This window comes from Astatotilapia calliptera, chromosome 23, assembly GCF_964374335.1.
Source record: "Astatotilapia calliptera chromosome 23, fAstCal68.1, whole genome shotgun sequence".
Taxonomy (NCBI): domain Eukaryota; kingdom Metazoa; phylum Chordata; class Actinopteri; order Cichliformes; family Cichlidae; genus Astatotilapia; species Astatotilapia calliptera.
In genome coordinates, this window is record NC_137443.1 from 41,947,640 (window position 1) to 42,091,818 (window position 144,179).

A 144,179-nucleotide genomic window follows, 5' to 3' on the forward strand; every position below is an offset into this window, starting at 1 on the left:
AAAGCATTATCATATTTGTTTTATGTGAGTGCCAAGATTTTGAAAGCAAGTGAAAAAAAGCAACTGAAAATCTACTTAATTCTCCGCTAGAATATTTGTGTAACGGCGATATCGCGACAACCTACTACTAAAATCTCGCGATTTCTAGATTAATAACATTCGAGAGGCGTCTGCCAAGTTTGCTAGTATTACTAGCAGTCCGGAAATAGGGACATTTCAGATTAAGGGGATGTAAGCCTCTTATCGTCTTTCTTAAGTTTAAGAACAAGTTTAGGAACACAAAACATTAATAGTATGATAGTATACGTTATTATTGTTATTATTATTATTATGGCCTAAAATTTGATATAGATATAAAATTATACCTAGTTTGGTTTTTTTTTAACCTTTTATTTTGGCGTCACCGGATAATTGCGTTCACATTGTTCGCGTTCCCTTCACGCGCTTCGTGGTGGCTTCGTCTCAGCTTCAGCTAAAGAGCAAACAGACAACAGCTGTGTTTGCTTGAAGTATCAACCTTGAAGCTGAAAATACGGGACTTTATTGCCACTTGAAATTCAGTAATATCGTTTTAAAAAGTTATCTGAAACCATTAAGGAAATGAAATAGCTGTCATTTTACATAACCACAGAAACGGGCGAGACGCAAAGGAGAAATAATAACAACATCAAAACCCGGCAAACAAAGAGGTCCCCTTTTCAACGGCATCATTTTTCCTCCATATTCTATAGTTATGAGTCATGTGGCCGTCGAAAATGCCCACGGTCTAGAACAGCAGGTAAGCTGTGTTTCTTTTATATGTCTTAAATGTTCGCTTTAGAAGTAATGTAAAAAAACGGCAGTGGTAAACATTAGCTTGCCGGCTAGCCTGGGTCTGCTAACAGTATGCTATTGTGCTAGCTTAACGTCGGGTGCGCTGCTTTTGTTCGCGCACACGTCTGACGGTGGCTGCGGAGCATACGACATGAAAAATGTTTTGGCCCCTCTACAACCTGACCAAGAATGCCTTTATTGAATTGCATTCTAGAAATAAAACATCCGTGTTTTGCTGCTAGACTGATCGGTGTTCTTTAAAACGAAGAGCTAAATGCGAAATGACGCACGAGTGGTTCCTCTGGCCCCCTCATATGAACACATGAAACGCACCCCTCAACTGTTACGTCCACTGCGCTTGTCTTGCAGCTCGATATAATAATAAAATGGAGGTCAATGTGGCTGGAACCTGCGGGTCTGCTTGCTACACAAACAATGCGGCGTGACTGTCGCCCTCCCCGGCTTTTAGATGATACGCAGCATTTTCCAGACTTCCATGTTTTTATGTTGACTGCGTCCCGCTAAGAGATGGTCATTTCTTCTGCGTCACCAGCAACGTAGTCTATCTGTGTCTGGCTGGATGGTAACAGAAAAGTACTGCATGTACTCGGTTGATATTTTGGAGAGCCCCTATTGGGGAAAAATGTCTAAGAAGGAGTGTGATGCGCAACCTAGGCCCCTATTTCAGCGACTTATACATCCTCATGAGTTTAGTTGGCTTAACCTGAATGTCACCGCCGCCACCCCCCAACACAGTTAGATTTTTGGTAATGAAAGCATTAAATACAAAGTTGTTCCCTGGACAGCAGTGAGATTTGACGCACCAGCATCGCATCTCAGTATCCCAGACCAGCTGTGGCTGGGTGCAGTTTGCTGACATCATCATGATAGGAATTCAGCACGCTGGAGCTCACATCTCTGTCTCCCTTTCCCTCGCTCTTTTTTTTGTTTGTTTTTTAAGTCTGCTGCAGAATACAAAAATAAAAATGACTTCTAGTTTTCTTTTTTCATGTCAAATCTGAGTACTCAAACCAGTCCATGCAAGAAAAATTTTCACACTCCTTATTATACAGAAACGTTTTTTTTAAAAGGTAGGCAGCAGCTCTCTGTGTCACCTACTCTTAAGGATAAGTGGTCTGTGGCCTCAAACACAGCCTGCCTAACAATCTAAAGACTAGTTTCCACTTATTTGGTTTTACAGGCATTCTTAATTTATGGGACTAAATGTTGCTTGGGTGTAATGGAAAACTACAGAAAGAAACAGGGAACCAACGGTATTTGAGAGGAAAAATATTGACTTGGGGTTGGTGATGGTGGATACATATACCAGTGACACTGAGCTGTCTTGTAGCATTAGCTACTGAAAACCTAGACAACTGAGAACCAATAGGGAGATTACTACAGAAATGCTACTCTGTGTTTGTGTCTATGATGGAGAAAAATCAACTTGTAATGCGACCAGTTAATGTAAGACATGGGCAGTAATAGCTTTGATAATTCATTTTGTTAAAATGTAACTTAAAGTTTTAGGTTGCTTGAAGTGGGTCAGTGAGTCGTTTTCTGTTTTTGTGTTTTGTTTTTTCCCCCCTCTAGCTCGCTGTCCTAGACTTGAGCGCTGCAGACGGACAAGGTGGCGGCAATAGCAGTAAGCAGCCTTTGTGTTTTTGTTAGAATTTTTCATTTTGTCATGATAAAAACAAACAGGTTTAAAAAAAAAAAAAGTGACTGCTGTATGTCTGCATGTGGTACAGTGTAAATGCATCCCTGGTGCTGTGTGGTGATACTGAAAGCAGATTTTTCTGTTAACTTAAAATATGCATGTCTTTGGATGATGCAAAGGTTTTGAAGAAATTTTGTCTTTAAATCTTTTATTATTCATTAAACACGGTGACTTTTCAGTTACATGATCTATTTTTATTTAAGTGCAGAAGATCTGTTTTTAATACAGTGACATTTAGTTGCAACCATGTGAAAATGAATATTTGCATGTCACCTTTAAGTTTTTCTTTACATTATAGTTTAATAATCTTTTGTCATTGCAGTCATAATTTGTGGGTCAACCTTGAAATGGTTAGTTAGATTTGATTATAAATGCAGTGTGACGTAAGCGCTGACTGATTCTTGGCTGTCTGTCTCTTTTGCAGGGCGATACATACCTCCACATTTAAGGAACAAAGATGCTCCCAAAAATGGTGAGTAGGATCCACTTAACCTTGTTTCCTATAAAGAAAAATCTGAATTGTGTTTATTTTTAGGCCACTGGGAACTCCCATCACTGATTCCTACCAAATAAATCATTTTCATTTTCAGCTTTCATAGCTGAATTTCCGTGTTTTCACTGATTGATTAGTGAAATCCATCGACATCGTGATATTTGATGTGATGTGCGAAGGGCAGGTCGAACTGCGAAAGTGCACTCTCATTGGCTAATGATTTGTGATTGCCAAGTAGCAACGAGCGTTCCCTGGATAATGCTCCTTTGTGACTCTTGAAACAAATAAAATTTACAAGATGGCCTTTAAGTTGTGTTGATTGTGACCTGAAGCAGGGAATGTTTTAGTGAGGTCACAGAGTGGGAGCTGATGTCAGGTTTTCCCTATATGGCAAATAAAAAGAGTGCAAGTTTAAAGCACTTCAGGTCTGGTTTTGCTTTTCAGACACAATTTTCAGCTCTGTCCATCTTTATTTCTCTATGATTAGCAGTCGATCTCCTTCCTCTATGCTCTGTTTTTTTTAAACGTTATTACCACCTATGGTTGATTTTTGGAATAGTGAGGAAGACATAGTATTCTAAAAGACCCCACACTTGTAACTCTACAAAGTATCTCTATTATATCAGCATCTGTTTTTAACCATGAGTTACAACTGGAATTTCATCTCCTAATCCAGCAGGAAATGCCTTTGCTGCTGGGCGACAGGGTGGTTACACCATCGCGCCTGCAGCCAACTGTAAGTTCCTCTCTGAACTTCTGATTTTCTTGGATAGAGTTGTGCAGAAGTTGGGGAATTGGTCTTTTTTTTTTTTATATTGATTTTAGAGTTGTTGTTGTTTTTTGTAAATTGACTTATTGATGAGTTCATAGTGAATGCCTTAACATTTAAGTGCGGCTGCATATCGGAAGCAGCAGCAGAAGCATCTGAAAGTGCTTCTTTGAGTTGGTTTGTTTAATCATTTTGACCTGATGCATCTAATTTCCTACCTTTTCACAAAAGTACATTTTTCATTAAAAATTAATTTGATAGATGTCAAAAGGGCTAAAATATAATTGCTGGTGTTTTATTGGTATGCTGAAACAACACTATATGGACAAAATACTGGGCCACCCACACATTACACCTACAGAAGCTGTTGATCATACCATGACGCTCCCAGCGCAGTTTTTGTGCTGATGTTAATGCTAGAGGAGGTTTGCTGAGTCAGCAAAGCGTTGGCGACTTTACGAGTTTTACACCCGTGACAATGGGACTGAAAACACTTGAATTGAAAAGATGTAAGAGGTGTAGCCAAATACTTTTGCCCATATAGCATGTATTGCCAGCGCTCCACCAATAACAGCAGTGATGGTCATGAAGACGATGTTCCTGCAGGTGTGATGGTATTTATTAATTATTTTGTGCACTGTTTCCTCTCTGCAGACGGCTGGGACGGCACGCGCAACAACTTTGTCAACGGCTACCACGACAATCGCATGACGGGCAACTCATTTAACCGTGGCCCGCCTCGCATGGAGCGGGGAAGAGGTGGCGTTGGAGGTGGTTACCGCAACAACAGGGGTGGAGCCTTCAACCCCATTAACCCAGCACAGCCAATGGGCTTTGCTGGGTATGAAAATAAAGGTGCGATTCAGTTTTAGTGCTTCCAACATTTCTTTTACTTAGCTCGTGCATCCAGTATGTGCTCATTTACCTGCCTCTCCACTACATGAATGACTGGATGCGTCTGCTAGCTGTCGAAACCTGATAGTTTTGTGGTGTTCTCCTTTTAGACGCAGGTGGCTGGAACACTGCCAAGGACGCCTATAGCAGTTTTGGCAATAACCGTGGAAAGTCTGCTTTCTTCAATGACAGAGGCAACGCTAGCCGAGGAAGGTGAGTGGATCACATACAGTGTTGAGAGCTTATGTTCAGCGTCAACAGAAAATTCCCATGTTTACTATAAAAGCTAAAAAACGACCCTCTTGTGAACCCTTAAAATGGTTTATTACCCAAAAAATGTTAAGTGGAGAGCTGTGGTTCTATAATTTGGAAAAAGTTGCCTCTGTTAGATTTGTATTGTTGATTGTCATTTATGCTTAGAAATATTTACTTATATATGCTTAGAGTTTTGTAATTAGTTGTAGATTGGTAGAGGTTTTGATCCTTGATAGTCTGCAAACTTTGTGTGTATTAGACAGCACTTTGGGAGCATGAGAGGTCATACCGTGTCTTATTGTTTTATGGTAGGATTAACGTAGTTGCGTCTGTTCTAGTCTAAGTGCTCTTTGTTTAGATGAACTGCAGGACTTCCTCACCGTGTTATCTAGGATGAACCATCTAGGGTGAGAGGGAGGCTACCCTCTTCCTGACCAAGGATGTTTGACCCTTTGATCAGCAGTCCACACACACACACACACACACACACACACACACACAGGCAAGGTACTCTTTGTGTGTATGTAGACGTCATATGTTAATGAACTTATGCATATTCATGTAACCTCAATAAAAGAACAGTGGTACGGGAGAACGGACGAGAGCAACTGGGGTCAAGCGAAGGAACGGTGCCTGTCCGGTTCTCTCCCGTGCACGAGAAACATGAAGAAGCTTGCCTACTTGTGTCTTGCTTTGCAGTGTAATTATATTGTCTTCAACGTTCCAGCGGATGGGTTCAAGCTACAAACCTATCAGCCTCATTATTCATCATTAATGTGTGCGTGCTGTGTTCAGGTTTGAGCATGGAGGATTTGGTAATGGAGGAGGAGGAGGAGGAAACAGCCGCTGGGTGGAGGAATCCAGAGATGACGGAGACTGGTCCAAACCAACCCCTCGCAACGAACGCCTTGAACAGTGAGTCTGTGCTTTTGAGCCGCTGTGGGAGGTGTAGTCTACTTTCTAATTTATTGTAAGATCAGGAAATTTCAGGTAAACTTTGCAAAAGTTAAAAATTAGTCCACAGAATTAGATTATTAGACTAGTGTAATTTCACTATTAGACTGTGAGTCATATTGTTGGGATTTCATTGGTTCTTGTGTAACAGAGTAAAACACAGGAAGGTGAAAGCAAATTCTTTGACGTTTTGTTATTTCCAGTTGTCATCTTAATGACATTTGTTCTTAACTTATTTGCAGGTTTCTAGTCTGATGTCAATATGGAAGCATCTTTAACTTTGTCTGTTATGGTTCTGCAGCATTTCCCTTACCTGACACATGATAAATTCAAATGGCTGACCAGCCCCAGTAAAAATAATGCTAGGTTTTTATTCTTTTAAAATTCGTCATTCAGATAAATTATCCCAAGAAATTGCTGCAGTTACTCTGAGCAATAAAGTTCCAGAGCATTCGACTAACCTTTGCTGCTCTCTCCGTAGTGAATTGTTCTCTGGCAGTAACACTGGGATTAACTTTGAGAAATACGATGACATTCCTGTTGAGGCCACGGGACAGAACTGCCCTCAGCACATCGAGAGTGTGAGTTACTCACATTGTATCAGATACCAGCTGCACTGTTGCTTTTCTTTGCTCTTTCTGTACACGTTTCTGTTTGTGATCTCAGTTCCAAGACGTGGACATGGGTGAGATTATCATGGGTAACATTGCTCTGAGTCGCTACACCAGACCCACTCCTGTCCAGAAATACGCCATTCCTATTATTAAATCGAAGAGAGACCTCATGGCCTGCGCACAGACAGGTAGTGCACAAACATAACAAAATATTGGAATTGGGTCGATGAGAGGAACAGCAGAAATGGATGAGGCTGTCCTTGTGTGTTTCAGGCTCTGGGAAAACGGCAGCATTCCTCTTGCCAGTCCTCAGCCAGATCTACACTGATGGACCAGGAGAGGCCCTTAACGCAGCTAAAGCATCAGGACAGGTAAAAGAGAAAAATCAATATTATCTAGTTAAAAACAGCTAATTTCATCATGGCTTTGAAAGGGGCAAAACAAATGGTTCAGGTGCTGTGGGGGATTTCATGGTAAAGTAATTTAATTAAAGCATATCCTCCAGATTAAAAATAAAAGCATTAATTTCAGGCACGTGCACACTTCTACAAATGAATGGGTATTGTTCATATGCTACCACAAACGGTGAGCACGAGTTTCAGTCACTGCAACAAACAAGCAGACCTGCTTAAGTTGATCTTTTTTGATACCAGTAGTATACTAGACCATCAAAGAAGAGGCAAAACAAGCAGCAGTTAAAGAAAAGCAAAACCCTTTAAGACACAAGTCCTACCTGTCAGCAGCCATCTCGATATGACACCTGGAACTTATTTAGGGAGTTATTTTGTCTAATTTAATTTAAGCTGTTATTGAGAAAGAAAATTATCAGCAGGTAAGTCTGATTTTAAAGCTTGTCTTTCTTTCCTCTGGAAGTTTTTATTCGGCTAACTTCACTGTTGTTGAATTATTCCATGAACTTTAAATCTGGAATTATTTGAGTGCCACGTCTCTGATAATTGTCTGGTAATTCCTGTTACACGAGTTCTCCCCTAATTTACATTGTGAAGCCTTTAGGGGATTTTTGCTCTCACGAGTCATACTAGTCTCTGATAGGTTTGCCACATGTTCTGTTCTCAATCACGTTTGTTGCTGTGAGACTTAAATGTTGTGTCTTTGCTGCTTTGCAGGAGAATGGAAAGTATGGCCGTCGCAAGCAGTACCCCATCTCCCTGGTGCTGGCTCCCACCAGAGAACTGGCACTGCAGATATATGATGAAGCAAGGAAGGTATTTAAACACATTAGTGTGTAATAATTTTATTTAATGATGTGATTTTTAAATTTGTGTGTAATTGTTAATACATTGTATTTTCCTGTTAGTTTTCCTACCGCTCCAGAGTGCGTCCCTGTGTTGTGTATGGAGGAGCAGACATTGGCCAGCAGATCAGAGACCTGGAGAGAGGCTGTCACCTGCTGGTGGCCACTCCAGGAAGACTCGTGGACATGATGGAGAGAGGGAAGATCGGACTGGACTACTGCAAGTAAGACCTAAACGCGAGGAGTGAGTGATGGGTAAATGTCTGTTTCATTTTTTCCAAATTTCAAACTCTTTTCTTCTGTTTCCTTTAGCTACCTGGTCCTAGATGAGGCTGACCGTATGCTGGACATGGGCTTTGAACCACAGATACGGCGCATCGTCGAACAGGACACCATGCCTCCTAAAGGCATCCGACAAACTATGATGTTCAGCGCTACGTTTCCCAAAGAAATCCAGGTATATCTTCATTATCTGCAGTAATTGTGATAGAAATTGGAACTTTTCTTCTTCCTCTTCTTCTTCTTCTTTTTTCTTTTGTTTGTTTTTTGTTTTAATCCGCCCGTTACTAATAAAGAAAAGTGCAGCAAGCATTCACATGGTGATCAGTGCTTCATTTTAAAGATGTAAAATTTTCCATCTGTTTAGTCAGACGGTGCAAAACAGTTGTGTTAATCACATATTTTGCTCATCCTGCAGATCTTAGCTCGGGATTTCCTGGAGGATTACATCTTCCTGGCGGTGGGCAGAGTGGGTTCCACCTCGGAGAACATCACGCAGAAAGTGGTGTGGGTGGAAGAGAGCGATAAGCGGTCTTTCCTCTTGGACCTGCTAAGCGCTACAGGTGAGCCGATCTCAGCTCAACTGCCACATGTCCCAACACATAACATAAATACTGATTGCAGCCTGAGTAGACTTATCTGCAATTATCTCGAACCACACACACACAGTGCGATTTTATTTCCCCTGTCTTATGGTCATCATCATATTGTCATCCTCACATCTCAACCAATACATTACTGTGTTCCCCATGCTTAGCACAGTGTAATGTCCATCAGCACCCTTTGTCTTTCAGTGAAAATTTCACTTAGATATGTTTGTGTGTGAAATTAGGAAGATGTATACCTCTAGGCTGCCCTGAAAAAGGTTTAAAACCTCTAATTTAAAAGATGCTCTTTCTATATTTGTGGTAGTTGGCAAGAAACATTGTGTTTCCTGGATTATATTTGCCTCCAGATGGCAGTGGTCTATTTTTATTACAAAATATCTTCTTCTTCAGACTGAACTAAAAAAAAAAGAGGATTTTTAATTGTTTGTGGCTGGGAAAACAACCTTATTGTTTTGTTAGTGATTATATGGCAACATTTTAAACCTCTGTTAAATCAGCAATATCAGACACACAAGCATTGCTTTCAAACTGGAGTTTACATGTCAGTGGTTTGTGGTTTTATCCCAAGCCATCCCAAGTGAGGTACAGGACAGTACTGGAGACAACATAGAGAAACCTGGTAAGATCCTCAAACAGGAAACTTTTATCTGTCATTTCATATTTTAAATAATTTTGCTCGACTTTACTGTTCTGTTCTTTTTTTTTTTCGTGGATGGAGAATCTCCTGTTTATTATGTTTATTTAGGTTCTGTGTCCCATTTCACACGTCGGGTCCTCTCATGTGAAATTAAACATGCCTGTTGTTTGATTTTATAGCTTAAGGTTGTTTTTGTGTCATCTTTAAAGTATGTTGCTGTGATGTCTTTAGGTCAAACCCATAGCTTTAATGGAGAGAGTCTGGTCATGTTGTGTTCGTGTGTTGCCGTGTATCTAACTTTTGATATAAGTGTAGGTCAATTGATGATGTTGATGCGGGAAGAATACAGTGACCAGAATCTTTCCATCAGTGCCTCTAGTGAAATCTGCATGAAAACACATTGCTGCTGGTCATTTTACCCACACTGCACCTCCTGCTGCCTGTTGCACTGTTCTGCTCATATAACAACATCTGCTGTAAAGTAATGCTGGTAGATTTAACCCTGAAACCTGCATGTTAGTCACCCCATGGACTGACACACGTATATACATGTAAACATATGATCTGTGTACAGGGCTGCTGCAACAAACCCACTAACTGATGTGCTATGGAGGATTTCATATACAATCAAGGGCGTTGATTTATGTGTGCATGGCAGCAGAAAACCGTTCACACGTAAAATTGTATGATTCATTTAGATGCTAACTGATCCCATTGGCTAGAAGGCAAATCAATCTCATGTAGTGGACTGAGAAGCTTAAAGTTCAGTTTAGCAGGCTAGGCCATCAGGGATGGATTTTAATTTATGTGCTTGGTTCTCATAATTGCTCGTGCACTTAAATTCTATATAATTCCAGCATGACTGTAACTTCATTATTTGTTTGTTCCACAATTTGGTCCAGTATGTCTGCTACATAAAGCCAGAGTCATAGTGGCGCAGGATTATTAAACTCAGTCTTTATTTAGTCCAAACACAGTGCAGCCCTACAGTTGTTTTATTCTTTGTAGCATTAATACCCAGTGTTTCCCCTCTTGGTTGACCAGGTAAGGACTCATTGACCCTGGTTTTTGTGGAGACCAAGAAAGGTGCAGACGCCTTGGAGGACTTCCTATATCGGGAAGGCTACGCCTGCACCAGTATCCATGGTGACCGTTCCCAGAGAGATCGAGAGGAGGCCCTGAACCAGTTCAGATCAGGAAAATGTCCCATCCTGGTGGCTACAGCGGTCAGTAAAAACATCCTGTTGGGTACACGTTACGGTGAACCACAAGAGGAACCTTTCTGTTAACTGACAACCACAATCGACATAAAACTGAAGGTGTGAGTTTTTAAAGTATCTGCTCCTGTTTTTGTGATCTCAGGTAGCAGCTCGGGGTTTGGACATCTCCAACGTGAAACATGTTATTAACTTTGACCTGCCAAGCGACATAGAGGAGTACGTCCACCGTATTGGACGTACGGGACGAGTAGGAAACCTGGGTAAGGCTAAAAGTAATGTGATTTAAGGGAAGCATCCTCTTGATTTAGGATGAACCCCATTTACTGCTCTTACTTATATTGCTTCAAAAAATGTCTCCTGTTTTTAAGTGTTTTTTGGGGTTTTTTTCTGTTTCCTGTAGGGCTGGCAACATCATTCTTCAATGACAAAAACGGGAACATCACTAAAGACCTCCTGGACATCCTAGTAGAGGCCAAACAGGAAGTTCCCTCATGGCTCGAGAGCCTGGCCTATGAACACCAGCACAAGAGTAGTAATAGAGGGCGCTCTAAGAGGTACACACACACACACACACACACACACACACAGATTCTGTCTTTAACTTGCAAATGTTTGTTTTTGTTATAAGTATTAAAACATTTGCTGGTCTAATCAGAATCCCTAAACACTGATTTATTTATTTTTCTTTTATCCCACAGGTTCTCTGGCGGGTTTGGAGCACGAGATTATCGTCAGACTGCTGCAGGAGTCAACGCCGGAGGGTTTGGAGGACGTGGAGGAGGACGCAGCCAGGCAGGACATGGAGGAAACCGTGCCTTTGGAGGAGGTGAGGCTCTGATCTTTGGATAGAAATTTATTCATTAATGTAAGGCAGGGGTCTCAAACTCGCGGCCCGCATATTGATGTGAAGAAAGAAATTATTTTACCAAAAATGATTTAACACGACGGCAGAGTGTTACAGGCATGGCCCTTTAACCCTTTAAGACCTAGCATAGAACCAAGTCCGCCAGAGCTTATATTATATTTTTACATGCTGTGAAGCCATTTTTGGGAGCATTTCAAGTTGCTATACATCAATACAACCATTATAGCCCAAATTTTAATAATATGTCTGCATTAAGTGCATAGTAATTACATAAATTGCAAAAAATGCAATAAACTACAAAAAAATTGAAAATCGTTTTGTTTTTTTAACATATATTTCTAGTTAGAGAAATTTAAGAGGCTTATCCCTCAAAACTGTAAATACAAAAAAGTTGCACAAAATAGTTTCCCACCACAGGAAATTTATTTTAAGTGTCTTCATAGTTTTATTTTTGAAATACACCAATTTTTATATAATGCAGGAAAAACGAAAATAAATATTATACTGCAAATTTGCAAAGAAAAACAGCATATGCATCAAAATAAACTATTTCCAGCAGTGCAATATGAGTCCTAAGCATCCCAGAAACGACACAGAAAGTCATAAAGTCAAACATAACTTTTAAAAAGACCAGTATAGGCTCATAAGGCCCTGATGGTGAAAAACTACATTTCCGTAAAATGACGTCACTTCCGGTTTCGGGCAGGACATGGCGGACATGCGATAGTTCAGGCTGATGGACGTAGGAAGTGTTACAAACAGCTGATCGGATCGGCAAAGCGTGTTTCTGGAATATTATGTTTTTGTTGCTGCAAGTGCTTTTTATGCAGTTTTTGCAAAGCTTTATGTGGAAGGAAACTGTGACCGAGGGCAAGCTTACGTGGTTTCGGTGCTACTGGGATTTAAAAATAGCTACGCAAAACGGAGCATGCCCGCTCCAACTGGCTTTAAAGGGTTAAGACTGTAGCCTCATGGGCGGTGTAGTCCGTGCTGCAGGGAGAATGTGTGGGACCGCCCCTCCTGCTTTTCTCTGTGTGAGCGTGAGGGAGGGAGAAAAAGGAAAGTAGACAAGTACAAGGTGCTACCAAGCAGAAACGGGAGCTGGAAGCATGTAAATATAAAAATAACCACTACAGCCAAAAAGAGTGCCTGACGAGCCCAGTTGTAAGTAAGCTGTTAAGACTCGACTGTACGCTGTGTTCGTTTTTTCCTCCGAAACAATAAAGTTCTGCTGGAGCAGCCTTTCAATGCCTCTCTCTGTCTCTCGCTAGCAAAGTTGACCCAGACAGTAACGCTAGTTCCCGGCTACGAGCCGGAACCCAAAGTATTAGCCAGAGGTCTCCTTACCGCGGTTCGGAGCCGCGGACCTGGCCGAGGTAACAAGAGAGTGCAAACATGTTGCGGGCTGTGTTAGTTCAGTGAGAGAATTATTTGGAAAGAAAACAATTTTCACTTGCAGTCAAAAACTAATGTGTACGCTTATGTCTGCATTTTTATTTTGTTAAATACAAACAAAATTGTAGCAAAAGTGCTGCCAGCTGTTTATTTGGTAGTTCAATGAAACTACTGTACTACACTGCTGAGTGACTGTCTTCTGCTCCTCAAATACATCTCATTGCAATGTTGACCTTGTGCTAACTTGCATATGACAACTGAAACTGAAAGGCTTCAGATAGTTGAGAGTGAGAAAAAAAAATTGCGTTCATGTTTGCAATTTTGTCTTGTTACACAATATTTGGAATTAAATAAAACAAACAAAACACTACATTTTAGGATATATTAGTGGGTGTTTTCGTGTTTGTTTTTTGTACTACTTGGACACTAAAGTGGCCCTCCAATGAGATGATGGTGCCAGAAGTGGCCCACGGTTCATTTGAGTTTGAGACCCCTGATGTAGGGTGATTATTGTGCACATGATTGTAGTCACATGATGTTCATTGTGTTGCTTTTTACTAGGCCCCCCAGGAAACTTTTTTCCTGTTTTCTGAGAGCTTGTATAGAGAAAAATAAAAGAAGAGCACTTGAGTTTGCCATATATTGTGTTACACCCCGGCCTAGGCAACCGGCGTGCAACACAGGAAAAATAAAAATAAGGCAAAACAAAACTACTACGGGTCTCCACAAAAAAAAAAATCCCAAAACAAAAGTATCGACAACTATTTACATCAAAACACCAAACTATTTACAACCGGGGGGGGGGGGGGGAAGATCGCGACCATCACAAACTGAAACACAAGGCTTAAATACATAGAGGGAGCAATCAGGGAATGAACCACAGGAGGGAAACACAGCTGGGGCAAATCAGACCTGACGAGACAAAAAAAAAGGTGAACTGAACACACTGAGATACAACAGACCTTCAAAGTAAAACAGGAAACATAACAGTCACGCCTAAAACAAAACACTGACAACACCGAATCGTAACAATTGTTGTACTTTTAATATATTTTGATGGCGAGTTGGGCAAAATATATTCAGTGCGAATTATTGTTTTACAGAACTGCACATTCAGGATAAATGTTTTACACCAGACCTGCATTATAGAGATTTGTTTTGCCTGGAAACACTAATTTCTGATACTTGGGCGATGAAATGCTACAAAAGTTTTACTTGATTAAGAAGGCTTTCTTTTCTCTTCCCTTTGTCTTCTCAGGCGGCTTCAGCAACTTCTACACCAGTGATGGCTACGGAGGAAACTACTCACACTCTCAAGTTGACTGGTGGGGCAACTAGGTTTCTCCATCCCTCCCTCCCTCGCTCATCCCTCTTTCCTCTTCTCACTCATCCTCCATTCTTTCTCCACATCGACGTCTGCATCCCATCTGTCTTGTTACCACCATTAACCCCAAGAAACCCCCATGCATGTTATTAAACTATTTATGCTCATTTATGTAGCTTCCATCCCCATCCTTCATGTCTTTTAAGTCGTTGGAAGAGTTTTCTTGTGCTTTCTATGTCCACCTTTTTTGTTTTGGTAAATTAGCTTTTCTCCTCTTGAAAAAGACCACATTATGAAGAGATTGTTGAATTTTAGTTGTTTACTTTTTAAACACTGGACACAGGCTTACTTGTTAGCTTCCAGCTAGCAGCCACCTTAAGACCATTTTCCCTCTGTGACACGTGTGTGCTGGTAAAAAGACCTGGGTGTTTAATTCCCTGAGATTTCAGCGTGTGGGCTTCTTCAAAGAGGGGAAAATCCTTTCTTTATTTCCCCCCACCTTATATTTGAGTTTGATTTCACTGTGTTTTCGTCTGCATTTACACTCCCCGCGTGACCTCATGTCATCTTTGTATTTAACGCACGGCCATGTTGTAAATCGCTGGCCAAAAACTTTTCTAAAATATAGCTATAGGCAGGGCATAAAAGCAAAACATGTCTGCGTATAAATTCAAAAATACTGGCCTTCACGTATTGGAGGCCACAGAAACAAAATCTTTTCTTTTTTTCACCTTTTTTAAAACATGAAACTTTATCAAGGTCTGACACAGATGTCTAACAAAGAGACGAGTGGCTGGACAAACTGAAATGGCGCTGTCGGCCATTAGCAGTGAGGATAGCAGACAGTCTTAGGACTTATGGTTGTTACTGCAAATAGCATTTTTTTTGGTTTGTTGTTTAATTTTAAGATAAGTGTTTATGGAGAATCATTTGTTTCTGTACTGTGCCTTTAAGAATTTAAACTTTGTCTCTTATTTCCATTGTTTTTATTGCCGTAATACGTTAACTGTCCACAAGTATTGGCCCACGGTGACTAAAAGTGTGTATTCAGTGTCATTTGTTGGTTTAAATATGTTTTCTTTATTTTTATTTGGAAGGAAGCAAACTAGGCTTGAACTAAATCAAACCTTGGCAAAAAAAAACTAAACTAAAACTACGATGAGGAAACTCAAAGCATTTCCTTATCTGTCTATTAGAGACTGAGCTAATTCCCCAAAGCATATAACCACTGTAAGCATATTTGTGGATTACTTTACTCACTCTGGATGAGTAAATATAAAATGGGTCAAAAATAACATTAATCGTACTGTTAAAGTCAAAGAGCCGACGAGCAGGGCCGACCACAGTGGCTGTATGCTTTTGGGAACCCGAGTCCTACTCATTGACACTTGTGTCACATCTATAGCTCAGCTTTGAGCTTGCAGTTTGGTTTCTCAAAGCCATCTTGTCACTAATTGTTGGGTCACTGTGTGCCACTAACAGGGCCAGCAGCAGTCACGTTATGTTGCTCCTCCCCCTCTTATTATCCAGATATGTAGCCGTAAATGTCAAATTCCTCATAGCTTGCTGTAATTTAAAAAAAAAAAAAAGCCAAAGTCTGGTGCCACTCGAGTCACATTAAATTACTGTAACCGCTACACAGTTTGAAACACCTTTGCTTAGAAAACACTACATGGCTGCTGCTGAAAACAGTTCCCAGATTGTGTCGGTGTCTGCGGCCGTTCAGCTGACTCTTAGTGCCATCATGCTCTTGGGAATCTACCGCTGCTTTTAACCACAAACATTGAAACCCTTGTTTTGGGAGAAGCTTTCTCTTGAGGGGGGGAAATACGCAAACTAAAAAGAGGTCCAAATTTTCTCGCTCACTCTATCCTGGAGAGTTGCATGAAGAGTCTTCTCTAAAAGTAGTCATTCCAGTTTATTCTGTTAGGTCTTTTAAGCTCTGTTGAAGTCGGGCGTTAAAAGTGAAGAACTGGATCATCCTTACGAATTAATTTCACTGCAGAGACAGCTTGGGGCTTCCCAAGGAATGCAATGCATCGTATCTACAGCACGTTTTAGCCACGTGTGCAACTGTAATCAAGCGCAAGATCGCGTCTCGGTCCAATTCCTCCTCTTACTACTGCTTTTAGTCAGCAGATAGTGTTTCTCAGTGTTGAAGTCACTTCCTCGATGAAATGTTTACAAAACTAGATTTCGGCCAACGCGCACAACAGCCGTACACTGGCAGCATATGATTGCTTTCAAAACACTTACCACCCAGCCCACAGAGCTCCCAGATGGGCCGCACTCCTACTTCTTCGCACTGATGCACGTCCACTCTCCAGAGTAGTTTGCTATCTGGACTGGCAGTCTTGGCAGCTATTACAACGTATTCACCTTCTGCATGCACGACACGTCCCAGCACGTGCTGCACATTAATAAACGATGACAGCTTCCCGCCGCGATTGTCGAATGCGAAACCCAACTCGGCTCAGCACAGTGAGAAACTGTCAGGGTAAATTGTGCTTGTGGAAAAGTTGCTGCACAGAACCGATCGCATGCATTTAAATCCTTGGTTATCCCTACTTGGCTCTGCTTTGCAACCAGGCTTCAAGGGGCCTGTTGACCCAGGATGTCCATGTTTCGTCCCTGATTGAACTTGAAAAGGGATCTCCGCTGAACATTTGGATGGTTCAGTGGTAGAAATCCAATCCTCCTCCTACTCCCACCCCCCCAAACTGGGCCTATTAAGAGCCAAAAAAAAGCTCTGTTACTCCAGTGTGGGGGTGGATTAATTTAGTTATGTTTACATGTAGAACTCAGATTAAATGTAAATAGTTTCAACAGAGAGGAATCTCCACAGAAAAAGAATGTGAAGTTAAACAACACTTGGTGTGCATGAGAGTCACACTTGATCACTCAACACTAGACCAAGACGGGTCTGGTGAGCTTAGCACAGTGGGCAGTTTGAACACCGCTGACTAAAGTTCGAAGACAAAAGCTTGTATTCTTTCAAGAGAATACACACGTCTGTATAGAAATAAATTCACCCAAATTAATGCGCACCAGGTGGATTAACCCTCAAACTGCCCACTGACTCTGACAAAGCAGGACCAAGACTGTAAAACATATTCAAGTGTTGTTGTTTTTTGGTCAAGAAGTTTCAAATGCCAAGCAGATGAATCCAATTCTAAAGCAGGCTTTAATTATGTTGCAGTTATTTATTTTATATCATAGTTTGTTTGTTTTTTCCTGCTTTTGATTTTTTGCCTCTTCTAATCAGTCTTAAGCTCCCTTTCCCTCGGGTTACATTTGAGGGGGACGTTGGGGAAACTTTGTTTAACAGCATTTTTTTTTCCTTAAGAGTTTGAAGGGGTTAAAGCAGTTAAAGCAGTTGGCTGTTCATTTACTAAATATACAAAGTAGATTTTTCCAGAAGCTTTTCTGGTGCTAAAAGACACCAGTCAAATATAACTGTACGATATCTCACTAAGCCTGGTCTGACTCAAAATGAGGGGCCAGGAACAATGCTGCATTCAAGGACGGCTGTGGAATGATAGAATTCAGCTGTATTCCTCGATGTCCACCTGTCCCTTTTTATGCATTTACAAACGAACCAAAAACAGGAAATTTGAGTTTTCTTTTCAGCTGCTGTTCCAGCGCGGGTCAGATAAACAGTTACTGTCGCAGCTGTCACTAAGTTTGAGACTGCAGTCTAACACGGGCTTAATGACTATGAGCGGCGGTTGAATCGGTGATTCAAATGTTGACCAGAACTGTCAGAGGTGTCCCAATAGATGATTTTTTTTCTCTCTTTTTTCTTAAAGCACCTGTTTACTGATCAGCTTTCTTCTTGAGGTCATGAAACATTTTACTTTCTCCTGCAGACTTCTTGTAAGAGCTGTTGCAAAGCATTGAAGGAATGAAAAAGCAGGAAACAGGACAGCAAGTTGCTAATGACAATCACAGAACTCCCTTCACACACAAACAGAAGTCTTTAAGTTGCACTTTCACACCTAGAGGTTTAATTAAATAGCTGTCTTGCTGGCATTGTTATAAAATCAGCTTCAACCTTTAAAACTCTGTAGGAGGAACTTTACTGACTGAACTGGCAGTCGGATACTGCTGACTGATTTTCCCTGTGTGAAAGCATTTCTTACTTGAATCAGTGGGTTCTGCTGACCATAAGCTTAATGTAGTCCCATTTGTTTTGTTACCAATGCTGCAGGCATGCGGCGTCGCAGGCGAATCCATTGAGTGGATGTGGTTGCGTAGATGTTGCTGTGCCTTCTGACAAGCGCTTGGCGGCACATTGAGAATCTGTTTTAGAAAAAAAATTTAAAAAATGAAGGAACCGGTGAACCTTTTTAAATGCAGTGTGACTTGTGAGAGTAAAAATTCAGTTTACCTCTTGCTTTGTAGATCAATCGTGTCAAATAGTGTTGTTCATAAATATGCAATGTATTTCAGTGTTTTTCTAGGGCAGGCTGGTTTTACCTGTCAGTTGTATTTACCATTGAGCTGTGTTAGAGCAACACTTAAATACCACTGTGCCCCCAAATTCCTGCGTGGAGGGGGGAAAAAAAACCCTCTGAACTTTTACCCCAAGTGCAATAAAGTTCAGTAACTTGTGGCTTGCTTTCGCTGTGTGGTCGCCACGATTCTCTGCACGAGTTTTCTGCTCGAGTACAAACTGGCACATGTGAAATAGCCCAGAGTTTTACATGTGAACGGTGCCTTTTGAAGTGGCTGAATCACTAAAGACTGAAATTTGTTGGTTAGGGCTGGGTATTTCAAACTATTGCAAAATTTTTGATTATTTTATGTAAGTGTAGGAATGTTTGCTCGGTCAGATGCTGTTATGATGCGGGGATAAAAAAAAAATTAAAACTTTATGTAAATGCTTTTGACTCGGAACAATTCAGGCACATTTTTTACTGACTGACAGCTGATTCCCGGTGCTAAAACTTGGACATGTTGCAGTTTTGTGCCGCTAATGTTACGTTTTTGAGAAAATATGAGCAGCAGGGCATTATGGATAGGAATGTAGATCAGGCACTTTATCTACCGCGTTGGTCCTCACAATTACGAATTCTGAAAGACTTCATTTTTTTTGGCAAAATACCGCAAAACTCTTCATCTGCTAATTAGCAAATCTACCTTGGTAACATGCTCATGTAACATGGTAAACAGTGCTACTGTTACATGCTAACTGATCATCAGTGTCTTGCTAGTGTCACTGCATGTACCTTAACTATCTCACACACTTTCAGCAGTAAACAAAGTTTAAGAAAAAACACAAAAGTTTGTGTCATGCAGAAAATGCTTTGTTTACTTCCTGCAAAACTGATCCAGCACTTTAGTTCTTTTTGTTTTTTTGTTTCCCAAAACCTTCTGATGCCTTAAATGAAGGGTGATACCCAGCCCTAATGGAGCTGATAGCAAACTTACCTGTGATACAGACAGCACTGATGGTCAGAGAACAATTAATGGTGCTATGCTTCCATTGCTGCGGCCTGCAGGGCCCCCTCCGTTATAGAAAGACCACTGAGTTTTACACAAAAGACTTCAACAAAAGTCTTCTGTAGCACACGTCCTTTAATCCTAAAGAGGTACGACTGAGAGTGAGTGTGAAGACAGTGTAGAGATGTTAAATAAGAAGTGTGTGTGTGTGTGTGTGCGCGCAAAGGTTCTTTGAGAATTTTTGTTTTTAATTTTTTTAAATTTTTAATTGTTTTTTTTTTTTTTGGGGACCAGGTGGAGTTCTAGTTAACAGCAAAGGTAGGATTCAGCTGTTTGCACACAGAGTTCTTGAGTCTACTTTCACTGCAAGTTTGTGTAATTTATCAAGCATTTTTGAGAAATATTTATTTTTCTATGCCTAATACAAAAGCTGATATTTTACAAAGTGACTTGACCAAAAGACAGTAAACAAAAACACTGGCACTTGAATGTTGAATGTCATTGGTATGAGTGAAAAATTTCTATTTTTCTGGGGTAGTGTGAGCTTTTTAATGTTAAAGATGCGACGTGGGGGAGCGTTTCTCCGTCAGCGTCTCACCATAGCAAGGCTGGGTTTCAACAGTGGTTGTAATTTTCAAAAATCACCTGCATTTCATAAATACAGATGCATATATTTTGTGTAAGACCATTAAAAAAAAAAACAAAAAACAACAAAACACCCTAAAACCTCGCTCCTATCCTGTGTGCACATCTTTTCTCTTTTTTTAACTGGGTGGTTTTTGCAGCCACGGTTCTTCCTTACATTTTTTTTATTTAACTTGTAAGAATGAAACTGAATTTTATCAGGCAAATCTGGCCCATATATCTGATCCTCAAGTCCCACTTTGAAGTCTTAATATTGGCATCTTCACTTTTACCATCTTGATTTAAAAAGAAACAAACAAAAAAACAGATGACTGAGACTGCTTGCTCATTGGCTAAAAATTTGTGAATGATTACCATTAGGTGTACCATAGATAATCCTTTTGGAAGCATATTATGACCAAGATTTACAAAATAGGCTTAAAAAAAAAACATTAAAAACTGAATGAGTGACTGAGCCCATAACTCAGCAGGAAAGCATTCTTTTAGCAAGCACAGCTATCGCCATCTGGTGGTCTTCAGATAGAATGCAGGTTTTAGGCACTTCTGTCTTGGACGTAGCTATTGAGTCAGAAAAATGAATCTGTTTTATACCTTCTATGATCAGCTTGTTTAAAAACCTCAGAAAGCCGGGGGTTCTCTGGGGGTGGAGGTACTCGCAGTGCTTCCTGGTTATCGGCCATGCTAGCAACATGGCTGTGACGTGCTAGCATCAGCAGTCCACAACTTAGTCTAAACCTAAATAACTCAAAAAATAACCTTCATTATCATTTGTTGTTTTCATCCTGTATTACTTTTGCCCCTTGGTTTATAGATTTTTAGCACACTAGCACTTACCCTACGTTTTAGCGCTAGCCATCAATCTATGTGGCCTAAAATCTGCTGAATCTACGCAATGCCTATGATTTTATTTTTGGCAGTATTCATGCTGTCATTCCTGAAAATTCCGATTTCAACTAAATAGTCCAGTCAGTTCTGCCAATTACAGTTTAAAGATGCCACAGTATCTTGTGTATCCCTGCGTAAAGCTCAACACCAGTGTTTTCCAGCACTACAGTACTCTTCTCCCATCTGAAACCTCCAACTTCAGGTCTTCTGTTAATGTGTAAAGATGTGCATGTGGTGTAACATGAAGGTTCGAGGTGTACCACAGATTGTTGATTGCAGCCGATGTGATGGCGACACGTTACGAGAAACAGCCTCCACTGGTTACCTTTAAAGTCACATTGGACTCAGTATCACATCCGCAAACCTGTTTATGCGACAGGCTTCATTGCCAATAATAATCAACCATAAACAGCCATTTTTAATCGGCAAACAAATTGAGAAAATACCACCGTAAATGCCAAGGTTTGGATTAAAAAATAACAAGTTAACGATCAAAGACCATTTTGTAAAAAAACGACAAAAACATGCAGTACAAAAAAAAGTGTCCAGATTTTCTCCAAGTCGTTTTATTTTTCCTTTTCTTTGTTGACTCTTTACACTTTTCCTTCTCGTTAATACCCTTGTTGTGAATGTCTGGCAAAAACAAGTGGCGATCTTTAAAGTCTTCATAACACAGACTTAACTGTGGTTCTATTGCTCCGTTGTTGTGGTTTGCATCTTTTCAGGCGTTGTTAGAGCTGTCACAGGGGTGTTTCTGGCCAATCAGAAATGGGGATTTATTTATTATTTTTTCCCCTTCTTGCAGCTGATCAGTATTTATCTGACCTGCAGGAGAGACAGTAATATAACGGACATTTGTACTGGTGCTCCTCTAAGCACAGACCCACTGTAGTTACACAGGGACTGATTGATTTGTCCAAAGACTGTAGCCTCAGCAATCACTGACGCATATCAGACGTAGGTGAACCATTACTTTACAGCCTTTTGTATGCACAAACTACATTTTGCAACAAAGTAATTGTATTTTTTGTCAGGGTGTCGTGAAAGACACACAAAAACAAAACACTTTGTGGCTTGATTTCAAGTTCAGTTTGTTAAAGTGATCTGAAATTCAGATGCTGAGGTGCATTTAGGAACGATTGCTGTTCTCTTAGCGAGCGAACTGAAATGAAGCCCAGTGCTGTCGTCATTACTGAATGGCCAGACCCCATAGTGTGGACGGGCAGCTGCACCAGCCTGGTAGTTAGTATTTGCTTATGTATTAGTTTAGCAGATGTGCACGAAGAGCACTGCACGAAGAAAACAAAACTGTGCAAATATTCTGATTTTACCACAAATAAAGGTTTGGATTTGCAGATGTAATCAGTGGTTTTGGCTTTTGTTTGTGTACGTGTGTGACTTTACAGACATGGAAAAACACAAACTGTGAAGTTATTAAAAAGTGTTTATTTGAAAATAAATACATTCTACAGCATCAAATTATAAAAACGGTGTGCATAAAATGCATCTGACAGGAATGATTGTCCTTAAAACACAGATCATTAAAAATCATAAACAACTAATTTGAAATCTGAAGTTGCACCTACATCTTTCTAACTTGGTACAGAGCCTTGCTGACTGGTAGCAGAGGATGACTCGAAGCTGTTTGCTTCATTCAATAAGCAGATTAAAATGACCTGACAGCCACGTTTCTTAAAAGTTGGAGTCAGTTTTATTAGCTTTGTGTAGAACAACAGAACAGCAGCCTCTAACTCTGAATAAAGCTGCGTCCACACAGGAAGTGATTCGCAGTGATGCTGTGATGAGAGACCGTAAAAAGTCGAGATCTGGCAAAAGTAAAACTGCTTAGAAACCTTTCTCAACTTTGATGCAAGCGATTGAAGTGACTAAGTGCAAAATACTGGTGACTAACATACAATAGGGTGTCAAACATGAGGCCTTGGAGCCAGTTCAGCAAAGACTCCAAAGATCTTCCCCTGTGGCCATTCATGATACACCAAAGTAATGAAATATTTAAAAAAAACTTAAATGTTTTTTTTTTTTAAGTCAACAGTAAAGAAAAAAAAATTAGTGAACAAAAACTTTGTCCAGAATGTACTAAAATTATAAAACTGAGCTACCAATTATTCACATTTCTTACGGTTTAAGCCCAAAGAGTTGTGCTGACAGATCTTTGTCATGTAGAAAAACTTATTTTATTAACATATGAGGCATTAAGTGTGGAGTTTCTCTGATCCAGTTGTCTTCTGATCACAGTATTTGGCCCACGGTGTACAATGGCAGACATCCGTTCATTAGAGGGTTATCTAGGATTTACCTGCATAACCCTTGTTCTCTGAAACCTGTTCCATTATGTAATGTGTCGTTCTAGTCTGGGCCAAACGGCGACCAGAATATTTGCATTAACAATCTTAAAGGAAACACATGAGATAAAAGGCTGAAAAAGGTCAAATCAGTTTCTTCTGGTCTCAAAATGAGCCTCTTGGGTTCATAATCCATGTACACTGGAAATAAGGCACTGAGTCTGTGCTACCTACATCAACAGAGATCATTGCTATTTCAGGCCATTTGGTAAAAGAAGGCTAAAGTTAACAAAGCCCAACTTAAAAATCTATTCTTACAATCCTGATTATTTTCTGTTGATGAAAGCCAACAGGAAAGAGGAGTCTTAATTTAAACTTGTGCCTGCACTGCATACTCAGCCAAACGCAATCAAAGGTGAGGCGTTGCTCTTCCCCTCAGTTTTTCTTACTGCGCTGACACTTTAACCTGTTTGTCTGTACGACTCCAGGATCCTGCCAACACTAAATGAAAATGTTGAACCAATCAGAGATTAATGTCCCTCAGCCCACAGTGTGCAAACATATAATTAAAAAAAAATCACAATGAGCAGGACAAGACACTGTTAATATCAGCTAAGATTGTAATTACTATGAAGTTAATAAAGTGCATTAATTTCCAGCTGTACGTCTGCTTTGAAGGCTCTCCCCTTGGTTATCTGGCACTTCAGGTCCTGTTGCTCAGACTGTCTTAACTGAGAGACGGCTGAGAATGAAATGTTCTGCAGAGTAAGACTGATGCTAACTGAAGGATTCAGTGTTTTGTTCATTGAGCTTTAAACCAGCCATGATGTATGTATGTATGTATGTATATATATGTATATATTGTACTATTCTTAGTTAGCGTATTGTCTGTCTTGTCTTAATGTTGGTTTAAAATGGAGCACTGTAACAAAAAATAATTTCCCCCAGGGATCAATAAAGTATTCTGATTCTGATGGCCTCTGTGCTACATAAATATCACGTGAAATTACTTGTATGGAAAAAAAATTAAGTCTCTTCCTGTCAGTCAAGATTCAGAGCTGATCGGGACCACTGTGGTGGCAGCATTTTCAAACTCGCGCCTGATTGGTGGTTGGTCTTCGCTGATGTCTGACCAGAAGTCTGGGTTGTCTCGGTACCATTTCACTGTAAAAACAAGAAGCGCATGAATCACTAACACACCATACAGGAAGGGAGTGTGAGTGTGTGTGACTGTACCTGTCTGTCTGATGCCTTCAGTCCAGGACACCTCAGCTCTCCAGCCCAGCTGCTGCAGCTTCTCACACTTGATGGGGTAACGCAGGTCGACCCGCGGCCTGGAGAGCAGAGGTCAAAGGTTAAAAGTGGACAAGAGTGTGCTTTTAAGGTCAAGATGTCAAAAGACGGAGATTTTGAGTCTAAAGCCAAAGTGGAAGGCTTTGGCTACTTCCTGGAATTCTCCCCTGCTTTTGCCAGCTCTTTCTCTACTTACCTGTCAGGCACAAACTCAAGCCAATCATTTACTTCAGATTCTGGCACTTTCTTGACCTAAACAGAACGAACACACACACACACACACACACACACACACACACACCTTTTAGTATTCATTTAATTCGCTTACTTCCTAAAAGCTCCTGCTAAATGTTTGAATAAACAGTTCCTAAACCCACCATCCTAACAAGTTCCCTCGCCAGCTGCATGATGGGAATCTCACAGCTTGTCCCCACATTGTAGATTTCTCCCACAATCCCTTTCTCCAGAAGCAACAGAAAGGCGTTTATGGCATCACTGACAAACAGGAAGTGGCGGGATTTTGGAAGGGTTCCCTGGATAGTGCTGCCGCAGAGCAAACGCACAGAAACGGGTTTAATTGGATAAGCACTTCTGTTACTGTGAAACACAGACCGGAACGACAGCGCTCGTTAAAACAAACCCACCATTTCTTGTCCATCTGTAAGAGGGTGAGGAACCTTGGAATGACCTGAAAGATCAAGATGACAATTTATATTAAAAGCTTGGTGACAAAGAAGAAGATATGTTTAACTCTTTAAAACCAGTTAAATCTTTGGAAGGAACTGAAAGTGAAAGTCAGATTTTGCATTTTCTGTCTGTGCATTCAGTTGTAGTCAAATGTAAACACACAGCTGATTGCAGCATTTTTAAACCTGCAGGGTGAACTTTTGTCTCCCCCTTGTGGCAATGACAGTAATTACAACAACCTTAAAACAAATCTTTAAAATATGTATCACTGTAGATCAGGGGTGGGCAACTCCAGGCCCCGAGGGCCGGTGTCCTGCAGGTTTTAGATCTCACCCTGGGTCAACACACCTGAATCACATGATTAGTTCATTACCAGGCCTCTGGAGAACTTCAGGACATGTTGATGAGCTAATTTAGCCATTTAGATCAGCTGTGTTGGTTCAAGGACACATCTAAAACCTGCAGGGACACCGGCCCTCGAGGCCTGGAGTTGCCCACCCCTGCTGTAGATTAATCTTGCACAGATGACATCAGTGTGACCTGATGTTGCTTTACATACATGAAAATAGTTCTACATACAGCTGCGCAGATATCTTATATACAGCCTCAAATCTTAAACTGTACAAATGGAGCATATTTCTGCAAAATTAGCCACTTAATGTCAAATGGGTGTGCTTAGTCATGATACTGGACCTTCTCCGTGTACTGCCTGGGCCCGTAGATGTTGTTGCTCCTGGTAATGATGATGGGAAACTGGTAACAGATCAGTATTCAAATGACAAAGATTAAAAAAGTCATTCAGGTTTTAAAATTAAAGGGACAGTTCACCTCAAATCACATTAACCTCTGGCCTCTAGTGCCATGTATCCATGTCGATTATTTTGATGAGAGTTGCCCAGTTTTGAAGTTCTCTTTCTTACAAGAGTACAAGCGCAACTAGTCTGCAGCAACAGGGGACTTGACTTATAGTTGCCAGCTGGTTGCATTCTAGTCATATTCCTGTAAAACTGGAAGGTTGTGGAGCGCCCACATCATTTTGCAGTTACATAGCTTTCCTGCAGCAACGACATCACTATTTATGGAAGGATTTCTCATCAAATCGATAAGTCTCTGGCTGGACTCTGAATATAAGGACTTAATGTGAATTTCTATGTATGTAGACAGCGAAAGTTAACTGCTTTCTGATCACTGATTGCAATCAAATGCCAATCCGACCGGGCTCAGTTGTAGACTGATAGCAGGCTGACCCGATCTTATTGCCATCTAAATGCACTAAAGTATCTTTAAAGATGGCATCTGACTACAATCAGTGGCCAAGCAACTATTTCAAAGGCAACGAGCTCCAAAGTTCATGTCATATGGTCACAATAATAATGCTGTTTTCACTACTGTGATTGTTAAACTGAGTAACTAACATCCAAGCCAAAACTGAAAAATCAAAAACTAATATCTAAAGTCATTTATTTGGTTTGGAAGCTACTGGCCCATCTGTATGGGTTTACCTTGTACTGGTCCCAGTACGATCTGACCAGATACTCTGCAGCAGCTTTAGTAGCAGCGTACGGATTGGAGGGCCTCACTGGGCTGCTCTCATCAAACACCTGTAGGGGACAAACATCAGCGTCACTGCCTGATCCATAAACAAAAGCACGAACCAACAACCCCAATCTATCCACTGGCCTCATGCAGACTGGCTCCGTACACCTCATCGGTGCTGATGTAGATGAAGCGCTGTGGCTGGTGTCGGGCCTGATGGGCCGCTCCCAGCAGAACTCTGGTCCCTTCAATGTTGACCTGCTGGAAAGTGGACGGGGATTCAAAGGAAGCCTCTGACAGCACAGAGAGGAAGGAGAGAGGAAAAGAACTTTAACACGAGAGCTGAAACTGCAAAAGCTCCTGTTCATAAGAACTGCCCGAACAAGCTGCTGCTCACCGACGTGAGTTTTGGCAGCCAGGTGAAAGATGACGTCGATGTTTTTGGAACTGAAGATGTGGTTCAGCAGCCGCGGGTTACACACATCCCCCTGTTGAAGAAAAGAGTCCAAATGAGTAACTGTGCACCCAGCACAGTTAAAGCTCAACTGATGATAAATCCTTCAAATTACACCTTATTTTAAGCATAATAATACATGTGATTATACAAAAGTAGCATTAAATTAAATAGACATCTGGTGTAGGGCTGCCACAAACGATTATTTTGATAGTCGACTAGTCACAGATTATTTTTGCGATTAGTCGACTAATCAGATCATCATCCATTGGACGTACAGCGTACAGCTTATTGCACCAGCAGCATCTGGTCTTATATAACTATCATTAGCTTACAGCTTGAAGTGTTTGTGCTAACTAAAAATAAAGACAAGATGGTAGTTTATTAATTTTTAATGAAATTTGCAGATTGTTTCGGTGAAGTTTAATAAACTCCTTGCTTTCTAAAATATAACAGGACACCGGAGTATATTCTCCAGCGTCTCACACTTCTGATAATCAGCTGTCTGCTTGACAGTTTTAGCTGTGCAAAAACTATAACTTTAATCTCAGCCAAACCGATTTACTCAGGAACAAATAAAATACTAAAGAAAGCCAAACAATAACATTTTTAAGTTATCTAAGTGACTTATATATGTTTAACCTGACTAGCGAAAGACGGCGGTGGGTTTGAAAACGATTTGCCGGGAGTCCAGTGTTCTCACGGCTCTAGTTAGCCTTGCCCCCGCCTAGCTAACGAGCTAGTGGGTAACAGACGTCTCCGAAAACGTCGGAGCGCTTTTGAAAATACGTGGTGTCTTGATAAACTGAGCAGATATTTGAGGTTTACACAGCTACATTCTCGCCTGAAAATATGTTAAACGTTTATTTTGTGACCCAGAAAGAATAATAAGAGTAAAGTTAAAACTAACTAGCTGCCGCCATTGTTGACAGCTGCGCTATGAATTCTGGGACACAGCTTCTTCTTCTTCGGGGTTTAACGGCAGCTGGCATCCTTGTACATGCAGTGCTGCCATCTTCTGTTTCAGTCCGTTATTACACTCTTAAATCCTACTATTATTATTCCTGCGTCCTTTGTGATCTTACAAAGCTTCAAACGATGCGTCGACTATTAAATTAGTCGTCGACGATTTTAATAGTCGACATAATCGTGACTAGTCGACTAATCGTGGCAGCCCTAATCTGGTGTCAGTCTGGTTATTCTTGACCTGATGTGTTTATTTATCAGCGCTCACCCTGATAAAGATGTAGTTCGTTCTGTTTTCAACGCTCTTCAGACTCCTGGGGCTGCAGCAGTAATCCAACTGGAAGAGATCAGACAGTGAGACGTGCCACAGTGCACACAGCAGACACTAGCTGCAGCTTTGCACGTCACAAAGACAACAAACCCAGAGTGATATATTTGGAAACGGAGTGAGGGGGGGGGGGGGGGGGGGGGAAGAAAATTAAGACTTACATTATCCAGGTTGATAATTCTCCATTCCGGGTGTCTGTGGACCAGCGAGCACACCAGATGGGAGCCGCTGTAGGAGCAGAGAAATTTGAGACAGTTCATTTACGCCCCACTGGCCTTTATCTGGGCAGAGACTCCATCAGCCCACACATGTCTGTGCCATTTATGTCAAGAAGACGACATGAGCTGACCACTTTGCATTGCCTATATGTAAACACTACAGAAATCACATCCCACAAACAGAGATTCCTTCATTTGTTGGTGAGATAAAACCATAATAATGAAATGAAACCTGATTTGTGTACTGAGCATTCCCAAATTTTACATTTTTCTTATAATAAAAGGGAAAACTTTGCTTGTTCCTCCATTTGCTGTTAATAAACCTGTCTCTATGTGTTTTTTATGTCTAATATCTTTGCTTATATTGGTAAAGAGGCTGTATTAACCAGGATTTGCTAAGGGGTTATATTTAACACAAAGAAATCACCTGTTATTGTACCTACATTATAAATAATCCAGTCCATTTCAGTCACTTCCAATATCTCGAAAGAACTCTGATTTTAAATTTGCTGCAATTTCTGCTGCCCACTTGGTCACAGCTATTTCGAAAAAGACATTTTTAATGCCAATAAGACTTTTTGCCAGGATAAATAAAGGATATATGGAGATCACTTTGCCAAAAACTGGTTCCAGCTTCTGTGTTGTCACAGGAAGTTCTTTCTTGACAGATTACAGGCAAAACAAGTAATTTACAAGTGTTCTAACTGAGTGCTAACTACACTTTAACACTCATCTGAGCATTTGGCTCCATGTGTTTGTGGGCTCAATTCTCAGTCTGCCATAATATTTTGAAATATACCCCAGGACTGAAACTACTACTCCAAGACTTGTGAACAGTTACTCAACCTGTAGAGCATAGGTGTCAAACTCTGGCCTGCCTAATTACATTTGGCCCGCGAAGCCATACCAAATGACTATTAGAGCTGGCCTACTGGTATTATACAGCTAATATATGTATTGTTTAGTATTAAGCTTTGCTTGTTCCATATTCAGTTTTCCAGAAAAACTTATTTGAGTCCATAAGAAAAGATTCATTCTTATATCTGGAGGAAGATTTTTTTTTTCAATAAATATTAATGTTAGCCCGCGACTTTGTTCCAGTTTTGAATTTTGGCCCACTGTGTATTTGAGTTTGACACCCCTGCTGTAGAGACACCGGGATGATCTATAAAATAAGCCAGAGTAATGTTAGTTCGTTTGTTTTTTACAATAAATACTTTTTCACTAATAAGATTGTGCTTATTTCTTAGTAAATAACTGCTATTGCTAACAGATGTTCCTTTATTGTTTACCTCTGTTTCACCTGTGCAAAGGTTTTCCTTACAGGTCCTAGTCTTGATAACTAAAAGAGGAACCACGGCCAGGTCTGTTTATCAAGCTAAATGCTAAGTTCGTAATGTTATTTCAGCTTAAGTGTACACTGATATGAAATACGAACGCACATGAATCCAGAGCCTCCAGTCACCAGAACAGTCCTGTTGAAGTCCATTTCCCGGTCTTCCAGCAGCTGTTACCTCACAACATGAACTCCTATAGGTATAATAAAAACATATTTTCCGACATCAAGCCTGGAAGCTAGCTATCCTAACGGAAACAGCAGAGCTTTATTTCCTTCCATAACAGTAGCCGGATTGTGCGACAGTCACCGGCTGCTTCACGGCAGTGTTGACACGTTGAAAGCGGGCGGGTCATTAATAGTGTGTGTACTAGTTTCTACTCTCTGATTGGTTGTCCTACATGACGCAGTGAAGTTAGCGCGATGTGATTGCGTGAATCCCGAATCAATCAAACTGTCAACGTAGACCTGTAGGCAAGCGAAAACCAGTCAAGTCCTCTTAAATAAACACATATCATCCGGTGGTGCTTTCCAAAATAAAGGTCATATCGAGTATTTTAACCTACAACACTTGTGTGTGTTGCGTTTAGTTTTATACCAAACTTAAATATAATATTATTTCAGGTGTGTCTTCATGTGAATGTGTTTTGTGTCATTCCGCGCGCGTTTATTATCCATTATTTCCAAGCTTAGCTTTTATTTGAGGGCAAGAACATCCAACTTCCGGTCACAGCTTGGCGAACTTTTGGGGGTCTTGACGCAGCTGGTTCACTTCTGGCTTCGTGGCTCATTGAATCGATGAGGCATCCTATATTTGTCGATAACGCTAAACTGCACAAGCGGGAAAATGTCGTACTTATTAGCCACACTTGCGGCTGTTTTGCTGCTCACTTCAGAGGCTTCCGGGAAAACTGTTACGGGACTTTTTAAGAGCGAAGCGGCGAGACAGCAGAAGGGCCAGTTCATCACTAAATTCATGTACCAAGGTAACGTTGACGGTGCTGATGTGCTTGCTGCTGGCGTGTCATTCCAGCTCTGACAGCGGGCTTAGCTTCTTTTCACGCCACCTTAATGATTAACGTGGGGTAATAACGAGCTGACGGCTCAGTTTAGTGCCCGTGTTTGCTTTCCTTTTTTTATTTGCTAACAGCTCTCACTGAGCCGCTCAACAATGGGTGTAACTAACGTGTCATGCGAGTATCTGATAACGTGTGCACTGATTATTAGCAGTTCTGGCAGCATTCAGCCGGCGCTTTATCTTTACCTTTGCTGCTTAATGTCAAATTACTGTTTGTCTTAAGCCTCTGTATTTTGTTTTATAGCATTTTTATTCGGGCTGACCTCCAACAAGTATTCCGGAAACTTGCTTCAGGACACTTTTAGGTATTTTTTACAGGTCTTATAGGAATCCAACTTCTTTCCGACCCATAAATGAGCTGATTGCACCCTCAGTGTGGACAGAGGCTGGCTGCACATGTCACATGGCATAGTGGGGGGTGTTTTCTGCAAGACTTTTTGCTTTAAAAAGGTCTGAAGCTACCAGATGTCAGCTAATCTCACTTGTTTCAGGAGATTAACCCTGTGTGAAGCACAAGGGCCTATGGGTAGAAACCATGCTGGCAAACTAGGGACCCATCATTGGACCTCAGAGATCCAAAGGCCACTGAAAGCTACAATCTCTTTGTTCTCCAGCTTATATATTTGAAAATGAATGTTTTATATATTAAAGTCTAATCAGTTGACTACATTATTGAATTACTAGTTAGCCGTTTGGTCTGTAAAATTTCACGAATATGCTATCTGAGTGTTAAATGTTACATCTGAGAAGCTGCTGCAACCATGGTGCCTTGTCTTCGTTTAGCCGGCAACGGTCTGCTGGTGTGCCGGGTGGACAGCTCAACGCTGGCTAAAGAGAGAGAGTCCAGACTGCTGCTGTATCAGGATATGGACTCGGAGCTGGACAACCTCAGCTGCTCCGAGAGGCTCGCCAAAGCCGACGTGACCAGTAAGAAACCAGCAATCGCTGATACAATTCTGGATTCTCCTGCCATGATGCCATATTGATTTATGTCTCCACTTTCCTTCCTCCACACTGTCACCTCATCTCTCTTCCCCCACCCCTACCCACCCACAGTTACACTCAGTCAAGAAGAGCACAACCAGACGATCCCTCGGCAGTCTTTGCCCACAGCCTGGCAGATCCTATACGCTGACAGATATACATGTCAGGTAACACAATTATATATAATATTAATGTAATAATGCAACTAGGGCTTCAGTCAGGCAAACCTGCAGCAGCGATGCTGTTGTCACAAATATGAACAAATAAGAGGACACCTCTAAAGGAGACTCTGTGCAAAGACACATGCACTCTATATTGCAGTATACAGTGAAATACAGTCCTACTCCTGCAGAAACTGATGTAGGGTCGCAAATGTTTTGGTTTGCATCACACCTACAGGTCAGTGCATGCACAGTCATGTACGCATATATACAGTCAAATACACACACAGTCATAAATCTGTCACAATAAACATTTATTGTCAGCGAGCTCATTCTAACACAAAACACAACACTGACAGTGTGAATGCACAGTTAAATATTTAAAACTGGTTCTGGAAAAGTAGGTTGAAATATTGGTAGTAATGCTGTTATACTAGATAGTAATGCCTTCAACAGTACTGCATGATCGAGTAATAATGATAGTCATAACTATATGGATTCTGCTTATCACTAAGATTTTCGTTCTCTCCTTAGGAAAACGTATTGATTGCCGGCCACGCTGATCTTGATTTCACTGTCCTGCTGTTTAATGCCGACTCGGCTGGAAACCCTCTGGAGCATTTCAGTGCAGAGGAGGCAGGTCAGACACCCCGAATATGCCCTCCGCTGTCAGACTACAGCAGATAATGTCAGTGCATCACTAAGCTCAAGCTGGTGATGCATTTCATGCTTGTTAGCTTCCTCTGCAGTGAGAGTATGACTGTCGGCATAAAGTCCCAAATCTAGTAAAACTAATAAAAAGTTGTAAGGGCTCTTCAGGTGCTATGTCAGACCTGATTAATACATTAGGACAGGACTTTATGTTTGATCCTGATGGATTGCTGATGATTTTTCCCCTCTCGCTCTCTTAGGCCTCCACAGTTTTTACTTCCTCCTGCTGCTGGCCTACTTCATCGCCTGCTGCATCTACATCCAGCCTCTGTACCAGGCTCTGAGGAAAGGAGGACCCATGCACACTGTCCTCAAAGTACTGACTACAGCGCTGGCTTTACAGGGCTGCTCTGCGCTCTGCAACTACATCCACCTGGCCAGGTAGATTCAGCAGAGCCAGAGAAAGGCAGCGCAATATTTATAATGTTTCTAAAGCTCATGCTACTCTTGATGGCCCACTGTTACATATCAGTAATGTTCTATGACCTAAAATGTATTTTAAGTCTTTCGGAATATTTGTATTTATTTAGTACAGAGTTGTTAATAAAAAACTATGTGAATTAAGACAACAGTGTTTCTGTTTGTGCCTCCTGTTGTCTGCAGGTATTCCAGAGATGGAATCGGTCTTCCACTGATGGGCAGCCTGGCTGAGTGTATGTTACCTGCAACATTATAAAGAGTCAATAAGAGAAAAAATGAACCTCTCTGATCATGTTAACCTCTCTTTTGGCTCCAATGCAGTCTGGGATATGGTGTCCCAGGTGTCCATGCTGTACATGTTGTTGAGTCTGTGTATGGGCTGGACCCTGAGCCGAGGCAGGAAGCCTCAGTCCCGACCTCTGCAGTGGGAACAGTCTCCGGCCTCCACGGCTGTAGCTGTTGGTGGAGTTATTACACAGGTATGCAGAACTTGAGATGACTTCAAGTGTTTAATTTTTAAGGAAAATTTGACCAGCACATAGAATCCCGATCAGGTAAACATGATGTTTTCAGAATGAGGTGGGAGTTCATTTGGGGTATTTGCCATAAGATGACTGTTAAGAACCGGACTGTATTTTCAGGCGGTGCTGCTGCTGTGGGAGCAGTATTCAGAGTCGGAGAGTGAGCACCACAGCTATCACGCCCAGCAGAGTGTGGCCGGTCTCCTCCTCATGGCTCTGAGAGTGGGCCTGGCCCTCCTGCTGGCCTCCATCCTCTACCAGATCATCTCCACCGAGAGGAGCACCCTAAAGAGAGACTTCTACCTCAGCTTCGCCAAGGTAAAAACGATTTCTCAATAAAACTGACATAACAGACGCCTGCAGGTTCTCGGGCGGTCATGTGGTCTTGTTTTGTGCAGGGATGCTTCCTGTGGTTCCTCTGTCATCCCATCCTCGTCCTCATGTCTGTGATCTTCAACGAGCATCAGAAGGAAAAGGTTTGAACTCCCGCACAAAGACAACAACAGTTTTTGCTATTGAGGATAATTCTTTCATGTTCACTGAGTTTAAATGTTCAGTTCTTACCTTTTGTCCTCCATTGGCCACCAAGTTTACACCTGTCTTCCTCCTCTGCAGGTGGTGACCATGGGGGTGATCCTCTGCCAGTCCATCTCCATGGTCATCCTCTACCAGCTCTTCCTGTCTCGCTCTCTTTACTGGGAGGTGTCCTCTCTGTCCTCAGTCTCCCTGCCCCTCACCATGTCCAGAACGAACCACAGGGCGCGCTACTGAGCATGTACACCCTCACAATTTTCCTAATAATGATTATCACGAGCTAAGGGTGGATGTGCCATGATGCTGTGACGCTCCTCCTCAAAAAAAATGTGCTCAGACGCTGCAGGGACTGATTTTCTTTGCAGTTAACTGTTTCCTGGGAGAACTTCTGTAGTTACTAGGAAGCAAGTTACCAAGAAATCATTGAAAGAGGGTGAACAGAGGATGATATGTGTACAACAACAGCCTACCTCTAGTTTTAAGTGATTTTTGACTGGAGCCAGCATGAGCACTGCTGAACAAGAGGAGGAGAGAACCGGCTGTCAGGCCGTTTCTTTGGTTCTCCATGACGCCAGCCAAAATACCATTGAAACAAAAAAAAAACGAGGACGGATGAAGACAGCCGGCCAGGATTCAGATTAAGGATGCATCACCTAGAGACGCAGATGTGAGGAAAGAAAAAGGAAGCGAAGATTTACTCCTCACAGGGCCGAATGTGGAGATGGCTGCCCGGGCCTCATGGACGCGGGCCAAGATTAAAATACTCGAGAGCGTTTTATTTCTGTTCTTGGATTTGATTATAACACAAACAGAAGCATCATCGATTTACTATCAAGGAAAAAACAAAGACGCTACTATTTAGGTCGGGATTGCAGAAGCCGTCGTCTCATTGAGCTTTCCCTGCTCATTAAAGCTGCAACGACTTGGATCAAAGCCACGAAGGATGGAAAAGTCTCAGTTTGTGTCTGAGGCTGGCGCTTTATATCAGATTAATTAACCCCATGAACAAAGCAAAAGCGAGGATGTGCTACTCTCTGATTGACCTACGATCTCTAGTTTCTACTTAGAAACTAAGGCCTGGTTGGCTGAGCGGCCACGAAGGCTCATTGGTTTGTTTCTGGTGCAGCTCTGTGGCACGGAGGTATTTCGAGCCACTGTTGGTTTTGGTTTTCTCATAGCAGCCGTTACATGTGTTAGGATCGATCGAGATGGGCAGACAGACGGATGGACCAGCGGAAGTCTGAACAGATGGATGCAGCATGTGTTCTGTAAAGCAATGGATTGTCACACTGTTAACTGAGAAGGATGCGTGACTTTGATTGTGCGAAGCCAAAGTGAAGACGATGAGCCAAAACATCAGCATTTACACACTAACATACAGCTGCACCTTAACTTGGGTGCTGATGACTTTATGAGCTGAGAGCATGTGAGACTCTAAATCGCGTAGCTTAAGATGCGTTGCATGGCTAACCCATTATTAAAAAAATCTTCAGTATAAAAAAGATCAGGAAGAACTTAAGTCTACTTGGTGGCTTCCAATGAATTTCACTGTGTAAATACATTCCAACCCCACACGTCCATTCCTGTGTCATCAAGTTATTACTGTACATGAGGCTCATTAAATGAGATATTAGTGTTATATAAGAGCCAGGCAGAACTGAGCTGCACTGTCATGTAGGACAAGTCCCACTTAGCAAACTGACAGCTAATATATTTATTAATCAGCTATTTATTTCAAGATCAGCACGTTATAAAGAAGCTTTGGTTGGAGTTTCATGTTTGGTATGTTTTTGCTGATTCTTTTTTTCTCTCCTAAATCATAAATCGATTGTTTTTAATTCATTAAAAACGAATAATCTATAGTGTAGCATGAAGGTGCAGTACGTTTACCTGGATACAGTCAATCCAGGTCCTTCTAATAAGAGAGAAAAGCTGGGGTGAAAATATAATTGGCAGCTTTTTAAGTAGCACAGTTGAGCCAACTCCATCTGAAACAAACACAGACAGACCTCCCATTATAATTTTAAATATATGCTATAATCCTTATTGAAAACCAGTATATACTCCTCCTTATTTATGAAGTTCTACTTGACTATGAGCCTGCGTGGGTTATTTGTTAATCCCAAAATGTGCAACCTTGTTTAAATCAGTATACAGATTGGTTTCTACTGAAAAAGTGCACGTTTTTCTTATATCCATGCATAATTTACTGTCTGCACACAGGATGTGAGCCAGTGCATCCTGTATGCATCATATTGTCCTTCAATGACAATCTTATTTATGAGGCCACCAGTTATACTGTATACTCTAAATGCTCATCCTTCAGTTAGAGGCAAAGTGCATTTTGTTTTGTAGTGTTTACATTTCACACTTCAGTTGTCATATATTAATTTTTTACAACCTGTGTAACTATTACACCTGTGATCATGACAACTGTAATAAAATCGATCTGAAACTAATAAGTGCTTAATGTTGTCCTTCATGCTGCAGCTTCAAGAAACGTGACAGTTACATAAAGCACAGCCGCCACTGACTGTGCTTGAGGTTTGAATCATAAGGTACACTGTAACCTTGTCCTGTATTTACACTGGTTAATCTAAGTAACCCAGTTCTAGCCTGAAGGGAAAAAGAAGCACTCAAAACGTGCGGCTATCCTAAATTGGCGTTCTTAAAGTCAGCAAAGAGGTACAGAAAAGAAGATCAGACACCAGCGAGGGAGGATAAGAAAGACAGACGCAACAACATTGTAGCCGGTGTATCAGAAAAACTCAGGAGAGTTTTCTCCAAGCACGACATCCCGGTGCATTTCAGACCCAGCAACACGCTCAGACAAAAACTGGTTCACCCGAAAGACAAAATGCCAAAACACAGACTTAACAATGTGGTGTATGCTGTACAGTGCAGCGAGGAATGCCCAGACCTCTACATCGGAGAGACCAAACAGCCACTTCACAAGCGCATGGCACAACACAGAAGAGCCACCTCCACAGGACAAGACTCAGCTGTCCATCTGCATCTAAAGGATAAAGGACACTCTTTCGAGGATGCCAATGTGCACATTTTGGACAGAGAGGACAGATGGTTTAAAAGAGGAGTGAACGAAGCCATCTATGTCCACTGTGAGCGACCATCTTTGAACAGAGGCGGTGGTTTACGACACCAACTGTCTGCCATCTATAATCCAGTTTTGAGTTCCCTCCCCAGACGCCTGAACGCCCACTCACATCCTGGGCCATCCGACCTCAGGAATTCGCATGATAAGGTGGGGCCAGGTTTCACAATGAGCTCACCCGAAACCCTGTCTGATTGGGACCCACACCCAGTTTCACACCTTGGCTCAGGCGATTAGAGGATCATCAGGGGGTCCTTTTGTCCCTCTGTGGGGGGATACTCCCACTAGATTTAAATCTGGGACTCTCCGCCATTTGACCTTAGAACTGAAGAAGCTTCTCGGATAAGAGGTGAAACGTCTTCAAGCAACTTAAAGAAGTCCAGACGCTTTTCTTTGCAAGCTCCTTTGAGTACAAATAGAAGTGCCACCCCACAATAAACACACATAATATAAAAAAGAAAAAAACAACAACAAAAAAAAATTACCTTACAAATACATTAGTAATGTTACATTCAACTTTAGTGGGAAAGGGGGAAAAAGACAGATAAAGACAGATTAAAAAAAAGAATTATACTAAGTAATTATCACCCATTTATGTAGCAGAAATATAACTAATTTGCTCAAACTAATGAGTTATCAAAGCTAACAATTTAAAACTAAAAGTATTTACCTGTTACATTTGTAATGTGTAACTGAATATGAAATTAACAAAACTCTGTTATATATATTGAAATTATGCTCGTACACTGTATATTTGTAAGGGAGGAACACTTCAGCTAGCTAGCACTTTGATGGATAACATAAATTAAATTTCGTCACGAACAGGATTCGAACCTGTGCGGGGAAACCCCATTGGATTTCGAGTCCAACGCCTTAACCTCTCGGCCACCGTGACTACGCATGCCCAAAACGCCGGCATACTGGTATACAACACAAGACACAAAGCCGACGTATGATAAGCTTAAAGTTTATGTATTGTCGGACACGCACTCTTTATCAAAACGTCATTATAAGATTACGAAGAATTCGTCCTATAGAACACAGCAACAAAGACTATGAATGGCCCAATTTCTTAACTGGCAAAATTATCCATTAGCAAGCACCAATTATCAAAAGCCTTTGAGTTTCCTTATTGACCTAATAGACCGGATATATTACATATTTTACATTGTTTTTTAGCAAATGTTGTTACCGACTTCTCTTCTGTGAGCACACAGAAATGGAAGATGTAATGTATATCTAGTTTACTTGACTACTAGAACCTTCAAGCAGGTACGAGTCAGTCACACTCCCCGTACATCGGCACTGCCATTAGTAATGATGCATTCGACTTCAGTAGGAAATGAGGAAAGCCCGAGTTTTAAAAATAATAATAATAATAATAATTTAATCCCTTTAATGTTTAAGGTCGTTTTCTACCATTAGATTGATGTAAATTAATGTTTCCACATTATTTGATGTATTCCAACTCGTCTTACGAGTTGGTTCGATTTGATTTACTCCATGAACTTTGAATGTAGCATAAGTGCCAGCTAGCAGATATCGCATTTCTATTGGTCAGTTACTGTAAGCTCCGCCTTCTTCTCGCGACCACTAATAGCTCTCTGGCTGCTGACTGAGAACGACTGCACCATCACAGGAGCGAAAAATGATTAACTGGAAGGTAACCATCAGTAGATATATCATTTTAAATGGACCAAATGCACGCTTGGCTATAAGTGTATAACTCTTGTGCTCGTTTAGGTTTTCTTTTGCTCCTTTTTTGCCGCAGCTGTCACTAGCTTAAAGCTAACGTTACCATAGACTCTCGCGTTATTTGTTACAACCGCGTCCAAAACTTTTACTATCGTCATATATCAAATAGCATATACATCTCTCTCTCTCTCTGCGTGTATATTCCTGTATGTTTTAAACCGCAAGTGGCATCTCCAGTTTTTAAACGTGTTGTTATTTTTAACCACCGAAATAAGCTGATAATAGCGTTAATAGAGGTGACTAGTAGAAACATTATTAAGGCCGCGGTCACTTGTTAGATAATATCTATGCCGAATTCAAGAGTGATCTGTGGGAATTAGAAATTTTCTTATAGGATGCTTAATTTAAATTATTATGTAAAGAAAATTTTTAAAATGTAAAGATTCTGAATGCTGTTTCGGTAATGACAAGTGTGTGTGACCCGGTGCAGCTACAAGCTCATAAAGCACATGGTGTGCAGCTGTTTGTCCTTTTTATAACTGCCACCTCCTGCATAAGCAGCTGAGGTAGAAGAGAGGAGGAGGAAAATCTCCTCTGGGGTCCCAGACTGTTCCAGACATTTCTTTTGCAGCAAACCTCTTAAATCTAACAGAAAAAAACAGAAATACTATAAAGAAACTCTCTAACAAACAGTATTTCTGCATATATATTTATGTACATATTTGTTAAATGTGTACCCATATCCATGCTCAGGCTTTGGACAACGTCCCCTTGCTTTTCTACATCTTAGCCCTGAAGACGCTGCTGCTGTGTCTGGGGTTTGCTGGGGTGAAGATCTACCAGAGTAAGAAAGCAGAGGCGGCCCTGAAGAAGCAGCAGGCTGAGAAGAGGAGGCTGGCCCAGCAGACGCAGGAGCTCATTGATAACCTGAAGGAAGACTGACGAGTGGAGGGAGAGGAGCAGAAGCTGCTGTACACCAGGAAGAGATGGTAATTACATGATAAGCAACAAACAACGCATGACGGCACCACTGGTTGTTCTAAATGTCTTTCTTTTATTTGCAGTTTGGTTTATTATTAGTTATATATGGAGTCAACACATAGTGTAGTATTGTTATTAGAGATGGCACAATACCACTTTTTAATGCTGATACACAGCAAATTCAAAAGTGTTAAATGGTTTGGTGTTAATAGTCTTCTTGCAAAAGTAGAGTTAATTTTACTCTAAGCAGAGTCACATTCTTTTAATGTAACTCTGAGGTGTAAAATGATAGTAGTTAAAATCGAGTGTTAAAAATGAGTGTTTCTATGTCAAATCTGGAGGTGTTACAATGGAAACATTAACTCTTGACCTCTTAACTCTGAACTCCTATGTGGGCTATGACACCAACAGAGTAAATTCACAGACTCCGCCCCCAGCACGGCTCCAATCGAAGCTGAAGTGAAGCCGTTTCAGAACATTTTGCTCTACATATTTGAGTTGTTTGCCATGCTTGGTAAGTCATTTTTTCAAAGATTGTTTCAATTATTTCTATTAGCTTTTACTTCTGTGGCTCTTTGGAGTTGAGACAAAGCTGTGTGAAAGGCATTAGCCATGTTGCTCGGTGATAGCATAATATTCTGTTTTAGCTAGCTGAAAGGTATTGTTTGCGGGCAAATACCACAGCCTTGAAAAAAGCTTGCATGTGAATTTTCAGTCAAACTTTTGGTCAACTACACCTAAAACAATGTCTAGAATGTGAAATGTTGGTATAATGGTGCTACTTGAAGCCTAAAAACAATCGCCCATAAAAAAAAACGAGCAAACAGCAGTAGCAGATGTCCTGACTGGGTTCTACGTTAGCATAGATCCCTCCAGAGTTTTGTGCACACGGTTTAGGTAAAAATGAAAAAGGTTGAGGTTTTACATTTAGTTCAGTATTACCTGTTGCCTGTGTCCTTGTCTTTTGGGAAAATACTTTAAACAAGTAATGGCTCAAAGAGGATTCCTTTTTTTTTTTTTTACTGTGCTGCAATTGTTTACTGGATTATTTGTGCCATTAATTAGTGCCAACTAATTTTTATTCAATCTCCACACAGGATATGCTTGTGAAGATGGAATATGGGGGAGAGCAGAAGTGCGTTGAAGTTCCACAAAGGGATGAATGAAGGACATGCATATTGTATTGAAGAAATAAGTGTTGAGAATGCTGTTATTTGCATTTACCATGTCAGACCTTTTGATAAACACAATTCTAATGAAAGTGAGAACATGTATACTGTTACATCTTTCAGAAAATGTTTTGAAATTGTGGTGCACAGTTCAGAATAAATGTTTTTCAAAAACCATTGCGTCTTTTTAGTAAATGTTTATTTCCAAAAGAAATTTCTAGAAGTTCAGAACAGTAAAATTCCCGCTTTTTAGAATGAATTAGAAGATAACTCTTACGTAGTTAAACTAAAATACTCTTTGAGAGTTAATATATAAACTCTTAACACCAAGTGTTAAATTATCAACTCCAGACAGATTTGGTGTTTAACACTAAATCAGAGTTAACGTACCAACTCTCCAAAAAGAGTTAAATTAACACTCTCTGGTGTGGACCCATATAGACACTTTAATAGTGTTGAAATCAAATCTGACAGTGTTAATTTGGACATGCTGGATTTGCTGTGTACCGATAAGAATCCGATATAGTGTATTTTTTTTTTAAATAAATAAAAATGTTTTTTTTAATATCTTGCTGCATTTTGTATAAGTTCATACTCAAGTTTTAAGCTAATAAACGTGAACCTACACCATCCTTCCTGTTCTGGTATTTTAAAGAGTACTTAGCAAAAATATTAAGCAACCTAACTAATAGGGTTGCCAACTCCCAGCAAAAAAAAGAAATAGGGAACCACCCCCCGCCCTCCACCTCGTGATGCTTAATCAACGTAATCAACTTTAATTTAGCGCACATGTAATTTTAAAAAAAAATGCACAGAAATCAATTCTTTTTCCACAATAATTAAATAGATTCAACATCTTTCTTCAACAAAATTGCAGACTGCACAGATAGTTCCCAAAGGAAAAAGTACTACAGCTTACTATGGTTTATTCGACTTAATAGTTACTATATACAATAATGGATTTCTATACATTTTACATCAGATTAAAACTTTGGGTGTAAGATTGAGATAATTATTTATTAATAAATGAGAATAAGAAAGAAAAGTATGTCTTTGTGCCCCCTTTTCCCTGTTCATGCCCTACCTGCCCCCCTGGCTAAACTTTGCTAGACCCGCCCCTGCACAGTTAGCAGCCATCAACCACGCAGAAAAAGGATCCTGGTGTAGAAAGTAATATTAAATAAATTCCAACAACAGCTTATCAAGCTTTAATGGGCTGCTGTTGTTTAGCCGCTGGTTTCCTTTTTCTGGTGCAAAGTGGGCCAAAAACAAACAAGAGAGACGGAGTCGCGACAGAAAAGCCGATCAGCTGATCATTGATCAGTTTCATGAGTGAAGTAGCAGCAGGAGAGGGAGGGAGAGAGAAGAGGCAGTCGCTCCATATATCGGTTGTTAAGCTTAACGTGGGAATGCTTTACAAACATTCAGAGATGAACTTACACATTTGCTTTACTTCTCTCTGGGATCACTTTGTCGAAGATGAAATGCCGGTTTGTAGCGAGGCTCCAACTGCTCAACCAGACCGCCGACAGGTCTGGCACGCCACAGCAGCTCTATCACGTGACGCATACTGCTCCAACGTGCTACGGTTATGAGCTGAGTTACACCGTGTTGCAAGTTTTGGGAGATACTTTTGTGATATTTAATGGATCGGATTACATTTTTTTAAAATCTCTTTCTGATATCCGATCCAGTAATTTACGTCAGTATCAGACCGATACGTAATATCAGATCGGTTCATCTCTAATTAATAAACTAATACAAGTAGCCAGTGGTTGCCCTGATGTGATTAGACTCTTGTGAGTCATCAATCTCTCAAATGTCCTTCTCTCTCCTCCAGGGAAACATCTTACCGACCAGAGCTGCAAGCCACTTCCTCCAAATATGATGAAGATGTGTGATTTTCAGCCACAGGGACACTTTCCAAGTTTCAGGAAATGATTTGTGGTTAAAGTAGCAGGACTGTCGAGCACATTTTTATATTTCAAGATGCCGTTTTTTTAAAAAGGAAAATATGACAGCCAAAAGCTTTGTACCTGTGCAAGTCTGTCAGATCGGTGCATTTATATGAATATGACGCAGTGTTGTTTTTTCCTGTAAAATTCTGTAAACTATAAACCAAAACTGTGCTTCTGCTTTTTATAATTATATTAAATCCAACATGTCACATCTTGTTGTTGTTTTTTCTCTCTTACTTGTCTCCATGTTATACTCTGCAGTAGTACTGTGATTTGTGCGTTTAATCTGTTATTGACAGTGAGGTGCTGCTCTAGGTTTTATAGTAGTTACTGTGAAAAGGAAATATTCCTTAAATATTCCTTGATTAGCATGTAGGAAATGATCATTGAGGCGCTTTTGTGCTTCAAGGAAAGCAGGAGGAAGCTAGAGACTACAGGAAGGAGTAGTGACAGTTTTAGCGCCCTCTGCAGTTTGTGTGTAGGAGTGCAAAAGCTTACAGCACCTGGTATTCCCAGGCGGTCTCCCATCCAAGTACTGACCAGGCCCGACCCTGCTTAGCTTCCGAGATCAGACGAGATCGGGCGTGTTCAGGGTGGTATGGCCGTAAGCGAGAGAAGAGCACAGAAACAGCCTTTTTAAACATGCTGTGATGACACATGCACACGTTTTCTCTTCTGTATAGAAGTTAAAGTCTCCAAACGACAAAAATGTTTGAATTACAAAACACACGGTTCTATAATAATCTAACATATGTTATTATGGAGATGTTACTGTGGGAAAAGTATTTCTGCAGCTCAGTGTTGAAGCTGCAGTTAACAACGAATAGCTGCATGCTTTCGCTGTAACATATAAAGCTTGGCACAATAATATATATCAAACTGTGAGACACTTGCCACTTATAAAATGCCCTTTATATAGCAAAGCTTTCGCTTACGGCCATACCACCCTGAACACGCCCGATCTCGTCTGATCTCGGAAGCTAAGCAGGGTCGGGCCTGGTCAGTACTTGGATGGGAGACCGCCTGGGAATACCAGGTGCTGTAAGCTTTTGCACTTACACACACAAACTGCAGAGGGCCCCGCTGCTGCTCATGTTTATGCTCACAGGAATGAAAAGTTAGATTTCTGGGTAATAAAATCTTTTTTCTATCTTTTTAACAGTAGAATATTATATTTCCATCTTGTCTTAAACAGTAATCAGATTAATGATGAGGTAAAATTAGAACAAGGAAAGACTAGGCCATGTATCTCACGTTTAAGCAAAATTGATGTTTTCTGAAAAATCTCACACAGATAAACATTTACAGGAAATTACTTTTCCTTCAAAACAAACATCAAAGAGTTTGTTGTTTTCTTTATTGATTGTACTTGAGTAGAAGCTATAATGGAAAATTTCTATTATTCTCATTTAAAGTGTTTAAGTTCTTAAAAGCATATGCTTAGTTCTGACACTATAATAGACTGTTCAGTGGAAGTTTCTAAACTAGATGAACTTATTTCAGCCCCAGTAGTTGAAGAAGACAACTCCCTATTGCATGAATAATATACCACTGAAATTTATAAAACAGCTTTCAAAAACAATTTTGAATTTATTTTGGATTTTCTCAAATGCACACAGTGCCAAAAGCATACACACAGTCAAATCTATTCATGTGAGGTGCTGAAGGTTCTGCACCTCATAACTCAACAAGCCCTATTAACTTCTCATTAGTGATCATAACTGACTACAAGTGTTAGTTTCTCTTCGCAGCGTAAAAAGGATTAGCTTAAAAGCACTTGTTGGATTTACCAATATTTAGAACAACCGAAAGTCCAATGAACTCACTGTAAACCATTTTAAGCCATTTTTATACACTTACAGATTTGGTTCAAACAATCGTTTGTAATTACAAGTTGTTTGGGTATGTTACCACTTTGCCAAGGACTGGAAGAAGACCAAAGAGTCCCCCTTGGATCAGAGGGAATTTGTGAACTGAGGATCCCAACCCCTTCTGGAAAGAAAGCTTTCTGGGCAGACTAGACTATGACTGAGCTATATGGCCACAATGACAACAGTATGTTTGATGTATCAAAGGTGATCCTTCGAAATCTGAGAACACGGTGCCAGATGTTAAGCCTGGTGGTGGAAGGATCATGCTCTGGGGCTGATTTGCTACCAGTGGCACTGATCACAAAATGGATGGAATAATGAAGGAGGAGGACTACTAAAGTGAGTTTACAACCCATAATTGCAACTGACCTTCAGAGATAGAAAACTTCTATATTCAATGTTATGTCAAATCCTCAACTTATTAGTAAAAGAAAACAAATTTCATTATATAATGTCAAGAGATGCATTCTAAGACACTTCTTCAGCTGAGAATCAGAGAGGAGAAACACACAGTTTTACTTGTTGCTTAGCAAGTGCAGGTCTGAGCTCTCGCACGAGAGTGAAGGTTCAGGGACTCGCAACTCTGAGACTGCCCTGGTCTTTATTTATACATCAGTGGGTGTTTGTTCCTTACATTGGAATGTGGAGGTGCATGTGTGTGTGTGTGTGTGTGTGTGTGTGTGTGTGTGTGTGTGTGTGTGTGTGTGTGTGTGTGTGTGTGTGTGTGTGTGTGTGTGTGTGTGTGTGTGTCAGAGTGTGACCCCATAAACGACTTCCCTTAACCTGCTGGTCTGGAAAATCCAACAGTTCATCTATAAGTAAAAAAGGCACTTAGACTCAAACTGACATAGCTACGTTTATCCTACCGTAAAACAATAAAAGAAGGTACAACCTTTCCCATGCTCCCAGGATGTGGGTGTGAATGCCAGAGCACTCTGGAATGCACACAAAGCCTTTGCAGACTATTAAGGATCGCACATCCTATCACTACCATATGCAAACTTATATTATTAAAAGGTTATACTGACAATTTTCTATTGACATATAATATGTTCTGATGACATTCAGTTGGATCTGATTTACACATCAGAGGCTTGGTCAAGTAAATGAACATGAAATATAGAGAAGAAAAAACTGCATGAGAAAATATTCAAAATGTGACTTTCCGTGAAGCCGTGCTGTCACACTGTGGTTAGACTGAGGGTTTGTCAACTGTCAGATGACAATGCATCACAGAATTTTTGCTAACCACTTTGTTCTTTTCATGACCACAACTCAACACCCTGCAACCTGGTAATGCACCGTGTGCCAAAACTGTGAACAACTGAATCTATTCTGAGAGCAGATGAAACTTCTACGAATGCAATAACTCTAGATGTTATCACGCTAACTACATATGTTATAATGCAATCTTTGTGTAATTTAAAACTCTGAAGTCAAGGTTATAAATGGCAGTTTTTGATTACTTTAGAGTTTATTTATATATTTCACTTTTACAAACTGCTTATCTTGCCTTGTTTGGTGTCTTTTTTTTTTTTTTAGCACAGCCGCAGCATATATTTGCCTCCACTCCAATAACTTCCCCTTTTCCTCAGCAACCAAATGCCACACTCTGGCATATAATTTTGTGAATGCCTGACATGCTGCATTTTTTCCCAATAGGAAGAGTCATGTTTTATTTCAAAGTTTTTTGGGTTTTTTTCTATCCTTAGATAAAACAGTTTTTATTATTTCTTCCTGCACTCAAGCTGCTGACAGTATTTGGGAAAATGCATGGGCTACATTATTTTTCACAACTCTGGTTTTACTTGATCCATCAGCACAATTTAAACACTTTTATGTAGTTTGAAGTCTGCACTTCTTACCCAAATTGAAACAAGACTCAGTAAATGTTCGAAGTAATCTTAACTTGATCATGTGATTTGGATGCTCCAGCTTGTCTGTAGACTCATGTTCCCCCTTTATTACTTCTAACAAACTTCACTGCAATTCACAAATTGTTTTACCAGCAAGTGAGCGCACCTCTATGAAATCATACATTTTGGCATTTTGCTGGTCTGGAGTATTCAGTTGTGTGTCATAATAACAATGTCATAATCTTCCCAGCAAATTCACCCCAGGGTCAAACTGTGCAGTGCTCAGCAAAAGCTCAAAAATCCAGGAGCTACATCTCCGACTCTACAGGCCTCAGTTAGCATGTTAAATGTTAAAGTCCATGACAGTACAATTAGAAAAGAGTTGAATAAGTGCAGCTTGTTTGGAAGGGTTACAAGGAGACAGTCTCTCCTCTCTAAAAAGAGCATGACGGCATGGCTGCAAATTTGTTAACAAAGTTGCAAAGAATACCAGCACAAACACCTCACACCAGCTGTCAACACGTGGTGAAGGGGTGATGATTTGAGCTTGTTTTGCAGCTACAGAACCTGGGCCCTTTGCAGTCATTGAGTTTTCCATGAACTCCCCTGTTTACCAAGTACTCTATAGTCAAAAATGTGTTTGGGTCACACAGCAGGGTAACGTTCCCAGAATGACTGAAAAAGACAAGATTCAAGGTGTTGCAATAACCCGGTCACAGTCCAGACCTCAACCCAAAATTCAGTGCAGGGAACTTAAGATAGCTGTACTTAAACAAATGTCACAAACTTCAATGATGTGAAGAAACAATGTAAAGAAGAGTGAGCCAAACGTCCTTGTGAAACACTGATAGTCATACTGAAACAATTTGGTGACGCTGTTGCTGCTAAAAGGTGGCTCTATAAATGACTGAATCCTGGAGTGTTATTAGTTTTTCAGAGTATGCTATAGATTCCTATGAAAACACTCTTTTTCACATGACTGTGTGTTTGTTTGTTTTCTTGTGACTGTGCTATGAGGATTAAGTTATGATTTTCTTAACAGTGCAGCGGAATTTGAATTAACCCCTTTCAGTTCACCTACTACACCAACATTACGGTAGATGATGCTCTCATCCACCTCTGACATCAATCCCTTGCCTGGAAATTGTTTGGAGCACTGTGAGAATCATGCCCTTTGATTTCTCACAGTGCTTTAACACCATTATACCGACAATCCTGAAGGACAGGCTGGGTTACACAGGTGTGGACCATCACCACATGGATCCTGGTGAGTCTTACCAACTAGTGATGTGTCGTTCGTGAACGAAACAGCTGTTAGGACCGGATCTTTGAAGTGAACGACGCGAGCCGGCTCCTTATTGGGAGCCATGTTTTTTTTTTTCTCTCACCCTCTCTCTCGCACTTTTTTCCACTTCGCTTCGCACCGTGAGCCTTGTGCTTTGCGCTAGGATGGGGGGGGGGTAGTTACACTCAGTAGCACAGGAACAGAGCGGGAGGGAGAGAAAGAGAGAAAGAGCCAGGGACAACAACGTCACATTAGAAAGGTATAGTAATCATCCACAACTATTTTCAGTTGCAGATGATAAAGGATTCAGAAAGTTTATTCATGCAGGTCCATATGACAGAGAATATGCATCTTCTTTTTGTTTTCATATTTGAATTTATATTTAAGTGTGTTGTGATTTGCAGTGTTTTGTGTTGTTTCACTTTAAAATTGTTTAAAAGGAAAAAGCTGAAAATTTAAGTAGTTAAAATTTGAAATGTAAATAGTTGGTTTTTGTATCATATGATTTATTTATTACATTTTATGTGGAGTGAATAAATAAAAGTATATTTACGGTGGCTCCTACAGACAAAGGACGTAAAAACTCCAAAACACGTACAAAACCCAACAGAAGTGCTCCAGGATGCTAGGCGCAGTGTTGAGCTTTTGTTACCTAGTGGCTACACAAGCCAGCAAGTACCAATGACCGGATTTGGTGTGTGGTAGTAACAGGTAAATGAGTGCTTGTGTATAAATACACACACAATATACACATGCTTTCAATTGTGTAATTTAAGTGATTTAGGTAGCTCTGTTTTGGAAGTTCAGTTAACGCTAGAAATGTGTTTTGGAGTTTGTACGTGTTTTGTCTCTAGGGGCCACCGTATATATTTATATATAAACATATATAAATAAAAATACTTTTTTTACATTAGTAATTCCTTTTGTGCATAATTAAAGCAACAAAACAACCTGAAGAGCCGGTTGGGAGCCGAAAGAGCCGGTTCTCTAAAAAGAGCCGGAAATCCCATCACTATTACCAACCACCCTCAATACACAAGTGCCCATAATTATGTGTCTGAATGGGAATTCTGCAGTATAGGTACGTCACGGGGAACTATCACAATATAAACAATAGACTTCTCCTAAACTTTTGATAAATGATTCCTGGAAAAGTTATTTGATCAGTCAGTAATTACTGGTAAATGGGGACCACGGGAAGTACAGAAGACTGACTGAGGACTTTGATGACTGGTGCCAGCAGCTCCGCCTCCAGATTAGCACTGGGAAAACCAAGAAGCTGGTAGGACAAACATTCTCCACCTAAGAAAAGTGAACAGGGAATAAACATTAAGATAGAGGACTCAGAAGCAGTGTGTTCATCTGACCAATAAACAGTAGCAGACACATCTCTACATCAACTGTTCAGAGGAGACTGTGTGAATCAGGCCTTTATGGCCAAATAGCTAAGAAAACACTACTAAGGAAGATCAACAAGCAGAAGAGATTTGTTTCGGCCAAGAAACACAAGAAATGGACATTAGACCGGTAGACATCCATGCTTTGGTCTGATGGGTCCAAATTTGAGATTTGATTCCACCTGCCATGTCTTTGACTGATACAAACAAGGTGAACTGATGGTCTCTACATGCATGGGTCCCACCATGAAGCATGGAGGGGGAGGTGTGATGGCGTGGGGGTGCTTTGCTGGTGACACTGTTTTGGATTTGTTCAAAACTGAAGGCACACCGAACCAGCATGGCTGCCACAGCATCCTGCAGCAACATGTCATCCTAACAAGTTTGCATTTAGTTGGACCACTGTCTTTTTTTTTTCAACAGGACAATGACCCCAAAGACACCGCCAGGCGGTGTAGGAGCTATCTGACCAAGAAGGAGAGTGATGGAGTGCTGTGGCAGATGGCCCGGCCTCCACAGTCACCTGACCTAAACCATATTGAGATGGTTTGGGATGAGATGGACCGCAGAGTGAAAGCAATAGAGTCAACAAGTGCTCAGCACCTCTGGAAACTCCATCAAGACTCTTGGAAAACCATTTCAGGTGGTGTGCAAAGCAATAATCACAACAAAGTGTGGCTGTTTTGAAGAATCTAACATATAACATGTTTTGAGTTATTTTTAACATTTTGGTTTGCTACATCATTCCATATATGTGTCATTCATAGTTCTGATACCTTCAGTGAGAATCTACAATGTAAATAATGAAAATGAAGCACAATTTTGTCTTAACCAGGTAATTTAAGGGTTAGCTCTGGGTCTTATGTCCTACAAAGGTGATTTGCTTTTTACTGGGGTATATTGCCATGGTAACTTGTGCTTTAGACCCAATCTGTCCCAGACTGGAGCCATATCTGAATTCTCTTTTTATATTCTGTCTTTACTCTTAAACCTTGCAGCTGACAGAAAAAAAACTAAATCATCAAGCCAGGTTAAGGTTCAAAGTTGTGGTTTAAAATCAACTAATTTTCACTGATTATTTTATTCACAGCATGTTTTAAGTGTAAAGTAGAGTCTTGCTGGGAAAATACATTTTTTTTTGCTATCAAATTAAAACTACTCAATGAAGCACAGGCTGCATCTGGAGACAAACTAAAGTGATTCCACGTCTCTTCTGTTAGTCTGTGAGAGAGTAAGCTTTAACATTTGAATGTGTCCAATCTGACGTTTCAGAGCTTTAATGTGTAGCAACTGCCTTATAAATAATTAACTCAATTTAATCTGTTTAATCCTCTCTATGTGCTAAATGTTTGTTTTAATGCAGTGTTAATCTTATTGTTTTAACAGTGCTGCATTTTACATTGTCTCTGATTGCAGCAGGCGGCACTCATCATGTTGTGTGGAAGAAGACTTCAGCTGAACAACAACACATGACATATTACACCAAAGTTAACAAAAACTAAGCCAAATGCGTTTTCGGCATTTAAAAAAAAATTAATTATTCTGATTGTTTACCTATTTTTTAGACACCTGCCTGCAAATATGCCTCTTTACCATTAAGCCAGGTGTGAATGACAACCTGCAGCTGCATGCTGTTGTGGTCATTGGTGTCACATTAGGTTCTGAACCACAAACAGAGACGTTTCTTAGAACTGGTGGGCTAGTGATGTAGGTGTTGATGTAAATGGCTGCTTAAGGCGGTGCTACAGCAATGTATAAAAACTGAAGCTCCCAGAGCCAAATGTTATTTGTTCTTCCATAACTGAGGTGAACTATAACCTGCTCAGGTAGAATTTAATAACAGCAAGTCTGAACTGCACTTGACTTGATCTCTGCTCATCTCCAGGCTTCACTTCTCGTTCGGTAAGAATTTGTTGGCTTTTGCATACTTCCAAGAAAGAAACTTACTCTCCTGCCACACTTATACTCACATTCAGACATGGGCTTCAAAACATGCTGGCATCATCTGGGTTCTGTGAGCATGCAAATCATGCATAAGCAATGTAATTACTGCATGTCGAGACAGATGCCTGTCTTCATTGATTCATGTACAAATCAAGTTGAACTTTAATTCCACTTTCAGGGCATTTGATTCACTGAAGTCATCTTCACCACCTGCTCTTCCAGATGACGGACTTGTGCCCGAACACCTGCAGTTAACCAACCAAACACTGATCAGTAAGGTAAAAAATAAGGCATATATCCTCATTTGGAAAATTGTGAATTCAATCTTGATAAATTTCTAATATAGTAATTACATTTAGCAAAAGTGTTGTCTATTTATGATCACATCTATTATAAATATCAGTGCTAACACAGCTGTGACATGTATGAAGATAATATTTTGTTGTGATAGCTAAGATACAGGTACTATTATTAACTGCAGTCAGCCATTTACCTATGTACGGTTCAATGTGTGGATGTAAGTAGAGAACTCTAAATGCCTTTAGGTCCACTTCATAAATTCATGCAGAAGCATGCTTCCGCTTTTCGGGGTGTTTCAGTTTCAAAATAGAAGTTTCGAGAGCTGCGAAAAATTACGTGATGGTCGTAAATCAGTGAAAAGTGGCTCTTAAAATGTAGGAAGCAAGAGAGAAGAGAAAAACGGAGTCGTGCTTTTGGTCTCAGTATGTAACTTTAAAGGGTCACCGAATATGTTTACATATTTTGTCTGGCCAAGAGATGGTCATAAAAAAAAAGTACTCACGTCTCTTGGTTTACAGATCTTAGGCCACTCCTCTTTACAGAAACTCTCTACATCCTTTAAGTTTCTTGACTGTGTGACTGTGAGGCCTGTCGACTGACTAAACCAATCTGTGACCTTATAGTCCTCCATTAGTACATACTCAGATCAGCTTGATCTGACTCACCTTGTTTTCCATTGCAATCAAGTACCACCTAATGTGCGTGGGGTCATTACAGCAAAGTGGCCAAATGTCTGTGATGTCGTTCATATGCGACACGAACACCACAACAAAGGAAGATGTTGCAGGGAACTGTAGACCTGAAGAAGGTCGATGATCTTGTATTGTCCCTGTAGACCTCAGTAAAAAGTCCTTTGAGTGCTCTTTGGTCTCGCCATGATGGTGCAGAAGTTGGAATGGAAGAAACTGATACTGTGGACAGGTGTTCACACAAAATAAACTGAGATCAGGAGAATCTGTAACTGATTAATTGTAATCCAATCTGTGTGCAAGAATTCTGGTTTGGTTATAGGGGATCAAATACTTAGTTCAATCAATAACATGCAAATCAATTAAAAACCTTCATGTAATGTTTTTTTCTCCTGGATTTTGGTTGTTCTGTCTTTCTCCATTAAAATCAAACTACCATAAATTTTAGAGACTGTTCATTTCTTTTTAAGGGAGCAAAATTACAAATTAAGCAGGAGATCAAATGATTATTTTGACCAGTGACAATATTTTTGCTGCTTTAAATTCTTATTCTGGAAAATGTTCCTGTATTTCTTTCTCCAGGAAACAATGAGGATCCTGTCTGCCTGTTTGCTGCTTGTGCTGCTCTTTGACACTGGATGCTCAAAACGAGCTAATCGCCTACTCAAATGGCCGCAGCAAGAAACCCGTTATGAAGAGTTTATACGAAAACATGTAGATGCTAATATGAGTGTGGAAAAATGTGATACAGAAATAAAAAAAAAGTGGATCTACGATGTTAACCATGGTTGTAAGTACACAAACACGTTCATCCTTAGTAATGACAAACAGGTCAAATCCATTTGTAATGGTAAAGGATCACCTTATAAGAATACTATCTTTACAAAGAGTAGAGCAAAGTTTAGTATTGTTATATGTAAACTAAATAATGGAGCCAAGAAAAGAAACTGTCAGTATAATGGGAGAGTTCTCAGTAACGTGAGTGTTGTAGTCCAATGTGAAGGAAGGTTACCTGTGCACTATGTAAAGAACATACAGACTTTTGAATCCAATAACGCAACTACAGGAAAAATTTCCATGGACTCTAATTCTGTACCCACAAATATAAATTTCTGAGATAACAAAAGAGGAACATTTAGCATCAGCTCTAACTAGAAGTGACTGGAAACATCTTCCATGTCATAAGTTTTTACTTGAGCCTGTCTTTTAAGTGCATACGTGTTTTGCAAGTGTTCAACTTGCATTTCCACTCATATTGTATGAAAAACAGTTAAACGATTTTTACTACAAATGCAGGTAGAAAAAAAACTATTAAATGTTACTGATAAGAAAAAAAACAAAGAAGTAAAATGTTGTTATTTGGTTCTTTTATCATCGATACTGATATATTAATAGCAATGACTTCAGAATACAGATGTACAGTTACGTATTAAAATGATGTGAAAGGTGATTTTGGTAACTCTGGGATCCTGCTTGCTTCTAATAAATGATTTATTGTCTGATCACAGAGTAAATGTGTAAAAAAAAAGTTCTTTGAACACTTCAAACATCAAGACTCACAAGTTGACATGTCTTTGCTCAGTGCCCTGTGTGTTTTTATATTTTATATGATTTTTTGTTGTATTGACAAATTGCAGTTTCAATGGTTCTTGTATAATTAGAATCCACTATGTACTTATTTTGTCCTCAATTACAATAAACAAACACAGCACAAAAAAGCAAACACAATAAAAACTATTTGCTGCTTCTGAACCATTTGTTCTAGTATTTTGTTGCTGACGAATAAAACTCAGGCTCAGGAGGTAGAGCGGGTCGTTTACAAATCAGGTTTTTTACAAAGGTTGCTGCTTCACCTCCTGGCTCCTCCACTCTGTATGTCAGAGTACTGTATGTTCTGCATTACAAGGCGCTCTAAAAATCCTTTAATTTTCTAAAAAATCAATAGTGTGCCTTATGTATGAATTCTGATTGTGGTTACTGACCTCAAACTGATTTTATGTGGTACACATTGCTCAAAAATCTGTCAAAAAATGTTGCACTACAACTTTGGTAAGCTACGACGTCGCACTGCTTGATGGATTTTCGGAGCATTCGGTTATAGTAGTCATGAGCCTCACAGAGTAATCTGGGTCCAAAACTCCGCTGCAGGTCCCAAAGTCAAACGAACACTGCAGCATCACTGAGAGTTAAAAACTGTCTAAATTCTTTCATCTTTAATAAAATCATCAGCGTTGCTGCTTTACCAGGTGTAACAATTAAGTTTAACATCCAGACATCCATGAAAACATAATTTATTAAATTTAATGGAGTTAGAAGTTAGCAGGAAGTTAGCTCGCTAGTTTCCATCTAAACATAAGCATGTTCTGACTGAGAGATTTCTGAAAAAATTCAAACGTACAGCTCTGCTATCACTTCCAACATAAACGAAGACAGAAAAAAAACAACAACAGTGACTCTTGGTACTGAAGTTGGGCTAGCTGGTATATAATGATGTGCTACCTGATTGCTAGTGACACAACTATGTTAGCATAACATAACCACAGTGAAGCTGGAGGATAAATGCTAACTTTTTTCCACTCCATAAAAAATAACGTGAGGGTTCCTGATGGTTAGGGACAAATGCAATCGCATTTGTCTAGATGCCAACCCGAGGCCTGGAGTTGCCTACCTCTGGACTAAAGTCAACTCACTTTGGTAATGTAAATATAATATGGCCAATATTATAGTTATTATATTAATCATTATTAGTTATTACAGCATTAAACTTGAACTCGGGGTCAAAGATTCAAGTTGCAGTTATTTATATTTCCTATCACCTTAAATCTTCACTCAAAGACAAGTATCTTTGACAGTGTATATATATAGATGTATTATATATATAAGAGACAAATATTGTTCTTTTAATATGTTGGCATTACTAAATTTGACTCAGTGCTTACATATATGTAAAAACAAAATGTACGAGCTGTGATAACTGTGTCTGATAGAATGAAGAGTAGACTGATATATAAAATATTCCTTTATTGGGTGAGAAAATCAGACCATGTCATAACTGCTTTAAGTCATACAGAATAGATATCAGAGCCTTAAACAGGCAGACTTCTGCTAAATGGGTCAAACTGGGCAGAAAGTATACAAACTAGAGATGGCACAATACTACTTTTTTATGTCTGATACCGATATCATAAATTTGGATATCTGCAGATACCGATATGAATCTGATATAGTGTGTTTTTTAATCAATAAAACTGTTTTTTTAATATCTTGCTGGTTTTTGTATAAGTTAATACTCAAGTTAAAAAAAAACAAAAAAACACTAAAGTTATTCTGTTATACCTGTATGCAAAAAATACACTGCACCCAAAATATTTCATAGTTCAACAATACTGATCAATCTAATAAACTTAAAACTACTCCATCCTCCCTATTCTGGTATTTTAAAGAGTAAGCAACCTAACTAATAGGGTTCTAAAACTCCCAGCAAACCCCCCCCCCTCCCCCCCCCCCCCCCAAAAAAAAAAACCAGGGAATCACCCTCCACTTCATGATGCTTAATCGACGTAATCAACTTTGATTTGATGCAGTGTGAAATAAAATGCACAGAAATCAATTCTTTTTCCACAATAATTAAATAGATTCAACATCTTTCTTCAACAGAATTGCAGACTGCACAGATGGTTCCAAAAGGAAAAAGTACTACAGCTTACTAGGGTATATTAGACTTAATAGTTACTATATACAGTAATGGACTTCTATACATTTCACATCAGATTATTTATTAAAAGCGAGACATTTTAAATAAAAGAAAAGTATGTCTCTGTGCCCCCCCCCCCCCCCCCCTTTTTTCCCTGTTAATGTCCTATCGGCCCCCCTGGCTAAACTTTGCTAGATCTGCCCCTGCACAGTTACCAGCTGTCAGCTCCTGGTGTAGAAAGTAATATTAAATAAATTCTAACAACAGCTTATCAAGCTTAAACGTGCTGCTGTTGTTCAGCTGCTGGTTTCCTCTTTCTGGTGGAAAGTGGGCCAAAAACAAACAAGAGAGACGGACTGGCGACAGAAAAGCCGATCAGCTGATCATTGATCAGTTTCATGAGTGAAGTAGCAGCAGGAGAGGGGGGGAGAGAGAAGAGGCAGTCGCTCCATATATCGGTTGTTAAGCTTAACGTGGGAATGCTTTACAAACATTCAGAGATGAACTTACACATTTGCTTTACTTCTCTCTGGGATCACTTCCACGGAGATGAAATGCTGGTTTGGTAGCGAGGCTACAAATACACACAGCTGCTCTATCACATGAGCACACTGCTCTGACGTGCTACGGTTATGAGCCGAGTTATGCCATGTTGCAAGTTTTGTCAGGTGCTTTTTTGATATTTAATGGATCGGATTACATTTTTTAAAAATTTCTTTCTGATATCCGATCCAGTCATTTACGTCAGTATCAGACCGATACGTAATATCAGATCGGTTCATCTCTAATTAATAAACTAATACAAGTAGCCAGTGGTTGCCCTGATGTGATTAGACTCTTGTGAGTCATCAATCTCTCAAATGTCCTTCTCTCTCCTCCAGGGAAACATCTTACCGACCAGAGCTGCAAGCCACTTCCTCCAAATATGATGAAGATGTGTGATTTTCAGCCACAGGGACACTTTCCCGAGTTTCAGGAAATGATTTGTGGTTAAAGTAGCAGGACTGTCGAGCACATTTTTATATTTCAAGATGCCGTTTTTTTAAAAAGGAAAATATGACAGCCAAAAGCTTTGTACCTGTGCAAGTCTGTCAGATCGGTGCATTTATATGAATATGACGCAGTGTTTTTTTTTCCTGTAAAATTCTGTAAACTATAAACCAAAACTGTGTTTCTGCTTTTTATAATTATATTAAATCCAACATGTCACATCTTGTTGTTGTTTTTTCTCTAACTTACTTCATGTCTCCATGTTATACTCTGCAATAGTACTGTGATTTGTTCGTTTAATCTGTTATTGACAGTGAGGTGCTGCTTTAGGTTTTATAGTAGTTACTGTCAAAAAGAAACATAACTTAAATATTCCTTGATTAGCATCTAGGAAATGATCATTGAGGCGCTTTTGTGCTTCAAGGAAAGCAGGAGGAAACTAGAGACTACAGGAAGGAGTAGTGACAGTTTTAGCGCCCTCTGCAGTTTGTGTGTGTAAGTGCAAAAGCTTACAGCACCTGGTATTCCCAGGCGGTCTCCCATCCAAGTACTGACCAGGTCCAACCCTGCTTAGCTTCCGAGATCAGACGAGATCGGGCGTGTTCAGGGTGGTATGGCCGTAAGAGAAAGAAGAGCACAGAAACAGCCTTTTTAAACATGCTGTGATGACACATGCACACATTTTCTCTTCTGTATAGAAGTTAAAGTCTCCAAACGACAAAAATGTTTGAATTCCAAAACACACGGTTCTATAATAATCTTACATATGTTATTATGGAGATGTTACTGTGGGAAAAGTATTTCTGCAGCTCAGTGTTGAAGCTGCAGTTAACAACAAATAGCTGCATGCTTTCGCTGTAACATATAAAGCTTGGCACAATAATATATATCAAACTGTGAGACACTTGCCACTTATAAAATGCCCTTTATATAGCAAAGCTTTCGCTTACGGCCATACCACCCTGAACACGCCCGATCTCGTCTGATCTCGGAAGCTAAGCAGGGTCGGGCCTGGTCAGTACTTGGATGGGAGACCGCCTGGGAATACCAGGTGCTGTAAGCTTTTGCACTCCCACACACAAACTGCAGAGGGCGCTTCTGCTCCTGCTTGTGCTAAGAGGCATGAGAAGTTAACATTTATGGGTGATAAAATCCTTTTTCTATATTTTTAACATGAGAATATCAGTTTTCCATCTTGTGTTCCAGAGTAATCGGACAAAAGACAAACGTAGAACAAGGAAAAAAGAGGCCAAGTGTCTCACCTATAAAACAAAATAGAATAGAATAGAATAGAATTCAACTTTATTGTCATTGCACATGCACAGGTACAGGGCAACGAAATGCAGTTTGCATCCATCCAGAAGTTCTTTAGTGATATAGATATATTACAATATATATTAGCAATAATATAGATATGTGAGTATATTACAGAAATGGGTCTATTATGGTATGTTATAATGTACACGGTATGAAGTATGTTGTGAATATTCTATAACTATAAGTATGTACAGGCTGTAGTGAGTACAAGCTATGTACAGGATATGAACAGGATATAAATATGAAAAACTATACAGAATATGAAATAAATAACTTTACAGAATCTGGGATATACAGCTATACAGAAATGTGAACTATGCAAGTTGTAAACAGTTGTAGGATTAAAGATTATCGAATGTACAGAATGATTATTTACACAGAGCTATACAGTAGCTGAAAATTACTGTTTTCTGAATAGTCTCACACAGATAAACATTTGCAGGGAATACCTTTTCCTTCAAAACAAACGTCACAGACTGTGTTTTTCTTTACTGATTGTATTTGAGTAGAAACTCAGATTAAAATGGCATGAGTGCTCATAAAACGATTTAACTGTAAAAGTAGGTGTAGTGGATCACTTTGCATAGATGTAGATAAAAGTGCAGTAAGCAAAGACTACAGTGGTCATTGAGCAGCTGTTCCTATAATGTGAATCTGGGATAAAGGCAGATATTCTTTGTTTGCCTTTGTTTCCTGGTTCTTTCTTTCTTATCCAAATGGGAAAAGAGAGCATAAAAGTACTGTTTACAAGCAGCTTATCTATCTCATTGTGCCCACTATCATAAAATCTTGGTTGACTGAGCACTGAGCCATCTACCACTCGAAATTGAACCTGTGTGGGACAACAACAAAGTCCAGTATACTAAGTTTCAGTAATGTGCAGTTTTTTCTGTGGAAGATGTAAATCTAAATAGATGTCCTATTGTATGCATAATATAGCACTGAAATGTATAAAACAACTTCTAAAGACAAATTTCAATTTATTTTAGATTTTCTCAAATCCAAACAGCGCTAAAAGCATACACACAGTCAAATATTTTTCATACGAGGTGCTGAAGGTTCTGCAATGTTCTGTCAGTGCGCCCCAGGGCGGCTGTGGCTACAATGTAGCTGCCATTACCAGTGTGTGAATGTGTGTGTGAATGTGTGAATGACTGAATGTAGTGTAAAGCTCTTTGGGGTCCTTGGGGACTAAGTAAAGCGCTGTACAAATACAGGCCATTTACTGTGCGTGTGTTTATGCTCAAGTGTATGAATAAATTAGTCAGTTTGAAACAGTTGCAATTTAAACAGTAGAAGAGTGGCACTATATTTATATATTTATAAAGAATTTCAAACAACAATTAATTGATGGTCAAAGCAGGTTTATTTAATTAATATCCAGATTTCCAATTAGTTCCGAATTGATTCAGCAGCAAATCACATCACCAGTCACTTCAAGGCTGTTTGTATTATTGTAAGGTAGACCCTACAATAATACATACAGAGAACCCAACAATCATATGACCCCCTATGAGCAAGCACTTTGGCGACAGTGGGAAGGAAAAACTCCCTTTTTACAGGAAGAAACCTCCGGCAGAACCAGGCTCAGGTCGGGGCGGCCATCTGCTGCGACCGGTTGGGGTGAGAGACTGAAGACGTTTGTTGTAGGTCTGATTGAAGGACTGATGTGATGGTAAGTTGTCTGCTGCTCCGCTTTGAATATTGAGAGATTAGTTGATGGATTTCAAGCCAAATTGTGCCCAAGTTTAAGACCACATTCATTGGTTGTTTTTGTTGATGTTATTGTTTTGGGCTTTTTTTCCACAAGAATTTCTAGCTCCCCTAGAATTCTGGCCACCCAAACGATGATTGCTGCTGAGAGAGCACAAGGTTTTGTCCCCCTGTACTATTCATGTCAGTGCAGGGGGTTGTCCTTGAGAGGCCAGGGTGGAAAAAGGGATGCTTCAGAACCTCCAAGGGTGTTATGCGCTGATTTGCATCCAAGGCCAACATTTCTTTGATTAGCCTTACAAATAATGTTTGGCCATTTTCCGGTCCTCGCCTAACCTTTAGCAGTTGTTCGAGGTCATCGAGACGCTTAAGTTTTATATATCGAGTTTCTTTAGATCGATAATGTGTCTCGTATTGAAATTGTTCTTGGGTCTTAAATGTCCAGCGCTGTTTGTTGTAGTTATCCTCGATGAAGTAGCAGTCAGTGTACAAGCCAGACTCTAGGAGATGATCTGGTAGCTGACCCTGGGTTTCAATTATGAATTTTAAAACATCATAATCGTCTTCCCCAGGATAGAGAGGCACCCCTGTAGCAAGCTCCACAGCTACCAGCCCCAGAGACCACATGTCGATTGCTTCGTGGTATGGAATGCCAAGCATAACCTCAGGTGCACAATAACCAATTGTCCCCACACGGTCACCAGGAATCACTGCAGAAGCAGGACATGAGAGGCCAAAGTCTATGAGTTTGACTTTGACGGGAGACTCACTGCGGTTCACAACCATGATGTTTCCAGGTTTGAGGTCAGCATGCACTATTCCCACAGAACCCAGGTGGAACAGAGCATTTGCAAGCTGATGCAAAATTGGCCTGAGTTCTCTCATTGGGAGACCTCGGTTATTCCGGTCCCCAATGTAGTCCCACAGGCTTTGGTCGAGCAGTTCGAAATTCAAGCAAATGCGCTGTCCATCGAGGAAATAGTCGTTCCATTCCACAATGTTGCACCTGTCTGGATCCAAGCGTCGTAGCTGCTCCAGGATGAAAATTTCCAGTTTTGCCTGGAGCAGAATTTCAGGGTCGCTCTTGTTGACTTTAATAGCAACAGTTTTGTTATTTTTTGTATCGCGACATCTGGTTACCAAACCAAAGCCTCCTTCTCCAAGGAAGGCCTCTACCACGTGGTGATCTCCTAAAATGGTCCCTTCTGTTATTTGAAGATCATCTTCAGAGGCAGATGGGTTGGCTGAGGTGTTGATGTCTCCTTTTTGAGGAAATTCAACTGAGTTTTGGAAACTGCAGCTGAATTTTTGCGATCCATGACTTTTCCAGCTTGAAGGCTGCTGAGAGAGCACAAGGAGTTCTCCCCCTGTACTATTCATGTCAGTGCAGGGGGTTCTCCTTGAGAGGCCAAGGTGGAAAAAGGGATGCTTCAGAACCTCCGAGGGTGTTATGCGCTGATTTGCATCCAAGGCCAACATTTCTTTGATTAGCCTTACAAATAATGTTTGGCCATTTTCCGGTCCTCGCCTAACTTTCAGCAGTTGTTCGAGGTCATCGAGACACTTAAGTTTTATCGATCGAGTTTCCTTGGATCGATAATCTGTCTCATATTGAAATTGTTCTGGGGTCTTAAATGTCCAGCGCTGTTCCTTGTGGTTATCCTCGATGAAATAGCTGTCAGTGTACAAGCCAGACTCTAGGAGATGATCTGGTAGCTGACCCTGGGTTTCAATTATGAATTTCAAAACGTCATAATCGTCTTCCCCAGGATAGAGAGGCACCCCTGTAGCAAGCTCCACAGCTACCAGCCCTAGAGACCACATGTCAATTGCTTCATCATATGGAGTGCCAAGCATAATCTCAGGTGCACAATAACCAATTGTCCCCACACAGTCACCAGGAATCACTGCAGAGGTGTTACATGCGATGCCAAAGTCTATAAGTTTGACTCTGACTTGAGACTCACTGCGGTTCACAACCATGATGTTGACAGGTTTGAGGTCAGCATGCACTATTCCCACAGAACCCAGGTGGAATAGAGCATTTGCAAGCTGATGCAAAATTGGCCTGATTTCTCTCATTGGGAGACCTTGGTTATTCCGGTCCCCTATGTAGTCTGACAGGCTTTGGTCGAGGAGTTCAAAATTCAGGCAAATGCGCTCTCCATCGAGGAAATAGCCGTTCCATTCCACAATGTTGCACCTGTCTGGATCCAAGCGTCGTAGCTGCTCCAGGATGAAAATTTCCAGTTTTGCCTGGAGCAGAATTTCAGGGTCGCTCTTGTTGACTTTAACAGCAACAGTTTTGTTGTTTTTTGTATCGCGACATTTCGTTACAACACCAAAGCTTCCTTCTCCAAGGAAAGCCTCCACCATGTGGTGATCTCCCAAAATGGTCCCTTTAGATATTCCAAGCTCATCTGAGCCGAAGGCTGGGTTGGCTGACATGGTGTAATGTGTCTGTTTGCGCTGTGAATTGGTGAGAAACAAAACTGAACTTGTTTTGGTTTCTCTCGTAAATTGCTCTCAAAGCTTCTCAAAAGGGTTTTAGTTGCTGCAGGTCAACGTCCGTTAAGCATAAAGTAACAGGTGAGCGCTCCTATTTATAGGTTTTGGATCAAAGCAAAGTTATGACGTCAGAAAGGATCAAAGCAAAGTTACCACGTCACAAGCGATCGAAGCGATTCTAATATGTGCGCATGCGCACATATGAGAAGCGATCGAAGGGATTCTAATATGTGCGCATGCGCACACACGTGCTTGTTTGTGTAATATTGTTCACACTAAACTTGACCCTAATCAATTTAATATCAGTCAATCAAAGAAAATGTTAGTTTTGGAAAATTTTAAAATGACATAACTGACAGTTAAAACATTTTTTGTTCATGTATTTGTATTTGTATTGTCTTCGGAATTTTTTTTTGCATACCATGTCAAGCTTTTCTGTATATAGTCATGTCGTAGATTTCGGAGCAAACAAGAAATTGAATTGGATTTTAATATTGCAGTGCTTGGATTTCGGATTTGGTGCTTAAAACTTCTTGAAACTGTAACCGTATTTCATTCACCACAAATAACTATCTGATTGAATAGTTTTCTTATCAGATAGAGAAATAAAACGAGTCGCAAAGTCTAAAAGCAACATTTGTCTGCCTGGGCTGTACCTCTGCACGTTAGTCTGTTTCAGTGTGTGACCCCCCCACCCCCTCCCTGATCAGTCGGGGGTGAGTGCGCTAATGTGCCTGGAGGCCGTTTTAATGAGTGTTTGCTGGAAAACGAAAAATACAAGAAGGATTTGTACGTTTTCACAACGGGGGAGTTGCGTAAGTACTAGTAAATAATTTTCTCGAGTGTGTACGTTACACATGTTATTTGTTTAAAATTGGTATTATTATTTTGCTAGCTAGCAAACTCGCGGGATAAAGGATTGAAGTGCACTCAGTGCGATACAATACGGTGGCGCTATTCTAACAGTTAGTTATTGCAGGGTAACTTGTAGAATATGCTGTGAATTGAACCAAGATTACACAGCAGTAGCAGTAATACGAGTTACTTCCCTCAAGTGAAAGCGTTAAACGTTAGCCCGATGCTTAACTAGCCAACGTCAGGCTTTCTGATTGAAGGCTAAAAGCGACGTTGTCACCAAGTAAACAGAATATTGATGATATTTTTGTGTATCGCTGCAGCCTTTTCAAGTATTAACCTGGTGTCTTTGGGAACAGCTTAGGGGGAAATGACGGTAATATGACTGAACCATATGGGAAGAAAGAATAGGCACTTTTTGTGCTAGCGAAGTTTCCTGGCTTTCATTCAAAATCTGTTTATCATTAAACAATTGAAACATAATGGCTTCGAGCTGACATTGAGGCCTGTGGGGCACTATCAGCCACTGAGACAGTAGACAAGTGACTATTTCACACTTTAAGGCTGCCTGTTTATTTAAGGGAGATGAACAGTACATTCTAACTGTACATAATAATATCAATGATGATAGATTAAATAAATGGGTTTTTGAAAGACGCTTGTGCATTTTTAAAGTCTAAAGTGTTGAATTGATCTGAGTATGTCATGTGTTCAAAGCCTCTCCCAGTCAGTGCTGTTCTCTATGCCTGTCTTACTCTACATGATGTTATTAGCACAAACACTTTAAAGGTGATAATTAGGTCTACAACAATAACACAGACTGCAATGTAGTTAAGCGTCTTACAGTTAGTTTTGAATGAATGAACTTAAAAAACAACACAAGCAAAGATCTGTCTCCTCCTGTTTTTTGTGTCACATAAGAAAGAAGCATCAATATCTGATGAGAAGACTTATTCATTTGGCCTTTCACGTGGTCTTACTCAGGTGATGCGAAGTGAAATATGCATCCTTTTTATGGTAATGTGCTGGAAAATGTTGAAAATGGACATTAAACGTGCTTACAAAGTGCTTGAATTTGACCCTGAAAGGTGTATGAAGCCAGAAAAAGTCACACTTGGAGTAAAAACCTCTCATAGCAAGTTAATCATATTCAATTGATTTGATGCTTTCAGCACAAAATTTAGCCACACAGTCAGGACAGCGTCTGATTTACCTTCATCGGTAAACGTGTTTATGCAGTACATAGTAACAGTGTGGCTGAGTCCTCTGGTTCAAATCAGTTCCAGTACATTTGGAGATGTAAGTCTTAACCTTTCACATGCATCGGGAAGGAAAAAACATTTAATCTGCACAGTACTGCCGAAGTGCAGCGATACATTGTGAAGTGCACATTTGCATTTGTCATACAGTACCGAGCAAAAGTCTTGAACCACCCCCTTATTTTTTCGTGTTTTGCCAGGTCAGTCTGTGTTAACGGTGTTATTAACTGCATTCTTCAACTAAAGAAGTGAGAACAAATGATGTGGGCTTTTGTTTTTTTGCAGTAGGCTGCAAGTAAATGTGTACAGATACAATTTAAAATTGGTTCTTTGTTAAGTTTTGTGGTCCTTTCCGTGACTTAGGTGTCTGTTTATGTTTGAATGTTTCAGAGATTAGTGTGAAGGGTCTTAACAGACAAAAAGTGGTCAAATACAAGCCCTGGATTAAAAATCAGAAACACTTTAAAAAGCCTGGAGAGCTATTCCTTAATACCACTTTAAAGATTACAGGGAAGTCCGGATCCCTGGAAGCAAATGAGGGATGGCTCAAGACTTTTGCACAGTGCTGTACATGTCATGTTCCCTGTTTTATAGCTCAGCTCAAACTGACACGTTCTCACTAACTGCTTCTCATTTTCTCCACAGTAAACTTTGACCACTTCCAGATACTGCGGGCCATCGGGAAAGGAAGCTTTGGAAAGGTAATGCAGCCTCCATTTTTCACGCCACTTGTATATTGTTTGCCCTTAATTACCCACCACGGTCGTCATCTCTAAAGAATCAGTGCAAGCGAAGCGAAATGTGCTGGGATTACACTTTAGTTCTCGTGTGCTGCTGTTATTTAATAACAGTTATAAATGCAGCTGATGTAATTATTTCTATAAAGTCAGTTAGAGGAGAGCCGATTTCTATTTCATCTCACTCAATCTAGGTGGGAATTTTCTCATCCCAACAGGTAACGATGCTATGTGACAAATCATCGGTATGTGTAAATGTGTTTATTGTTCTGATCATGAATCGCTTTGAAAAACACTACCTGATAGGGTTAAGGTTAAAGTTATGGATAGAGTTAATGTTAGGAGCCTCTGCTCCAAGTGTGTGTTACTGCTGCGAGCAGCGTTCGGTTGTTTTCAAATGGGAATCTGGAGCATCTCATAAGGATGCGGAAAGATACCTTTCACGTTACTATGAGATGCCTCAGGCCATGACAAACTTTTGGTATGTTATAAGAACTGAGGGCAGCTGTATTTGGGCCTTTATTGGCTACAGAGATTCATTAGAGGTAAGGGTAAGGAAATGTGGCTTCCAGTAATTGTCCTGAACATACACCTGAGAAAACTTCAAAATCAGAAAAAAAGCATCAAAGTAATCTTAAAATGTGTAATGTGCTTGTTACTCTGCTACAACTGGGATCATGTACCGCATAAAAAGACTAGATAGTCTATGTGATGTGGATGCTAGAGCGAAAGCCATGGTTGATATTTGACCTTGTAGTATTTTATAGTTTCCTTCCTGGAGCCAAATAGAGAAACAAATGAAGGCCCCAATTGCAAGAAGATGCTAGCATAAAACAAGCAATATAAAGACAACATATTCTGATCAAATAGCGCTGCAGTCATTGTCTTCATACTGGTAGTGATGATGCATTTCTGATAAATGCCTGTAAAAGAAAGACTAACCATATATGGTGCTCAGTGGTGAAACTGCTTTGTAAGTTCCTTACAAACCATTTTATACTGATTAAAAAACCAGAAATGAGAACGCTATATCTGAGCAGAGATAAGCAACAGACAGCTGTGAAAGTAAGATATTCAAATTCACTGAGCCAAAGACGCAGCTACAGAACTCATGACTCAAGAGTTTGCAAAATATATCCTTTCAAGAAACAAAGTTAAAAATGAGCTTATTGTTCATTATGATAGCGAGCGATATTCCACAGGGCATTGACCAGAGATGGGCAGTAACGCGTTACTTGTAACGCGTTACTGTAATCTGATTACTTTTTTCAAGTAACGAGTAAAGTAAGGGATTACTATTGCAAAATCAGTAATTAGATTACCGTTACTTTCCCGTAGGAACGCTGCGTTACTGCGTTACTAAAACCGTGATTTTTTTTGCGAGAATGTCTGATGACAGTGACGTAAGCAAGTGCGACGTTGGTGACAGCAGCTGTGTGCAGATCAACAATGGATAATATATCGAGTGCGGGAGAGAGTATGAGCGTGCAGCGTTTAAAGTGTGGAAGTACTGACCTTACTTTGAGTTTTATTCCATAAAAAGTGACAAAAACATTAGCGTCCATCGTGCGTGGGAAGAAAACTTCTTTTTACAGCGAAAAAAACCCCTAAACTTCCGAGCAAGCACCGAGTAGCTACGACGTGATGGGAAACTCACAGAGACACTCGCGCGGATTCTTCAACTGACCGCAGCACACCTGCACCAGGGTAACCCTCCGCCTACCCTGCTCCTGCTTTACAGGTGAAAATAGAGCAAAAGGACCGCTGAGTCTTTGACTTTATTTATTTTCTGCTGTGTTTTACTTGCATCTGTTTGAAAGAGTGAGTGAAAACACAAAAAATATTTTATTTTATGTGCTGGAATGTGTAGAAAATAGGTTTAAATGTTAAACTAATTTATTCAATTCAGAGAATGTTGCATATAATTAAATGTTTTGCTTGATGCATAAAGTTAAAAGATTAAAACTGATAAAACAAGTTAAAAAAAGAGACTTTTCCATTTGATTACATTTTGTATGATGGATTATGTAGAAAAAGTAGAATTGGGCTGAAAGATCTATCACTTTATCACCTCTTCAGGTTGTAAATCGTGTTTTTAAAAAGTAACTAAGTAACTAAGTAACTAAGTAATTAATTACTCTTGAAAATAAGTAATCAGTAAAGTAACGGGATTACTTTTTTGGGGGAGTAATCAGTAATTAGTTACTGATTACTTTTTTCAAGTAACTTGACCAACACTGGCATTGACAGATCCAAACCACTTCACACTTCACACACTTTAGAATTAATCCTGAACAGCTCACCACAACATTGTTTTCTCCACGGGATCTGCACACAGGAAAATAAATAATGATGGGACATACTGAACATTTGTGGAGAAATCCAGTACGTTTTTTATGAAGCACGTATCAAGGCTTGCTTATTTAAGAGTGAGTAATGTCTCTGATAAGAAAATTATTAGAGTCTTGCTGTTTCAGAAAGTGGTTTGAGTGCTGGTGTGATTAATGACCATATACAGTGGTCCCTGGTTTATCGCAGGAGTCACTGATAGATGAAATCCATGAAGTAGCCAACTTTATTTTTTACAATTATTATAGATGTTTTAAGGCTGTAAAACCCCTCACTACACACTTTATACACTTTTCCCAGGCAGGCATGAACATTTTCACACTTTTCTCTCTTGTTTGAACACTCTCAAAGTCTTGTAGAAAAATAAGTCCAGTGTTATAGAAGGAAACCAAAGGCACCCGCCGGTGACGATGTTTTGTCGACATTGTTGTGTTTGTTGGGGAGAAAACTTACAAACATACAGTACAGCACGTCAGAGTCACACTGCTAGCGATCGAAGCTTTATGTAAATTTGACCAGCTGAACGCATTCTGTACTGTACAGGAGACACAACACGAGATTGATTGACAATGGTCTAATTGTCTACAGCCAGTCAGGACGCAGAATACAATGCACTTAAAAAAATAAATAAAAAATGCAACAAAAAAGAAAAAATCAGCGAAACAGTGAGGGACCACTGTATGTGCTATTGGATCCCTGCAAAATTCTTCTGCTCATGTTGGAGATTCACCTTTTTCACCTCTTTTTGTGTGTGTGCCAAGCAACTGGGGTACAACAACACCTAATCTATATAATCTAAGCAGAGGTGCATCTATCCAAATCTTTACAGGCTTTCTGTGGGATACCCTTAAACCCCTGCCTACTTAGTACCACGTGAAAGGGTTTTTCTCCAGAGATGGAGAGGTTATTACCAAAAAGAGAAACCGGCTGAGCCAAGGTACAGCGGAAAAAATATTATTTTTAATTAAACTTTATTTTTATAGAACCAAATCACAAATGTGCTTTATATTGTACGATAAAACCCTACAGTAATACAAGGACAACAGAAGACCCAACAATTATATGAACCCCTATGAGCAAGTAGGGTGACACACAAGCAGGTAGGGATGGCATTCTCAATATCACTTATCAATATGATTCTCTTATTGATTCTTATTGGGTTGTAATTGGCTCCACGTTGAGATCTACAACCATCTCTAAGCAGCATATTAAAGGCATTACATTCATGCAGATGAATTGCATGCTGTGGGTCAAATGTTTGTGCATGTTGGAGGCATCGCCCGTTCTTATAGAGTTCAATACTGGGGAAACATGAACCTAGTCAAAAAAGTAATGCATTACACAGAACAGTGTTCTTAAAAGTATTGCAATGCATTATTTACTCATTACATCTGTCATTTTTTACAGTGTGGAATGTTGGAGCAGCAGTTTATCGGCAGCTGAGAGGAAGAGGTTGGATAAACTCATCAGGAAGGCCAGCTCTGTTCTGGGATGCACCCTGGACCCAGTGCAGGTGGTGGGAGACAGAAGGACTCTGGCCAAAATAACATCTCTGATGGACAGAGTCTCCCACCCCATGCATGTAGATGTTGCTGAACTGCAGAGCTCCTTCAGTGAGAGACTGCTGCATCCTAGATGCATGAAGGAGCGTTTCCGCAGGTCCTTCCTCCCTGCAGCTGTCAGACTGTACAATCAGAACTGCTCCCAACAAACATAGATGTTTACATCAATGCTGTAACTGCAATAAGTTAGTTAATTAACCAATTTGCACTACAACCTGGTTTGCCTCTTACCTGTAATTATTTTAATTTAATTTAATAACTGTACAGTACTCTCTGTTTATAGTAACCATTGTCCTTAATGTAAATATGTAAGAAAAATTGTGTATGTTTCTGTTCTGTGTCCTGTGTCCTGTTTGTTTGTATATGTGTCTTTTTGGCTGCTGTTACAACCAAATTTCCCCTTGTGGGACAATTAAAGGATTATTCTATTTTATTCTACTTTTGTGTTACTCTGTAAAATAGCTGAAACACATTGTCACATTATAACCAGTAACAGTATAAACCTTAGGAAACAGTCCCACACACCAACACAAATCCCGGTCCTAATGAGGACACACATATGAACTTTCTCTTAGTATTTAGGTATGAACACAATGTAACAATGAAAGCCAGCCTTTAAAGCGATCGCCACAGTGATTCTACTTTGGAAACACGAACAGGTAGAAATGGAGGCGTCAAGCCTGATCGTTCACCCTGATTGTTTGGCCTGCAAATATGCAAGAAAACATTTTTTTTCGTAAAACAGTAGAAAAGCCAGCTATGAGTGATAAAATTTGCGTGATGCTGTGGTCATGTTGCATTAAGTTTCTGAAACACAAACAGAGAAGTGGTACATTTTCTTAGAACTGGTGCACTGGTGATGCGGGTGATAATTTAAATGATTACATAAGGCGGTGCTGCTGAAATGTATAAAAATCAAAGTGGCAAGAACCAAGTGTTCTTTGTTCCAGTTTGACTGACTTGAACGTAACAGCGTGTCTCAGCTACACTCTGCTCATCTCGAGTCTTCGCTCCTCATTTGGTAAGAATGTTTTGTTTGTGCAATAAAAATATTTAATTCTCAACAGGCTCATGTTCTACACCTCCAAGGAAGTATAACAACCCTCGCTCCTGCCACACTTTACCTACTTTTACAATCCAGACACGGGCTTAAAAACATGCTGACATTATCTGGGTTCTGTGAGCACACAAATCCTGCATAAGCTACATGCATGTACAGTTTGAGACCAGTCTTTATGTTAGATAATCTTTCATTTTCATTCACACTGACTATCAGATGTTGCCTATTCAGTCATGTATTTGATTTATTGTAATCTTTCGCCAGCTTCAGAGCCTTTCACCTGCTGCTCCACACGACCCACTTGTGCCTGAACCGCTGCAGGTTAACCAACCAACCAACCAACCAACCAACCAACCAACCAACAACCACTCATTCACTCATCAGTGAAGCAAAAATAAGGTAATCTCATGCTGGATGCCTTTTAGTGCAGCAAAGGTCGTGAGGTTCTTGAGTTGAGTTTTATTCGTTTTCAGATGTGCAGTGCAGATTTGTTATTACAGACCAAGCCACAATACACGAGGAGATGTGAGGAAAGCTTCCAGCGTTTACATTTATGATGATTTCATGTCCGAGTCGACGTTTAAGTTCTTGCAAATTGTTTCATTGTGTGATGTAAAGATTTCTGGCTGGCGATCAGTTTGTGAAAAGACAAAATCAAAATTCTAATGTGTCTCACTATAAGACATTTAGATTCAACAGCAATTTAAGACTCGGCCCCTTAGTTCCAGTAAAAGATACTCTTAATGCTTCTACACACCAAAACACTTATGATACGTTCATGCTCCATAGTCTGTGGGAACAGTTTGGGGATGGCCCCTTCCTGTTCCAATGTCACTGCACACCAGTGCACAAAACAAGATCCATAAAGACATGGATGAGCGAGTTTGGCCTGCACAGAGTCCTGATCTCAACCTGAAAGAACTGCTCATAAATAGAGCAGAGACTGCAAGTTAATGTGTGAGATCAGTGGCTGACCTCATAAATTCCCCATACACTCCTAAACGCTGTGGAAAGCATTTACAGGGAGGTCGACATCATATGGATTAAAAATAGGATGTAATTCAAGTTTATATGTGTGTGTGAAAGCAGAGGAACAGAATCTTTTGGCAACATAGTGTATGTAACAGTAGAATATGAATGAAGGGGAAGGAGTGTATGAGAAGTCCCTGAGCACCCAAAGACAAAAGCAAAGTAACTAAGCAATCATTCAGCAGCTGATCCGACGCTTCTTGCTGGGCTTGAAGCCAGAATAGGAGCAGGCTCAACAGGAGAGGGCTGGGTGATAGTTGAAGCCTCTGCTTCCTGTTAGATTTGTATTGTTGGATTGTCATTTATGCTTAGAAATATATATTTATATATGCTTAGAAGTATATATTCATTTGTAGATTGAAAGAATGTCTCATCCTAGGAGGTCTGTAACAACTCTGTGTAGCATGAAGAGGGGGGTGCGTTCACTCCTCTTCAGAGGGTTCTGGCATAGGTCACACACCTCCTAGGAGAGGTCGTATCTTCTCTTGCTGATATATGGTATAGCAAACACACGTATATCTGTATGAGTGTAAGAGCCTTTTGTTCAGATGGACCGCTTGACTCCTGGCACCAGCTTTGGGGAGTCTTCACAGGGTCACATCTTGACCCCACACACACACATACACACACACACACAGACAATTTATTCTTTGTCCACATGTATACCTATATGAAACCTCATATGTTAATGACCCTATGCATATTCATGTAACCACAATAAAAGGAGTGCTATGGGGAACCTGGCTGAGAGTCTGACGGAGGTCAAGCGGGTGGAACGACACTTGGCTCCAGGTGTAGCAGATGTGAAATGGTCGACTGCGTTGTGACGACAGACACGGACTGGCTGGAAACTGGGTTTATTTCTATAAGACAAAGTGTAGCAGCGAAATCAGTGTCACACAGCGGCAGCAGGCTTCTCCTCACCCAGTGTGGAGTCCGTACAGCTCTGCTTGCATCATATAAAAGAAAATACAACTTATCAAAATAACAATTTTCACAACCGCCACTTCAAAATCAAATATTACAGTGGGGCAAAACAGAGATAATTATGAAATCACTAACAATAACGTATAACATTCAAATTCCCATTGAAATAGGTCAATTACATAATACATATTCAAACAACTTTTTAACTCTTCCCAACATGGCTGGAGATACTATTCAGAGCGCAGCCTCGGGACATGAGCTCATTACACACATAAAACGAAAACTACATATTTACACATACCTATAAGACAAAGTGTAGCAGCGAAATCAGTGTCACACAGCGGCAGCAGGCTTCTCCTCACCCTGTTTAACACAAGTCAGTTCCACATAAACGGATGATATAACATAAAGCACAGTTCCAAATATCATTTTTCTCACTCAAAGCGATTGAAAACACTTTGAGAGCTTTTAACCATAGGAGCCAATACTTAACAAAGACAAATACACCGAATTTAGATGGATAATTTAGTACAGGGAGAAGAGCTACAGAAAGCGTGCCTCACCAGTGTGGAGTCCGTACAGCTCTGGCTAGGAAACCCCACACCTGCAACGTGGCCGCAGGTGGCGTTACACTGATTAATGCCCCACTTCAACAATGACACACGGAACCTTAGTTCCACAAAAATTAAGTTCACACAATAAAAAAACATAACCGATGTACAATACAGTTTTGAGAATGTTCACAATTCGTACATTATATCTCAGCTACATACTCCCCCCTGAACTTCTCAAAACCCGTTAGGTAAGGGTGAGCAACTGAGCGTCGCATATAACAATTCGTAACTGTCAGTGATCTGGAAATTCACTACCCGGTGATACGTGCAACAAATATGGTTCCCAACTCATGGGGAAAGTAAACAGAAGAAAGTTGGCCAGACACCCTAATGTTTACTCGCAAGAGAAAGTGCCTTATACACTATCCTGAACAAACAACACGGTGACAGCTACTATATGATGAATAGTACTCTGAGCTGAAGACAATCTCAAAATAGGTGTTAACATCTGACATGAAAATCACCCAACATATAAAACAAGTAGCCCTCACAGAAACAAGTTCTTGGCAAAGCTGCTCACTACATTGCCTGTTTGTAGGTTTCTTCGCTTCATAGTCTGGATTAGCCTATTCACAGGCTTCACTATTCGACCCACTCTCGTCCTGATCTGGCCTGCTGCATTACTTGGGGGTACACCACCATGTTTCACGAGGCTCCCAACCTCGCTGACTGGCTGACTTTCAGGGTAACTGATACTTGGTAGTGTTCCCTCCTCAACTGGGGTAGTGCAAGCCCTGCTGTTGTTGTCATCATCTACTTCAGGGTAAGCAGCTACTTCACTACTGGCACTGTCACTGTCCTGATGCTCCTCATCATCCAACTGCGCACAGACACCGTCTCCAATACTGTCACACTCTTGGGGTCCTCTAGGAGCCGGGACACAGTCATCCGTCATCTGAGCCACCCAACGGGCTGTGCGTTCAGTACGATCGTCCTCAGGATCAGCGACAGGGGATTCTCCATCAGATTGACTCTGCTCCTGGCCGAGTTCTGATTCACTGGCAAAAGACATCTCTAGTTCGCCCTCGGACTCAATGGGCAGGAAATTAGCCTGCAAAAGCAAGTTCCTATGGACAACTTTCTCCTGTCCACTCTTGACGTTCCTGATGCAATACGTGTGGCATGTGGGGTTCTTGGAGATCACAGTGTAGATGGTCGACTCCCACCTATCAGCTAACTTCCTACGACCCCGTTCGTCCTTGTTTGCCAAAAGGACACGATCTCCTTCCTCAATGTCAACACCTTTCTGCTTTTTGTTGTACAGGTCTGCTTGACGCTGCTGACTAGCTCCGGTGTTAGTCTGGGCCAATGCGAGTGCTTCTCTGAGGTCATCTCTCATCCTTTTTACATAACTGTCATAGTCTGTTACATCATTGTCCCTTGCAACATTGTGAAACATGACATCCACTGGTAACCTGGGGACACGCCCGTACATTAGGAAGAACGGTGCGTAACCAGTGGACTCATGAGCGGTGCAGTTGTAGACAAAGGTCAGTGTCTGCAACATCTGAGGCCATTTGTGCTTCTCCCTCGGAGGTAGGGCTCTGATCATATTTCCCAAGGTCCTGTTAAACCTTTCGGTGTGACCGTTACCCATAGGGTGGTAAGGTGTCGTTCTTGACTTCTGCACCCCGGCCACTTGCAGCGGCTCTTGGATCAACTCACTCTCAAAATTGGCGCCCTGGTCTGAATGGATCCTTTGAGGGAAGCCATAGATACAGAAATATCTGTCCCACAACTGGCGCGCAACTTGTTTTGCCGTCTGACCTGAGCACTGGAAAGCATGGGCCAGCTTGGTGAAATGGTCAGTCACTACTAGAACATCCACACTCTTGCCCCTGTGATCCTCTGCGGACCAGAAGTCTATGCAGACGAGCTCAAGAGGACCGGTAGTTTTAATGCTTTCAAGAGGGGCCCTCCCCTCAGGCTCGAGTGTCTTGCTGACGACACAACGTTTACAGCACTTGACATGCTCGCGAATGTCATGCTCCATGTTGATCCAGAAAAATCTCTGCCTGGCTAGGTACAGAGTTCTGCTTTGGCCCTGATGGCCAGCATCATCATGGACACCTGACAGGACTTGACTGATTAATGTGGATGGAGTCACGTACTGATGGCGCTTTTTGCCAGTGAGCGGGTCTTTGCTCACTCTGTACAGGATACCATCCAACACTTTCAACTTTTCCCACTGTTTCATCGTCTTTTGCGCTCTGTGCGACAAGTGAGCTCTTTCTCTTCGTGATGGACGCCGACCACGTACGACGAACGGAATGACTTGAGACAGTGTTACATCTGCTCTCTGCTCCTCCTGTAGCTCCTGGAGCGAGAAGGCAGACAAGGTGTTCTGGCCCAGTGAGGGAAGCCGATCTAGCCCTTGAGTCAACCAGGAGATTGCTCTCTGTTTTGAGCCTTGGTCCCACTCAGCGTGGCCTGTGAAGACTGCGGAAACTTCATCGTTAGTCAGGGAACAACACCCCAGGCTCTCTGCAGGGGCCAAACACTCAACACTTTGGTGGCTGGCACTGAGCCTGAATGCATCCTGAACCGAGATTTCTTTGACCTGTTGCGACTCCTCTAACAGGGTTGCATAGGGTTCAGTCATGAGTCTCTGACTAACACGGTTGTGAACGAATGGCTGCCTGCTCAGTGCATCTGCAACGACATTTTTACTGCCAGGAATGTACTTGATGCTGAAGTTGTAGGGGGACAGCTTTGACACCCACCTCTGTTCACATGCATCAAGCTTGGGCTTCGTGAGAATATATGTTAGGGGGTTATTGTCTGTCCAGACGGTAAAGCTATGCCCCTTCAACCAGTGGCTGAATTTGTCACAGACAGACCACTTTAGCGCCAGAAACTCAAGGCGATGGGCGGGATAGTTTCTCTGTGCACGGGCGAGGGCCTTGCTGGCAAATGCAACGGGACGTGCTTTACTCTCGCCCTCTTGGACTTGTGACAGCACAGCACCCAAGCCGTCCTGTGAAGCGTCTGTCGACAAGATAAATGGTTTGTTGAAATCAGGGTGAGCAAGCACAACGGAGTCAAGGAGTGCAGCCTTCAAGTGTTCAAACGAGTCAACATGCTCCTTCTTCCAATCACTTGGGCTGAGCCTCCGGAAAGAAGCAGCACCTCGGGCATTTACTTTCTTTCCTTTAGGAGCGGCAGTCAGGGTAAAAAGGGGTCTGGCAATCTTAGAACAGTCCTGTATGAAGTGTTGGTAATACATTATGTTAGATTATAATATTATTTTATGCCATGTTATACCCCTAATTAAAGATTGTGAATTATTATGTAGTTTTAGTTTGCATTATTCTCCTGAATTAGAAGAAGCTGATAACTATTACATTAGTTAAACTGATTTGCATTACATTAAACTGCTGACTTGTTGTGAATGAATGATATTGTTTTATGATGCATTATACTGCTGAGTTATAAGAAATCTAATTTGTCTGAGTAGAAGAGAACAGAGTGTGCTGGAGTTTTCTGCCCCATCTCAGCAGGAGCAGATAAACAGGGAGCCAAGGTCGTAGCTCAGGCGCTGTGTGAGAGAAAGCATGTGAATGTTTAGGCTTTGTATGATAAGGTGGAGGCACCAGAGGCTATAAAAGTTTGAGCAATGCTCCACCATTTTGAGATTTTGAGGCTGTCTGCATCAGTGTCCATCTCCCACGCGTGTGTTCATTAAAATCATCGTTTGACTCAACCCGGCCGGACCAGTGTTGTTATTGTGGTCTTTTCTCTTGTCTCCATCCCCAATATTTTGAACCTTAACAATTACCATACCCAGAAACGACTTTATCTTCTTCTGGGATGGCGTAACCCCATCCTCCATCATGAGATCAGCCTCTGAGATAGCGGTGATCGCCTTAACCTTGTCAGGATCGGTCACAACATGGCCCAGAAATCTCACACTCCTTCGGAGCAGATGACATTTTTTGTGGGCCAGCTTCAGTCCATGGGCACGTAGTCTGCTAAACACAATCTCCAACCTCCTGAGAGCCTCTGCTTCATTGGGTGCATAAACAAGCAGGTCGTCCAGGTAGCACAGCAGGGTTAGGAAATTCTGGTCGCCAAATATGCCCATCATGAGACGCATGAAGCTCGCCGGACTGTTGCACAGGCCTTGGGGGAGTCTGTTAAACTCGTAGAGCCCCATTGGTGTTGTGAAGGCCGTTAGCTTTTTGTCCTCCTCTGCCATCTCAATATTGTAGAAGCCAGAGGTGAGATCCATGGCACTGAAAATTGCGTTACCTCCCAGGGCTGCCAGACAGTCTGACTGGTGGGGCAAGGGATGGGCATCCTTGACTGTGCGTGCGTTCAACCAGCGGTAGTCCACGCATATTCTGAGATCTCCATTCTTCTTCCACACCAGTACCAGTGGGGACGCCCACTCACTGTTGGATTTGCGGGTCAGCTCTCGCTCCTCCATCTCTGTGAGCACCTGTCGCAACTTGTGGTACTGCCCTGGAGGGACGCGCCGATAGGGAAGTCTGAACGGCCTGTCGTCAGACAGATGGATGCGATGGACAAAATCCTTTGCCAGTCCACAGTCCAGCTTACCCTTGGAAAAGACATCCTCATACCTGTGGATCAGTTGCAGTACCTGAGCCTTCCAGTGGTCTGAGACTTCACAAGAGTCGAGGTCTAGGTCCTCCAACCCCATCTTCTGCAAGCTGTCACGCAGGCTAGGGCAGGAGGGAGGGCTACTCTGTGCGTCGCTACACACTGTCTGGCTCTGGACCCTAAGGGTCTCACTTGGGTTTTGGTCAGAAGCCACTTCGAGATCTTCAACAGCTACACAAGCGGAAGCATCTGCTACCTTAGCGTTTCGTCTCAATGTGATAGGCTTATCACATGTATTCAGGATTCGAACAGGGACCCACCTATCGCCACTCATAGAAACCACAGTTCTACAGACAATGACACCTTTTTTATGAGTTTGCGATTTTGGTGGTTCAACCAGAATGGCGCTGCCCTCAGAAAGGGGTGATGACGCTGGCAGTCTGCCCCATACAAGGTGCTCTTGCTTGGGGAGTAGAGTCACTGCCTGAGCTAGTTTGACAGTGCCAATGACATCTGGCATTTTGTTACCCCTCCACCGGTTAATGCCAGACAGCATATTCAGAAACTGCACTATTTCAGGCGCTTCTGCTGATTCGGGTTTGCTCAGGACTTGCCAGAAATGGGGGGACAGCCTGAAGTGTCTGAGGAGGTGTTTGATAACATTTGTCCCTAAAATCAACTGATCTTTCTGACCGGGGACCACTAGGGCAGGCACTCTGAACGTACAATCATACACTTCCATCTTCAACTCGCATATACTCTTGGGTTTAACCTGAACTCCACCACAGCCCACTAGCACAATGTCGGTACGAGTGTCGCTTAATTCCAATGCGACCCCAGCGCTCTTTAACTCTCGCTCCGCCTCTTCGCTCAAGGTACACGCCATGGAACCTGCATCAAGAAGGGCCTGCAAAGAGACTTTGTCATTCACCAATGCATTCGTGTAAAATAGGCTGTCTGCCTCATCAAGTCTTACTATATTCTGGGAAAGTACAACAGTACCAGGTGGGGCACACTTCAGGCTTTCTTTGTATACAGTCTGTATGTCATCACTGGGATTGAGGGTTTCACACTCTTCGCTCACACTGTCCCCTCTCAAGTGCAAGCACCCTAGTTTCCCTGGGGATTATTTTGCTGGGTAATGGGCTCAGCTGCTCTGGGGCAGTCTTTCCTCTGATGCCCAACTTCCAGGCAACCTAGACATCTCCTCTCTCTCATGCAGTGAGTGCGTGTGGAATGTGAGCTATTGCCATAAACCTGGCACGAAGGGAACCTGGCTGAGGCTAGAGGCTGTGGTCTAATTACGGGGTGGACAGGCTGGTTGGAGCGCTCTAACACCCTCTCCAGCATACTGAGCACGCGGTCTAGAGCACTTGGGTCTGAAGCGGCAGCTCCAGTAGCCTTAACCGGGCTGTCCTGGGAACATTTTACTGTACCTACTTGGGCATGGTTCAGTTCGAACTCAGGCGACTCGCTTGTGGTTGTCGCAGTGGCCACGAGGAGGGGATGTGGTCTGGCAGAGCCCAGGCTCTTCTTTTTTGCATGACACTCTCTTTGGTGTTCATCAATGGCTTCCTGAACCTCCATTACTGTCCATTTACTGATGGGCTTACATTTGAAAACACAGGCGAGGCTGGGATCAGGACAATTTCTGATAAACATCATGGCTATCTCTGCCTCCATGTTCTCCATTTTGCCTCCCTGACGCTGTAAATGCTTGTCAGCTGCCTCAGCAGCGATATTAAGCCTCACCCAATAGTCTACTGGGGTCTCGTACATTATATCTCAGCTACATAGGCAGGCCTCCCTCATGCATGAGTAACACAAAGAACTTTGCCTACTTGTGTCTTACTTTTTGCTGTGTAGTAAACTGTCTTGAACGTTCCAGCGAACAGGTTTATGCTACAAACCTATCACTTCCCATTCTACTTTAGGAACCACAAGTTAGCATGTAGACTCAAATTTATTACATATTTGTTGCAATAATTTGTGCTTTTTCTGGATAAAATTCTCAATCAGAATATTGTTTCTGTTTTTTCTTCACCAGGTAATAATGAGGATCCTGTTCCTCTGTTTGCTGCTCATTGCCTCTGAGAGTTCAACGCTTGAAGAAACCCGCTATGGCAAGTTTAGAAGACAGCACATAGACACCAGCATGACTGCAAAGGATTGTGATAAGGTTATAAAAAGTAAACAGATCTACAATGTTGACAACAGCTGTAAAGATACCAACACGTTCATCCTTGATAATCCAAGTGAGATCAAAAAAATTTGTGTTGAGGGAAAATTTGATGAAACACTTCAAATGACAAAAAGTCACAAGAAGTTCAAAGTTGTTAAGTGTGAACTAAAGAATGAGGGAGCCAGAAAACCCAGATGCCAGTATACTGGTAATCTCCTCACTAACAGATATGTTGCAGTTGATTGTGAAAATAATTTACCTGTACACTTTGCAAGAGACATTCTGGTCTTAGACGGCTAACAACTAGTGTTAAGTATGTTCAGGAAAGCCCCTAATATTATTTTTTCTTTTCTCTTTGGTGGAAGCAAAACTTAGCTGTGAAGACTGTTAACCTGTAGCTAAACACACAATGAATTTGAATCTCTCTAAAACTGCAAAGTAATCACAGAACATCGAACGATTCCTGAAGCTCGTGTTGCTTTGAGTTTGTGGTCCAAAGCATTAACATGTCGTAACAGTAACATGCTGCCACTTGTTCAGTGATTCTGTCATCAGCCATGGCTGGCTTGTGACGCAGTGCCAAAGGTGACTGTGTTTCTGTGATACTTTTACAGTCTGGGGGATGTCAATGACTAGTCTCATGATCACACACATTTCACTGAACACACATGAGCTGTTTCTCTGTCAGTCACAGCAGGAGGAAGACTGTCACTTTTTTGTCTTTTTACCTTTGACTGTGTCATTTCTTTTGGAGCTTAGTAAACAACCTGAACACGCGTTAGCCACTTTTTAATTTCTTTCTTTGTTTTTAGCAGCACTCCAGGGCTGTGTGCTGCCCAGCAATTTTGTTTTTCAAAGCATGTTTCTTGTGTTTGAGCAATAAAAAAAGTTACTAAAAAAACCATCTGGTTACACGTCATTTTTCTTTATACTACCTGAGCTGGTACATAATAAATACATACATAATAATAAAAAATGTAATCGAGTTGGCGCATGGTAGTTTGTGTACAGCTGTTCTCAGTGTTTTCTCTCTGGGTTCAATGCACACATTGCTTGAATTTATAACATTATCAAAAAAATAACAAATTAACATAATAAAATTATACCAATGCATTTTTCCCATTTAGTCCATCATCAGCAATTAAAAAATGGCACTGCCTTTGTTGAATATTTGTCTTCATATCAAAATATTGTTCAAGCTGTGATCAGTTATTCACAAAAGAACTTCTATTGAATAGTTAAATTAGCTTTACAGTGTGAATATTATAGATCACTTTTTGTATCCAAATAAATGCTGTGCTCAGTTTTGCCTCCATAAAGTTCTACTATGGTAAGTGGCAGACATAACGCTAAATAATACAATAGTTCCTGGATACTTCCATTTATGTCTTCATCATCTGTCATCTGTCTGGTGAAGGTACAGACATTCTGTCCTTCAGTAGAAGTAGAGACACTAGTGTTAAAAAAATACTCCAGTAAAAGGGCCTGCTTAAGTTTTATTGAAGTCCAGCAAAAGGCGATAAAAAAGTAAAACAGAATATAATAGAACTGCATGCTTTCCAGCATCATTACACATTTCATTCACGGTCGCTGCTCACAAGTGGCTGCGACTTTCCAGTCACCAGTCGAACACACAAACCAACAACAATTCTGCAGGAACCAGTAGAGACTTTAAGTTGGTGTTCCAGATTAACTGGCGTCGCAGATCCACTGGTGCTGGTCGAATAGATGTGTGGTAGACTTGCTTTTAAGGAGCCGCTACCGACAAACCAGCAAATAAACACGAAATATTTCATCTGTGACATTTATGAGGTTACCTTAACAAAATATTTAAAAGTGTCGTGAGTTTACCTGGTGTTACTCCCATGCACGAGGTTGTGGTTAGTAACAAACAGAGCCAGTGTGATTGAGTCGAGCTTGTGAGAGAGCTTATGAGTGACTCATGTGTGTCTGTTGGTTTGTCATCTGTTTTTGAGCGTGGAGGAGAGTTAGAAATCTTTTGTTCTAAATCCAAGTTAGGAATATTCATGATTTAATTTCCAAAACTTGCATATGATCTTCAATTTGTAGCAGTTCTACTGACCATCACAGCAGCTGGAGCAGTCTCAAATGGAGGTCAGTCCACTACTGTCACCTGTGGCCAAGTGCCATAGCCTACTAGTAGATGAACTTGTCACACATCCAGGCGCGTAATTTCCAGGGGTGTTAGGGGGGTATTTGATTTGATTCGTAAAAAGAAAGTAAAATTATTAACATGGTGGTTTTTGGTTTTTTTTAGTTTTAGTTTTACATGTTGCTTGCTTTGTTTTCTACTGAATACTCTTTAGACATCCCTTTAGACAAGTCTTTATGACACCCCCCCCATAAATTATGAATTATCTTGCATAAATAGCTTGTTGATTTTCTTTAATCATTTCAATTATTACCAGCAAAAAAGTTGCATGTTTAATAATACGACCGGCTTTCTCTACCAAACCTATTTGCTGTATGTTTGTTAGCACAGTCGCTGGTGCTAACTAAAAACTTGCTAACTGAACTGAGACATCAGACATGAAAAGATGCGGACAGACAACACTATTTAATTGTTGGTTCAGACCAACCGCTTGTAAAAAGAAAAGAAGTCCTGACTAAAAGGAGGTAAATACCCATGTTGTTAAGTTAGGTGATGATATGTTGACTGGAGTTGGTCTCCTGTGAGGAAAAGCCAGAGGCTGCCAGTGATGTAGCCTACTGTGTAGGACCAATGTCCGTTTCACTGAATTGTAACTTAAGGAGCTGTTTGCTACAATACAGTCACACGTTTTGGCATTGTTTACCTATCTGCCATCCCTCCTGCTTAACTCTGTCATTGACAGCTGGCTGCTGATGGTTAGTTCAGAGCATAGGCAGTAAGGTTCAGAGCACACGCCTGCACACACCGACATACGGTGAATGACGGTGCGTGGTTGTAGGTTTGTTTGTTACAAACAGAGGTAGTCTATGACAGAAACGGTGAGTTAAGGATTAACAGAAACATCTGGTTCGCTGTTCTTTAGCTTGTCTGCAAAAAATCTGAAATACTGAATGTAAAATAATTGCAATGTAAGGAAAAGGAAATATTTGCCCTATTCGTTGACGTCTGCCACCATAAATCACAGCAAACTTTGATGTTAACACTGTGCTGTATATGTGGGGAAGGGGGCTTACTGATGATGGCAGTGGTGTGTTTGTGTGTGTGTTTGGTTGGGGGCATTGTGCTGTATATAGACTTGAGGGGAGAGAAAAGGTGACAGTGGGTCAGATGACCAAAGAGAGGGAGCGAAAACACAGAAGGCAGCTGCACAGGAGGGACGGATGTCCAGGAAACAGACATAAAAATCAACAAAAATAATTGTGCATGCAAACACACACTGTCAGAACACTGATTTGGTTTGTGTGGTTTCCTCTCTGAGGGCCTGGCTGTTGCCCTGGCCCTCAGAGAGTGACAGGTTTTCTTGTCATGTTTACCAAAAGGACTTGAGCCCCGTGTCAGGAACCAGTCACCCACAGATGACAGGGACAGAAAAGGATTTTGTTTCAGACATCATCACCTGCACAAAGCCTGCACAACCTGATCCTAGGTTTATAGTAGCGCAACTTTTCCTTGGTTGCATTACAGTGCCACTTTACAAGGGGTGCTGTGTTTTCACTGTGCCAAAGTTATTCAAATCAGTCAATCCAAGCAAGTGTGACCCTGCCTTTGTGAATGTAGGCTTTAGAAATTGGATAAAGGCTCTCTTCAGGTTCTCAGGACATGCAAAAAGTCAGTTACATATCCATGCCATGAACATCTGTGCTCAAAGTGGGAACACTGTAGCTTCACAGCTTTCTTCAGCTGTTGCCAGAAAACAGGAGGAAGCAAGGTATGGATTACTGAAGATTATAGGCTCCATCAAATACTTAGTGTTGCAAGGTTTAGCTCTACGAGGTCATGTGGGTATAGTTGTTGGTATAGTTTATTGGTGTCAATACAGTGATGCAAATGATTGAGTATACATATAAATAAGCAGAGTCACCATGTGGTATTTTTGCCATCTTGCAATAATTTCCTTAGGGACTAATAAAGTATTCTGATTCTGAATACAGCAGTGGAGAGGCGACAAGCAAAAATGCTTGAATATGAGTCACAGTGACATTAAAACTGATGAAGACAGTCATGGTTAGAGGCAGCAATGAACTTAAAAAGATACTTTAAATTCCACTGGTCTAAAATCTCAGGACTCAGGACCATCACAGCTGAAGAAAAATGTTTTAGTTTTTAGTTTACTTTTCCTGAAATAGAAGTTGTATAGCTGCAGTTTAACAGATGAAATCATGTTCAGTGCTTTGTCCTGTCAGTAAACACAGATTCTTTATTTGCACTGAATGGGACAGCATATTTTCACTGCTTTTAGCATAATGACAATAGAAGATTCAGATTCATTGAGTGTGAACGCAAACATCAACACATATGCACTCGTTTTGCAATTTTAGGCTCATGCTTTAAAAATAGTTGTACACGCTAATGAATGACTTCTTTTTAGTTTCAAAGTCTGACCTGCAAAGCCCGTCCACCCAGTGTCCTCCTCAGTCATGCTGGTTACATGATTGCTGTAGAAGTGCTAAACTACTGTGACCCGATTAATTGAATTGAGCTCACTCTGCAATAACTAATCAGTGAGGTGGTAGTTTAAGTACTTCATTACCAAACTGTGTCATGGTTGGCTATGTGGCAGGCAAGCAGAAGTGGTGGACCCAAAATTGCAGGACTCTTGGAGATGGGAATAAACTGAAAACGCAGCTTTATTGCTGGAGGAATGATTCACGAAATAAAACTTACAAAAACAAAACTCTAAACCGAGGTGCTGGAGGACAGGACATTACAAACACACAGCAAGTTGAGGGTACGACGCGACACTGACACAGAGAAACACAGGGCTTAAATACACAGATGGCAGTAATCAAGGGATGAGAGACAGGAGGGGAACACACCTGGGAGAAATCACAGCTGACGAGACAGGGGAAACGTAAACTGAGCACACTCACATCACATAGCACTTTATATAGCCTCTGTAGGAATTATATCTCACTTATCTTAACTGCACTACTGTATAGCTCTGTGTAAATAATCATTCTGTACATTCGATAATTTTTAACCCTACAACTGTTTACAACTTGCATAGTTCCCATTTCTGTATAGCTGTATATCTCAGATTTCTGTAGTTATTTATTTCATATTCTGTATAGTTTTTCATATTTATATCCTGTTCATATCCTGTACATACTTATAGTTATAGAATATTCACAACATACTTCAATCTGAGTACATTGTAACATACCATAATAGACCCATTTCTGTAATATACTCACATATCTATATTATTGCTAATATATATTGTAATATATCTATATCACTAAAGCACTTCTGGATGGATGCAAACTGCATTTCGTTGCCCTGTACCTGTGTATGTAACAGTCTTCATTAATCCCATGCAAACGTACACCTATCTGGAACAATCCGGACATATTACAAAACAATAACATGATAAACTTGCCAGTTTGGAGTTATAAAGGAATTAAAAACTTGGAACATATATTGGAAGGAACAGACTTTATTTTGTTTGACAGACTAGTTACACAATATGGGATCAACAAGAAAATTTTCTTGGAATTAGATTAGATTAGATTAGATAGAACTTTATTAATCCCTCGGGTGGGTTCCTCTGGGAAATTCGATTTCCAAAAAAGCACAGCACCGACAGAAGTTACAGAGTTACAGAATATTATATATATATATATATATATATATATATATATATATATATACACACACACACACATACACACACATATATATAAATACAGAGACAATATAAATAAAATATACGAAGGGGATAAATAGAATAAATAGGAATAAAAATAAAAATACAAGTGAATTGCACATTTCAAGTATTGAGTCTAATACAAGTGAATTGCACATTTCAAGTATATCAACAAATTAAATCCATAGTAAAAAAAAAAAGGAATTTAATCCCAGTGAAGCTGAATTACAAACACCACCAAGTGTGGTACAATTTTTTTAATCTAACCCCCCCCCCCCCCCCCCAAATTATTGTCTAAAATATACAGAACACTTTCTAAAGTAGATGAATCAATATCCCTTCCGATTGCAAAATGGGAAGCAGATTTATCAATCAGCTTAGACCAAAACCTTTGGTCTCAGATATGCTTAAAAACCTTTCAATGGATCAGAAATCCCAGTTTGCCATTAATACAATACAAAATATTACACAGAGTGCACTATACTGGTCATAGGATGTTCAAGATCGGCTATACGTCTTCCAACAACTGCTTGGACAATTACATCCACGCTCTTTGGTTCTGTCCACCAGTTCAGAAGTTTTGGCGTGAGATATGTGAAGACTTATCAAAGTGTCGGAAATGTAACATTCCAGCCTCCCCTTTAGTATGCTTGCTGGGCAACTTGGATGAAGTCACTGCAGAAATAAACACAGCCCACGTTGTTTTTACGGCCCTATGCATTGCCAAGAAAATGGTCCTCATGAACTGGAAAAATAAAAATAATCTTAATTCTAACCAATATAAAAACCATCTAATAGATCACATTAGTCTTGATACAGCCTCTGCCATCACATTTGATCAATCCCTCTGGACTACTTTGATTGGCTTCATCACCTAGTGGGGGTGGGGGGTCATGGTTTAGTTCTGCCTTCGCTATTGTGGTTGATATGGGGGTAGGGACGGCCTTAGGGCATCTAGTCAGAAACAAGGCCAAAAAAAACCAAAATGTCCAACACAAGCACAGGAGCGAATGGCGAAGCAGTTCAGGTGGCCGCCCCGGAGGTTGACAGCAAAACAAAAGAAAGTTCAAAAGTTCAGGTGGCCGACCAGGAGGCCAACGGTCCAGCAGTCCAAAATCCATGAGCTCAGGGGGCCGACCCCGAGGTCGAGAGCACAGCAGGTCAGAGGTCAAAGGTTCAGGGGCCCAACCCGGAGGTCGAGAGCACAGCAGGTCACAGTTCATCAGTTCAGGCGACCGACCCCGATGACAACGAAGTCCAGCTGACGGCCCGGAAAGCGGCCGGCAATTCCGAGGGGCAAAACGTGGCTTGGGCGGCGGCAAAACAGCTGCGGGACCAGGCGAGGCTGACACAGAAACAGAGGCCGAAGCTGGACCAGGCGAGGGCGAAGCAGAAGCCGAGGCCGGACCAGGCGAAGCAGAAGCTGAGGCCGAAGCTGGACCAGGCGAGGGCGAAGCAGAAGCCAAGGCCGGACCAGGCGAAGCAGGAGCTGAGGCCGAAGCCGGACCAGGCGAAGCAGGAGCTGAGGCCGAAGCCGGACCAGGCGAAGCAGAAGCAGAGGCCGAAGCCGGACCAGGCGAAGCAGAAGCAGAGGCCGAAGCTGGACCAGGCGAAGCAGAGGCAGAAGCTGGACCAGGCGAAGCAGGAACAGAGGCCGATGCTGGACCAGACGATAGCGAAGCAGGAGCTGATGCTGAGGCTGGACCAGGCGAAGCACAGGCTGAAGCTGGACCAGGCGAAGCAGAAGCAGAAACCGAAGCTGGACCAGGCGAAGCAGAGGCAGAAGCTGGACCAGGCGAAGCAGAGGCAGAGGCAGAAGCTGGACCAGGCGAAGCAGAAGCAGAGGCAGAAGCTGGACCAGGCGATGCAGAAGCAGAGGCCGGACCAGGCGTAGCCGAAGCAGAGGCCGGACCAGGCGCAGACGATGAAGCCGGACCAGGCGTAGCACAGGCAGAAGCCGGACCCGGCAACGGCGTGGGCGGAGACACGGAGGCCGCAGCTGGCGTGGATGAGGCTGCTGGTGGAGCAGCTGGTGGCTGAACGGGCCCCTCGGACCCTCCAGCGGAGACAGGAGGCTGGACGGGCCCCTCGGGCCCTCCAGCGGAGACAGGAGGCTGGACGGGCTCCTCGGGCCCTCCAGCGGAGACAGGAGGCTGGACGGGCTCCTCGGGCCCTCCAGCTGACGAGGCATGAGGCTGGACGGGCTCCTCGGGCCCTCCAGCGGAGACAGGAGGCTGGACGGGCTCCTCGGGCCCTCCAGCGGAGACAGGAGGCTGGACGGGCTCCTCGGGCGCTCCAGCGGAGACAGGAGGCTGGACGGGCTCCTCGGGCCCTCCAGCTGACGAGGCATGAGGCTGGACGGGCTCCTCGGGCCCTCCAGCTGAAGCAGCGGCAGGACCAGTAGGTGCAGAGAGTACTGGCTGAACAGAAGGCTGAGTGGGTGATGGAACAAATGACTGAGCTGAACAATGGGGAGCTGGCTGAGCTGCACAGTGGGCTAAGGGCTGAGTTAACGGAAGCACAGGAAAGTGTACTACAGACTGGGCTGCTAACAGAGCTAACCACTGAGCTATAGACTGAAAAGCATGCAGTAGTGATGGTGTTGGTTGTGGACTGAATTCTCCTGAGCCTTCAGTAGAAACAGGAACGGGTGCAGGCACCTGCTGGACACTAGCCACTCCCACCCGAGGAGTAGGTACGGGTGCGGAGACGGGCTGTATCCTGGCTGACCTCACCTTGGGGACTGGCATGGGTGCAGGGGTGGACTGGTTCACAGCCCCCCTCACCCCGGAAGCCGGGACAGGCACCGGCAACGGCTGGGCAACTGCCCTTCCCACCCGAGGAGCTGATACGGGTGCAGAAATGGACAGAGCCTCAGCCGGCCTGGAAACCAGAGCAGGGACCAACTGGGCCTCAGCCTCCCCCACCCGAGAAACTGTTACGGGTGCAGGGGTACGCTGGGCCCGAGCTGCCCTGGCAGCAGAAACACGAACAGGCAAAGGAGCAGGCTCAGAAAAACCAGTCTTAGAATTAACAGGCTCAGGGTCAACATGAACTGGGTCGACAAAAACAGATCTATCAAAAATGAACCCGCCGTCCACTTCATGTTTTACAGTCTTGGTATTAACAGTCTTTGAAGTCCTTGGGTTAACGGTCTTAGAGTGAGCTGACTTGGTAATGACTGAACCAGACTTAACAAAACCTGAACTGACAGAACCTGAACTGAGTGTTGTAGACCTGGTAGAAGTGTTCACAGTTTTTCCTTTAACCGCATGTGCGGACTTAGGCGAGCGGGTATTGTATTTGATCTCACCCTGTTCAGAGGGAGCAAAGCAAAATAACTGTTCCCAGTCCACGTCATCATCCATAAGGGAAGTTCCCCACGGATCAGAGGTGAGGATGTTACTTTTACTGTCAGACGGGACATGAGAATAGGAGTCATTGTCACTCACCACCGTGAGTTGCTTAGTGATGTCCAGTTTATGGCGGCGGGCGCGCCGCTTCCTGCGAACAGAGGAAGCTGGCGGAGCGAGCGACTGAGCCCCTGGTGCACAGAACGGTGACACCGAGGCTGGAGCGTGAGCGCCTGAAGCCACACGGAGGACTCCCACCTGAAGCGAGTGAGGCTTGGATGCAGGCAGCGCAACAGGCGGGGACTTTTGGCAGCTCTTGGGACCTCTGAGAGCTAGCCGAGTCCCGTGGAAAATGCACTCGTAATCGGGAGTACGCCACGGCTTCCAACGGAGCTCTTCCTCCAGTTGGGCGAAGGCTGCCTCCCGACGCTCATAGAGCTCGCGGTCTGCTGAGTCCATAGTATGTTCAGGTCGTACTGTCACGGTCTGGCTGGGGCAGACCGTATGTGTTGCAGAGGAGGACTCAAACGCAGACCAAAACGTCGTGTGGATTAACAAAACAAGCCGTTTATTGAGGCTAGCAACGAGGGTACAAAATAATAGGGCATCGGTGAAAACTAAACAATAACCTAAACTGGGTGAACTAATAACAAAACATGAAAAACCTTAACCATAGTGAACTGACAGAGATACCTGGAGATGAGACATGGATGAGCAGACGACCTGACAACGAATGACTGAAAGCACACGGACTAAATAGACACAGGAGGATAATGAGGAAAGTGGCAACACATAGAGAAACAGCTGACACGTGAACATAACGACGTCACAGTGGAAGAGTAAACTGAACACGATGAACCCAGAAACACCAGACCTCTTCACAATAAAACAGGAAACATAATGAGACGCAGACATGACAACCAGAACTTGACAACGTAAAACACAGACATGAAACACATGAAGAGCAGGGGAGACTTAACATGGGTTGGAAACACGAGGGGGAATTAATAAGAACTAGAATCACCTAGGCATGGTAACAAATGAACTGAAACTCAAAACACTGGGTCATAAGACCCAGGACCGTGACAATACCGACGCTGAATGTCTTTGTAAAGCAAAAGCACTTTGTTAGCCTTTACAGAGCAAAGCTATGGATCAATGTGCAGTGAAGAAAAATCCAGGTGGCCAGTCTGTCCTTTCCTAACCAATCACAGAGCTCCTTACATTGTTGCGCTGGAGAATAACTAAATATAATATAAATATAATATAAAGATGATATTGAAAATAATCTTTTGTAGAGTCACTACTTAGTGGGCAGAGGACAGTTATCACTTTGCTGGATGCTTTAAAGTCGCATGTTCTGTATTTGCAGATTAACAGGATATTAACAGATTAACAGCTTTCATTAGACTTCATATGATAATCAACAGTGAAGTGTTTCTCTTTCAGTGTTTATTCTTGCTCATTGAATGATCTCTGTTCAGATAATATGCTGCACTCATCTCATGTTTCTTTAAATACGGCATCACTTGTCCAGCTGTCAAACTCTGAAAGAGTTACAGTTTCACCACTGAGCACTTTGAATGGTTATTCTTTTATTTAAAAGCACTTATTCTAGCTGCATCATCAATACGACAAAAACTGTGACTTCAACAAAAATGTATCTAAAAATATTTAGGGGGAAATGTTCCTACACCCCTCATGTAAACGTTACACCTCCAAAAGGGAGAAATAATCAGAATAAGGCGTAATCATTGTCTTGATAATAATGACCATGAAAATGAAACTAGGCCTACCTTTAGTTCAGCACACTCAGTGTTACATAAAGACATGCGAACATGCCATCATCCATTCTGGAGCCTACTTTTAAAAAGAGCGAGTTGTTTATTCTGGCTGAGTAGCAAACAGAACCAACCATGAAAACCTAAACTGGGAAAACACTCGGAAACCTTGAACACTGGGAATATGGAGACACAGGGGGTAGGTGAACAGACACTCTGACAAAGGACAGAGGAAAACAGATACAGTATATACACTGAGGGGTGATCAGGGAGTGGACAAACATGGGAACACAGACTAGGATTATCAAAATAAGACAAGAAGTAGCACGAACACAGAGACTGAGATAAGGACACATGAGCTTGACACTAGGATGGAAATAAACAAACATGGGAACACACGACGGACTGAGAAGACAAGCACAAAACACAAAGAGAGGGACACTGGAAACAGGTAAAGGAGACAAAACCCAGAGACAGCTCTAAGACACAAAGAGAGGGAGACACAAGACGGGCTGGGGACACTAAGGGGACGCTGAGGACAGAACACAGAGACGAACTCTATGACAGACGTTACGTGACAACAAGACTGACATCCACAGGAGACACTGAAAAAAACAATAATCAGAAAATTCACGAATGCAGGAAAAGTAAACTAGGAAACTTCAGTCAGTATAAGAACACAACAATAATGATGAAGCAACATTCAAAAGTCCACCAACACAAAACTGAGACAAAGACCCAGAACCATGACACACAGACACTGACAGTGTTCTTGTTAATGCTCTGCCTCCTCTGGATCTTATTTAGTTAGCTAAAGTGGACTGCAGTCTTTCATTTATTGATATCATTAATAGTTTACCAGTATTAGACTCTTTCAGTCCACCTGAATCAAACATAACAACATGTTACAAGCTGTTTTACTGCTTCGAGTGTCTCAGATCTCATGCAAGCAAGTGGCTGGCTCAGTGAATGTTAATTTAGCACATGTTATATCTCTGTTCAGATATTATGTTGTACTCATTTTTTTCCTCTATTCAAATAACAGCAGTTATTGTTCATTTAATCAAACGCTGCTCAATCATCCATATAACGAAAACTTTGATTCTCTTCATCTGGATGTAACGTTTTCAGAATCAACTTTTTTGGGAGCTGCAAAGCAGTTTCAGCTCAGAGCACCGTTCATGTTAAGTTTTGCACCACTTATTGAAGCTGCATCATCATTTCCATCGAAGCTGTGTGTTGACACAGCTTCTTCTGTCATTGCATCCTCTTGTTTTTTTCTTGCTCTTGGCCTTTGTCTTTGAGCCAGAGAGATGGAGGTCCATGGCGTCATGTAAAACTACTTTGAAATTCTGACCATTTGATAATAAATTGTGAAAATGTATAATTTGAACATATTTGTTTTCACTCAGCACTACAGGCTGTATGTTCTTGCTTTTGAGCCCCGCACTCCCTCCTTTTTCCAATTCGTTTACTTCTCATTAGCACTCGGCGATCTGCACAGCTCAGGAGTCGCTGGCTGTCCCCTCTGTGACCTTCCCTAAACTGCAGCTTAAATTCATGCTCAAGCCATCTGCCATTATCTACTAAAAATGCTATCAAACCTAAAAAGAGGATGTGGTCTCAGCTGGTGAAATTGCATTATAAACCGCTTTGAGGCAACTGTAGATAATTCATTTATCATTATTCAACATTGACAAATAGTAGTTGACTAATATCAGGAGCCAAAAGGAAACAAAAAAAACAACAACCCCAAACTAAACTAATATTTCAGATGCCGGAAAGAAATGATTACAGTTGTTCAAATTTGCTGTCACCGAGTTAGGTGTGATACATGTACATCAATATTACATATAAAAAGTCGAAAACTGAAAATAAATCTGAAATATAAAAATGAACTGATTCTTATATAAAACCTTTCTACTCTCTACAACTTGCCTCATTCACCCAATCACTTCTTTTTTTTGTAAGTGCTTTCTATCTAACATTAATACGCATTCATCCTCCCGATGGATGCATCGGAGAGCAACTTGGGGTTAGTATCTTGCCCAAGGATATTTGGCTGCACTAATGAATTAGACTAACTATTCACTTTAGCTAAAGTTATTAAGTCAGCTAAAGAGTTGGGATGCTGTGTAAGACATAAATAAAGCTAAAATACAAAGGTTTGGACACCGTTTTGCGTGTTTCCCTACTGTAGGGTCTCTGCAAGCATACAGAGGGGGTACTCTGAGAGGGTACAAGATGACAACTTTGGAATTCTACTAGAAACAGTCGATCATATTTGTTTGTCAAAGCTGAATTCAGGGCAAACTATGCTAAATTAGCATTTTTAGCTAACAGCTACAATAAGCATAAAAGTTACCATACAGCTATCATTTGTTAACATGACGCTTGTTCTTATACATGTAATACATTTATTACCAACCTGAGAGTTTATTCGCTGGTCATTCGACATGACGAATGACTTCTGAAGTCTTAATTCAGCTCAAGACGCTGTAGATTCCCGTCGGTAACACTTTCGGTCCGCTAGTAAAACGTAGTTCTATTAATCTGCGCTTGAACCGGAACCGGATGGATGTAAGTTCCAAAAAACTGAATTTTGGAACTGAAATTGAATTGTAGAACTGAAACTGAATGGTGAGAAGTGAAACTGAAATTATTCGAGAGCTGAATTTTTAAAGGATAAAATGCAGTTTCAAAGCAAATCAATTCATTTTCAAAATATAAAATTCAATTTCAATTTAGTGATGATCATTTTCAAACCATAAATTCAATTTCAAATTAGACTAATTCAAATTCAGTTTTCAAAAGCATTTATTCAAGTTACAATTCAGATTCAATCTGAGCAATTCAAATTCAAATTGAACTTATTCAAATTCAGTTTCTGATGGCACAGATTTCTGCCCATAGAAAACTTTTTTAAAATTATTGATGGGTCTGTCTAGCACAGACCCACCGCTGTAACGAGACAATTATACTACAACAGCAAAAAGCATTGAACACCAACCAGAGCTCTTTGTTTGATCTCGTGCACGAGGGAGAGAACTGTGACGAGCGCTGTTCCTGACGCTCGAACCCCAGCCACTCTCGTCTGCTCCCTCGTAACACTGCTCTTTATTGCGGTTATATGACTATGCATAAGAATCATTAACATATGACGTCTTACATAGGTGTATACATGTAAACAAAGAGTACCTTGTTTGTGTGTCGTGTGTGTGTGTGTGTGGTCAAGATGTGATCCTGTGAAGACTCCTTAAAGCTGGTGCCAGGCGTCCAGCGGTCCTTCTAAACAAAGGGCTCTTATACTTATTAAACAGATACAGAGTAGGTGTCCTCCTATACCACAAATCAGTAAGAGAAGGCACGACCTCTCTCATGACCTTAAGATGTGTGTGTATGCCAGAGTGCTCTGGGAGGCACACAGTCTTTGCAGACTGCTAAGGATCAGACATACTATCAATATGCAATCGATTATAAGACTCTAAGCACATATGAGTGCATATTTCTAAGCATAAATGACAATCAACAATATAAACCTAACAATTATTATTCAAAAAATGATTTAATATGAAGGCAATAGGCAAAGTGTTACAGGTATAGCCCTAAAGAATGTAGCCTCAGCTTTTCAACGCCTCTCTCTGTCTCTCGCTAGCAAACTTGACCCAGACAACAAAGCAAAGCTAGTTTTCAGCTACGAGCCCGACACCGAAACCGACGGATTAGTCAGAGGTCCCTTTACTACTGTTTGGAGCCGCGGACCTGTTTTATATACGCGCGGAATAGTTTTCTATCCGGTTGTTCAGTGATGACGCGACGAATCCTACTTCCGGGTCTAAAGTAGTCTGCGTTTAATATGGCTTTTGTGTTGTTAACATGTTTAATGTTTTGCATTTTCTTCTATTTGATCTCAAAAAGCTCCTAAAACAGTCAGTGATCACTGTTGACCTCCCTCGGCTTTTATTACCGCTAATCATTTATTTAAGCTCAGTTTTTAAAACCTTAGGATGTAACTACAGCCCAGCCCATGCAGCAGTACATGAATGACTAACCTCGTATTGTGGATGGATTATCTCAGTTGTTCTCTTGGCTGAAGTTTGGCCCTTTTACAGCATTCTGCCATGCGATTACATTTGTTCCTGACCACCGAGAACACTCACGTTAACTTTTATCGAGTGGAAAAAAAGCTTGTTTATGTTATGCTACATAGCTCTGTCGCTAGCGGTCACGTAGCACATCATTATATACCAGCTAGCCCAACTTCAGTAACCCTACAAACATCACTGCTGTTTAGTTTTCTGTCTTCATTTATGCTGGAAGTGATAACAGAGCTGTACGTTTTCATTTGTTTCCAAAACCCCGCAGTCAGGACATGCTATATTGTATTTAGATAGAAGCTAGCGAGCTAACTTCCTGCTAACTTCTAACTCCGTTAAATGTCATAAATTCCGTTTTCATGGATGCCTGGATGTTAAACTCAATTGTTACACCTGGTAGAGCAGAACACTGATCATTTTATTAAAGATGAAAGACTTTAGACAGTTTTTCAACTCTCAGTAATGATATAGTGATCGTTTGATATATGGGCCTGCAGCGGAGTTTAGACCCAGACACGGCTAGTGACGTCAGACTGAACACTCCCATACGAGATCGCTGCAAAAAGTGCAGCCTTACCTAATGTGCACCTACTGTTACTCATTTTATATTAAGATTTAAAAATCTAGTTGGTATTGGTATGGAGAGTAACCTTCAGTAATAGTAATAAGTCACACAGCAATAGTACATTCATGTAGTTGTAAAAAGCATGATAATATATTAAGTAATCCAAAGTATTCAGAATACGTTACTCTCATTGAGTAACGTATTTGGAATATGTTACAAAATACATTTTGGGGCATGTATTCTGTAATCTGTAGTGGAATACATTTTAAAAGTAACCTTCCCAACACTGTCTATTAGGTTCTCTTTGTGTCTTCATCATCTGTGTACCTCGCTGCCTCTCTGTGTTTGTCATGTCTAATTTTTCTTTTTACATATTCCCCTCCTTGTGTTTCATTCCATGTCCCCTCTGTCTGTCGTGTGCATTCATGTATGTTCCCCAGTCCGTCTTGCCTCTTTCTCTTCCCTCTCTTCCACCTTCATGTCTCTTGCTCTCTCTGTTTGTCCCTCTGTCTCTTGTTCCTTCTCTCTCGCTCTCTCCCTCCATGTCTCGTGTCCCTTAACTGTTTCCATCTTTGTGTCTCCTCCCATTGTTTCCCCAGTCTGTCTAGTTCCCATATTCCCAGGACACCGCTGGACAACAAGTGGGTGTTCCGAGACTGAGAGACAGCCAGAGTTGGTAAAAGAACAGACATTCTGTACTTAAGTAGAAGAACAAATACTACTGTTAAAAAATACTCCAGTGAAAGTTAAAGTACTGATTCAACTTCATTACTCAAGTTAAAGCAAAAAAGTACAGGCTCGAAGCGCTTACAGAGAAAAGCATAGAGAAAAGTACTTGGGTGAATGAGGCAAGTTGTAGACAGTAGAAAAGTTTTATATGAGAACCAGTTCATTTACCATTACATGTTCATTTTATTTTCAGTTCTGTACTTTTTATATTTAATATTGATTCATTAGATTGACTACATGTATCAGACCTAACTCACTGACTGTAATTGTTTATTTGTACATTATTGAACATTTAAAGGTGTGAAGTCTTGCACTTTAATAGAACAGAACAGTCTGGTTTCTAAAGCTACAATGGGAAATGATTGCGTCGAGGCTGCTTCCTGTCTGCACAAAGGTACATTTTTATTTTAATCAGCACACACGCAAGTAATGGAACTAAAGCTGATCGAGCTCTTTCTGCACAATGACAACCATATTAGGACACATAGAAGAAATGGTTGTATATATCTTAGCACAAATGACAATCTTAAATTATTAATTCTGACAGAGACCACATCCTCATTTTAGGTTTGACAGCATTTCTTGTAGATAATGGCAGATGGCTGGAGCATGAATTTAGGCTGCAATTTTGGGAAGGCCTCAGAGGGGACTGTCAGCGACTCCTGAGCTCACAGTCCATTACAGTTTTTAAACTGTAACTGTAACGGAATACAGTTACTCATATTTTGTATTTTAAATATGTAACTCTGGTACATGTATTCTGTTACTCCCCAACACTGATAGCAGACAAGAAACTAAACAGGGATCACTTTTACCATCTTTTATGTATTTGCTGGTCATCTTATTTCTTCTATTTTGCAAGCACAGTGTTGCAATCATTGTCTTTGTGGTACAATGACACAGGCATAATACAGACTTTTTCATGTAAGATAAAGCATGTATGTTCTTCAGTGGTCAAACTGATGCCCTAAAGATGCCTAATGTGATTTGAAGAGAAGATAAAAAATCATGTTTTAACAAAAATAAGCAGCAGACACGTCTGTGTGTGAGTTATTCAGGTTCAGTAAGAAGGTAATATGTCTGCAGAATTTGTAATTCCTGTGCAGATATTGCTTGTACAATAAATAAAATCTTTTTAACTTCTTCTTCTGGAAAGTGCCTTTATATATTTAGTCATTTTGGGGCGATCCTGTCACGGTCCTGGGTTGGTGACCCAATGTTTTCAGTTTTGTATCATTATTGAATTTTTGTCATCGCTTATCTTTTCTAGTCTTTTTTATTTCTGTTCTGTGTTCTATGGTTGCTGTATCCCTAAATTATGTCGGCATCTGTTTTGTTTCCTGTTTTACTTTGAAAGTCGTTGTCTTATGTCAGTGTATTGAGTTTTGCTTCCCTTGCTCTCGTCATGTCAGATTACTCCCAGCTGTGCTCCCCTTCTGTGTCTCATGCCCTCGTTATCCCAGTGTGTATTTAAGCCCTGTGTTTTCCCTGTGCTGTGTTTGGCAGTTGTTCATGCGCTTAGTCCTGTTCCTATGGGTTCTCTATGTTTAGGTTCCAGTGTCCAGTCTAGTTTCATGTTCATGATTTTGGTTGTTTCAGTAATGTTTATTTCTCTGATGAGTCATCCCGGTGAATAAACTGCACTTTAAGTTAACCTCTTGGTTACGAGTCCTGTGTGTGCGTCCTCCATCCTGCCTGCTCCACAGCACACTACGACTGCTCCGTGACAGATCCTTCATTTAGTAGTAACCTTAGTTGGGGATATATATCACAGTTTACTTTCAGATATGAGCATTGTGATACCCGTAAATGAATCTATCATCATGACACATACAAAACAATAACTTACTGTGTTTTAATTTTCCTTCCACTCCATAACTGGCAATTCCCCCCCCCCCCCTTTTTTTTTTCTTTCTTTTTTTTCTTTTTTTCTTTTTTCTTTTTCCCCCTTTTCTTTTCTTCCTCTGTCTGGGTATAGTTTTGTCTTACACTGTGTGGTAGGACTTGAGTTCGAGCTTTTCTGTATGAATGATATGCTTTCTGAAAACTCAATAAAAACACTTTGATTATTATTATTACTGTGTTTTAATTGTTTGAAATCTGATGGTTAGACGAACTTAGTGTGTGAGGTTGCACTGACCATCAGAAATCTTGAGCCTTCGGGGGTGTTTTTTGTTCTTCTGTGAAAGACCTGCAAGCTAAAAGAAACCCATGTAGCTATAACCAGACAGTCAAACCCCTAGGTCACATTTGTATTGACATGCACAATTAAATCTTTTCAATGATTTAACAGTGTTGCTTTTCAAAGATTAGGATTTCAGAATTAAATTGTTGATCTAAATGTTCCACTGTTTTCTGACAGAATTAGTGTCACAAAAGGTAAAGAAGTTCATAATTTCATATAACTTTAATAATATGTGTATTGCTCACTGAGTAGAAGTGAATGCAGATGGTAGTGTTGCTCTGCATCTGTAAAAAACAGACCTGACTATTTGTGTGTCATATGTTTGTTTTGTTTGTGTCTTTGTCCCCTGAAAACTCATGTTAAAGATGTCCTGAGCACAAGGAATGTGTTACAAACTGTTACTGTAATCTCATTACATTTTTTAATAATGCAGTAATCTAACTCAATCCTGTATTAAATTTGCTAATTACGTTACTCTTACAATGATGTTGTTAATTCAAAGGAGCTTGCAAAGAAAAGCGTCTGGACTTCTTTAAGTTGCTTGAAGACGTTTCACCTCTCATCTGAGAAGCTTCTTCAGTTCTAAGGTCAAATGGTGGAGAGTCCCAGATTTAAACCTAGTGGGGGTAACCCCCCACAGAGGGACAAAAGGACCCCCTGATGATCCTCTAATCGCCTGAGCCAAGGTGTGAAACTGGGTGTGGGTCCCAATCAGCCAGAGTTTCGGGTGTGTTCATTGTGAAACCTGGCCCCACCTTATCATGCGAATTCCTGAGGTCAGATGGCCCAGGATGTGAGTGGGCGTTAAGGCGTCTGGGAAGGGATCTCAAAACTGGATTATAGATGGCAGAGAGTTGGTGTCGTAAAGCCCCGCCTCTGTTCAAAGATGGTCGCTCACAGTGGACATAGATGGCTTCTTTCACTCCTCTTTCAAACCATCTGTCCTCTCTGTCCAAAATGTGAACATTGGCATCCTCGAAAGAGTGTCCTTTATCCTTAAGATGCAGATGGACTGCTGAGTCTAGTCCTGTGGAGGTGGCTCTTCTGTGTTGTGCCATGCGCTTGTGAAGTGGCTGTTTGGTCTCTCCAATGTAGAGGTCTGGGCATTCCTCGCTGCACTGTACAGCATACACCACATTGTTAAGTTTGTGTTTTGGCGTTTTGTCTTTCGGGTGAACCAGTTTTTGTCTGAGCGTGTTGCTGGGTCATGCTTGGAGAATGAACACACCCGAAACTCTGGCTGATTGGGACCCACACCCAGTTTCACACCTTGGCTCAGGCGATTAGAGGATCATCAGGGGGTCCTTTTGTCCCTCTGTGGGGGGAAACTCCCACTAGGTTTATATCTGGGACTCTCCACCATTTGACCTTAGAACTGAAGAAGCTTCTCGAATGAGAGGTGAAATGTCTTCAAGCAACTTAAAGAAGTCCAGACGCTTTTCTTTGCAAGCTCCTTTGACTACGATGACCTGGATGACTGAGAACCTTCACAGACGATGTTGTTAATTGTTGCTTCAGAAATGATCTTCGGTAATCTGCATGTCAGGCAGACAGACAAAACAAAATCAAACCAACAGCACAGACAACATGCTAACGTAAAGAGCTAACAAAGAAGAGTGATGATACAGCTGAGTGCATGCTGACTCCGACCAACCAGCCAGACCCTGACCCTCAACAGGTAACAATCAGTCAGAATCAGAATAGTTGAATAATCCCTAAGGAAAGACAGTTATGGGCAGTCAGACTGCAGCCTCTGTTTCTACCTGTACAGGTTTCTATGGTAGAATCACTGTGGCAATCGCTTTAAAGTCACTTTGGGCTGGTTTTCATCTTTGCTTTGTTTCGTCAGGTTTGTGTTCATGTGTAAAAAGTAGAAGAAACATCATTGTGTTTGCTTATTAGTACACAGATATTATGTTTGGTTATTATCAAAGGTTTCTTTTGTGTCCAACTATCTGGCTTTGAACAAAGTGTAAGAGATGGCACATGTGCTCCTCTGACTGACAACTGGCTGGGAGTGAAGAGAGAAAATGGTAAATGGTCTGTATTTGTATAGCGCTTTACTAGTCCCTAAGGTCCCCAAAGCGCTTTACACATCAGTCATTCACACATTCACACACTGGTGATGGCAAGCTACATTTTAGCCACATCCACCCTAGGGCGCACTGACAGAGGCGAGGCTGCCGGACACTGGCGCCATCGGGCCCTCTGACCACCATAATGGATTCTTACAGGGAAAGTGGCCTGGTAATGCTATGAAATACAGAACTGGATAATACAGGATTTCCTGAACTGAACAAAAAGGGTGGACTGTAACAGTAAGAGCCCCTGGGGGTCTGGTGTGTTCATCTTCAGTTGTGTTTGAGACTTAACCTGCTGGAGGTTCTTATTTGATGATTTCAGTGTCTTTATTTTACATTTTAGGAGTCTTTTAAAATTTGTTTTCAATAAGAAATTTCTGCCATGTGAAGTTGCATCTCCAGTCCCTTGTGTGCTTTTTTTCCATGTCCTTATTTAATTTTGGTATATTTAGTTTTTCTCCTGCCTGTGTTGAGCCTTGACTTTTGTTTTAATTAAATAAACTTTTTCTTCCCTTTTCTCTGTTGTGTCTGCATTTGGATCCTTATTTGAAATGTAAAACTGAAAAGCAATTGTCTGCAATTCTTAGGTGCACTCAGTTTATTTATGTAAAGAAAAATAATTTAAAGACATTGTCAATAGTTTGGCCACAGGAACTGCTTGCAGGACTCAGCTGTGAATAACAAAGCACATCTGCATGCTATTGTGGTCATTTCTCCTCATATTTGCAATGTTTTTCTGAACCACAAAAAGAGAAGTGTGTTACAATTGGTGCACTAGTGACGTAGGTCTTGATTATTTTTGGAGCTACTTAAAATGTATAAAAACTGAAGCCTCCAGAGCCAAGTGTCAGTTCTTCTGCTTCTGTGACAGAAGCTGCACCAGACGTGATCTCTGCTCATCAAGTCTTCACTCCTCAATTGGTAAGAATGTTTTATTTATATTATGTATATTTATACACACCAAATTTATGGATTTATGCTCAAATTTAAATAAGCTTTTCATTGAAATCCAGTTTTACTATGAATTCACAGTAATCACTGACACCTTCAGAGCATTACATTCATTAAAGACGTCTTCTCACCTTCTCTTCCAGACGACCGACACATACCTCAACCACTGCAGATTAACCAACCACTCATCAGTAAAGCACAAAATAAGGTAAGTGTCCTCATGTGGAAAGGACTTAAATACAACTCCCATATATTACTAATGTAACAGATCCATTTAGGTAGAGTAAGAACACTACGCTGGATGTCTTTTAATGCAGGAAAGTCCTGTTTTATACTGCACCTCTCTGAGGAGAATATCATTGTTCCTACAGATCATCAGCTCCATCAAAACCAAAGCAGGAAAGACTAATCCTGTGGCAGCAACAAATCATTTACATTTAATATCTGAGGACAGTTTCATGATCCAATATCATAAAATTTTAGGCCTGCTGTCAACAATAACTGCAATGTTGATTCACATGCATACATGCCAACCCTCCCGATTTTTCCGGGAGAATCCCGAATTTCAGTGCCGCTACCAAAAGTCTCCCGGAGCCACCATTCTCCCCAATTTCTCCCGATTTTCCACCCGGACAACAAAATTGAAAAACCATATCCCAGATTGGCCCAGCCAATTCCAGTTTCCAACAATGGATACTACTACTGCAGCTACTTAGTTTTAATTTTACTCTTATTACTCTTTCTGGGTCACAAAATAAACTTTTAACATATTTTCAGGCGACAATATAGCTGTGTAAACTTCAAATATCTGAGCCGGGGAGAACAGCAAACTCCTGGAACATCGTTTTCAAACCCCCGCGGTCTTTCGCTACTCAGGTTAAACATGATATATAAGTCACTTAAATAACTGAAACATGTTTTTGTTATTGGGTTTTATTTGTTCGTGAGTAAATCGGTTTGGCTGAGATTAAAGTTATTAGATTAGACTAGATTAAATAAAACTTTATTAATCCCTCGGGAGGATTCCTCCGGGGTTTTCACACAGCTGAATAAACGTCAAACAGAAAACTGATTAAACAGAAGTGTGAGATGGTCAAAAATTTACGCCAGCGTCCGGTTATATTTTAGATAGCAAGGAGCAGACACCTGAGTTTCACTCCACCGAGAGAGCTCGTGACATAATTCTGAAGGCTAGACCGTCCAATTTCACAGTTGCTCATTTCCGGTCTGCCCGGCTTTTGGAGGACCCAGCCCACTTAGACCACGAAGGCCGGGTCCTCAGGTGGACGCAGACTCTGAATTTGGACACCCCTGGCCTGTTTCCGGCTGGAGAATAATAACGGTGACATTTAACTTATTTTATCCGATAAATAAACACTGTAAGATTCAAGTTTTTTGTATATCTATATATCTATCTCTATATATATATATATCTATCTCTATATATCTATATCTATCTCTATATATCTATATCTATCTCTATATATCTATCTCTATCTCTATCTCTATCTCTATCTCTATATATATATATATATATATATATATATATATATATATATATATATATATATATATATATATATATATATATATATATATCTATATATATATATATATATATATATATATCTATATATATATATATATATATATATATATCTATATATATCACGGTGGTGAAGGGGTGATGATTTGAGCTTGTCTTGCAGCTACAGAACCTGGGCCCTTGCAGTCATTGAGTTTTCCATGAATTCCCTTGTATACCAAGTAGTCTACAGTCAAAACTGAGTTTTGGTAATGCAGCAGGACAAAGATCCCAAGCACATCAGCAGAGCTACAACAGAATCAAGGTGTTGCAATGACCAGGTCACAGTCCACACCTCAACCTGAAAAACAGTGCTGGGAAATTAAGAGGGCTTTACATAAACAATACCACAAACCTCAATGAACTGACAAAACGATGTAAAGAAACGTCAGGCGAATGGAGACTAAGAGTCATATAGAAACAATTTGGTGACGCTACTGCTGCTAAAAGGTGGCTCTGCAAGCTACTCACTCATGTACAGTGCTTAGTTTTTCAGAGTACTCTATAGATTCCCATGAAAACACTCTTTTCCACATGACTGTATGTCAGATAAAAGAGATACGATCTGTGAAGAGGATTCTGAGAAGAGAAAACATCTGGGGACCTGCCCCGAAAAGTTCATTTTGTTCATCTGGACGTAGAGTTTTCAGTAGCAGGAACGCTCTGTCACTCATCCGAGTTCGACTTCAGACTTCTTCTGTCTCGGCTCAGTGCAGGTTTCCCCAACCTTTGTTTGAATTTAGACTTTACATGTTATCCAGTTTCAGGCAAGGGAACTGAAAATTGTGCTGAGGATAAATGATAAATTAGGCAGATGTAAATGAACAACAGCTGCAGGCTGGTGGCTCTGACATCACACCTGATGGACACCTAGAAGGCTAGATTCAATTGTTTTGGAGTTTCTGAAGACCGTCTATGACTCTGGGGTGACATCAATCATCTTTTATGGTGTGTTCTGCTGGGACAGCTGGGGCTTCCCTCTTTCCCCTGCTGGGATGGGCACGCACACGTCGCTGAGATGTGTGGTCTCAGGTAACTGGTACTGCTGGAGGCTGCAGGTGACATAGTCATACTATACCAGTGTAATAACTGAAATAACACAAATAGAAATGAATAAATAAACAGATAACATAGTCACATGAACAAGAGGAGCCTATAGAGATTCTAAGTAGCTGATCTTGCAAAAGCAAAATGTGTTCTGCACCACAATGCATTCAGGTCACAATTCTGATTGCAAAAGCTGGCAGATAGGACAGGATATTAAAAATAAAACAAAAACCCACCTCCCACCACATGCAGGTCATCCTAGCAGCACTGAGCAGCTCCTACAGTGACACGCTGCTGCAACAACAGTGTGCCAGGAGAAATTTCAGATGATATCTTTCCAGCTGCTGTCAGACTCTACAATAGAGTCTTAGTGCCCACTTTAAAATTAGGTGTATACAACATCAGGGGAATAACAACACGTGATATATTACACCGTGCCATTATTTACTTAAGGCCTGAGCATTTCAAAGGTTACTGTGTCTGATGTGGGCCTGTCTGATCATTACTGTGTTTTCTTTGAAAGTAAAATCTCAGCCCACACAAATATATCAACAACAGTGATCACAAAACGGTGTATAACTGAACACAGTAGTGCAATTTTTAACCAGGTCTTCCCATTAACACCTGACCTGTCCAAAGGTTCAGTCAATGAGCGCGTCAATAGCTTCAATGCTAACATGTTAAATGTAATGGACACTATTGCTCCCATTAAGGTGAAGGTTATCTCTGGAAGGAAAAAGTCTCCATGGAGAAACTCCACACTGGTGAAAAAAGAAAAAAGAGAGTGTAGGAAAGCTGAGCGCAGATGGAGAAAAACAAACCTCCAGGTTCATTATGACATTTATAAAGAGAAACTTCACAATTATAATTTACAACTGAGGAATGCAAGGAGGTCCTACTTCTCTGACATCATCACTAAAAACAGCCATAATGCTCGGGTCTTATTTTCTACAGTTGACAGGCTAACAAACCCTCCTGTGTCAGTGGCAGCTGAACTTCATTCGACCATGGCCTGCAATGACTTTGCCAAATTCTTCACTGAAAAAATCCAAAAAATTAGACAAGCAATTGGTACATCAACAGCAGATCCAGGATATGTACTGTGTCCACCAAAAAACTGTTTAAACACCATGAAACAGTTTCAACCTATTAACAGCAAAGACCTGGAGGACATCTTAGGTAAACTGAACTCCTCCTCCTGCTGTTTAGATGTCCTGCCAACAAGTTTTTTCAAAAAGGTCTCAAAGACTTTAGAGTCAGACCTGTTACAGATCGTCAACTTTTCTTTATTATCAGGTGTGTTTCCAGAATCACTAAAAACTGCTGTAATCAAACCTATACTGAAAAAGGACAATCTTGACAAGACACAAATGAACAACTACAGGCCGATCTCAAATCTCCCGTTTTTAAGTAAGATCATTGAAAAAGCAGTTTCTCAACAGCTCAGTTACTTCTTAAAACAGAATAATTGCTACGATGCCTTCCAGTCAGGTTTTAGACAGAACCACAGCACTGAAACCGCTCTGACCAAAGTGTTTAATGACATATGTCTGAATACAGACAGTGGAAAAATGTCAGTCCTAGTTTTACTGGATCTCAGTGCAGCATTTGATACAGTTGACCACAACATATTACTCAAACGACTGGAGAACTGGACAGGTCTTTCAGGAACTGTACTAAACTGGTTCAAAACATACGTAGAAAACAGGAAATACTTTGTATCAATAGGTAACTTCACATCTGAGCAGACAAGTATCACATGTGGAGTTCCCCAAGGTTCCATCTTGGGACCCCTTCTGTTTAACATCTACATGCTCCCACTGGCACAGATTATAAACAACAACAAAATAAACTATCACAGCTATGCAGATGACACACAAATATATATCACAATGTCACCAGGAGACCGAGGCCCTGTACAGGCTCTTGGTAAATGCATTGAGGAAATCAATGACTGGTTGTGCCACAATTTTCTCCAGCTAAACAAAAACAAAACTGAGGTAATAGTCTTTGGCGCCAAAGAAAAACGATTACAGGTCACCAGAGAACTTCAATCTATACATCTAAAAACCACAAACCAGGCGAGAAATTTGGGTGTAGTGATGGATGCAGACCTAAACTTAGAAAAACACATTAAGACAATAACAAAATCAGCTTACTATCACCTCAAGAATATATCAAGGATAAAAGATCTGATGTCTCAACAGGACCTGGAAAAACTAGTCCATGCATTCATCTTTAGTAGGCTTGATTACTGTAACAGCATCTTTACAGGTCTACCTAAAAAAATCAGTCAGACAACTACAGCTCATTCAGAACTCTGCTGCTCGAGTCCTCACTAAGACCAAAAAAGTGGACCACATCAGTCCAGCTCTGAGGTCCTTACACTGGCTGCCTGTCCGTCAGAGGATAGACTTTAAAGTTCTGATGCTGGCCTATAAAGCTCTGAATGGTTTAGGACCAAAATACATCAATGACCTCCTGACCCAGTATGAACCATCCAGATCCCTCAGGTCATCTGGATCCGGTCTTTTATCAGTTCCCAGAGTCAGAACCAGACACGGAGAAGCTGCATTCAGCTTTTATGCTCCTTATATCTGGAACAAACTCCCAGAAAGCCTCAGATCAGCTGAAACACTCAGTTTATTTAAATCCAGGTTGAAGACTCACCTGTTCTCAGCTGCATTTGAATAAAGCACCAAATCCACACTTTAAGCTTAAATTTCAAAACTTACATTTAACTACTGATTTTATCTACTGTTCTGATTTTATCTGTTTTGATTTTATATACTGTTTTGTTTGTTTGTTAATTAGTTAGTTAGTTTATTTGCTTGTTTTAATCAATTTTAAATCATGCTTTTTATTTGTTCTTGTTTCTAATGTCTCTGTAAAGCACTTTGAATCACCTTGTTGTTGAATTGTGCTATACAAATAAACTTGCCTTGCCTTAACAAAAACTAAGCCAAAAGGCAGTTTCTGCACTTTTTTCACAAATGTCAATATTTTTTTATTTACTTATTTTTAAAACATGTGGTTTATTGAATTGAAAAAAAAATAGCTGCAATTGTTGTAACGCGAGCTATGAAAGACAACCTGCATCTGCAGCTGTGGTCACTGGTCCTCACATCATGTTTGCAGCATGTTCTGAACCACAAACAGAGCAGTGCTAACTGGTGGGCTGGTGATGTAGACACTGATGCTAGTTAATTTAAGGTGGGGCTGCTGAAATGTTTAAAAGCTGAAGCCCCCAAAGTTTTACTTGTCTGTGACACAAATGAGCTCCAACCTGCTCAGGTAGAATTTACTAACAGCTGAGCTGCACTAGACCTGGTCTCTGCTCATCTTGACTCCTCGTTTGGTAAGAACTTTTTATTTGTATATTTAAAATCTTTTATAGACAACAGGCTTATTTTGAATAACTCGATCTCCTGCCACACTTATACTCACATTCACTAACCAGATATGGGCTTTAAAACATGCATCATCTGGGTTCTGTGACCATGAATATCGTGAATAAGAAATGTGCATGCACAGGCAGAGGCCTATCTTTTTTTTATTTATGTTCAAATAATGTTCAATTTTAATTCCCCTTTAGAGCATTTCATTTACTGAAGACATCTTCACCACCTGCTGTTCCAGACGACTGACTCGTGCCTGAACTCCTGCAGGTTAATCAACCAACCACTGATCAGTAAAGCAAAAAATACGGTAAGTGTCCTCATTTGGAAAAGTTTGCTTAAAAGTTTCATAACTTTCTAATATAATAATTACATTTAACAAGAATGTTGTCATGACTGAGTGCAATGACCGTTTCCCTCTGTAAGGTTCAATGTGTGGATGCAAGTAGAGAAGTTGCCTTTAGATACACCTCATGAACTCATCAACTGAGAGTTAACAAATCATCAAATTTATTTAAATTACTTAATTTGTTGTTCATTTTCACTTGTTTACCATATCTACCATATGTAAGTAAATGATTAAAATTGCCTGTTTTAAAAATATCCAGTAATACTCTAAAAAACGTACACAATATTATTGTTCAACATGTCCTCCAGTGCCTCTGATAAGTTTCAAAATATTTACTGAAGAAAAAAAATGACTGGTTTAGATGTTGAATTTTTTGAAGCTGTTATATTGATTTTGATTTTCTTTATTTTATCATTTAATGATTTAAAAGACTACATTAAAGTAACGACAGCTGTTTTTGGTTATTTTTAAATGATGGTTGGCGTTTACTAGATGACCCTCAAGCACCAGGAATTCCTTGCTTACGGCCACACATTGAACCGTAAATGGCGACGTAGACGCGCAAATTATTTTCTAGAGTAGATAGCGAGCCAAAATTAATATTTCAACTGAGGGGTGCTTTGCAGACATATTTTCAGGCACTTTCCAATAACCTGCAGTTTTTACGGTGAGGACACACAAACATTAACCCGACTGGAACATAACTGTATGAAAATATATCACCTGTATTTATGTTCGCTTCGTAGTTACACTGTTTAAAACAAAATATTAAACCAAACTGCGGTAATTACCTGTCCAGCAGAGAGCTCAGGTAAATTCTTTCTGTCTGCTTTGCTTTATCAGAGATCGTCTGTCTTTTCCTTCCGACTTGTCTCTCCGCGCTTTCTGCTCAAGTCAGCCCCCTCCTCTGCCGCGCATGCCCGACGGGGTCTGCGCAGCGCGTGCACCACAGGTGTGGAGAAGTACTGCTTAGTGTTGCAGTTTCAAAATAAAAGCTGCCAAAAAGCGAAACATGCTGCCTTCAATGTTTCAAACCATGTTCCAGGGTTTTTAGTTCACCATGTATAATGTTAAAACAAGAAAATAAAAGACAGATCTGAACGTTTGAAAATGTTTTGGAAAAACTCCATAAAGAATAGATGAAAAACACTGAAATTATCCTTTTATTTATGTTGATCCATTAAGTTGGTTCATTTTTTTGTTACATAAGTTGTTTTTAAAGTTAAACTTGTGTGGGTTTCTATATAAGTCAATAAAAAAAACAACAAGCCATTAAAAATGAAACGTAAACTCTGCCAAAGAAACTGAGAGGTTCTGGAAGCGTGGAGTTCAGTTTGCAAATTTATCTAATGCAAAAAACATCTATGAATAAAACTTTGTTGGCCAGCAGCTTTTCAAAAAGACAAAAAAGAAAAAAGCTGGTCATAAAAAGAAGCTATTATCTGGGGGGAAATAATCATTTGATCCCCTGCTGAGTTTGTAAGTTTGTTCACTTATATTAAATGATCAGTCTCTAATTTTTTTAAGTATTTTCATTTTGATGTAATGAGACAGAATATCAACCAAAATTCAATAAAAAATATATTTGCTAAAATAAATGAATTGATTTATATGTCACTGAGTGAAGTAAGTATTTGATCTCAAACACAACTTAGTACTTGGTGGAGAAACCCTTATTGCCCAGCACTGCGGTAATATGTTTCTTGTAGTTGGTCACTGGGTTTGCTCACATCTCAGGAGGGATTTTTTTCCACTCCTCCTTCCACAAACTCTCTAAATTCTTTAGATTTCTTTGCTGCTGTTTGGTAACTTTAAGCTTCAGCTCCCTCCACAGATTTTCTTCAGGACTGAGGTTTGGAGACTGCCTTAGCTCCACTCCATGTCCTTGTGCTTCTTCTTTAGCCACACCTAAAGTATGCATCAGTGGTATGTTTTAGGCCATTGTCATGCTGGAAGATCGATGACACATCTTCAGTCTTCTGCCTGAGAGAAAGTGGTTCTTGTCCAAGATTTTGCAGTACATGGCTCCATCTACTGGCCGCCTCAATGTGGCGAGGCGCCCCACAGTATAATGTTTCCACTTCTGTGCTTGACAGTGGGGATGGTGTTCTGTGGGTTACACTCAGCATTTCTCTTCCTCCAAACACAGTGGGCTCAGTTCATGCCACAGAGTTTTTGATTTCAAATGACCACAGCATTTCCCCCCAAACCTTCTCTCAATCATTTAGATGTTTACTGGCAAACTTAAGACTGGCCTGTAGTTTTGGGCTGATCCAACACCTTTCTCATGATTATCCTCACCCCATGAGCCAAGATATTACATGGAGCAAGATAAGAGGTCTTTGGTCTTGACCATGACTTTTCTTGTCCCTGAGGTCCCTTGCCCGAGTAGACCTCAGTAACTAATCCTTTTACACTTCTTCAATCTTGCCCATGGTGGTGGAGATGGAGTTGGAATGGAAGAACTTGGTACTGTGGACAGGTGTGCTTTATACACATAATAAACTGAGATTGGGAGTATCTGTAATGGACTGATTGATTGACTGTAATCCAGTCTGTGGGAACCAGAACTCTTGTTGGGTTGTCGAGGATCAAAAACTTACTTCACTCAATTATATGCAAATCAGTGAAAATAAATCATGTATTGTGTTTTGTTTCTGTTGGTGTTCTTGTCTCTCTCCAGTAAAATAAAACATCCACAAAAAATAGAGACTGTTTATTTCTTTATAAGGGAACAAATTTACAAATTCAGCAGGGGATCAAATACTTACTTCTGCCACTACAGTGATGACGCTTTTGTTGCATTAAATTCTTGATCTGGAAAATGTTCCTGTTTTTCTCTCTCCAGGAAACAATGAGGATCATGTTTACCTGTTTGCTGCTTGTGCTGCCCTTTGTTACTGGACTCTCAAAACCAGCCAATCTTCAACCCAACCGAATTGAGAAGCGACTGAATGAAACAAATTATGAAAAGTTTAGACGACAGCATGTAGATGCCAAGATGAGCGTGAAAAAATGTGATACAGAAATGAAAAAAAAGAAAATATATGCTGATCGAAACAAATGTAAGGATGTTAACACATTCATCCTCAGTGATTACAAACAGGTCAAAGCCATTTGTAACGGTCAAGGAAGATATGATCAGACGAATGGCACGACAAAGAGTGTAGCAAAGTTTCGCATTGTTAGATGTGACCTAAAGAACAATGGAGCCAGGAAACCCAAGTGTCAGTATAAAGGCACACTTCTCACTAACAGAATAGTTGTGGTCAAATGTGAAGGAAAGTTACCTGTGCACTATTATGGTGATGAAATGACCTTTGAATCCAATAATGCAACTATAGGAAAAATCCCCATGCGCTCTACTTCTGTACCCACAAATTTACATTTCTGAGATAACAAAAGAGCAACATTTATCATCAGCTCTAACTAAACGTCGCTGGAAACGTCTTCTTCATTATAAGTTTTTATTTGAGTCTGTCTTAGCAATAAGTATATACATTTTTTAACATGTGATCAACCTGTATTTCTTCACATGTTACATGAAATAACATAAAACTATTATTTCCTTCTGATGAGGGAATTTTATATTCATCCCACCAATACCGACATATTAATTGTACTGACTGTAGGATGCTGTGTAGAAATAATCTCTTAGATCCAGCTTGCTTCTAATAAAATATTTTTTATCTGATCACAGGATAAGCATATAATAAAAGTCACTTTTTGGTGTTTGTTGGTTTTTATATATTTATTTTTTAACATTTGGAGCATCACCAGTTACAAGACTCACAAGCTGACAAGTTCTTATTCAGCGCCCTGTCTCTTGTTTCTTTTGTTTTTAATGTCATCCAATTTTTTTGTTTTCATTTTGGCATGCGATTCATTTCTAAGACTTTTCTAAACGTCTAAAAGACAAAAGTGTAAACGTCGTTGCCATAACGGAGGGGGCTTGAGCATTTGCCCCTTTCCTCTTGGACGTCCCAAGAGCCCTGTTCTTGAGGCATTACTATTTTTTAATCTGTGTACATGTGCTGTCTGTGCCCCTCAACAATAACATTTAACTATTAACCCCAATTTTGCTAAATAAAAGGATCTGGCTTCCACTAGTCACATGATGCCCATTAACTAATTCTCGACTTTGACGGCAGAGGGCATTGGTTACGAGATCACAAAGAACATGCACATTTTTTGCCGCCTGGGTGGTGCGGAGCTGTAAGCGAAACACACAAAGTAATTGGGAGATGCAGACTGGTGCAACAAAAACCAGTAAGTAGGTGTAGAGCGTACACTGTAGTCTATAGCAGCGGTCCCCAACCCCCGGGCCACGGACCGGTACCAGGCCTTGAGTCGTTTGGTACCGGGTCAAGAGAGTTGAAGCTCGTACCGCACAGAAAAAATAAATAACTTACATTATTTCCGTTTTATTTATTATCCGACTCTGAACAGTGTTTTATTTGGAAAAAGACTGAATTCTCTCAGTTACTTCAGTCTATGACTGACTCTTGACGCATGTCAAGATACATTAGTTAATATTAAACCCACAAACTAGCAAAATTAGTAAAAAACAGATGTCTTTGGAGGGTTTCTTTGCAAAGGAAAAAAGGCCCAGTGAGGAGACAGAAGAAGAGTCTATGACAACTACTAAGAAAAAGAAAGCTGCATTTAACAGACAACAAGTGGATATATTGCAACAAGTGATTCCCATGCACCAAGCCCGCTCTGCATAATATATGTGGAGACCAGCTCTCCAATGAGGCAATGAAGCCTTCAAAACTGCTTCGTCACTTGGAGACCAAGCACCCGACATTAAAAAACAAGCCTTTGGACTAGTTTAAAAGAAAAAAGCAGGAACAACAGGGACAGAAGCCATTACTGAGGGCCTCCACAACAACAAATACAAGTGCACTGAGAGCATCATACTTGGTGGCTAACCGTATTGCTAAGGCTAAAAAGTCATTCACTATTGGTGAAGAATCGATCCTTCCTGCCACTAAAGACATTTGCTGTGAACTTTTCCCCTTAATATTGGTATGATCCCAGCTCAGGCACTGAGCGAGGGGGCGGGGCAGCTGCTGCCTGCGAGTGCGCTGTTGGAGAAGCGCAGCGAGGCAGACAGAGAACTGAAGTTTGACCAGGTTCCAAAGGAAATCATTCGTACTGTACAAATAATGTAAATATGACGGTGCATCACAAAAGATTGATATCAAACTGATCACTTGACCCATATTACGTTACTTGCTCTTCAAGTGAATCAACAAAAGGTGAAATGAAAAGCCGAACAACAACAATGCTGTTTCTTTAGAGAGTCTCAGCTTACATGTGTGTTTATTTCATATTTTCAGTTGTTTCCCTCCACGGCTAAATAAATCGGTTTCAGTTATGCACTGATATACAAGACTGGACATAAGGAGCTTCTTTCAAAGAAAAACTCTGGTAGATGTTATTTTATATATTATGCTTTGTATGTTGTTCAGTATATTTCTATGCAAAACAAAAGGAATTTCAATACACAGCAGTACATTCACAGTTGAAACCAGATATTTACATACACTTTATGGAAAACACAAGAACATTTTTTTACTGTACAACATCAATTTAGAGTAAACTTGTTTTGTTTTGCATAAATAAATATTGAAATATCTTTTGAATTAGTTAAAGAGAGAGAGCTGTCTCTTTTTTATCACTTTCACCAAATTTAGGAGCACATATACACTAAGTTTATTGTTAATTAATAAGAAAACTCCAGACGATTCCATTCTGAGCTGAAGAAGCTTCTGATAGGTTGGTGGCACACCTGTGGATGCATATAAGGCAAAACACAGAGCCTGTTTCTGTGACATGGGAACATCAAGAGATGTCAACCAAAACACCTGGAAAAGAATTGTGGAGCTCCATAAGTGTGGCTCAGTTTGAATACAATTTGGTGCCATTTACAATTAAGAAATACAGACAGTTTCTCTCTTTACTCTTAAAGTTAACAAATATGTTTTTTATATTTATCAACATAAAAAATAAACATTTAGTCTGATTTGATGTTACAATTAAAAAAGTGTTTTTGTTTTTATCTGAAGAATGTGTAAATATCTGGTTTCAACTGTATATTTGATGATGTTGGTGTTTGGTTTGATTGTCAGCACAAAGAGGGAGAGAGAGAGGACAGAGCAGAGATGAACAAGAGCAGGTGAGACACACATGTTAGTCAAATGGTTGTTTACCAAAAGTATCAGCGTATCATAGGTCCTCATGTATCTCGTACCTAGTGTTTCTTTTTAGGTTTGTTATTTTTCAAATTCTATATTTATTAAGTTTTGCAGGCTTGTTTGCACAACAAGGTTAAATAATTATCTAAACTTTTCTGAATCTAAATATTGTACTTTGGTAGAATTAAAAAATAAGTGTAGTGCAGGTCTATGATGATTTTTAGTGCTACTATCATCTAGCTCTGATTCTGGTTCTGTCTTGGTTAAATCCTAAGTAGTCCTGCTTTTGAACTGTTGTAGTCCTGTTTTAATTCCGGATCAGTTCTGGGTCTGGTTGAATTGGGGTTTAGGCCCTGTGTCTTGATACAGCCCCGACTTTGTTCTGCCTTGCTGCTTAATTAAAAAACTACTTTAAGGTGTCCTGCACATGTGATATATTTTTCCCTATATGAATATGAACTCAAAACAGAGCCAATTAATCTTTCAGTCATTTCTTCCCCCCCACCCCCCAAATCCCATGCATACTACCCTTTAGGGCTAAGCCCCGGGTGTATCAAATGTCTGCCTCTGCTCTGCTCTACAACAGAATCACAAAGGTGTCTCCAATAAGCTGCAGAGATGATTGTTGTTTTAATTTTTTAACGGTACACAAGCAAAAAATTAGAAGAGAGGTCATGAAGTTTCTTACTAAACAGTAGCGCCCTCTGCAGTTTGTGTGTGGAAGTGCAAAAGCTTACAGCACCTGGTATTCCCAGGCGGTCTCCCATCCAAGTACTGACCAGGCCCGACCCTGCTTAGCTTCCGAGATCAGACGAGATCGGGCGTGTTCAGGGTGGTATGGCCGTAAGCGAGAGAAGAGCACAGAAACAGCCTTTTTAAACATGCTGTGATGACACATGCACACGTTTTCTCTTCTATATAGAAGTTAAAGTCTCCAAATGACAAAAATGTTAGAATTACAAAACACACGGTTCTATAATAATCTAACATATGTTATTATGGAGATGTTACTGTGGGAAAAGTATTTCTGCAGCTCAGTGTTGAAGCTGCAGTTAACAACGAATAGCTGCATGCTTTCGCTGTAACATATAAAGCTTGGCACAATAATATATATCAAACTGTGAGACACTTGCCACTTATAAAATGCCCTTTATATAGCAAAGCTTTCGCTTACGGCCATACCACCCTGAACACGCCCGATCTCGTCTGATCTCGGAAGCTAAGCAGGGTCGGGCCTGGTCAGTACTTGGATGGGAGACCGCCTGGGAATACCAGGTGCTGTAAGCTTTTGCACTTCCACACACAAACTGCAGAGGGCGCTTCTGCTCCTGCTTGTGCTAAGAGGCATGAGAAGTTAACATTTATGGGTGATAAAATCCTTTTTCTATATTTTTAACATGAGAATATCAGTGTGTGAATGTGTGAATGACTGAATGTAGTGTAAAGCTCTTTGGGGTCCTTGGGGACTAAGTAAAGCGCTGTACAAGTACAGGCCATTTACTGTGCGTGTGTTTATGCTCAAGTGTATGAACAAATTAGTCAGTTTGAAACAGTTGCAATTTAAACAGTAGAAGAGTGGCACTATATTTATATATTTATAAAGAATTTCAAACAACAATTAATTGATGGTCAAAGCAGGTTTATTTAATTAATATCCAGATTTCCAATTAGTTCCGAATTGATTCAGCAGCAAATCACATCACCAGTCACTTCAAGGCTGTATGTATTATTGTAAGGTAGACCCTACAATAATACATACAGAGAACCCAACAATCATATGACCCCCTATGAGCAAGCACTTTGGCGACAGTGGGAAGAAAAAACTCCCTTTTTACAGGAAGAAACCTCCGGCAGAACCAGGCTCAGGTCGGGGCGGCCATCTGCTGCGACCGGTTGGGGTGAGAGACTGAAGACGTTTGTTGTAGGTCTGATTGAAGGACTGATGTGATGGTAAGTTGTCTGCTGCTCCGCTTTGAATATTGAGAGATTAGTTGATGGATTTCAAGCCAAATTGTGCCCAAGTTTAAGACCACATTCATTGGTTGTTTTTGTTGATGTTATTGTTTTGGGCTTTTTTTCCACAAGAATTTCTAGCTCCCCTAGAATTCTGGCCACCCAAACGATGATTGCTGCTGAGAGAACACAAGGTTTTGTCCCCCTGTACTATTCATGTCAGTGCAGGGGGTTCTCCTTGAGAGGCCAGGGTGGAAAAAGGGATGCTTCAGAACCTCCAAGGGTGTTATGCGCTGATTTGCATCCAAGGCCAACATTTCTTTGATTAGCCTTACAAATAATGTTTGGCCATTTTCCGGTCCTCGCCTAACTTTCAGCAGTTTTTCGAGGTCATCGAGACACTTAAGTTTTATATATCGAGTTTCCTTTGATCGATAATGTGTCTCGTATTGAAATTGTTCTTGGGTCTTAAATGTCCAGCGCTGTTTGTTGTAGTTATCCTCGATGAAGTAGCAGTGAGTGTACAAGCCAGACTCTAGGAGATGATCTGGTAGCTGACCCTGGGTTTCAATTATGAATTTTAAAACATCATAATCGTCTTCCCCAGGATAGAGAGGCACCCCTGTAGCAAGCTCCACAGCTACCAGCCCCAGAGACCACATGTCGATTGCTTCGTGGTATGGAATGCCAAGCATAAGCTCAGGTGCACAATAACCAATTGTCCCCACACGGTCACCAGGAATCACTGCAGAAGCAGGACATGCGAGGCCAAAGTCTATGAGTTTGACTTTGACGGGAGACTCACTGCGGTTCACAACCATGATGTTTCCAGGTTTGAGGTCAGCATGCACTATTCCCACAGAACCCAGGTGGAACAGAGCATTTGCGAGCTGATGCAAAATTGGCCTGAGTTCTCTCATTGGGAGACCTCGGTTATTCCGGTCCCCAATGTAGTCCCACAGGCTTTGGTCGAGCAGTTCGAAATTCAAGCAAATGCGCTGTCCATCGAGGAAATAGTCGTTCCATTCCACAATGTTGCACCTGTCTGGATCCAAGCGTCGTAGCTGCTCCAGGATGAAAATTTCCAGTTTTGCCTGGAGCAGAATTTCAGGGTCGCTCTTGTTGACTTTAATAGCAACGGTTTTGTTGTTTTTTGTATCGCGACATCTGGTTACCAAACCAAAGCCTCCTTCTCCAAGGAAAGCCTCTACCACGTGGTGATCTCCTAAAATGGTCCCTTCCGTTATTTGAAGATCATCTTCAGAGGCAGATGGGTTGGCTGAGGTGTTGATGTCTCCTTTTTGAGGAAATTCAACTGAGTTTTGGAAACTGCAGCTGAATTGTTGCGATCCATGACTTTTCCAGCTTGAAGGCTGCTGAGAGAGCACAAGGAGTTCTCCCCCTGTACTATTCATGTCAGTGCAGGGGGTTGTCCTTGAGAGGCCAGGGTGGAAAAAGGGATGCTTCAGAACCTCCGAGGGTGTTATGCGCTGATTTGCATCCAAGGCCAACATTTCTTTGATTAGCCTTACAAATAATGTTTGGCCATTTTCCGGTCCTCGCCTAACTTTCAGCAGTTGTTCGAGGTCATCGAGACACTTAAGTTTTATCGATCGAGTTTCCTTGGATCGATAATGTGTCTCGTATTGAAATTGTTCTGGGGTCTTAAATGTCCAGCGCTGTTCCTTGTGGTTATCCTCGATGAAATAGCTGTCAGTGTACAAGCCAGACTCTAGGAGATGATCTGGTAGCTGACCCTGGGTTTCAATTATGAATTTCAAAACGTCATAATCGTCTTCCCCAGGATAGAGAGGCACCCCTGTAGCAAGCTCCACAGCTACCAGCCCTAGAGACCACATGTCAATTGCTTCATCATATGGAGTGCCAAGCATAATCTCAGGTGCACAATAACCAATTGTCCCCACACAGTCACCAGGAATCACTGCAGAGGTGTTACATGCGATGCCAAAGTCTATAAGTTTGACTCTGACTTGAGACTCACTGCGGTTCACAACCATGATGTTGACAGGTTTGAGGTCAGCATGCACTATTCCCACAGAACCCAGGTGGAATAGAGCATTTGCAAGCTGATTCAAAATTGGCCTGATTTCTCTCATTGGGAGACCTTGGTTATTCCGATCCCCTATGTAGTCTGACAGGCTTTGGTCGAGGAGTTCAAAATTCAAGCAAATGCGCTGTCCATCGAGGAAATAGCCGTTCCATTCCACAATGTTGCACCTGTCTGGATCCAAGCGTCGTAGCTGCTCCAGGATGAAAATTTCCAGTTTTGCCTGGAGCAGAATTTCAGGGTCGCTCTTGTTGACTTTAACAGCAACAGTTTTGTTGTTTTTTGTATCGCGACATCTGGTTACAACACCAAAGCTTCCTTCTCCAAGGAAAGCCTCCACCATGTGGTGATCTCCCAAAATGGTCCCTTTAGATATTCCAAGCTCATCTGAGCCGAAGGATGGGTTGGCTGACATGGTGTAATGTGTCTGTTTGCGCTGTGAATTGGTGAGAAACAAAACTGAACTTGTTTTGGTTTCTCTCGTAAATTGCTCTCAAAACTTCTCAAAAGGGTTTTAGTTGCTGCAGGTCAACGTCCGTTAAGCATAAAGTAACAGGTGAGCGCTTCTATTTATAGGTTTTGGATCAAAGCAAAGTTATGACGTCAGAAAGGATCAAAGCAAAGTTATCACGTCACAAGCGATCGAAGCGATTCTAATATGTGCGCATGCGCACATATGAGAAGCGATCGAAGCGATTCTAATATGTGCGCATGCGCACATATGAGAAGCGATGGAAGGGATTCTAATATGTGCGCATGCGCACACACGTGCTTGTTTGTGTAATATTGTTCACAGTAAACTTGACCCTAATCAATTTAATATCAGTCAATCAAAGAAAATGTTAGTTTTGGAAAATTTTAAAATGACATAACTGACAGTTAAAACATTTTTTGTTCATGTATTTGTATTTGTATTGTCTTCGGGGTTTTTTTGCATACCACGTCAAGCTTTTCTGTATATAGTCATGTCGTAGATTTCGGAGCAAACAAGAAATTGAATTGGATTTTAATATTGCAGTGCTTGGATTTCGGATTTGGTGCTTAAAACTTCTTGAAACTGTAACCGTATTTCATTCACCACAAAGAACTATCTGATTGAATAGTTTTCTTATCAGATAGAGAAATAAAACGAGTCGCAAAGTCTAAAAGCAACATTTCTCTGCCTGGGCTGTACCTCTGCACGTTAGTCTGTTTCAATGTGTGACCCCCCACCCCCTCCCTGATCAGTCGGGGGTGAGTGCGCTAATGTGCCTGGAGGCCGTTTTAATGAGTGTTTGCTGGAAAACGAAAAATACAAGAAGGATTTGTACGTTTTCACAACGGGGGAGTTGCGTAAGTACTAGTAAATAATTTTCTCGAGTGTGTACGTTACACATGTTATTTGTTTAAAATTGGTATTATTATTTTGCTAGCTAGCAAACTCGCGGGATAAAGGATTGAAGTGCACTCAGTGCGATACAATACGGTGGCGCTATTCTAACAGTTAGTTATTGCAGGGTAACTTGTAGAATATGCTGTGAATTGAACCAAGATTACACAGCAGTAGCAGTAATACGAGTTACTTCCCTCAAGTGAAAGCGTTAAACGTTAGCCCGATGCTTAACTAGCCAACGTCAGGCTTTCTGATTGAAGGCTAAAAGCGACGTTGTCACCAAGTAAACAGAATATTGATGATATTTTTGTGTATCGCTGCAGCCTTTTCAAGTATTAACCTGGTGTCTTTGGGAACAGCTTAGGGGGAAATGACGGTAATATGACTGAACCATATGGGAAGAAAGAATAGGCACTTTTTGTGCTAGCGAAGTTTCCTGGCTTTCATTCAAAATCTGTTTATCATTAAACAATTGAAACATAATGGCTTCGAGCTGACATTGAGGCCTGTGGGGCACTATCAGCCACTGAGACAGTAGACAAGTGACTATTTCACACTTTAAGGCTGCCTGTTTATTTAAGGGAGATGAACAGTACATTCTAACTGTACATAATAATATCAATGATGATAGATTAAATAAATGGGTTTTTGAAAGACGCTTGTGCATTTTTAAAGTCTAAAGTGTTGAATTGATCTGAGTATGTCATGTGTTCAAAGCCTCTCCCAGTCAGTGCTGTTCTCTATGCCTGTCTTACTCTACATGATGTTATTAGCACAAACACTTTAAAGGTGATAATTAGGTCTACAACAATAACACAGACTGCAATGTAGTTAAGCGTCTTACAGTTAGTTTTGAATGAATGAACTTAAAAAACAACACAAGCAAAGATCTGTCTCCTCCTGTTTTTTGTGTCACATAAGAAAGAAGCATCAATATCTGATGAGAAGACTTATTCATTTGGCCTTTCACGTGGTCTTACTCAGGTGATGCGAAGTGAAATATGCATCCTTTTTATGGTAATGTGCTGGAAAATGTTGAAAATGGACATTAAACGTGCTTACAAAGTGCTTGAATTTGACCCTGAAAGGTGTATGAAGCCAGAAAAAGTCACACTTGGAGTAAAAACCTCTCATAGCAAGTTAATCATATTCAATTGATTTGATGCTTTCAGCACAAAATTTAGCCACACAGTCAGGACAGCGTCTGATTTACCTTCATCGGTAAACGTGTTTATGCAGTACATAGTAACAGTGTGGCTGAGTCCTCTGGTTCAAATCAGTTCCAGTACATTTGGAGATGTAAGTCTTAACCTTTCACATGCATCGGGAAGGAAAAAACATTTAATCTTCACAGTACTGCCGAAGTGCAGCGATACATTGTGAAGTGAACATTTGCATTTGTCATACAGTACCGAGCAAAAGTCTTGAACCACCCCCTTATTTTTTCGTGTTTTGCCAGGTCAGTCTGTGTTAACGGTGTTATTAACTGCATTCTTCAACTAAAGAAGTGAGAACAAATGATGTGGGCTTTTGTTTTTTTGCAATAGGCTGCAAGTAAATGTGTACAGATACAATTTAAAATTGGTTCTTTGTTAAGTTTTGTGGTCCTTTCCGTGACTTAGGTGTCTGTTTATGTTTGAATGTTTCAGAGATTAGTGTGAAGGGTCTTAACAGACAAAAAGTGGTCAAATACAAGCCCTGGATTAAAAATCAGAAACACTTTAAAAAGCCTGGAGAGCTATTCCTTAATACCACTTTAAAGATTACAGGGAAGTCCGGATCCCTGGAAGCAAATGAGGGCTGGCTCAAGACTTTTGCACAGTGCTGTACATGTCATGTTCCCTGTTTTATAGCTCAGCTCAAACTGACACGTTCTCACTAACTGCTTCTCATTTTCTCCACAGTAAACTTTGACCACTTCCAGATACTGCGGGCCATCGGGAAAGGAAGCTTTGGAAAGGTAATGCAGCCTCCATTTTTCACGCCACTTGTATATTGTTTGCCCTTAATTACCCACCACGGTCGTCATCTCTAAAGAATCAGTGCAAGCGAAGCGAAATGTGCTGGGATTACACTTTAGTTCTCGTGTGCTGCTGTTATTTAATAACAGTTATAAATGCAGCTGATGTAATTATTTCTATAAAGTCAGTTAGAGGAGAGCCGATTTCTATTTCATCTCACTCAATCTAGGTGGGAATTTTGACCCCACGTCTCAATTTAATTACACAGCAGCAAAATTCTGCGGCTCTATTTGTCATCGCGCTCAACGGTTGGGCTGAAGGCAGGAGGAGAACTTAGTGTGTGTGTGATACACAATTGGGGCTGCAGAGATTGGAATAGTTTACCTTCATTTGAAATATCACTGCCCTGTGCACATTGTTGGCTTTAAAATTCAAACTTAAAGAGTTTGTAAGTAAACTGGCTGAGATGAGACAGACGATGCACCGGGTCCTCGTCTGAGTGCGGCCCGATGTCCATGTTGTCATTTATGAGCAACACGAATGCCACAACAAAGGAAGACGTCGCAGCGATGATGTATCTGTGGCTTTTTGTCACACTTGGAAACCACGGTGTTGTGCAGCTATTTGCCTTGTTGCAGGGTTTTAAAAAAACTGCAGTTTTGATTTTAGTGAAAGACAAAAGCCAATCCGTGGCCTGCAGTCTGACGATGTCACATTTCCTGACTGCTTGGAACCCCGACTAAGTCGTCCTGTAGCCCACATCATAATGTTTCCATCTCTCTGCTTGACTGCAGGGATGCTATTTTTTGCATCACACTCCTATTTCAAAAGGTCAGTTAAAGCCACATAATTGGAATTTCGTTTCATCTCCCCACAGCACTTTCTCCAAAGTCTTCCCTGAATCATTTAGATGTTCACTGGCACTTGAGATGGGCCTATACATGTTTCTCCTTGAACAGGTAGCTACCCTATGTTAGCCTAGCTTTCTATCACTGATGCTCTGTGTGTATGCTGCTGCCTCTCGTCTCGTGTTACTTAAAAAATTAACCCCACAGCTTCAATAACCGTATCTAAAAATCTCTCAGTGAAAGTTACGGTTGAAGGTTTGGAAACATTTTGGGGTAGCCAGTGTTAAATAGAGACAGTGCCACATTCTTTATCTAGTCATTGTAATGAAAGAAGCACATTAAAAACTATATGAGAGTTTGCTTTTAACAAGCATGTAATGACTCTACTTAAAAACTGAAAGTAGCATTTTGTGGATGTTTTCCCTGCTGCCCGATCCCATCAGTCTCTTAAAGCATCATTTTTTATGCGCCCTGGTGTGACAGAGGTTTCATGGCGCTACAGGTTACCTGAGCACATCAGGTATATTACGGTTGAAAACGAGTGCCCGGCCTTCCAGTGGGTGTTCGACCCCTCGTGCACAGCTCAGGAGTCTAAACGACCCAGCAGTTATGGACATGTGTGTTTTTGGTGTGCTGTCCCTCCTTCTCCCTGCTTGCAGGTATATCTGTGTGTGTGTGTGTGTGTGTGTGTGTGTGGATGCCGGCGTTTCTGAGAGCACCTGTTTACAGGCACCTTCAGGCCTGGTGGGTGTGGCCCTGCCAGGTGGTTGGCCACACCTGAAGACCATCACACAGCTGATCAAGCCTTGTCGGAGGAGCTACTTAAGAATGCGGTGGCGCTCTCTCTGACGCTGGATCATTGCGTGACTTCACGTTAGTCTCTCGGCCAGTCAGTACGGATAGTCTGCCGCATTGTATGTGTCTTACGGCTGCCTGTTTGTTATCTCCCCAGGAGAAGCGTGGAGACGAGAGGGCAGCGAGCACGGGGTGCTCAGACACTGAGGAGCGGAGACAAGGAACACTAGCACTGGGAAGAGGACATTTCACGGGAGTCGGGAACGCACTGCGGATTTATTGTTATTTTCCATTCACTGTAAATAAACGCACTGCTTGCATTCAGAGCTCCGTGCCTGGCTCCTCCTTCCTCACATCCCCACGGTTGACGCTGGACAACCGTGACAAATAGCTGTTCTTAGATTCATTATTAGTTCAACATTGACAAATAGTAGTTGACTAATATCAGGAGCCAAAAAGAAAACAAAAAACAAACTAAATAAATATTTCAGACGCTGAAAATAAATTATTACGGTCGTTTAAATTTGCTGTCAGCAAGTTAGGTCTAATACATGTAGTCAATCTAATGAATCAATATTACATGTAAAAAGTACAGAACTGAAAATGAAACTAAAATATAACGGTAAATGAACTGGTTCTTGTATAAAACCTTTCTACTCTCTACAACTTGCCTCATTCATGCACTCACTTTTTTCTATGCTTTTTCTCTGTAAGTGCTTTCTATCTAACATTAATACGCATTCATCCTCCCGATGGATGCATCGGAGAGCAACTTGGGGTTAGCATCTTGCCCAAGGATATTTGGCATGCAGGCTGGAGCAGAGGGGCATTGAACCAGCAACTTTCTGATTAGTAGGTTTCCTGCTCTACCTGAGCTACAGACACCCCAATTTGTGGTGTTCTGGAAACAACACGTTCTCATCCCAACAGGTAACGATGCTATGTGACAAATCATCGGTATGTGTAAATGTGTTTTTTATTCTGATCATGAATCGCTTTGTAAAACAAGACCTGATAGGGTTAAAGTTATGGTTAGAGTTAATGTTAGGGATAGGGCTGGAATGGACGGCTGGAGCCTCTCCTCCAAGTGTGTGTTACTGCCGCCATCAGCATTCTGTTGTATGCTTTTCTCTGTAAGCGCTTCGAGCCTGTACTTTTTTGCTTTAGCTGAGTAATGAAGTTGAATCAGTACTTTAACTTTCACTGGAACAATAGTATTTTTACTTCTACTTAAGAATGTCTGATCTTTTGCCAACTCTGGCTGTCTCTCAGTCTTGGAATACCCACTTGTTGTCCAGCGGTGTCCTGGGAATATGGGAACTAGACAGACTGGGGAAACAATGGGAGGAGACACAAAGATGGAATCACTTTTACCATCTTTGATGTATTTGCTGGTCGTCTTATTTCTTCTATTTTGCAAGCACAGTGTTGCAATCATTGTCTTTGTGGTACAATGACACAGGTAGAATGCAGGTGTTTTCATGTAACACGATGCCAGAAAGATGAGTAATGTGTTTTGAAGAGAAGATAAAACATCATGTTTGAACAAAGATAAGCAGCAGACACGTCTGTGTGTGAGTTATTCAGGTTCAGTAAGAAGGTAATATGTCTGCAGAATTTGTAATTCTTATGAAGATATTGCTTGTACAATAAATAAAATCCCTTTAACTTCTTCTTCTGGAGAGTGTCTTTATATATTTAGTCATTTATTTAGCCTTTATTTAGTAGTAACGCTAGTCGGGGATATATATCAGAGTTTACTTTCAGATATGAGCATTGTGTTTCCTGTGGATGAATGAATGAATTATTTATTTATGTAATTTTTGAAAGACTGGCTCATGTAAAATCTCTGAAAGTATGACACAGCTCTCCTGTTACACTTTATGGACTCCTGAGCTTCACCATGAGGGCCTGTCTTTATTCACTGAAATCCACTTTTATAATGAATTCACAGTAATCACTGACACCTTCAGAGCATTACATTCATTAAAGATGTCTTCTACACCTACTCTTCCAGACGACCGACACATACTTCAACCACTGCAGGTTAACCAGCCACTCATCAGTAAAGCAAAAACTAAATGTAAATGTCCTCATGTGGAAAAGACTGAAACACAACTCCCACATATCACTAATGTAACAGATCCATTTAGGGAGAGTGAGAACACTAGGCTGGATGTGTTTTAATGCAGGAACATTCATCATGTCTTGAGTTCAACAAATCATTTACATTGAATATGTGAGCTGGATGGTTACACGATACAATGTGATTGTCAACAATAACTGCAATGAACGCTGGTTTGAGGGCGGAGTCAAGGAGGCCATTTACGTGAAAAGGGAAAGACCCTCTCTGAATCAAGGAGGGGGCCTAAGGGTACATCTGTCACCATCTTACAATGCTGTGATTGCAGCCGTTCTCCAACTCTCTGTGAATGGTACTCAAGACCATTGATCAGTGGTTGTTGATCAATGGTCATGAGAATTTGCATAATCATGATTAAGGAACTGACCTCCCAGCCCATTGTTCCTTCAGTCGGCTGGTTTCTCTGACTGAAAACGCTACGTCCAGAAGAACAGGATCAACTTTTGGAGATTTACTTCCCTGGATGATTGAGCACGCATCAAGACCTTTAATCAGGCCAACAAATATCTTGTACTCAATTTTAGCAGCAGCCATTGTGACACTGATGATAAAACTTGTGTAAAAGTGCGAAGCTGTAAAAAAGTAATTATAAAAAAGCATTTTTGTAGCTGAATGTTACTGGATAGCTGTTTCATCTGTAACACATCAAAATAACATGCTAAGGTTTAATAGGCTATAAGGAACACACTCACTTCCTGAGCCCTGGGCAATAAGAGACGTTTTGTGTTTTATAATTTATTGATATGTTTGATCCTTTCTGACCTGCGTTAATGAAGCAGTCATTAGAGCACCATGTCCGCTATAATAGTTCTGTAGTTTGATGCTTGAGTCGTTGCAGACTTGTTGAAACTCCTTCACCCGTCAAAGCAGCGTCTTTGTTATTGGAGTCCAGCAGATGGCAGTGTTTCACTGTCTGACGGCTGTCTGAAGCTTCAGCTGGTTTATCCGTTTGCTATGTTTGCCATGTTACAGTGGGGAGGAAAAACTCCTTTTTGACAGGAATATCTAGACATGAGTGATTACTGCAGTGGGGCACTATCTGTGCTATCTATAAGAAATGTTAGCAACAATAAAACTCTGAGGATCAGGGCTCCATTTCACTCCAGTGTTCAGTGGCATTTTAAAAGAGTGAATACCGACGCTGAATGTCTTTGTAAAGCAAAAGCACTTTGTTAGCCTTTACAGAGCAAAGCTATGGATCAATGTGCAGTGAAGAAAAATCCAGGTGGCCAGTCTGTCCTTTCCTAACCAATCACAGAGCTCCTTACATTGTTGCGCTGGAGAATAACTAAATATAATATAAAGATGATATTGAAAATAATCTTTTGTAGAGTCACTACTTAGTGGGCAGAGGACAGTTATCACTTTGCTGGATGCTTTAAAGTCGCATGTTCTGTATTTGCAGATTAACAGGATATTAACAGATTAACAGCTTTCATTAGACTTCATATGATAATCAACAGTGAAGTGTTTCTCTTTCAGTGTTTATTCTTGCTCATTGAATGATCTCTGTTCAGATAATATGCTGCACTCATCTCATGTTTCTTTAAATACGGCATCACTTGTCCAGCTGTCAAACTCTGAAAGAGTTACAGTTTCACCACTGAGCACTTTGAATGGTTATTCTTTTATTTAAAAGCACTTATTCTAGCTGCATCATCAATACGACAAAAACTGTGACTTCAACAAAAATGTATCTAAAAATATTTAGGGGGAAATGTTCCTACACCCCTCATGTAAACGTTACACCTCCAAAAGGGAGAAATAATCAGAATAAGGCGTAATCATTGTCTTGATAATAATGACCATGAAAATGAAACTAGGCCTACCTTTAGTTCAGCACACTCAGTGTTGCATAAAGACATGCGAACATGCCATCATCCATTCTGGAGCCTACTTTTAAAAAGAGCGAGCTGTTTATTCTGGCTGAGTAGCAAACAGAACCAACCATGAAAACCTAAACTGGGAAAACACTCGGAAACCTTGAACACTGGGAATATGGAGACACAGGGGGTAGGTGAACAGACACTCTGACAAAGGACAGAGGAAAACAGAGACAGTATATACACTGAGGGGTGATCCGGGAGTGGACAAACATGGGAACACAGACTAGGATTATCAAAATAAGACAAGAAGTAGCACGAACACAGAGACTGAGATAAGGACACATGAGCTTGACACTAGGATGGAAATAAACAAACATGGGAACACACGACGGACTGAGGAGACAAGGACAACACACAAAGAGAGGGACACTGGAAACAGGTAAAGGAGACCAAACCCAGAGACAGCACTAAGACACAAAGAGAGGGAGACACAAGACGGGCTGGGGACACTAAGGGGACGCCGAGGACAGAACACAGAGACGAACTCTATGACAGACATTACTTGACAACAAGACTGACATCCACAGGAGACACAGAAAAAACAATAATCAGAAAATTCACGAATGCAGGAAAAGTAAACTAGGAAACTTCAGTCAGTATAAGAACACAACAATAATGATGAAGCAACATTCAAAAGTCCACCAACACAAAACACTGGGACAAAGACCCAGAACCATGACACACAGACACTGACAGTGTTCTTGTTAATGCTCTGCCTCCTCTGGATCTTTAGTTAGCTAAAGTGGACTGCAGTCTTTCATTTATTGATATCATTAATAGTTTACCCATATTAGACTCTTTAGTCCACCTGAATCAAACATAACAACATGTTACAAGCTGTTTTGCTGCTTCCAGTGTCTCAGATCTCATGCAAACAAGTGGCTGGCTCAGTGAATGTTAATTTAGCACATGTTATATAGAATAGAATAGAATAGAATTCAACTTTATTGTCATTGCACATGCACAGGTACAGGGCAACGAAATGCAGTTTGCATCCATCCAGAAGTGCTTTAGTGATATAGATATATTACAATATATATTAGCAATAGTATAGATATGTAAGTATATTACAGAAATGGGTCTATTATGGTATGTTATAATGTACACGGTATGAAGTATATTGTGAATATTCTATAACTATAAGTATGTACAGGCTGTAGTGAGTACAAGCTATGTACAGGCTATGAACAGGATATAAATATGAAAAACTATACAGAATATGAAATAAATAACTTTACAGAATCTGAGATATACAGCTATACAGAAATGGGAACTATGCAAGTTGTAAACAGTTGTAGGGTTAAAGATTATCGAATGTACAGAATGATTATTTACACAGAGCTATACAGTAGTGCAGTTAAGATAAGTGAGGGTGTAGATAGTTTCTACAGAGGCTATATAAAGTGCTAGTGGTTGTGAGTGGTGGTTCAGTCCATGTTATTATTGTGTGTTTGAGGGTACAGTTGTCCATTGTGGGTGTGTGTATGTTCAGTCCATATGTTAACGTGGGTCAGATGTCAGGAGGCAGAGTTCAGGAGTCTGACAGCTGTGGGGAAGAAGCTGTTCCGGTACCTGGTGGTCTTAGTCCGGAGGCTCCTGTAGCGCCTCCCAGAGGGCAGGAGGGTGAAGAGTCCATGTGATGGGTGACTGGGGTCTTTGATGATTTTCCCAGCCCTTTTCAGACACCGCTTCCTGTAGATGTCTTTTATGGCAGGAAGTGGTGCTCCGGCGATGCGCTGGGCAGTTTTCACGACCCTCTGCAACACCTTCCGGTCCGAGGCAGAGCAGTTCCCGTACCAGACTGTTATACAGTTGGTCAGGATGCTCTCGATGGTGCAGCGATAGAAGTTCACCAGGATGTCTGAGGACAGGTGGTTCTTCCTCAGAGTCCTCAAGAAGAAGAGGCGCTGATGAGCCTTCTTGACCAGCTTGGAGCAGTTGGTCGTCCAGGTGAGATCCTCGGAGATGTGGACTCCCAGGAACTTGAAGCTGCTCACACGCTCCACAGCCGTCCCCTTAATGTGGATGGGTGGATGTGGGTCAGCATTCCTCCTGTAGTCCACGATGAGCTCCTTGGTCTTCTCGGTGTTAAGCAGCAGGTTGTTTCTGTCGCACCACTCAGCCAGACGATCCACTTCCTCCCTGTAGGCGGCCTCATCGTTGTCACTGATGAGGCCAATCACCGTGGTGTCATCTGCAAACTTAATGATGGTGTTGGAACCATCAGCAGGTCTGCAGTCGTGGGTGAAGAGGGAGTAGAGGAAAGGGCTCATCACACAGCCTTGTGGTACACCGGTGTTCATTGTGATGGTAGATGAGCAGTGGTTATCCAGCCGGACATGTTGGGGGCGGTTGGTCGGGAAGTCCAGTAACCATTTGCAGATGAGGGAACTGATGCCCAGGTCTGTCAGTTTCTTGATGAGTTGTGAGGGGTGGATTGTATTGAATGCTGAACTGAAGTCTATAAACAGCATTCTGGCGTAGGTGTTGTTGTTGTCCAGGTGTGAGAGGACAGAGTGCAGTGCGATGGAGACTGCATCCTCTGTGCTCCTGTTCTGGCGGTATGCGAATTGGTGGGGGTCCAGGGTGGGGGGGAGACAGGATTTGAAGTGTGCTAGGACCAGCTGCTCTAAGCACTTAGTGATGATGGGGGTGAGTGCTACTGGGCGGTAGTCATTGAGGCAAGATGGGTTGGAGTTTTTGGGTATCGGGACGATGGAGGTGGATTTGAAGCAGGCCGGTACCACAGCGTGGGCCAAGGACAGATTGAATATGTCTGTGAGCACTCCTGCAAGCTCCCCAGAACACGCTCTGAGAACACGCCCGGGGATGCCATCGGGACCTGCAGCCTTGTGGACATTGATCCTGCTCAGCACCGCTCCTACATCGGTGGGGGAGAGAGTCAGAGGTTGGTGGTCTGGCGTCATGTCTGCTTTGGTTGTGGTTGTGGGGTTCCCTCGCTCAAAACGAGCATAAAAGTTGTTGAGCTCGTTGAGGAAGGAGACATCAGAGGATGCGGGGGAGGGTTTGGTGGTCCTGTAGTCTGTAATGGTCTGGAGTCCTTGCCACATGCGTCGGGGGTTGGAGTTGGAGAAGTGTTCTTCTACCTTCTTTTTATAATGGTGTTTGGCTTTTTTGATGCCCTTCTTTAGATTAGCCCTGGCTGTGCTGTAGGCGTGTGCATCTCCTGACCTAAAGGCGGTGTTGCGGGCCTTCAGGAGGAGACGAACATCCCGGTTCATCCAAGGCTTCTGGTTGGGGTACATGGTGATCCGTTTCTGGGTGGTGACCAGAAACGGCTCCAGCCAGGTTGGAATACACATGGTCTAAAGTCTTGTCTCCTCTGGTGTGGCAGGAGACATGTTGGTGGAATCTGGGGAGGACTGTCTTTAAGTTGGTGTGGTTGAAGTCGCCAGCAACAATAAAAGCAGCCTCGGGGTGTTTATTCTGGTGTTTGTTAATGGCTGCAGAAAGTTCTTTCATGGTCCGATATATCTCTGTTCAGATATTATGTTGTACTCATTTTTTTCCTTTATTCAAATAAGAGCAGTTATTGTTCATTTAATCAAACGCTGCTCAATCATCCATGTAACGAAAACTTTGATTCTCTTCATCTGGATGTAACGTTTTCAGAATCAACTTTTTTGGGAGCTGCAAAGCAGTTTCAGCTCAGAGCACCGTTCATGTTAACTTTTGCACCACTTATTGAAGCTGCATCATCATTTCCATCGAAGCTGTGTGTTGACACAGCTTCTTCTGTCATTGCATCCTCTTGTTTTTTTCTTGCTCTTGGCCTTTGTCTTTGAGCCAGAGAGATGGAGGTCCATGGCGTCATGTAAAACTACTTTGAAATTCTGACCATTTGATAATAAATTGTGAAAATGTATAATTTGAACATATTTGTTTTCACTCAGCACTACAAGCTGTATGTTCTTGCTTTTGAGCCCCGCACTCCCTCCTTTTTCCAATTCGTTTACTTCTCATTAGCACTCAGGGATCTGCACAGCTTAGGAGTCGCTGGCTGTCCCCTCTGTGACCTTCCCCAAACTGCAGCTTAAATTCATGCTCAAGCCATCTGCCATTATCTACTAAAAATGCTATCAAACCTAAAAAAAGGATGCGGTCTCAGCTGGTGAAATTGCATTATACACCGCTTTGAGGCAACTGTAGATAATTCATTTATCATTATTCAACATTGACAAATAGTAGTTGACTAATATCAGGAGCCAAAAGGAAACAAAAACAACAACAACCCCAAACTAAACTAATATTTCAGATGCCGGAAAAAAATGATTACAGTTGTTCAAATTTGCTGTCACCGAGTTAGGTGTGATACATGTACATCAATCTTACATGTAAAAAGTAGAAAACTGAAAGTAAATCTGAAATATAAAAATGAACTGGTTCTTATATAAAACCTTTCTACTCTCTACAACTTGCCTCATTCACCCAATCACTTCTTTTTTCTCTCTGTAAGTGCTTTCTATCTAACATTAATACACATTCATCCTCCCGATGGATGCATCGGAGAGCAACTTGGGGTTTGCATCTTGCCCAAGGATATTTGGCATGCAGGCTGGAGCAGAGGGGGATTGAACCAGTAACTTTCTGATTAGTAGGTTTCCTACCTGAGCTACAGACACCCCAATTTATGGTGCTTTGGAAACAACACGTTCTCATCCCAACAGGTAACGATGCTGTGACAAATCATCGGTATGCGTTTGGAGGCATGAGAGCCGTTTGGAATGAATCTATACATGTAAATGTGTTTTTTGTTCTAATCATGAATCGCTTTGAAAAACACTACCTGATAGGGTTAAGGTTAAAGTTATGGATAGAGTTAATGTTAGGAGCCTCTGCTCCAAGTGTGTGTTACTGCTGCGAGCAGCGTTCGGTTGTTTTCAAATGGGAATCTGGAGCATCTCATAAGGATGCGGAAAGATACCTTTCACGTTACTATGAGATGCCTCAGGCCATGACAAACTTTTGGTATGTTATAAGAACTGAGGGCAGCTGTATTTGGGCCTTTATTGGCTACAGAGATTCATTAGAGGTAAGGGTAAGGAAATGTGGCTTCCAGTAATTGTCCTGAACATACACCTGAGAAAACTTCAAAATCAGAAAAAAAGCATCAAAGTAATCTTAAAATGTGTAATGTGCTTGTTACTCTGCTACAACTGGGATCATGTACCGCATAAAAAGACTAGATAGTCTATGTGATGTGGATGCTAGAGCGAAAGCCATGGTTGATATTTGACCTTGTAGTATTTTATAGTTTCCTTCCTGGAGCCAAATAGAGAAACAAATGAAGGCCCCAATTGCAAGAAGATGCTAGCATAAAACAAGCAATATAAAGACAACATATTCTGATCAAATAGCGCTGCAGTCATTGTCTTCATACTGGTAGTGATGATGCATTTCTGATAAATGCCTGTAAAAGAAAGACTAACCATATATGGTGCTCAGTGGTGAAACTGCTTTGTAAGTTCCTTACAAACCATTTTATACTGATTAAAAAACCAGAAATGAGAACGCTATATCTGAGCAGAGATAAGCAACAGACAGCTGTGAAAGTAAGATATTCAAATTCACTGAGCCAAAGACGCAGCTACAGAACTCATGACTCAAGAGTTTGCAAAATATATCCTTTCAAGAAACAAAGTTAAAAATGAGCTTATTGTTCATTATGATAGCGAGCGATATTCCACAGGGCATTGACAGATCCAAACCACTTCACACTTCACACACTTTAGAATTAATCCTGAACAGCTCACCACAACATTGTTTTCTCCACGGGATCTGCACACAGGAAAATAAATAATGATGGGACATACTGAACATTTGTGGAGAAATCCAGTACGTTTTTTATGAAGCACGTATCAAGGCTTGCTTATTTAAGAGTGAGTAATGTCTCTGATAAGAAAATTATTAGAGTCTTGCTGTTTCAGAAAGTGGTTTGAGTGCTGGTGTGATTAATGACCATATACAGTGGTCCCTGGTTTATCGCAGGAGTCACTGATAGATGAAATCCATGAAGTAGCCAACTTTATTTTTTACAATTATTATAGATGTTTTAAGGCTGTAAAACCCCTCACTACACACTTTATACACTTTTCCCAGGCAGGCATGAACATTTTCACACTTTTCTCTCTTGTTTGAACACTCTCAAAGTCTTGTAGAAAAATAAGTCCAGTGTTATAGAAGGAAACCAAAGGCACCCGCCGGTGACGATGTTTTGTCGACATTGTTGTGTTTGTTGGGGAGAAAACTTACAAACATACAGTACAGCACGTCAGAGTCACACTGCTAGCGATCGAAGCTTTATGTAAATTTGACCAGCTGAACGCATTCTGTACTGTACAGGAGACACAACACGAGATTGATTGACAATGGTCTAATTGTCTACAGCCAGTCAGGACGCAGAATACAATGCACTTAAAAAAATAAATAAAAAATGCAACAAAAAAGAAAAAATCAGCGAAACAGTGAGGGACCACTGTATGTGCTATTGGATCCCTGCAAAATTCTTCTGCTCATGTTGGAGATTCACCTTTTTCACCTCTTTTTGTGTGTGTGCCAAGCAACTGGGGTACAACAACACCTAATCTATATAATCTAAGCAGAGGTGCATCTATCCAAATCTTTACAGGCTTTCTGTGGGATACCCTTAAACCCCTGCCTACTTAGTACCACGTGAAAGGGTTTTTCTCCAGAGATGGAGAGGTTATTACCAAAAAGAGAAACCGGCTGAGCCAAGGCACAGCGGAAAAAATATTATTTTTAATTAAACTTTATTTTTATAGAACCAAATCACAAATGTGCTTTATATTGTACGATAAAACCCTACAGTAATACAAGGACAACAGAAGACCCAACAATTATATGAACCCCTATGAGCAAGTAGGGTGACACACAAGCAGGTAGGGATGGCATTCTCAATATCACTTATCAATATGATTCTCTTATTGATTCTTATTGGGTTGTAACTGGCTCCACGTTGAGATCTACAACCATCTCTAAGCAGCATATTAAAGGCATTACATTCATGCAGATGAATTGCATGCTGTGGGTCAAATGTTTGTGCATGTTGGAGGCATCGCCCGTTCTTATAGAGTTCAATACTGGGGAAACATGAACCTAGTCAAAAAAGTAATGCATTACACAGAACAGTGTTCTTAAAAGTATTGCAATGCATTATTTACACATTACATCTGTCATTTTTTACAGTGTGGTATGTTGGAGCAGCAGTTTATCGGCAGCTGAGAGGAAGAGGTTGGATAAACTCATCAGGAAGGCCAGCTCTGTTCTGGGATGCACCCTGGACCCAGTGCAGGTGGTGGGAGACAGAAGGACTCTGGCCAAAATAACATCTCTGATGGACAGAGTCTCCCACCCCATGCATGTAGATGTTGCTGAACTGCAGAGCTCCTTCAGTGAGAGACTGCTGCATCCTAGATGCATGAAGGAGCGTTTCCGCAGGTCCTTCCTCCCTGCAGCTGTCAGACTGTACAATCAGAACTGCTCCCAACAAACATAGATGTTTACATCAATGCTGTAACTGCAATAAGTTAGTTAATTAACCAATTCGCACTACAACCTGGTTTGCCTCTTACCTGTAATTATTTTTATTTAATTTAATAACTGTACAGTACTCTCTGTTTATAGTAACCATTGTCCTTAATGTAAATATGTAAGAAAAATTGTGTATGTTTCTGTTCTGTGTCCTGTGTACTGTTTGTTTGTATATTTGTCTTTTTGGCTGCTGTTACAACCAAATTTCCCCTTGTGGGACAATTAAAGGATTATTCTATTTTATTCTACTTTTGTGTTACTCTGTAAAATAGCTGAAACACATTGTCACATTATAACCAGTAACAGTATAAACCTTAGGAAACAGTCCCACACACCAACACAAATCCCGGTCCTAATGAGGACACACATATGAACTTTCTCTTAGTATTTAGGTATGAACACAATGTAACAATGAAAGCCAGCCTTTAAAGCGATCGCCACAGTGATTCTACTTTGGAAACACGAACAGGTAGAAATGGAGGCGTCAAGCCTGATCGTTCAACCTGATTGTTTGGCCTGCAAATATGCAAGAAAACTTTTTTTTTCGTAAAACAGTAGAAAAGCCAGCTATGAGTGACAAACTACATTTGCGTGATGCTGTGGTCATGTTGCATTAAGTTTCTGAAACACAAACAGAGAAGTGGTACATTTTCTTAGAACTGGTGCACTGGTGATGTAGGTGATAATTTAAACGATTACATAAGGCGGTGCTGCTGAAATGTATAAAAATGAAAGTGACAAGAACCAAGTGTTCTTTGTTCCAGTTTGACTGACTTGAACGTAACAGCGTGTCTCAGCTACACTCTGCTCATCTCGAGTCTTCGCTCCTCATTTGGTAAGAATGTTTTGTTTGTACAATAAAAATATTTAATTCTCAACAGGCTCATGTTCTACACCTCCAAGGAAGTATAACAACCCTCGCTCCTGCCACACTTTACCTACTTTTACAATCCAGACACGGGCTTAAAAACATGCTGACATTATCTGGGTTCTGTGAGCACACAAATCCTGCATAAGCTACATGCATGTACAGTTTGAGACCAGTCTTTATGTTAGATAATCTTTCATTTTCATTCACACTGACTATCAGATGTTGCCTATTCAGTCATGTATTTGATTTATTGTAATCTTTCGCCAGCTTCAGAGCCTTTCACCTGCTGCTCCACACGACCCACTTGTGCCTGAACCGCTGCAGGTTAACCAACCAACCAACCAACAACCACTCATTCACTCATCAGTGAAGCAAAAATAAGGTAATCTCATGCTGGATGCCTTTTAGTGCAGCAAAGGTCGTGAGGTTCTTGAGTTGAGTTTTATTCGTTTTCAGATGTGCAGTGCAGATTTGTTATTACAGACCAAGCCACAATACACGAGGAGATGTGAGGAAAGCTTCCAGCGTTTACATTTATGATGATTTCATGTCCGAGTCGACGTTTAAGTTCTTGCAAATTGTTTCATTGTGTGATGTAAAGATTTCTGGCTGGCGATCAGTTTGTGAAAAGACAAAATCAAAATTCTAATGTGTCTCACTATAAGACATTTAGATTCAACAGCAATTTAAGACTCGGCCCCTTAGTTCCAGTAAAAGATACTCTTAATGCTTCTACACACCAAAACACTTATGATACGTTCATGCTCCATAGTCTGTGGGAACAGTTTGGGGATGGCCCCTTCCTGTTCCAACGTCACTGCACACCAGTGCACAAAACAAGATCCATAAAGACATGGATGAGCGAGTTTGGCCTGCACAGAGTCCTGATCTCAACCTGAAAGAACTGCTCATAAATAGAGCAGAGACTGCAAGTTAATGTGTGAGATCAGTGGCTGACCTCATAAATTCCCCATACACTCCTAAACGCTGTGGAAAGCATTTACAGGGAGGTCGACATCATATGGATTAAAAATAGGATGTAATTCAAGTTTATATGTGTGTGTGAAAGCAGAGGAACAGAATCTTTTGGCAACATAGTGTATGTAACAGTAGAATATGAATGAAGGGGAAGGAGTGTATGAGAAGTCCCTGAGCACCCAAAGACAAAAGCAAAGTAACTAAGCAATCATTCAGCAGCTGATCCGACGCTTCTTGCTGGGCTTGAAGCCAGAATAGGAGCAGGCTCAACAGGAGAGGGCTGGGTGATAGTTGAAGCCTCTGCTTCCTGTTAGATTTGTATTGTTGGATTGTCATTTATGCTTAGAAATATATATTTATATATGCTTAGAAGTATATATTCATTTGTAGATTGAAAGAATGTCTCATCCTAGGAGGTCTGTAACAACTCTGTGTAGCATGAAGAGGGGGGTGCGTTCACTCCTCTTCAGAGAGACACTTGGCTCCAGGCAGGTCTCCCTCATGCATGAGTAACACAAAGAACTTTGCCTACTTGTGTCTTGATTTTTGCTGTGTAGTAAACTGTGGTTTATGCTACAAACCTATCACTTCCCATTGTACTTTAGGAACCACAAGTTAGCATGTAGACTCAAATTTATTACATATTTGTTGCAATAATTTGTGCTTTTTCTGGATAAAATTCTCAATCAGAATATTGTTTCTGTTTTTTCTTCACCAGGTAATAATGAGGATCCTGTTTATCTGTTTGCTGCTCATTGCCTCTGAGAGTTCAACGCTTGAAGAAGATGGCTATGGCCAGTTTAGAAGACAGCACATAAACGCCAAGATGACTGCAATGGATTGTGATACGGTTATAAGAAGGAAACAGATCTACAATGTTGACAACAGCTGTAAAGATACCAACACGTTCATCCTTGATAATCCAAGTGAGATCAAAAAAATTTGTGTTGAGGGAAAATTTGATGAAACACTTCAAATGACAAAAAGTCACAAGAAGTTCAAAGTTGTTAAGTGTGAACTAAGGAAGGAGGGAGCCAGAAAACCCAGATGCCAGTATACTGGTAATCTCCTCACTAACAGATATGTTGCAGTTGCTTGTGAAAATAATTTACCTGTACACTTTGCAAGAGACATTCTGGTCTTAGACAGCTAACAACTAGTGTTAAGTATGTTCAGGAAAGCCCCTAATATTATTTTTTCTTTTCTCTTTGGTGGAAGCAAAACTTAGCTGTGAAGACTGTTAACCTGTAGCTAAACACACAATGAATTTGAATCTCTCTAAAACTGCAAAGTAATCACAGAACATCGAACGATTCCTGAAGCTCGTGTTGCTTTGAGTTTGTGGTCCAAAGCATTAACATGTCGTAACAGTAACATGCTGCCACTTGTTCAGTGATTCTGTCATCAGCCATGGCTGGCTTGTGACGCAGTGCCAAAGGTGACTGTGTTTCTGTGATACTTTTACAGTCTGGACGATGTCAATGACTAGTCTCATGATCACACACATTTCACTGAACACACATGAGCTGTTTCTCTGTCAGTCACAGCAGGAGGAAGACTGTCGCTTTTTTGTCTTTTTACCTTTGACTCTGTCATTTCTTTTGGAGCTTAGTAAACAACCTGAACACGCGTTAGCCACTTTTTAATTTCTTTCTTTGTTTTTAGCAGCATTCCAGGGCTGTGTGCTGCCCAGCAATTTTGTTTTTCAAAGCATGTTTCTTGTGTTTGAGCAATAAAAAAAGTTACTAAAAAAACCATCTGGTTACACGTCATTTTTCTTTATACTACCTGAGCTGGTACATAATAAATACAACAATAAATACTGTACCTTCTACAACACGACTTGTGTAGATGAGTTAGTAATATCTCTCCCGAGCTTGCAGAATTAACTAAATTAAACCACATCCCACTTTTAAAGACAGTAGAAGGCGACCTGGCTAGATGGATTTCTCTACCCATATCACTCATGGGAAGGGTCGCCGCTATAAAAATGATGGTCTTGCCAAAAATAAACTATTTATTTTCAATGATCCTAAATAAGCCATCACAAGATTGGTTCAGATCTCTAGACTCGTATATTTCTAAATTCCTTTGGAAAGATAAATCCCCACGTATCAGCTTAAAAACACTACAAAGGACCAAGGATAAAGGAGGATTAGATCTGCCTAACTTTAATCACTACTTTTTAGCCAACAGGCTTCAGTTCATCTCTAGATGGTTTAAACACATCTTCTTAGATGAAACCTGGATAGATGTAGAACAGGCACTATGTAATAACCTAGAGATCTCAGACCTACCATTTATCAGCTCAAACATCAAACGACATGAATGCTTTAAAAGCATCAATATCAGCTCTTCTCTGACAGCATGGTGGGAGTTTCTAAAATTGACGGCGTCTTCATTAATCCCATGCAAACGTACACCTATCTGGAACAATCCGGACATATTACAAAACAATAACATGATAAACTTTCCAGTTTGGAGTTATAAAGGAATTAAAAACTTGGAACATATATTGGAAGGAACAGACTTTATTTTATTTGACAGACTAGTTACACAATATGGGATCAACAAGAAAATACTTTTGGAATATCAACAAATTAAATCCATAGTAAAAAAAAGAAATTTAATTCCAGTGAAGCTGAATTACAAACACCACCAAGTGTGGTACAATTTTTTAATCTAACCCCCCCCCCCAAAAAAAAAAAATTATTGTCTAAAATATACAGCACACTTTCTAAAGTAGATGAATCAATATCCCTTCCGATTGCAAAATGGGAAGCAGATTTATCAATCAGCTTAGACCAAATCCTTTGGTCTCAGATATGCTTAAAAACCTTTCAATGGATCAGAAATCCCAGTTTGCCATTAATACAATACAAAATATTACACAGAGTGCACTATACTGGTCATAGGATGTTCAAGATCGGCTATACGTCTTCCAACAACTGCTCACACTGCACAGCAAATACACCGGACAATTATATCCACGCTCTTTGGTTCTGTCCACCAGTTCAGAAGTTTTGGCGCAAGATATGTGACGACTTATCAAAGTGTCTGAAATGTAACATTCCAGCCTCCCCTTTAGTATGCTTGCTGGGCAACTTGGATGAGGTCACTACAGAAATAAACACAGCCCACGTTGTTTTTACGGCCCTATGCATTGCCAAGAAAATGGTCCTCATTAACTGGAAAAATAAAAATAATCTTAATTCTAACCAATATAAAAACCATCTAATAGATCACATTAGTCTTGATACAGCCTCTGCCATCACATTTGATCAATCCCTCTGGACTACTTTGATTGGCTTCATCACCTAGTGGGGGTGGGGGATCATGGTTTAGTTCTGCCTTCGCTATTGTGGTTGATATGGGGGTCGGGACGGCCTTAGGGCATCTAGGGATTCCCTAGGGACGTTTTCCCTGTGGCCATGACCTGGTAAGGGGCTCTGGTGGCTCTTAGATGGTGTTTTCCTTGTGGCTGCTTACAGCGGAGATGGGGGAGGGTCTGTGCTGGTGGACGTTGGTTACTGGCCTGGTAGCCTGGCTGCCCCTGGGTGGGTCCGGGATGGGCGTGGAGGCTTGGGGGTCTGGGGGTGCTCCGCCCCCAGGCTGGGGCTCTGGCTGGGCCTTGGGGCCTTGGGTCCTGGTTGTTGTGTCGCCGGGGTGGTGCATGGGGGCTCAGCCCCGGAGCGGGGGACCTCTGGTGCATCGGCCTGAATGGAGGGCTCTCTAACTGGTGGGGAGGCTGTTACATCTTTGCAGGAGGTCTCCTCTCTACAGGAGCAGACTCTGCAGGTGGGGGAAAGATATTGGAGAGGTGGAGAATGACTCAACCTGGGTGTCTATTGTCTTGTGTAGTCTGGGAGAAGATTGGATGACGGGGTGGGTGCATTTTTCTCTGCAGTGGGGTCGGGTGGGCTGTCCCGGACTCTGTGGGGCCGGGTGGTGCTGCTGCTGTGGGTCCCGGTCCGGATGGGCCTGGGCCCTCTTGCCCCGGTGGGTTCCAGAGTGTGGGGGTGCCTACTGGGGTCAGCGGGGGAGCTTGGGTGTAAGACTCCACCTCTCTGGGGACATCTCGGGCTCTCCGAGGTGTGGAGACCTCTCCCCCCTCGGCACGCTCCCTGCCGGTGGCTGGTGTTGGTGTGTTGGTGGTTCTGGGGGCGACTGTGGCTCAGGGATTTGGGAAGCCTCGCTTCTGTCAGTCTGCCCCAGGGCAGCTGTGGCTACAACTGTAGCTTGCCTCCACCAGTCTTATGAATGTGAGAGTGAATGAATAGTGGAATTGTAAAGCGCTTTGGGTGCCTAGAAAAACTCTATATAAATGCAATCCATTATTGTTATTCGTTTTGGTGTCTGGGGCGGGGCGCTCATGTATGTACCGACTCACTCCTGGTGGCCGATTGGCGGGGCCTGGCACCTGTGGCCCAGCTAGGCCCCTTACGGGGGGTCGGGTGCCCTCAGGCCTCTCGGCCTGATACCCGGTCTTCTCTGGCACAGCTGGCTGCTGGCAGAGCCCGCGGGCACATCACTGCAACCCCCTCTGGCCTCTGCTCCGTGGCTGCTGGGTGACCTCTCGTTTGGGGCTCTCCTCAGCTCTTCCCAGGAGGGTGGCACGTTGGCCCCCTGGTGGTCCTCCTCGGGTCCTCGTACTCTGGGGCCTCTGGATGTCTGGGGCCTGGATCTCCTCCATACCTGCTTCATGCCCTGGGGGACGGGGCTATGGCTCCCCACACTCCCTAGCAGATCGTTACATGGAGAAACCTTTTGAATACAAGCGTGCTGATCCACACAGGTGTGTACACAGTTTATAGAAATAATTACATCAGCTGCATTTATAACTGTTATTAAATAACAGCAGCACACGAGAACTAAAGTGTAATCCCAGCACATTTCGCTTCGCTTGCACTGATTCTTTAGAGATGACGACCGTGGTGGGTAATTAAGGGCAAACAATATACAAGTGGCGTGAAAAATGGAGGCTGCATTACCTTTCCAAAGCTTCCTTTCCCGATGGCCCGCAGTATCTGGAAGTGGTCAAAGTTTACTGTGGAGAAAATGAGAAGCAGTTAGTGAGAACGTGTCAGTTTGAGCTGAGCTATAAAACAGGGAACATGACATGTACAGCACTGTGCAAAAGTCTTGAGCCATCCCTCATTTGCTTCCAGGGATCCGGACTTCCCTGTAATCTTTAAAGTGGTATTAAGGAATAGCTCTCCAGGCTTTTTAAAGTGTTTCTGATTTTTAATCCAGGGCTTGTATTTGACCACTTTTTGTCTGTTAAGACCCTTCACACTAATCTCTGAAACATTCAAACATAAACAGACACCTAAGTCACGGAAAGGACCACAAAACTTAACAAAGAACCAATTTTAAATTGTATCTGTACACATTTACTTGCAGCCTATTGCAAAAAAACAAAAGCCCACATCATTTGTTCTCACTTCTTTAGTTGAAGAATGCAGTTAATAACACCGTTAACACAGACTGACCTGGCAAAACACGAAAAAATAAGGGGGTGGTTCAAGACTTTTGCTCGGTACTGTATGACAAATGCAAATGTGCACTTCACAATGTATCGCTGCACTTCGGCAGTACTGTGAAGATTAAATGTTTTTTCCTTCCCGATGCATGTGAAAGGTTAAGACTTACATCTCCAAATGTACTGGAACTGATTTGAACCAGAGGACTCAGCCACACTGTTACTATGTACTGCATAAACACGTTTACCGATGAAGGTAAAGCAGACGCTGTCCTGACTGTGTGGCTAAATTTTGTGCTGAAAGCATCAAATCAATTGAATATGATTAACTTGCTATGAGAGGTTTTTACTCCAAGTGTGACTTTTTCTGGCTTCATACACCTTTCAGGGTCAAATTCAAGCACTTTGTAAGCACGTTTAATGTCCATTTTCAACATTTTCCAGCACATTACCATAAAAAGGATGCATATTTCACTTCGCATCACCTGAGTAAGACCACGTGAAAGGCCAAATGAATAAGTCTTCTCATCAGATATTGATGCTTCTTTCTTATGTGACACAAAAAACAGGAGGAGACAGATCTTTGCTTGTGTTGTTTTTTAAGTTCATTCATTCAAAACTAACTAAGACGCTTAACTACATTGCAGTCTGTGTTATTGTTGTAGACCTAATTATCACCTTTAAAGTGTTTGTGCTAATAACATCATGTAGAGTAAGACAGGCATAGAGAACAGCACTGACTGGGAGAGGCTTTGAACACATGACATACTCAGATCAATTCAACACTTTAGACTTTAAAAATGCACAAGCGTCTTTCAAAAACCCATTTATTTAATCTATCATCATTGATATTATTATGTACAGTTAGAATGTACTGTTCATCTCCCTTAAATAAACAGGCAGCCTTAAAGTGTGAAATAGTCACTTGTCTACTGTCTCAGTGGCTGATAGTGCCCCACAGGCCTCAATGTCAGCTCGAAGCCATTATGTTTCAATTGTTTAATGATAAACAGATTTTGAATGAAAGCGAGGAAACTTCGCTAGCACAAAAAAGTGCCTATTCTTTGTTCCCATATGGTTCAGTCATATTACCGTCATTTCCCCCTAAGCTGTTCCCAAAGACACCAGGTTAATACTTGAAAAGGCTGCAGCGATACACAAAAATATCATCAATATTCTGTTTACTTGGTGACAACGTCGCTTTTAGCCTTCAATCAGAAAGCCTGACGTTGGCTAGTTAAGCATCGGGCTAACGTTTAACGCTTTCACTTGAGGGAAGTAACTCGTATTACTGCTACTGCTGTGTAATCTTGGTTCAATTCACAGCATATTCTACAAGTTACCCTGCAATAACTAACTGTTAGAATAGCGCCACCGTATTGTATCGCACTGAGTGCACTTCAATCCTTTATCCCGCGAGTTTGCTAGCTAGCAAAATAATAATACCAATTTTAAACAAATAACATGTGTAACGTACACACTCGAGAAAATTATTTACTAGTACTTACGCAAACTCCCCCGTTGTGAAAACGTACAAATCCTTCTTGTATTTTTCGTTTTCCAGCAAACACTCATTAAAACGGCCTCCAGGCACATTAGCGCACTCACCCCCGACTGATCAGGGAGGGGGTGGGGGGTCACACACTGAAACAGACTAACGTGCAGAGGTACAGCCCAGGCAGACAAATGTTGCTTTTAGACTTTGCGACTCGTTTTATTTCTCTATCTGATAAGAAAACTATTCAATCAGATAGTTCTTTGTGGTGAATGAAATACGGTTACAGTTTCAAGAAGTTTTAAGCACCAAATCCGAAATCCAAGCACTGCAATATTAAAATCTAATTCAATTTCTTGTTTGCTCCGAAATCTACGACATGACTATATACAGAAA

At 41.1% G+C, this 144,179-nt stretch overlaps 3 protein-coding genes, 5 long non-coding RNA genes and 8 other non-coding genes across 20 annotated transcripts; 9 read left to right on the forward strand and 7 right to left on the reverse strand.

The window, feature by feature from the left end:
- The first annotated feature begins 429 nt into the window (after nt 1–429).
- On the forward strand, nt 430–22,432 carry LOC113015574 (ATP-dependent RNA helicase DDX3X-like). 5 transcript variants are annotated; one of them, XM_026157593.2, is made up of 20 exons: nt 430–778; nt 2,407–2,458; nt 2,958–3,005; nt 3,703–3,762; nt 4,450–4,650; nt 4,800–4,902; nt 5,740–5,859; nt 6,380–6,479; nt 6,565–6,700; nt 6,786–6,883; nt 7,640–7,738; nt 7,831–7,991; nt 8,080–8,224; nt 8,465–8,609; nt 9,223–9,273; nt 10,336–10,517; nt 10,654–10,771; nt 10,912–11,065; nt 11,210–11,337; nt 14,030–22,432. In XM_026157593.2, exons 1-20 carry the CDS (start codon nt 734–736, stop codon nt 14,107–14,109), a joined length of 2,226 nt encoding a protein of 741 aa, XP_026013378.1. In that variant the 5' UTR covers nt 430–733; the 3' UTR covers nt 14,110–22,432. The 5 variants fall into 5 exon arrangements, with proteins under 5 accessions (XP_026013378.1, XP_026013379.1, XP_026013380.1 ...); XM_026157594.2 differs by having other exon boundaries at nt 3,706–3,762; XM_026157595.2 differs by lacking the exon at nt 9,223–9,273.
- A 64-nt stretch (nt 22,433–22,496) lies between these two features.
- tgds (TDP-glucose 4,6-dehydratase) lies at nt 22,497–30,515 on the reverse strand. Its single transcript, XM_026157598.2, has 12 exons — nt 30,298–30,515; nt 28,799–28,865; nt 28,578–28,646; nt 27,287–27,377; nt 27,034–27,182; nt 26,856–26,954; nt 26,047–26,106; nt 25,311–25,354; nt 25,044–25,209; nt 24,863–24,918; nt 24,610–24,707; nt 22,497–24,537 (listed from the first exon to the last, which is right to left on the reverse strand). Exons 1-12 carry the CDS (start codon nt 30,342–30,344, stop codon nt 24,419–24,421), a joined length of 1,065 nt encoding a protein of 354 aa, XP_026013383.1. The 5' UTR covers nt 30,345–30,515; the 3' UTR covers nt 22,497–24,418.
- Nucleotides 30,516–30,935: 420 nt separating this feature from the next.
- gpr180 (G protein-coupled receptor 180) lies at nt 30,936–37,059 on the forward strand. Its single transcript, XM_026159982.2, has 10 exons — nt 30,936–31,177; nt 32,053–32,196; nt 32,326–32,420; nt 32,949–33,054; nt 33,326–33,506; nt 33,729–33,778; nt 33,867–34,024; nt 34,187–34,384; nt 34,465–34,542; nt 34,682–37,059. Exons 1-10 carry the CDS (start codon nt 31,039–31,041, stop codon nt 34,835–34,837), a joined length of 1,305 nt encoding a protein of 434 aa, XP_026015767.1. The 5' UTR covers nt 30,936–31,038; the 3' UTR covers nt 34,838–37,059.
- Nucleotides 37,060–38,525: 1,466 nt separating this feature from the next.
- Nucleotides 38,526–38,607, reverse strand: trnas-cga (transfer RNA serine (anticodon CGA)). Its single transcript has one exon. It is a non-coding gene; the product is annotated as a tRNA-Ser (tRNA).
- Nucleotides 38,608–40,349: 1,742 nt separating this feature from the next.
- On the forward strand, nt 40,350–41,734 carry LOC113016366 (uncharacterized). Its single transcript, XR_013905315.1, has 3 exons — nt 40,350–40,396; nt 40,800–40,902; nt 41,486–41,734. It is a non-coding gene; the product is annotated as an uncharacterized LOC113016366 (transcript).
- A 2,272-nt stretch (nt 41,735–44,006) lies between these two features.
- On the reverse strand, nt 44,007–44,125 carry LOC113017038 (5S ribosomal RNA). Its single transcript, XR_003271369.2, has one exon. It is a non-coding gene; the product is annotated as a 5S ribosomal RNA (ribosomal RNA).
- A 319-nt stretch (nt 44,126–44,444) lies between these two features.
- Nucleotides 44,445–44,563, forward strand: LOC113017056 (5S ribosomal RNA). The gene has a single exon (XR_013905678.1). It is a non-coding gene; the product is annotated as a 5S ribosomal RNA (ribosomal RNA).
- Nucleotides 44,564–58,047: 13,484 nt separating this feature from the next.
- On the reverse strand, nt 58,048–58,166 carry LOC113017572 (5S ribosomal RNA). Its single transcript, XR_003271508.2, has one exon. It is a non-coding gene; the product is annotated as a 5S ribosomal RNA (ribosomal RNA).
- A 319-nt stretch (nt 58,167–58,485) lies between these two features.
- On the forward strand, nt 58,486–58,604 carry LOC113017570 (5S ribosomal RNA). The gene has a single exon (XR_003271507.1). It is a non-coding gene; the product is annotated as a 5S ribosomal RNA (ribosomal RNA).
- Nucleotides 58,605–63,410: 4,806 nt separating this feature from the next.
- LOC145424291 (uncharacterized) lies at nt 63,411–65,969 on the forward strand. The gene is made up of 2 exons (XR_013905317.1): nt 63,411–63,894; nt 65,839–65,969. It is a non-coding gene; the product is annotated as an uncharacterized LOC145424291 (long non-coding RNA).
- Nucleotides 65,970–103,459: 37,490 nt separating this feature from the next.
- LOC113017561 (uncharacterized) lies at nt 103,460–109,034 on the reverse strand. The gene is made up of 3 exons (XR_003271501.2): nt 108,948–109,034; nt 104,646–104,703; nt 103,460–104,451 (listed from the first exon to the last, which is right to left on the reverse strand). It is a non-coding gene; the product is annotated as an uncharacterized LOC113017561 (long non-coding RNA).
- On the forward strand, nt 107,488–111,890 carry LOC113017560 (uncharacterized). Its single transcript, XR_003271500.2, has 3 exons — nt 107,488–107,767; nt 108,005–108,117; nt 111,005–111,890. It is a non-coding gene; the product is annotated as an uncharacterized LOC113017560 (long non-coding RNA).
- A 3,199-nt stretch (nt 111,891–115,089) lies between these two features.
- LOC113017057 (5S ribosomal RNA) lies at nt 115,090–115,208 on the reverse strand. Its single transcript, XR_013905679.1, has one exon. It is a non-coding gene; the product is annotated as a 5S ribosomal RNA (ribosomal RNA).
- A 319-nt stretch (nt 115,209–115,527) lies between these two features.
- On the forward strand, nt 115,528–115,646 carry LOC145424598 (5S ribosomal RNA). Its single transcript, XR_013905680.1, has one exon. It is a non-coding gene; the product is annotated as a 5S ribosomal RNA (ribosomal RNA).
- A 3,684-nt stretch (nt 115,647–119,330) lies between these two features.
- Nucleotides 119,331–123,682, forward strand: LOC145424290 (uncharacterized). Its single transcript, XR_013905316.1, has 2 exons — nt 119,331–119,712; nt 121,657–123,682. It is a non-coding gene; the product is annotated as an uncharacterized LOC145424290 (long non-coding RNA).
- A 15,639-nt stretch (nt 123,683–139,321) lies between these two features.
- On the reverse strand, nt 139,322–144,109 carry LOC145424292 (uncharacterized). Its single transcript, XR_013905318.1, has 3 exons — nt 143,797–144,109; nt 141,798–141,853; nt 139,322–141,545 (listed from the first exon to the last, which is right to left on the reverse strand). It is a non-coding gene; the product is annotated as an uncharacterized LOC145424292 (long non-coding RNA).
- Nucleotides 144,110–144,179: the final 70 nt, after the last annotated feature.

Bases quoted from the DNA above. Each gene is read 5' to 3' on its own strand.
- LOC113015574 (XM_026157593.2), top strand. From the start codon at position 734: ATGAGTCATGTGGCCGTCGAAAATGCCCACGGTCTAGAACAGCAG. The intron at 8,225-8,464 runs GTATATCTTCAT...CTCATCCTGCAG, and splicing joins CGTTTCCCAAAGAAATCCAG to ATCTTAGCTCGGGATTTCCT. The intron at 8,610-9,222 runs GTGAGCCGATCT...TTTTATCCCAAG, and splicing joins GGACCTGCTAAGCGCTACAG to CCATCCCAAGTGAGGTACAG.
- tgds (XM_026157598.2), bottom strand. From the start codon at position 30,344: ATGGACTTCAACAGGACTGTTCTGGTGACTGGAGGCTCTGGATTCAT. The intron at 27,183-27,286 runs GTGAGCAGCAGC...CTGTGCTGTCAG, and splicing joins GGCTGCCAAAACTCACGTCG to AGGCTTCCTTTGAATCCCCG. The intron at 25,355-26,046 runs GTCCAGTATCAT...TTGATCTTTCAG, and splicing joins CCAGGCAGTACACGGAGAAG to GTCATTCCAAGGTTCCTCAC.
- gpr180 (XM_026159982.2), top strand. From the start codon at position 31,039: ATGTCGTACTTATTAGCCACACTTGCGGCTGTTTTGCTGCTCACTTCA. The intron at 33,779-33,866 runs GTATGTTACCTG...GCTCCAATGCAG, and splicing joins GATGGGCAGCCTGGCTGAGT to TCTGGGATATGGTGTCCCAG. The intron at 34,543-34,681 runs GTTTGAACTCCC...CCTCCTCTGCAG, and splicing joins ACGAGCATCAGAAGGAAAAG to GTGGTGACCATGGGGGTGAT.